At 39.1% G+C, this 139,125-nt stretch overlaps 1 protein-coding gene across 1 annotated transcript; it reads left to right on the forward strand.

The window, feature by feature from the left end:
- Positions 1 to 11,854: 11,854 nt before the first annotated feature.
- LOC124154746 lies at positions 11,855 to 111,143 on the forward strand. Its single transcript, XM_046528652.1, has 5 exons — positions 11,855 to 12,294; positions 12,417 to 12,521; positions 87,021 to 87,078; positions 96,399 to 96,595; positions 110,666 to 111,143. The coding sequence occupies exons 2-5, from the start codon at positions 12,435 to 12,437 to the stop codon at positions 110,714 to 110,716; spliced, it is 393 nt and encodes a 130-aa protein (XP_046384608.1). The 5' UTR covers positions 11,855 to 12,294; positions 12,417 to 12,434; the 3' UTR covers positions 110,717 to 111,143.
- The last annotated feature ends 27,982 nt before the right edge of the window (positions 111,144 to 139,125 follow it).

The raw sequence follows: 139,125 nt of genomic DNA on the forward strand, positions 1-139,125 counted from the left end.
CGGGGCAATTTCAAAACTGACGTTCGCCGGACGAATAATCATCTTTGAATTACAAATGAAATCCACACCCAGTAACACGGGAAACGGGATATTAGCTAGATAAAACACGTGGTTCCAAGAAAACATGCCTATTTGAACCTTGAGTGAGACAGAGGAATTAATATGAAAAGGCTGCCCCGACACAGTGATTAAATCGACGTCAACATTCTTACGAATAACCTTTCTCCGGCAACATTTCAGAGAAGCAAAGAAATCTTCATCACACAGTGAAACTGAACACCCAGTGTCAATTAAAGCCTGGCATGGCATAGAATGAAGATTAATAGATAATATTGGCAATCGAGTCGAACACTTGTCACGGACGCTCATCAAACTCACGGCAGGCTGAGTAAATCGTCGTCTTTTGCGACACTCGTTCACTTTGTGGCCAGGTTTATGACAGTAAGAACAATTAATAGGAAAAGAAACTTCCCTAGGCGCACTGGAAGAGGCAACAGAAGACGGATTCCTAGAGATACGATGGAAAGTGTTGGAATATTCAGCACAGTCCATTAAATGTTTAGAAGCCTGCGTGATAACAGAGTCCAATTCTACAAATGTGTTAGGCTGATTTGAGAACATAATTGCAGATTTTGTTAAAGGATTTAACCCTTGAATAATGAGTCGCACAATAGAAGACTCGGAATACTGCAAACCCAGCACCTGAGTGGCATTACGCACAGAACACACGAAATCGTGGGGCGTTTCGCGAGGGAACTGAAATCTCTTAACTTTCGTAGTGATCAAGCGATCAAACTCTCTGTCACTAACAATTCTAGCCCAAACTTTTTCAGTGATTTCAGACCATGCGAGATTCAAGTTTAACATAGACAACCAAAAATGACGAGAGCTGGCAGGAAGTTTAGATACTACAAGGTACAATAACGTTGACAGAGGAACCAAAGACAAAGAAACGATTTCATTAACTTTTAACATGAAATTAAACCAATTCTCACTGTTTGACACTTCAAATGGCGGAAAATCACTGAGTAATTGTTTGACAATTACTAACCCTTCAGAAACTGGCAATGTCTGAGAAGCAGACATTTCGTGAGAGACGAGAACATCACTACTTTCCTCGTGCGTTGGGCGAGGTGGAACCACTTCTAAAGAAGATTCCCGTTCATTATTAGAAACTTCACTTCCTACGGACACATTAGCCGTACCCCTGGCCTTACGATCCTCGCCCGTGGTTAAATAAGTTTTCTCGTACGGGTTTTCAGTACCTCCAGGCATTTTGAAAAGTGAAGTGACGACAACGAGAAAAAGAGAGAGAAAAAGCGAGAAATAAAACTATCTCTCATTACTGGAAGAATCCAATAAGAAAAGAGGGGTGCGAGAATAACTAGCTGCTATCCAAATTATCAAGAACATTACGAGCATTACGAACATTAATGTCAAATGGCATAGGACCACGAGGAAAAGTCGGCAACACTAGTCACGTAATCCCACACGAACCAAAAAGCACTTAATGGAACATAAAATAACTCACTTTTAAGAGGAGAAACAACCAGAAACTGCAAAAAGTGGAGAAATAGTGGAGAATTGTCACCATTTTCCAGTACTCGGAGACCTCGACGAAAGGACAGGAAATCGAACCTCAGCTCTGCTACCAATATGTAACGTTACGTCGTAAAATCTGGTTGATTTTTCACGTAAGTCCAGACAGGGGAAATACTCCAACCGTCGGTCACATGCTGGATCAGGGAAAAGACTCCACAAACAAGAAAAACAGCTCACAAGAAAAAGGCAGCCAAAAAATAATTTACGAGTTATTACCGTACGATATCTATTCAAAGTAGAGTATTCAAAAAAAAAAATCAGAAGTATTACAGAAAACAATGATAGTAAATTCATGATCCCAAGGAAACATTACCAGCAGAAAATTGCTCTAAATATGCCATGGCTCACAAGACATGTGACTCCCATGCAGGTCAGGAAGAAAAGGGGCTCGCCTAAGCAAGGCGAGACAGCATTTGAGGGGAGGGCTTCTTCCAGGGAGTGGAGGGGTAGCCAGGCGAATTCAACAACCGCCCACTGATGCGTCACTGCCCCTGCAGAAACGGCCGCTCCGCAAAACACCATTCCCTGGTTTTGAGACAAAGCCAGCACCCAGAATTTTCCCCTCAACATCTGGGTTGGAGACCTCAGAGGAATCGTTCATTGGAACACATGGAGGGGAAGGAGATACTGGGGTGAGGTGTTGGAGGGAGAGAGAGTTTGTGATAGGACAATGGTAAAACTTCTCACTCCAAGTGCAATACTAAGGCCTTAGCACCGATTTCCCCTTGCTTGCCAAGGAGAAGTATTTCTCCGCAGTAGTCCTATATAAGTCTTGCATTGCAGGTAGGCTGGTTCGGAGGCTGGTTCGGAGGCTGCTTCGGAGGCTGTTTCAGAGGCTGTTTCAGAGACTGTTTCCAGAGACAGGATTTTCCAGAGACAGGATTTTGCGAGACAGGGCACTTTGCTACAGGGACCCTTTGCGCAAAAAATCCTTTGCGCGAAAAAACCTTAGCGCGAAAAGTTCTTGGCGGGAGAAGTTCTGCGGATAAGTTCGGAGGAAGTTCGAGGAAGTTCGAGGAATTTCTGGGGGGGGGGGTACCAGAAATTTTGGGGGGGGGGGGGACACTAAAAAATGCCACAAAAGAGACGAAGAAAACACTTGGGGAGGCGTTGAGTGTATTCAAAACAAAAATATTGGGCGAATATTTAGATGACAACTCTAATTGTAAGGCTTTCTGGTCATACGTAAGGGAGGTACACAGAAATAGCGCTATAGTCTCTTCACTCATAAATGAACGCGGCGATAGAGTAACGAACAATCGAGATAAAGCTAATCTCTTCAATTTCTTTTTCCATAGTGTCTTCTTTAATTTCACGACAAATATATCAACACCTCTACCTCGACTTTACCAAGAGCAATTGCCGTCTATCTGTATTTCAAGCAGTGGTTTAGAAAAACAACTCTGCTCAATTAATCCAAATAAAATCGACAGGCACTGATCTCGTTTCAGCTCAAGTGTATAATGAATCAGCATCAGAGATATCGCCTTACATGAAGATAGTGTTCGAAAAATCTGTAGCAGAACACAGTCCCTAAAGATTGGAAAACAGCGAACGTCACGCCTATATTTAAAGGTGGGGATAGGGGAAAGCCTAGCTATTACCGTACGATTTCACTTACTTCCATTTCTTGCAAAATATTGGAAGATAATATTTTCAGTTCGATAATAGGAATTCTTTCTCTATACTTTATTTTACTGCCATAATATGTTTTCGTCGCTGCCAATGCCGATAAATGCCACTTTTCATTAACTGTGAGTTCACTAATCCAACCATGGTTGAAAGAATACTTCTCGTACTTAACGCAATTAATATTAGTACTTTTAATTGAAAAATAGCGAAGAAAATGGCCAAAATACCGCAGTGATACAGTGAATCCCCATTCGTAGCCATGCACTACGACGTCGCGCTTCCCAACCGTGACGTCACGCCGCGCCGCCTTGAAAGTGAGGTGGGAGAGAGATGGGAGAAAAGGTAAGGGAGCGGAGGGGAGATGTTGGCCACACGGCGAGCCATGGGTAGGGGTGGAGCATGGCAGGTTTACCTGGTTATATGGTCAAAGATCAAACGAGATGCATCGTGGGGGACCCCCGTTCAGTTGTACAAATTTGATCGCGGGACACCGACTTCATGTATAATGCATGGAATACAGCTGTATTTCAGGTGTATTACATGTTTTTTGCTATCCGGGGGTTAATATCTCAATAAAATTAGAAACAATATGAATTACACCGATAGATGAATTGCGTGTATAAAGTGAAATCACGCATTAATTTTGATAACAGGGAATAGAAGGAATAATCGGTGGAGTGATGTGGAATACTAAATATGGCAGGGTTTCTCACGCCATTCGATGGCGCTTAGACATTAATCTTAAATATACTGTTTCAGGTTATATGCTAATAAAGTACATATTTTGATAACTGAATTTATAGTGTGTGAATATGATATGTAACATAGATGCACCGTCATCTTTTCTAAACCTGTTTTGGACTTCATCCTGTAATTTTTTAAGGTTACCTTCATCACAGAATTCGGAAACCAAATCACCACTAGCGGCGCTGTCGTCGCTGACGTCATAATCCAAAATGGCCGTCAGTCCGGGTATACTTCTCGTGAATAACAACACATTTCAATTGCAATCTCCGTGATTCTCCTTATTGCTGTGGATTCGATTGCGCATATCGGCACCGTTCTTCGTTTTCGGACTAAATTGTATTCTAAGGAACATGAGTAGCAAAGTTTTTGTGACCTACTAAGAAATTGTGCGATATTTGGGTGGAAATTGCAGCCAACGAAATATCTTTGAAGGGGAGAGCGTTTTAAACGCGGGTTTGGTGATCACTGTGGGGCTTCACCAAGGAAATGGCTGTGAATTAAAAATAATGGCTCTTGTTCTTCAAACAAGTGGCCTTACCAAGGAACCGCTTCAAATAAACGGTCTCATTAGCCTAACAATTGATGAAAAAATCGAGATCCGGAAGTTTGATTGTTCTCGCAAAGCGGGAATTGTTTAGGAATAGGTAGAAACCATTCGTAGACAACCCAGTTACATTAGTAGCTATTAATGGTTAATAATTTTATGCTACATTAATTTAACCTTTAGTATTCATGAATAATAATGCAAAAAATGCCAATCATTTATTACTAGTTTGTGGATGTTGCAGTGTCCATCAAGTCAGTGGTAAGAGTACCATACAATTATGGCAGAAGAAAGCTAATATGAAGGAAAGAAATTTAACAAATAAGCAGTCATAAAGGAGAAATTTCAAGCTTCTTACTAATTTCAAAATAAATTAAATTTACATAAAAATTGTTTTTGCTGGGATATAACTGAATGGAGAAAACTTTTGTGCCAGGTACCTTAAAGAGGAGCTGTTTTAACCATAGACCACGACCACTTTGGGCTACACTGACCTCTTTCTCTAGTACATATCCTTCAATTCTCTATCCTATGCCTCGAATAAAAAAAAATAAATAAAGTTACAGCTTCGATCAAAAACTATAATGAAGCCGAAAGATAATTAGTTAGTTAGGTATTACCTAAACAATTCACTGGTCGTATATGACTGCAATTATACATGTAAATACTCAGATTAAGGATTAAAATTGGGCCCACTGAAAAATGTACAGAACTAACCTACCTGTATGAAATCATCAATTCATCATAGATGACAGCAGTACAACCACATACTGACTCATAGGCGGATTTATCCCCTCCCTCCCCAGATCCATGAGATACCAGCAGCCCCTTTAGCTAAGACCAATTATACCCCCAAAGGTTAGACCAATGCTTTTCCATAATGGCATCTGTTTCTCAGAAAATATGCGCAGATAAAAAGAAATTCATGTATTTTATGTACGCCCATTGTCCCTGCATGGAATACGTACCTTCTTCCCTCAAAAGGAGTATGGAGTGAAAAGATGTCATTCACAGTAAGCTAAATAGAGAACATAAGAAATACATTCTAACATGCCAAAGAGGTAACCTTGGTGACATGGACAGCAAGCAACTGGGGTCTTGAAGGAGTTAAATGAAACAAGATAACAAAATTTATATCAGTCGATATATGTTTTCCAAAGAAGTCGGAGACATCAAATGGGAGATGTATACAAAGATAATACACAAATGACATGATTAGCATTGACAACATTATCATTCATGGTACACTTGATGCGGAAGTACGTGGTTTAAGTACATTATGAAACCATGGAATAAAAAAAATATAGTACAAAGCAATACAATAAGTAAAATATGCCCAAGTGGTGTAATATCCAACAGTTGTAGTCATATCTTGGATGATTTACAATGTTCAAACTAGATTTAGATTTTAATAACAGCCAGTTTGCAAAATGGAATTAATGATATTTATCCTTCTTTATAAGGAAGGCAAAACAATGCAAAAAAATACACTTGATATGGAAGTTTGTGGTACATTAATGAAGGCAGAATGACAAAATATATAATACAGTGCAATACAATAAGTAAAATATGTCCAAGTGGTGTAATTCCCCACAATTATACGATGGTAATATCTGGGCTGATTTACAATGTTCAAACTAGATTTAGACTTCAATAACAGCCGAGTTACACCATGGAACTAATGTCATTCATCCCCCTTTTTAAGGAAGGCAAAACAATGCAAAAACAAATAAAATTACACTTGATATGGAAGAAAGTGATACAAGTACATGATGAAGCCATGGAATGAAAAAAATTATTATATACTGCCATACAATGTGTAAAATATGTGCCAGCACGGCAAAGGATAAGTTTAGCTTCATTTTCGTGAGCGATAAAATTATTTTGCACTTGTTGTTTAAGAAGTACCTCATGTTGTCAGGCTGAAGTTCCGAAAACAAAGTAACTAAACTGGCCAATTGCAGAAAGGAATCGAGGCCAGTCATCGTGTATAGGTTCCTCTCACTGACGATAATGTCAGCCACCGTCGAGTGAAAGTCACCACTAGTTACTTGGCACCCAAAATCTCTTGTCTCATTCACACATTGAGTGCCAATACTACATTGTACACCCCTAACATCTCCATTTCCAATCGATATCAGGGCCTCAGCAGCTGCAACCTCTTGAGTTTACATCGAAAAATCTTTAGTGGGCTCATCAATGGGGCTTGCAATAATCTGGTGGATATCGGCCTCATCACACTCAGCAACTGCCTCCACAAACCCTCCACTTTGGATCTAAATAAAAAATAACCAGATTACAATGATTCAAAACAGTACTTGGCATTGGTAAAAAACAATAACACGGAAAAGATCCCTCATAGAAGAATGGTAAATGACAAATGTCCTCAGTGAAACTCTTTCCAAATCTCTATGAATTCAGGCAATTGAGACAACTAAAAAGATGAGGCCAAAACGAAAAATGTCCTGTTCCCCTTCCTCATTGTTTAAGGTAAATGACGCATTAGGGACTCTTAAGTATAAATTCCATTAAATTAATAAAAGCTTTTAATGATCATTATTTGTAAGTAAAACTGAGTTTGTTACTGTGAGACACATGAAATGCTAACCATCTTTCAGTGCTGAAATTGGTAATACTTAGCTAAGATGGACCAAAGAAACGACTGAAGATTTAGTTCTCTCCAGTAATATTTAAACTGATCTTTATCCAAATTATAAGAGATAAAACGATAATATAATATATGAAAACATTTTTTCAATCCGATAAGTTGATGCCATAGAAATTTGGCCAATAGGTAAACAACCAAGTGTATGGCCTTAGTGGAAACTTTATTTTTGAATAACCATAAATACCATAATTTCTTATTTTTCTAACAATTTCTCTTGTGTTACTCACGCAATTACTCAAGATTGACCGTTCCCATATTTATCTAAATTACATGCTTCTAGTTGAAAACCTAAAATATCTAAATATGGTGGTGGACTGCAAGATTTCAAATCCATATACATTTTTTTCAATTGCTGCATCACATCACGCTGATATAATGCAACCTTTTGCATGATGTAAGCACTTTTATTTATCGGCAACGTTTTTAAACATCTGTAAAATAATAGGGCTGCACTTCCAAGCCACAATTCATTCGAAAAAATCACAACTTATGTAGTGTCCCAATATACTACCACAACCACTAAATACGAGAAAGATAGCAAGTCCAGCACTCTATAACCAAAACAGCTAATAACCACTTCCTTGTTACTACTCAGTTAGACAGTTGGCCCACCTATGCTCGCATTAGTTTCAGCCTTAACTATGGTTGCTAATCAATGAATTTTGATTTTTAATATACGGCTGAAAACTACAAGATTAAATAATACATTCCTTTGAAATACCTACCTTAATTGGCTCTCCTCGTCGTCCATGCCGTCTGTGTACTCAAACTGGAGATTTTTCTATCGACGATATTGGTAAATTCATAGACGGGACAGCACATCTCTTCAAAAATCGATGTCTTGCTGGAAAATCTATTGAGCAAGAACACGTTAATGCATAGATAACTACAAGGAGGTTAACATTCGCATCGACTTCACAACGTGATCTCAGCCACGTTGAAACAAATTAAGAGAAAAAAAGTGAAATAGAAAAATGTATACGTACCCGGTAATATATAATCGTTCTTTATGAAGTGCAAAGAACACACCAGCATGCTCTTCGTCACCTTTTTCACGATTTTCAGCCGGTGGATCCACAAATTCCGTCGATCGACCATCGCACACCAATCATTCCTGCGATAGAAAACATCGCCTGGCTTTGGAAAGTCGTGAAATCGAACTACGGTGTCCCTACAGGTCTTAAAGAACACTGTGGCACACAGCAATTCTTGTTAGATTTCCCTTTTCTTGGAGAAAAAGTCATCGGAATATTCTCCATCGCAAGCAAACGACACTACTTCTCCTCAGAAGAACCTTTTCTGAATGAGCCGTGCGCAAAAGTATACCCGGACCAGTGATTCTGCTTTCGCCCGGTAGTTGGCGTGTAGTTGGCTGGAATCACGAATAGGGATTCCGTAGGTCATGGCCAAGGTGATAGAAACTCCTTTACCACCTTGGGTCATGGCCACCTATAATACAGGCCGGAACATGGAATTTTGGCAACGCTGTGCCGGGGTGCGATTGTGTTTGCTTAAGAGCATGGCGACTTATGCGTGAAGAGTGTCCGTGTGACCTAAGAAGCATTAAATCTCTTGTTAAAAAGGCAGAACTGGACTTATTTTGTGGATATCCCATTGGCTAAAGGTACGTACAATAGTTTAAAGATATTTTTTGGGAGCTGAAGGAGGAAAATCACGTTTATTACTTCAAAAGTATTGTGATCACATGCCGGCCGGCCATTAATGGAGGGGAATTGAGAGTGCAACAATACTGGTTTTAAATGGGGAAAAAGAATTATTTTTCTGTACTGTGTTTTGCCTTACGGCAAGTAAAATAGTTAAAAGATATTCTCAGTGTATTGTGAGTGGATATTCAGCAGTATTTCATCCAAAGCATTGCGTCTCTTGGCGGCCGGCCACGAAGGAACATTAAGAGAACACAAATGAAACGAAGTGTATTTGTCGGGTATTTAAATGCTGCGTTGTTTTTTATAATATTATTATTCTTGAGTTAACAGTGATTGCTATATTTGGTTGCCTTATGAATAACTATGTGTAGCTGTATCTATAATAACGTCGTATATTATTGAAGGAAGAATGGCTACTCATTAACTCTATTAATGTTTCTAGGTACTAATGTCATTCATATTTTCCAAACTAATCATGAATGCACTCCTTTTTTTCTGTAATCAGCGAAACTATTTTTATTCATGCAACTTTCCATTGTTTTCATTTAAGGTGCCCAAACGTTATCGTGTGCCATATTGCAGAAGCAACTACCTATCCACCAAGAACAAGGGGTATGTGACTGTGTTCCAGTTCACCAAAGATGAACGCAGTTGACAGAAGTGGCTGAAGAATATCCCTCGGAAGGATTGGAATCTTTCTTCAAGCGCAATAGTTTGCGTCAAGCATTTTGCTGAGCAGGATATCCTACACCGTGTAACTTACATGAATAAGAACGTTGCAGTGAAAAGTTACGAGTTAGATCGCCTAAAGTTGTCCCCTGGTGCTACTCCCACAGTGTTTCAGGCCCTCTCCTCTTCTTAAAACTTCTTATTGTGATCAGTGAACCATGAAAATCTGTGAAAATAAGTAGATGAGTTGTACTTCTAAGAAATGAAATCAGGAAATATTGTATGAATCAGTGGAACAGGAAAAGACTGCTGATGAAATGATAATATTTATCATTATTTCCGAAATACATGCTAATTTGACATCTGGCCGCCTTCTACTACTGAAGGTACATTGGAAAATCAATTGCTACTAAGTGATACGGAATATATAAGTGGTATTTTGAACTAATTCATCTTTCCCTTGCAGGTAGAACTTCTTGTTGTGATCAGTGAACTATGAAAACCTGTGAACATAAGTAGATGTAAATCTTGGAAATGAGATCAACAAATATTTTATGAATCGGTGGAACATGAAAGAACATTGATGAAATGTCAATATTTTTTCTCTTATCGATAAGGGCACCTTAATTGATAATTATCCGCCTTACAATATTCTAGGTATATTGAAAATCCAAGGGTACTGAGTGATATATCTATACGTGGTATTTTTGAACTAATCCATCTTTCTCTTGCAGGTAAAACTCCTTATTGTGATCAGTGAAGCATGAAAATCTGTGGAAATAATTAAAGATGAAATGAACGAATATTGTATGAATTAGTAGAACATGAAAGAACTTCTGAGGAAATGACTATATAAGTTTTCATATTGAAAATACTTAGTAAATTGACGTCTAGCCGCCTTCCAATACAGTAGGTATATTGGAAAATCCATGAGTGCTGAGTGAAATTACATATATGTATGTAGTATTTAGAACAATATAATAATTTTCTCTGCAGCTAAAACTCCCTTTTGAGTGAACGTTTGTTAGTGAACCTTGAAAATTTGGCCATATAATCAATTATGAAGAACCTGTTGTGGCTACCATTATCGAGATTAATTCAATAATTTCCTCTCGTTTGTAAAATTTGATTTTCTTTTAATAAGTATTGAGTTAAATGTTAGTATAATGTTATTTGTTGAGATATTTTTCCAATTCGGAAGTCGTTAATATTTCATTATACTGATCTTGTTGTTAAGAAATATTAGATTGAATATATATTTATCTTCCTTGTGGCTTCATATTTTTTAAACGTTGTCCAATGTATATAATGCTATGACTAGTTTTTTTTATATCACATAGTTTTCTAATTAGCCCTAACATTTGTACTGATCATTTTTTTCCATCAGGTAATGTGGTGCCTGTGAAACTGATAGCTGTTGCTGGTGACGGTTCATCGGTGAACTTCAAATGGCAAGATCTATGGAGGTTGTTTCCAGCTGAAATTGAAATTAAGAACCTGTGGCAGCTTTTATTTATTCCACTTTCTGGAGTAATATTTATGCTTTTATGGCCATTTCTTGTGACATTGTGAGGTTGTTTGACCTCTTCAATATGAAATGTTTACCGGAAAATGTATATATCTGATTTTTAGTTTAAATAAATGTTGTTGAACTTCATAAATTATTTTTCTCTCCTGAAATACCGCGACGAAAGGTGCTAGAAAATAACGAATTACTTTTTAACATGTTAATTTTTTAGGTTATGCAGGGAGGTGAAATGATGTTTATTTAAAAGCCGCTCTTTATTTCTAAGTCAATAAATTTTATAGGGTGTTCTTCCATATTAACAACCAATGGGTTAAGTAGTAAACTAAACGGTATTTCCTTCTTGGTCTGAACTTCTGGGACGTCGATCGCAGTACTTAAATATATTTCCGTGAATAATCTCTCGTATCCCTTGGCTTGTTATTAGTTCTCACGATTACTTTTAATAAATAGCTGTTAAAATACGAAATATAACTACTCGAATAACTCAACCCTACCGTAATTTTTAGCTTAACTTTAGGGAAGGTGAACGGAGGTCCAACCGTATTAACGTCAACAGCTGAGAGGCCGATCCACCGCACCCCGGGCGATGTGCAGAGTAGCACCCCTGACGTCACGTAAAGCGCTGTCGCCAAATTGCATGTTCCGGCCTGTATTATAGGTGGCCATGCGTAGGTCCCTATTCTGTGCCTTCATACTCCCGCCGATTATATTCGAAAAATCGATTGTGCAAAAGAGTCGGATTTCCACAATCGATCTAATAATCGGAAGCAAGTAATCGATTGGTACGTACAATCGATAACAGTTCGCCCGGGAAGTGCCGGGACTGCCCAAGGTGGTAAAGGAGTAGTTTCTATCACCTTGGGGACTGCCGGGAAGTGCCAGGAAGTTCGCTGACTGTAGTTTCCTCTGTGACAGATATTATAATTTGGTGCATCGTAGTAATGATGATATAAAAGTTTATCGGTTGGATTATGCCACGTGACGGTGGTGCGTGTAAAAGTCGTATCTGTTTCCCGTAATGTTGGTCCTATATACAAACTCATTATTGTCATGATGGCATCCAGCAGAGGGAATTTGGTTATTTATTTTGTGTTCGTACGCCCTTTTTGATGGGATTTAAAGGGTAAATTAAGAGGTAGATGTGATGACGAATTGAAAGCTGTAAACCATTTATTGGAAGCTCGTTGAATGGTTTTACTCTTGCTATATAGAAAATAGTGTCTATTCCTTGTTGAAGGTAAATTCAGGGAAATTTTCATCTCCTACGCATTTATTTAAAATTGATATCAAATTTATTTTAATTATTTATATAATTACTGTGCTTTCTTGACGAACCAATTTGTTCTCCCTTGCATTCAGGAAGCGCCTGCTTACACGATGAGTTTAGGACGAGGCCAAACACTTGAATCGGTGAGGAAGAAAATAGAGAATGAACTCCAAGGGCGTATCAATCAGTACAATATGGTAAGGTTCAGCATCATTACCATATTTATTTGCATGCCTTTTCTACTTAAAATGTTTTCATACTTGTCAAGAGCTAATTCATTTTTTATTTGCCCAAAGATATGCGATTCACATATAGCATGTACAAATATAGGGTACGTGAAGGTATGCAAGTGAGGCCTCGAAAGCGAAGACACAAGTAAACACTCCCATGTGCAGATACAAATGTATGGCCGGTTCTCGGTCTTTTTCGGAAAGGAGATTAGTGGGGACTGTTACCCAAGGAAGACCGAGGAACAGTCGAAAATTTGAATCTATACCCGTGAGTGTTTATTTTGTCTCTTTGTTTTTATGGACACACCTGGCATTTATTTATATGTATCAGCTGTGGTGTCTTTACAACATACTGACAAAAATATATCAATACACAGTACACGTGTGTCCAGCGGCTGGGAAAATCGCGAATTGTGCGTGAATTTTTAGTCCCAGGAATTATGCATGAATGTTTGCTCCAACTTGGAATTTCAAAATATTTTATTTCAAATGATTCATTTCACATATAATTCAGCCAGTTCAACAGCCACATTCTTGCCTAGAATTAGTTAGTTGTAATTTTAAGTGCAGTAGCATAGTGGAATTTTTACAGCCGCATCTCAGGGAAAATTTTCTGCTGTGTTAGCCATTTGGAACTGTCATCTATCTGCTTTGTAACCACTGATTTGTATGTGCTTGCGAACTGCTGTGGAATTGAAACAAGGTACACAGCAGTTCATGTCATATTAGTATCCTACCATGTCATAAACTCATTTGTACACCTTTCTAACTTGCATGTAACACATTTTGAACTGCTTTGGATTTCCATGGGAAACTTCTATGGAACACATTTTCAACATTTGGAATTAGCTGTGGAACTGATTTGTACCACTCATTCATCCGTTTTGGAACTCATTTGTACACAATGAAATATCTTTATAGCAGTTCAAGATGGCTTCTAGAGTTGCCTTGAAATTTATGGTCTTTTTGGAAAATTTAGGCCAGGCGACGATGGTGGATTGAAGTGCAGTTGTAACTTCATTTCGAAATAGTGTATAGTCACTGATCCATGAATAGTCCCATTTCATTTTCAATATTAGCCATTAGCGAGTGGTTAAGTTGCATTAGCGAGTGGGGGGTAAGTGGCTTTGGTGGTCAAGGAAGTCCACGTTGAGAGCTCAACTCTGGTTTTACGTGGTTGACATGGATCATTCAGTGTCCATTTCTGAGTGAAATGCCTTTGTTTCTGGATATTTTTCCTTGAAATCTGTCGTATAAAATATCCAAAAATCTGATGCAAAATGCGAAAATAGGCCTTTCAGGGTACCTGAAATTGTCTCAATACCACGACATTGAAACAATTTTTCGAAGGAGGGATTTATATTTGGCAAAAAAAGTCCTAAAATATAGTGCGAAAGATAGAAATAAATCATTGCCCTGTGATCGGGAAGACAATACATCGATCGGTAAGTTTTATGCGTATAAATCGATGCAAAATACTACTTTTCCGAAAATATTGAAGAATGAAAGCATTGATTTGCCTTGAAGTTGCTATTTAATACCTTATTTTACCCAACCAAGATTCTCAGTACATAGTGAAGATAACCTTGGCGGCCCCAAAAATATGATTTAAGCAACTAGGAAAATAGAATAATAATTATTTAAACTCACTCAAGTGAACATTTTGAAGTTCTTTTTCCATTAACTGGCTTACGATTATTTCCTGAACCGCCAATGCATTTCTGTTGCATATAATAGAGAATTTTCATTTTCTCGTGCAAACTAATCAGACTGAACTTGGCCATGGTATGTCGGTGCGTAGAAGACAGTTCCAAAACAAATGATGGCATCTATTAATCTCATGGAGTCTTTCAACAGGAATTTCTAACATACGGAAAGCAGTTACACATGAATCTTCTCAGTACACAGCATTTACGATACAAATGATGACGTTTGGAAATCCTGTCGAAGCGTTCAAAAGAAGTTCCAAATGTGTAGAAAGCAGTTCTTCATGAACACACACTGTTCAAAGGAGTTCAAAAGGGGATTACAAATGAGTTATTCATATTTTCAATTTTTGGTACAAATTAGTGGAAATGAGTTCCACAGCAGTTACATGACAGATTTTGGTGTTTCAAAAAGGTTCCAAAGCAGTTGGAAAGCAAATACTTTTTGGTGAGAGCGGTCGTGCCCTGAGAGGCTTGGAAAACGGGAGCACGGAGCTCCCGTGAGTGCAGCTTGCGTGCAATCGCGCCATCGTGCAGCAGCAGTTATAGAGTATCCACACCAGCAATTGCCTGGTTATGACTCATGCAATCTCTGCTTCATTCATCTCTGCTTCCACTTCCCCTGCTTCATTCACCTCTACTAATCGGGTCAGTCTCAGATCTCAGTTCACCCAGGCGCAGGGGCGGCTCCAGGATTTCCTTGAGGGGGGGGCGCGACGGGCTGCTTACCCCTCCCCCCACTCTCTCTCTCTCATGATGTGGCATACAAGCGTCAAAATAAGATAAGAGTTTTGGCATTATAGTTGAGAAAGAATGAAGGAATTGGTACAAATTGTTTGGTTTTAATGAGCGAATTGCACCGAATACACCGAGAAAATTGCAAAAGCCCGTGTTATTTTATGGAAAAAGTTGTAAAAGTAATTTCCGATTTACGTGTGGAATTTCAAACTATCTGTATATTTTTCGTTCCAAGCGGGAGACACAAGCTTTGAATAGACGTTCGAATCGTAGATTTCGATGGAGAGTTGAGGGAAATAGGGCGAGAAAATAAAAAAAAACGCTGTGCAATCTTATGGGAAAATTGTGAGTATAATTTACGACTCATGTATTATTTATGCACTTTCAACTATGATCAAATCATGAAAACAGAGAATCCACACCGAATGCAGCAAACCCCATCCCTGTAGATCAAAAATTGAGAGAGAAAAAGCAGACGTAAGCGTAACATTTATAAATAGAGGGTAGTCTACGGTAGTGATGCGAGTTCTCATTTTATACCCCTTGACAAAAGTGCTTAGCGGGCGAAATGAAGTTTTCTCTTCAATATATTAAATTCCAATTTTACCCACAAGTATTTAACTTTTGGATTTCAGGAACTACTGTATGATTGATCAAGAAAATACAACTTAAGTCGACAGTAAAATCATTTGCCGCATTTCACTTTGCCGCATCGTACTTTTATTTTTTTTCAATAACGGTGCATATTTATCACATATTTTTTCAAGCAAGATTTCTAAAGAGTCTGAATTTTTTATTTCCATGAAAACAGCTGGGATTAGTGTATTCAACTTGAAGCACTCTATTGACTCTCCAGCAAATCTGTCCTTGATATCCTAATTTACGTAATCTAAGATGGGAATAAAGATTATTTTTTCCCAATACGTGATTATATCGTCTTCATCATTGGTAGCTGGGTAATTTCCTTGATTCTTTTGTCGATTGGCTGCACGTGGAATGCAGATTTGAATGTCCATTTCCTCCATAATTTTCTTAGCCTTCGCAAAAATTCCAGAGAAAATTTTATAAGAGTTCATCCGCTTATCCTTTAGTACTTCAAAAGTTTGGTCAATTTTTTTTAGCTTGAAAAACATCTACAGTCTCCTTTTGCAAATATCTGCTTAAAATATAAATTGCACTCAAAACATCACTCAGACTACATACAGTTCAAATGAATTCATAATTACAAATTGATAACAATAAACATCTTCCTTTAGTTGCCGTTTTATAATCATCCCACTTTGACACTTTTTCGAGAGCTTTGGCAACATCATGTAAGTCGTCTCTAAAAGTTACAATAGCTTTATGCCTTTCTACCCATCTAGTCTCACAGTTACCTGTCATTTGATGAACTAAGATATCAACAATGGTTTTATTACGTTTACTTGATGCTTTAAAAAGTCACTGGAAGAGATGTCGAATCTTGTTCCTTTGAATCATTTTCTAGCCGAGGCTTCTTCATTATTAGCCACCTAACCATTTTGCATATCTATACAAATGAATTTAGATCTACACGTACACAAAGAAAGAGAAATCAGTTTGATAACATAAAAAAAAAGAATACAACCCCAAAACGAATGCAACTGTCCTAGCTCACGTGTGATTGATGAATTACTCCAACTGTTTCAGAGAGAAAATCTTCAACTTTAGAATGTGTCGTCAGAGGAAATCGTCAGCAATTTTTGCTCGTAATTGTACAGAGCTCCAACTTCAAACAGCAGGCCTGCAAAACAGATACCTGCGCTCCACCTTTGTGCTGCTTGACCGTGCGCACGAGTGGAAACGACCGATGAATCTGTTGTCGGAGACTTTCAAATTCGAATCATAGATCTGGCAAGCTCATCTAAGGAATATATAGTTGCAGAAATTTTCTACAAAGAAAATAAACTCGCCTGCCGACAGTGAAACAAATTATTCGGAACATCTCAACTTCGAGAAAAACTCTTTCTGGCTGTAGGAATGTATGTACCGTGAATGGGGTGACTTCGGCCACATGCGCTTCGCTTCACAAATTGATACTTGGTAGCACAATGGGTGACGAGCCATCATTTCATTCTCGCCTTTCCTGGCATAGGTAAGAGGAGATTGCAAGCAGCAAAAAAATTCCGTTAGTCACCGCCCAGGGGGGGGCGCGCGCCCCCTGGCTGGAGCTGCCCCTGCCCAGGCACCCAACGACTCAGATTTTGATGAAATTTGTTACTAGCTACTATTACCTATTTAATGACCCAGGTAAAATATCCTCTCTCACTCTCATAGTTCGCAAGATATGAGAAGTCGAAGTTTGAGATGCTTACTCAAAAGTGGCGCTAGTGGGAGTCAAATTCCAGAGTGCAGGGCACAGGGTAAAAATTCATAACTCAGAAACCGCATAATACATTTGAATGAAATTTTGAGCCCTTGTCTATCCAAGTAAATAGCTTTCAGAGTTATGTCTTTTATTCCTCTTGCATTTTTATGTTAGCCAAAATGATGTCAACAGTTGTTAATTAACGTATTTTTTTTGCTCAAAAACATTACTTCATATTTTCAGAATTATCACCAAAAGGCAGAGTAGTTAACTCATCCAATTTTTTTGAGTTGGAGGTTAATATGTTCTCCAGTATACTGTGAAATAAAAATGGTGGTGTTTTGACTGTCACTATGAGTATTTCAGGTTTTACTTTTTTTCTGCCTCCATGGAAGGGATTTCAGACATACTGTAAGATAATAAGTTTAAGTGTATCCATACCTTCATGAGCATGTATTTGAAATAATGGTCAGTAAATCTAAGACCAAACATGTAGTCTAGTGAATGTGGCTCTTGTTCATATAATTTTTTTAAGAACTGTACTTGGCTTGTGGCAGCTGAGGGGAAAAGAGTCCAAATGGCTCAGAAACTGTCAAATGATGCTCTTTTCCTGGAATTGACCCATTTTTCAAGTGTTTAGTTTATGGAAAAAATGGTATCAACATACATTAGACTCTTACTGTGCATTGGAGGATAAAAAAAAAAAAAAAAAAAAAAAGAGAGGAGAATGGAATGTTATCAGATGTCAAGTCTGAGTTCCAGTCTATTCCATTCTCCTCTTTTCTATGCCTTTATTCCGTAAGACTTTTACAGAAATTGGGGTTCCTTTAACATTTAACCCCCTATTAAATCAAGTTACAATTGCTTTAATCAAAATAAAAATTTTATATGTTAGAGAGAAATTAACAAAATAATTTTTTTTCCCTTTTCCTTTTTCTTTTAAGTTACAAAATTATTATTTTTGGACATTTTCATTCTTAAGAATGTAAGCGTTTATTTTCCATTATCTTCAGCGTCTTCTATCTGGCTCGTCTTCTGTTTTTTGCTTTACATGATTTTCTGCATCTTCTGTCTTCTCTTCTTACTTGCTTAACAATTTTGACGTCTTCTTCTTTCTTCTTCTTCTTATCTTCTTCCTTCATCCTACCATTGGTCTTCGTCTCCATCTTCATCATCAGCGTCTCCTTGAATTATTTTGCGGTTAAACGCAGTAATAATTTTTGTATTATTGGGTATAAGTTTTCCAATTTCAATCATTTCTGGTGGCCAATTTTCGAGGATTTTCCGTAGTTCAGCTCTTTCAGCCTGGTACAATGGACAGTAAGTCACTCTATGTTCGAAAGAATCGTCTCCTGTGCTACACTCGCATTCATCGGTCTTGCTTCTACCTATACGTTTTAGATACGTTTTGAAATTCCCGTGTCCGCTTAGAATTTCTGTTATTTGTCTGGATGCTGTTATGTTCATTTTTTGGCGCTCCATGATGCTGGGGAAGAATTTGTACGTTTGCCGTCCTTTTTCACTCGAATCCCAGTTCTTCTGCCATTCGGTGATTATTAGTTGATTTATCCTCCTTTTTAATTCATACCTAGGTTGCTCTATGCTAATGTCAGTGTTTAGGAATTTGGTGGCTCCGAAGCGTTTTAGTTCGGAATTTGCTTTCCTTTTTGCCACTGCTAGGGCTATCGGAATTATACCAGTGATCACTGTTAGTGCGTCGACACTCATAGTGCTGTATCCTCGGGCAATGCTTAGAAGGCAAGCTAGTTGAGCTTCATTAAGCTTCCTTACAATGCGGGATTGAGTTAGCTTTTCACCCCATATTTCACAACCGTAGGCTAGAACAGGTAATGCCACTGTAGAATAAATTGTTATGAGATGTGAGTGATTAATGTTGTAATTAATTTTGCAAAAACTATGTAACGCATAGAAAATGGTTTTAACCTTTGCTGACATATTATTAACGTGCGTCTGAAAAGTCATACGCTCATCAAACCATATTCCTAAATATTTAAACGAGTTTACTCGTTGAATGTTTTTCCCTTCTAACTTTATAGTTGGATTCCTAGACAGTCGGGTGTTGCCAAAGCAAACGTATTTAGTTTTTGCAGTGGAAATCTGTAATTTTACTTTGGAACTCCAGGCGTTTATGGTTGCCAAGCATGCATTTGCTTTATTTTCTAGTTCTCTTCTTGAGTTAGCAGGCACTGCCACCGCCAAGTCATCAGCGTATGCTGTAATAGTGCAGCCATCCGGTAGGTCCATCTGCAGGAGTTCGTTCATGGTTATGTTCCAGATCAGTGGTCCCAGGATCGATCCCTGCGGTGCCCCCTTGGTTACGGTTTTGCTTACTTCTGCGTGTTTACTTCTTAGCACCGTGGTGCGGTTTGAGAAGTAACTCCTCATTAATCCGATTAAGTTTCTTGGAACTTTCATTCGTTTCAGTTGAAGAATACAATTTGGCCACCAAACCGAGTCAAAAGCAGCAGCAAAGTCTACAAATATGACTACGACGTATTTACCTGGGTAATTATTTATTTCTAATTGCAGCTTTCGTGCGGCATCGATGGTGCTTTTCCCCTTTCTAAATCCGAATTGGTTTGGATTGTAAAGATCCTCTTCAGGGATCCGCTCTTCTATCTTTGATTTGATCACTCTTTCGAAGACTTTTCCTAATTCAGGGAGCAGGGTAAGCGGCCGATAAGCTTTAGGGTCTGCAGGGTCCTTATCCGAGGATTTCAGTATCGTGCAGAGGAGTCCAGTCTTCCAGCAGGTCGGGAAATAGCCGAGACGTAGACAATCTTGAAAAATGCGTGTGAGGAGTGGTGTAACTATTGATTCGGAATGTAGAATCATCTCTCCGGGAAGTTCGTCAATTCCCGGTGCTTTCTTCTTTTTGATTCCATAAATTGCAGTGGCTGTATCTGTTTCATTAATTTCTACACTTTCCGAATCTCCGTTTTCTTTCGCCAGTCGGCGGATTTCTATTTGAGCCTCAGTCTCGTTGCTTACTAAATCATTGGGAATGAGGGTTTCTAGTATTTTATTTAAAGTGTTATTCAAATTTTCCATTTCACCGTCTGGATTCATATGTGATACATATGTCGTTGGAATCCTTAATTTGTTACTTGCAAGTTTGTATACAAATCCCCAAGGATTTTGTTCCAAGTCGTTTTTAACAAAGTTTCGCCAACTTTTCTCTTTACTTTTTTTGATTTCATCCTTATATTTAGCGACTGAATCATAGTAAATTCGTTTTAATTCTGCTCGATATTCATTCTTACACCTTTGAAATGCCTTTCTTTGTCGTCTACACTTCGTTTTTAAGAATTGTAGTTTCAGACTCCACCATTTAACTGTGCTCTTTTTAATATTAGTAAGGGGAATTGAAGTTGAGGCAGCATTCCAGTAGTCCGTTATTAGTTGTTGGATTCGATTATCTACATTGGTAGTTGTTGGTTGCCAGAGGAGTTTTTTGGAGCGCCACCAGCTCTCGGTGGCGAAGTTTTCCTGGAAAAGTTTCCAGTTAGCTGCGCCCAGGTTGAATCGTCTTCTGGTATCATCTTCGGTGTTTCTCAATGGACCTCTGACATAGAATGCGATGAGGCGGTGGTCGCTGATACTAACATCTTCTCTCACTTCCCAATTATTAATATTGCGCACGAGGTTCGATGTGCATAAAGTTAAATCTATGTTTGATTCACCTATTGATGAGCTGAATGTGGATGGGAAGCCAGGTTCATTTAATATGTATAGATTGTTAGTATTGATGAATTCCTCTAATTCTTTTCCTCTTGAGTCAGTGTGTGTTGAATACCATATTTCATTTTTGCTATTTGAATCCAGTGCAATTACAACCTTTTGATTGCGGCAGTTGGTCAATATTTCCGATAATTTTTTGAGTCCGGTTTTTATGTTGTCGAGAGGTGGAAAATACCCAGAGATCATAGTAAATGTTTGGTTACCGGTGTTGATTTCTGCTACAGCGAAGTTACTGCTGGCGCAGTTCTCCATCGAGAGAAAGTCGTAACTTTCGTTAAAGCAAATAATGCTAGCTTTGAACATCGAATGGGCAAATGCTGGGCTGATTCTAGTTTTTATCCCAATACCTGGGATTTTCCATTTATTATCATTCTTGCAAAGGTAGGTGTAAGGTTCTTGTACTAGTAAAATGTCCAGTCCAAGATCTAACACTACCTTTTTAACTTCTGCGGTGCTAATTTTTGACTTATGTAAATTGATTTGCCCAATTCTCAAGTTTTCATTCTTGAGGAGGTGTGCCGCCATAGTCGATGGTTTCTATGAGCTTCTTCCTGCGTCTACGATGGATGCCGCATTTTGAACTACTTGCTTTGTGATTGTCCGGTAACTTTGCCTTTTTGCAGTTTATGCATATTGGATCATCCTCTAGATGAGTACATTCCCTGGAGTCATGGTTGCCAGAACAGTGTTCGCAAATGCTGTCCGTGGCTTTGCAGTCCTTGGCCAAGTGGCCAAAACCTTGGCAGCGGTAGCATCTTCTCAGCTGCAGATGGTCGCCTACATTGAACGATCCGTAATCAATAAACACCCTTTTGCTATTCAGTAGTATATTCCTGGTGTTTGGGTCTACTTCTACTACCCAATTGCATGTAGCTGAGTCCTTACGTCCAAATTTGAACAGAAGTTTGACATGTGCGTCGTCTAAGAGGTTATTTTGACTCTTAATTCCTGTCATTATGAATTCTGCGGTCGTGGAGTTTTTGATACCAAATATACATAAACGCTGTTTATTCTTAGGCTGAACATGCACAGTATAATCTTTAGTTAGAGATTTACAGGTTTTTAATTTACTTTCTAGGTTAGCACAGTCAGATTCTATCCTGACTGACCCATTATTTGTTTTAATGATCCTTTTTATCCTAATACCTAGTTTCTTGGGATCTACTGCTTTCATTACTGCATCCTTGGTGTCATCGCTGGTATTATTATTTTTATTCTCAAGTGGTGAAACAATGACGGACGTTGTGTTACTTTCAAGCACTATCTTTTTTCCATCTGGAACTTTAGGGTATGCTATGCTTCTGGTAGCTGATGCATACGTATGCTGGTGTGCAGAATTTATTGTCTTTTTAATTTCATCCTTAATGCATTGTTTAAGTTCCTCTAAGTTAGGTTTGCGATCTTGTATTTCCAATCTAGTTAGGAGTCTAATGTGATCTTGAGTTAACTTCTCAAATGAGGATTTTAATTTGTTTAATTCCTCAATTAATTCCGTCTTTTTCGGCACGGAAAGCTTTTCCGTTGAACCGATTGTAAGACAAGCTGTTAAACTTCTTCTGAAGGTCTCATTAAGAGATTTCAAATTTTCCTCTAAATCACTCGTGCCGACATTTGGATCGGCGGTCGTAGGTTTCTTATGTGCCATTATGCGGGTGGATTCGAGATCCACCGTCCCCTTATCCATGTTTAAGCCGCGTTTAGCCGGGCCTGTGCCCGTTGCCCGCCCGGGGCCACGTGGAGGCAGCGGCTGGGCTGGTGGATTTTGCGGCAGTGAGTAGGGATCAGCACTATGACAATATTTAAGAGTTCTGGAATTAGCTCCAGTCGCTAACGTGTTTCCGGATTACGCTCCGGCAGCTAGCAGTGCTCTCACTAATCGCACCGACAACGGGGGGTGTGAGGATCCGAACCTCACAGTTTCCCTTCCCGTTGGCCCATCCCGGGCATTTGGATTTGGAGGATAAATGGAAATACTAATTTAAATAAAATTTTGTAAATAATACACTTCAATCATAAAACTTACTTTCAAAGAGAGGTGAAATGAGTCCGGCCAGGGGCGGCACGTGCATATACGCATGTTAGCAAGTGCAAATCCTAAGATGAATGGATTATGAAGTATTCTATTCCTCTACAATGAGAAGGATTAAAATGTCCACTTATGGATGTGATATCAAGCTCCGATTGCTCCTTGGCGAATTCACGGCTCTGCAAGTGTGCGATCCCGTGGCATCACGCTGGGTGGGTGCTTGGGCGGGACGAGGTAAGCGGGGGGAATAATGCGCTGCTCAAATGGGGATTTCCCCTCCCCTTCAGATAGACCTTGATTAGTCGTGGCATAAATGAGTGCGACGAAATTTCCGGTTCTCTTGGGCTGTATTCAAAAGCATGCGAGACCACGGCAATACTTCAGCATATGAAATTGAAGCACACATTTAAAGATAATGGATAACATTTTTCTTGCTTTATGATCGGTTAGCTGTTGAAGAATCTTTTAAATTATTCCAGCTGTTGAAGAATCTTTTAAATTATTCCAAGTGTTATTTTATTCCCCGCTGCTTATCGCCATTTTAAATACTTGAGCAGACATCCAAGTATGCTTAGAACATTCCTTGTGAGCAAGTAAATGACATAATTCCCTTTTATGAAGGGATTCTTATGGAAATAATTATCCTGGCATTGCCCAGCGTTAAAATGCAGTAACTCTGGTGATTTTGCATCCGATTTTATATTTGATAAAGATCGCAGAAAACATTAAAGAGAGTGAAAATGATGCACAGATAACACTGGACGGCAAAAGATAATTTTTTCTCAAGTCATGATACCATTCCTGTTAAATCTATTGTAAAATGATCTCCTGAATCTGAATATGAAATCCGTTTTCCTCCATCACCCACCATTTTTGTGGGGAAGCCACCCTCTAATTTTCATCACTTTTGCAATAATTTTGAGGAATGAATAGGATTATATTAGCATTTATATTTCTTATTAAGTTTTTGAGAGGTGAAAAGTTCTAAAACAATATAATTAATTTGTAAGGATGTAGATTTGGGGGGATTAGTTTCCGTTAATGATTAAAAAAAAAACACATTAAGAATGATCAACCTTTCCTTTTTTTGCAATTTTTTCACTTATTTTCTTCACATTTCAGCTCCAATTTCACATTCTATTACCCAAAATATCCCAGAATGATGGAAAAATGTATTAACAGGTTATATTAGCAATAATAAAAATATTTAAGAACACTGTTTAAAAAAGTTATGAAAATATGTGCCAACAGTTCGGAAGGTACGCTGGTGCCCTAAATACCTACGTCTACATCTACATAATACCCCGCAAGCCACCTAAAAGGCATGTGGCAGGGAGTGTTAGGACACCAGCCATTTAGGCATAAAAAATTAAGTGCTTTATGAAGGTGGGACTAGCATTTATTAAAGTCCTTTATGGTTCGGGGGAAAAACGAATTCCCATATCTATCCGTTCGGCGAAACATCTCTCTTAATTTATCGCTTCTATCGGACCTGGAAATATAGTGTGGCTCTATTATGTTCTTTCTGTTGCTCTTGAAGATATCCATTCTCAATTGTTCAAGCAATCTTAGCCTAGCGCACAGCCTCCGAGTCTCCAGCGGCTCCCAGCCTAATTGGCTTAACATCTGCTTAACGCTGTCTGTACGCCGATAGCGGTTTTAGACGAAACGAGCAGCCTTCCTTTGTATTTTATTCCATTAACGGATTAAGTCTTTCTACACCGGATCCCATACGCTCACTGCATATTCAAGGTGCAGACGGACGAGTGCAAAATAGCACCTTTCTTTCACTTTCTCATCCAAAAATCTTCCGACAATACGATGGACGAATCCTAATTTCTTCAGGGCTATGCCACAGATATTCCTTATATGTGTTCCCCACGTGAGGTTCGAGATTATCGTAACTCCCAGGTACTTCACTTCGTCTGTTGCCTTTATGTTAATACCATCCACAGAATAAACATGGTTGTAGTTGGACGAATTCTACAAGAAATGTACCAACATGAATTTGCTCAGATTAAGTTTGAGTCCCCACTCTTGGCTCCACAAATGAACATTGTTCAAGTCCGTTGATAGAATATCATAGTCAGAGTGATCACTAATTTCGCAATAGATGATAGTGTCGTCAGCAAATAAATAAAAATCTTTTTTTACTGCTAATGCGGGAGCAGATATCATTAATGTATATAATGAACAACAGGAGGCTGATTACGCTTCCTTGTGGAACACCTGATGTAACTTTTACCGCATCAGAGCTAATTCCATCAAGAAATACTTATTATTTACGATCACTGATAAAGTTGCATATCTAGTTTACAACTGTTTCGTTTAATAGGGAAGTACACTAGTGTTTCAAATGCACCAAAGACATTTTTTAAATTAGAGTTCAGAATAACATAATGTCGTAAAACCACAGTTTAAACCCTAATAGTGAATACTTGATTCGAGATGACCGTCCGAAATATGGAAAAATTCAAAGGGCGCTAAAACAGGTGTCCATGTTGAATATTGGCCGTGACGTCACAAAGCAGTAGCAGAAGGCAGCTTCTACGCCGTTTAGTTCTACCACTATTATTGCATAGAAAAATTACTGAATTTGAGGGTATCCGTTTTTTGCTGTCATAAATTATCTTCAGAATGTATATGTGGCTGCTTCTCTATTGAGTAATTGACTTCAACATTGCGTGATATATTAATATTCATTTACGTGTCAACTTCAAGTTTGGAAAGAGTGGTGCGAATAGCACATTGAATCTTTAATAAATAGATGATGGTATTTATTTTTCGCTGGGTATATTTTGGCACAATGCCGTTTATCATGCCAAAAATGTTTTTGTAAGAACTGAGTCAAACTAATAAACCTATTTCAGACGTTTGCTGCAAGACTTATTCGTTGCATATGTATTCACGCTGGCCGGAACGTTCGCCCTTCGCAACTAGAATCATGGGATGTAAGCCTTATTTCCGTGCTGTCTGGTTGTTGCAATAGTTCGCTGTCCAGGATGGGTTCAAGAAAAGTTAATCTTGGTTGGGAGAAGGAAAATCCAACGATTTATAAATGGTACACCAAACTTTGATGTACTTATGGTCACTGAATTATTGAAAAAGGGGGACAGGTTCAACGCTCCATAGAAATGCGAGGCGTTAAGGCTAACAAGGGGAGAGCACCTTGCCCCGTCTTTTTCAATTAGGGCCTTAGTTAGGTTGTAATTAATTAATTTTCATGCGGTACTTTTAACAAGGCATATATATAGATTGAAAATATCTTCATCAAACAAATGGGTCAGTTGGGGTAGTGGTATCGTGTACGATTCTCACCCAGAGGGTTAGGGTTCAAGATTTCGTCATGGCATTATATTTTTTTTGTCTTCATTGTGATCATACGGCGTCAAGTTTATCATTTTTTTAAATTGCAGTAATCATTGGCATGAGACAATTTTGTTATCATCATAATGGCGTTTAGGTATTTTAGCAGTGTCATTACAAACGCAGAGATACGACGACTACAAGGGTTGGTGTGCGCTAAAATGTTAATTTTTTCTTTGCTTATACTGACCAACTTCCTCATTAAAAATGAAAACCACTCTTGCAAGAGCACATACCATTGAAGGCTCACGGCAAGCAACAATATGCGTACAGATATAATTAATAAGAACACAAAATGAATATAAAATGCCATATATCTCAAACACTTGTAATTCACATTACTCCAAAGGGACTTTACTTACTCAGTACCTACCTCAGTACCTTGTACTCAGTACCTACCAGTTTACCTCAGGGGCAGTGCTAAAAGAACCATTCCGAAATATAATTTCAATTAACAAATATAGGATGAAATAAAAGTTGATAATCCTGGACCGGGCGCGCTGGCGTATAAAATACGTCAGTCTTTGAAAACCAAGGATTTCAACATTGTACGTACATTCTGGGCTAGAATGGTCTCGTGTATTCCTACAATGTACTTTGACTGCCTATATTGCGAGTTTTCAAAGTTCGAGGTATTGCAGCTAATTTTTGAGATCAGCAAGATGAACCCGTCACCAGTGGAGTATAAATTACGCCGCACGATCTGCCGTGTACCTTTATATCTGTATCACCTATAAATGTACTAATTCCAACAAATAAAGATTAACTTTAACAAAAATAGTTTGTTATCATATAGGCACATATCATGGGCAAAGTACGCATTTTGCCCGGCCGTGTAAAATAACAGTCGCGTCATAATTCTTTAACCAAACTACTTTCAGTTTATAAATTACATAGGTCTACGCGGAAGATGACTCAACACACTTTCTGATGTGACTGAGGTACCTATTAAGTAAATTATTATAATATAAATATCAATTTGATCTTACAATACCTTCAAATGATCTTCAAAACAGAATATCATCGGTAGGTAAGAGTCAGGAGCAGCCTTGAACCATTTATTCCGCATGGCTTGTGCTTAAGGCATGGGAATGAACATCTTCTCCAGGCTTTTGTTTCGACGTCGAGATGAAATTTGGAACAAAAAATCGTTTATAATTCTTTTTTGAATTCATGTTTTCCGTACTAGCGGACATTTTTAGGAAGCAAACTCCACCGATTCCTGGAAACTCTCGCCGCGCTAAAGGCGACAGAATACAGCGATACTCCACTGGTGACTACTGCCTTGTGACGTCACATCTCAATCAAGATGGAGGCACTGTGTTTCAGCGCAACATGAAATTTTACGACTTTCAAAACGTTTTAAAGTGCATGCCCCAGATGCAGGAAATAAAAGTGACTACACTAATGTTTCTCTTTTAGGATAAACTTTCAAATTCAGTAGTAAAAAAAAATTAGTGCACTTCCCTATCCGCATGACTGTAATTTGTATAAAAGTTTGTTGTGAGGTAAAGTGGCGAAAGCTTTCTTAAAATCTAGGAATAGTCCGTCAACTTGTCTTTTCGATTCACCAGATTTAAGAACATCGTGAAGGAAGAGCGTATACTGTTTTTTGCATGATCTACGTTTTCGGAATCCATGCTGAGAGTCATGGAGGAAGTTACGTCTGTCCAAGAAAGTCATTATATTGCTAACGACGATATGCTCAAGTATCTTGCCTATGATCGAACCACACGCAGATCAACAAAGAGAAAAATAAAAAATATGAAGAATGAGGAATAACATAAGTAATTTGGTATTTGATTTCCCTTTATACACTGAGGTAGGAGTTTCTCATGTAAAAACAAGCAGTAGGCCTAATATACAAATCAACATGCCTGCACTCAACTCCCTGAAAATCTCCACTAAAATTTGGTGATGTCTTCATGGATCCGTTCCCAGTGTTAATCTGAAACTGAGCCTTCAAAATATTCACCCCTACAAAAAATTTAAATGCTAAAATAATCTTTTTAATTCCTCCGTTTGACCGAAAAGTGGTAAAAATTGGAGGGGGAGCTCCCTCGAAAATGGTGGGTGATGGGGAAAAACAAGAGTTCACATTCGGATTTAGGAGGTCATTTGACATAAGAATCAGCAGGAATGTGTCAGGGCAGATTTTCATGCCGTCCAGTGTAATCCGTGACATGGATTAGCAGGATAATCTGGAGTCCACTGTGGTTGATTCCCACAAAAATGACAATAAACAACCCTGTGACGTCACATCTTCAAACCATAAATTTCACGTATGAACAATGTAGGGATGGGCAAAAATATGGGTACTATTTATTCTCTATGCGGATAGTACCGGCCAGTATTTAAAAGCGGTGCTACCATGCCGGTACCAAAAATACCGGTACTAGTATGGCTGGTACTTGGACAGTGCTGGTATTTTATGTTTTACAATCCACTAATAACTAAAACAAGTGAGTGTTGATAAAAGTTCAAGCTAGGTTATTCTTAATGAACAGAACTATTAATAAAAAGGAATAATTAACAGTACTCATGAGGATTTGATTACACGATTAGGATATTTTCTCTATCAATGTAATATTCCACGTCCAAGTACAGCTGAGGACTTCAAATCCAGAGATCCAGAAAACCAGAGTTCTGGAACGCTTGAAAATTCCTCTGCGCAGTGTTTGGACTTGCCACCTCGTGGCGCCACTCTCTGAGCCTTATATTCTGGGACAAGTAGAAAGTTAGCACACCCTTTGAACATGCATGCTAAAAACCTAGGGAGGGATATTTAAGGATCTTAATTATCATGCACAAGAGCCTGAACGCATGCATCAATTAATCAATTAATCAATTTACAAAATATAGAAGGTGTTGCACACATTTACTGTCTGACTAAGGAAGGTATCGATAGTTATCACAATGTCTGCTATCAAGGGAAATGCTATCAAGGGAAGCTATTAAGCTTGAAGAAAAAGATGTATTTATTGCTCGTTCTTATCCAGTATTAAGTACATATGGAAGATATGATGCACAGAAGAAGCTATAGTCGTGATTTGATGACTTACTCAGCAAGTTTTTTTGCCTCCTTCAATGCAGTGAACTTGAATCCATCTAAGGCGGTGAATGTTCTTCTAGGAGTTGTTCGACAGACAATCTACACATGCACCTCTGCTCCTTTTACGCAGCTGAGAGGATCAAGACTGTTTATTTGCTATCCATCGATTACGTACTTAAGTTGCAAGATGGACAGTGAATATTTCACAATTTATGACTGACATACGGCATGCTAGAAGGTTTATGCTAATTAATTTACAATCCCTTTCATTTGTAATTTCTTAGTAATGGTTTTATTGCATTAAAATTCTCAAGAAAAAGTCTAGAGCCATTACACCGTTACATACAGAATATTTGTAATGATTTTTACAACTCTAATATATTATTTTCTGCTCCTAATATTTTTTGTTTTTCACTGAAACAGTTATCAATAGGGTAGTTTCCTTCATGAAAGTTAACGAAAGGCATTGATTGCGATTCGTTACCCACCATTAGCATATTCATAATATACAAATTATTCGGTTTTAAACATCCCAGTTTAGACGAATGTTATTGGTCAATTTTAGCCTCATTTGAAAAAGGCCAGATTGGCGCCCATGCGATGCCACTCCATGTGATGTCACAGGGACCTAGATACTATAAGAGTAGATAACACAGCTCTACAAAAAAAAATTTTTTTGTTGTTGCCGGAGATATTTCAACGAATACTGGGTATATTTGGTATGCTGAATCTGAATCTGAAAACGGATTTCCCCAATTGGCCCTAGTTTCTTAGATACAGGCTATCTCTGACATGTTGCGTTTAGTCGTTAAATTATCAGTAAATCGGTTGTGATTCCTCAATTCTGTATGCCTATTCATTTTATATATTGTAACTCCGTGTGTACAAATGTAATATCTTATATATTACACAATATAGAGGAGAAGGTGAGATTATGGGACGTGGTAGTAATTTGAGACACCCTCATGTGTCTCACAATTTCAAGGAGCGTCAATTAGTGACACTGTTGCAGTGAAGGTCAGGGTCGTGCGCAGTGTGACCTATCCAATGATGTGAACCACTATTGTAATACAGTCCACAAACCATTCTCAAGTTCGTGTTTTCATTTCTGTACGTAACCCACCCTTTGGACATTTCGTTGGAAAATACGAATTTCGAAAGCGAACAACGGCAGTCGAGAGAGGGACGAGCGTGTGAGAGGACGCAGTTTGTGTAATAGCCATTAATAGTTTTCCTAGTGAAGAATTTCTCGTTCACAGTATCAAGAAAAAGGTATGTCGCGATATATTCTTAGTTAAATTTAACATATGGATAATATTGCTATAAATATTGTCTTATTAGTTCCACCTTACCATATTTACAATATTTTTGCAAATATATTTTTTATTTTATTTTATTCTTTTCATAGATTAACATGAGTTCTTCGCGTAAAGGTTGTTTCAACTCTCCTGATGAGTTCTGCTATATCTTTGGAGAATACACTCTGCAAGAACAACGGAAGAACATTACTGACTTTGTAAAACAGGCCTATCTAGCATATTTTGGTGTTAAGCTGGGAGACCAAGATAAACATTGGGCTCCTCATAAAGTTTGCAAACGCTGTGTGGAGTCTTTACCACGGTGGACTAATGGGAAACGAAGGGGTTTAAACTTTGGAGTGCCAATGGTGTGGCGAGAGCCAAAAAACCACCATAATGATTGCTATTTTTTGCATGGCCAATGTAAAAGGTTTCAATCGCTACAAGAAGCATAAGTGGGAATATTCCGATTTAGAATCAGCAAGGCGACCAGTGCCACACAACGATGACATTCCTGTACCAGTCTTCACTACTCTGCCAAAACTACTCCCTTCAGATGACGATGATTTGCAGCACGTGAACACTAGTAGTAGTGAATGTGAATACGAAGGAAGCTCCACAAGACATCTGCTCTTCAGTCAGGAAGAGCTTAACCATTTGATAAGAGATCTCAGTCTTTCTAAACAGTCTTCTGAACTCTTGGCATCTAGGCTTAATGAGAAGAATTGCCTGCAACCAGGAACTAAAATCACAGCTTACCGAACAAGAGAAGCAGATCTACTTCCATACTTCAGTCAACAAGATGAACTTTTTTACTGCAGTGACATTCCTGGTATACTACTGAAACTGGGACTAACAAAATATCAACCTCAAGACTGGAGGCTTTTTATCGATTGCTCAAGCAGAAGCCGAAAATGTGTGTTGTTGCATAATGGTAACCGCTATGCATCCATTCCAATTGGCTACTCAACAAAACTTCATGAGGAGTACGAAAATATCCAGATGATTCTCCAGAAACTTCGTTATAACCAACACCAATGGTCTATCTGTGTTGATTTGAAAATGGTTAACTTTTTGCTTGGACAGCAAAGTGGATACACAAAATTCCCCAGCTTTATCTGCATGTGGGACAGCAGAGCAAAGCATGATCACTGGGAGAAAGTTTCATAGCCATCAAGAGACACCTTTGCTGTAGGAACAGCTAATATCCTAAAAGAACCATTAGTTGATAGGGACAAAATCATTCTTCCACCACTTCATATCAAGCTTGGTCTAATGAAGCAATTTGTGAAAGCATTGGACAAAAATGGTGACTGTTTCAAATATATATAATATAATTTCCCTGGACTCAGTAATGAAAAATTAAAAGCTGGTATATTTGATGGTCCCCAAATTCGGAAACTTATGCATGATTTGGAATTCATTAAAGTTATGAATTGCATTGAAGCATCTGCCTGGAGCAGTTTTGTATCTGTTGTCAAGAATTTCTTAGGTAACTACAAAGCACATAATTATGAGGAACTGGTGAAAAACATGCTCAGAAACTTTAAAACCTTGGGGGCAAATATGAGCATTAAGATTCACTACCTCCACAGCCATCTTGATAGATTTCCGGACAATCTTGGTGACTTGGTGACTTGGCGAGGAACAAGGTGAAAGATTCCATCAAGATTTTCAGGCTATGGAAGAACGATATCAAGGTAGATGGGACTAGCACATGATGGCAGACTACTGTTGGGATCTTCAGCATGACTGTCCTGATGTTCAACACAAAAGAAAATCACACAGGCGAAGTTTTTCGAGATGCTAATTGCAATATTTTTAAAAGACTATTTTTTATCTTTCTTTTTCTGTTACATGCTGAATGAACAATGGATCAACATTTTTGTGATTATTTTCATATGTATTTTCATTTGCTTGTGTGCACAATGTATCCCAATTAATATTTTGGAGTTTTTTTTAAATCTGCATATTATACGTTATAACAATAAATAGAGCCAATCTAGCAAAACAAGTTACATATTCGAATTCAGGGCCATAAAGTTATCCTATATTCACTGAAAATTAATTGGCAACAAAATCACTGTTGACCAGTGTAATAGTTTCAAATCGTCTGAGATAACCAATGCATGCATGAGGCACAGAGCTCAGGGAAACATCTCTTGATAATCACCTATTAAAATTGCCTAAGGTCGGAAAGTTTCCTTCGCTTGATAGGGTAATAATAATCCTTATTTAAGCCAATCACCACCTGCTAGCAGGGTACTCCGCTACCTGCTAGCAGTCTGCATCGTAGCGGCGCTCATAGCCTCGCACAAAGGTTGCCTCACGCGGCATCAGCCAGAACCAGAATGATGACACACGGGCTTTTCCCAGCATTCATACTTTGCTTTCCCATTTTCGTGCGCTTGAAAATTTTCACCTTTCATATAATCGCGAAAAATATATATCGTCATTTAAAAATCTAAAAGCATGAAATGCATACCTACTCCAGGAGTAATAATCTTTTGATTGAGGCAGTAATTAAATAACAGGAAACCACCCTATTGTTAGGTGTAGGCTTAAACTATTTTTCAAGCTATAGTTCTGGCTTCAAGCCTTGGTTGTAACTGTTGCATGAAAATAAAGTGCCTGTTACGTTCAGGACAAGGTGGGTCAACCACTTGTTTGCCTCATGATATGTAAAATGGTATTTCAGCTCAATTAGAACTTTTGTAATGCTGTGCTATTTTTTTCAGGTATGCATATACCTTAAAAAGGTTGCTTCAAGTGCATACCTTTAACATTATCAACAAAATATTTTAAACTAAGTTACAATTTTTTAAACCGTTTGTTACTTACGTGACATCATACTCTTCAGGTCAAAAGTTATTAAAAGTAAGCAGAGTGAACTTGGTCAAAAATATATTTATCAGTAAAGGTTGTTAAGTATTAATTAAAATACAATTATTATTAAAGGATTCTACTAATCAAGGTAGGTTTCCATGGAGTGCTCGAGTTGAATTCCGTGAGCCTCCCATTCCATCATGCACTTCCCTCTTCAGCGCACAATAAGACCTACCTCCTTTCATTAAATCTAAAAATGCTATTCTTTTCCTTCCTCTACCTTGTTTACCTAACATACTACACTGTTTTCAACATACCCTCCCCGATAAGTACTTGCTCCATCCATACCTTCTGTCTCCTCTGTATCTCATTTAAAAGCTGCCTCTGCTTACCCACCATGTCCAGCACTTCGTCGTTCCTCCTCCTCTCCGTCCACTTCACCTTCTCCATTCTTCGCCACACCCACATCTCTAATGCCTCCACTCTTCTCTCGTCCGCCTTCCTAGTTGTCCACGTTTCTGCACCGTAAAACTACAATCTAGATCAGACTCTTCACTAACCTTTTCTTTAAATTAATACTTAGCGAACTTCTCAAAAGCTCCTTCCTGTTCATGAACGCCTCCTTTGCTAATGCAATTAGTTTAACTGCTCAACCTACTCAAGTTTTTCACCACCCAGCTTAATCTTGAGTCTCACATTCCTCGCTCGTGATGCTTTACAAAACCGCATAATCTTGGTCTTCTTGTGATTAATCCTCAACCCATATTCCTCGCAACACTGGTATAATGCATCCACTAAAGCCTGAAGCCCCCTCGCTGACTGGCTAATCAACACCTGAACATCTGGGAATCTCACTGATTTGAACATCATTCCTCCCACTTTCACTCCAGCTTCTAACTCATCCCAAGCTTCTCTTACCATTTCTTCAGCATACACATAAAAGAGCAGTGGCGATAGAGGACAGCCTTGCCTCATTCCTTGGCCCATTCTTGCCCACCCAGATTCTCCCTCCGCTTCCCTCACTTGCGCAGTCTGGAACATACACAGATTACATATCAGTCGCCTATCCCTCCAATCTACACATACTTGAGAATATCCATTAACTTTACCCAGTTCAATCTATCAAATGCTTTTTCAAAATCCACGAAGCAGGCATACACGTCCTGGTCATATTCTATGCTCCTCTCCACCAGGGACCTCATTATCGCTATTGAGTCACGAGTTAACTTCCCTTTTCTAAAACCAAAATGATCTTTGCCCAAATATTTATTTACCCTTGCCTCCATTCATCTGTTCAATATCCTTAGTACCACTTTTGCTGTGTGCGATATTATGCTAATAGTCCTATAATTCCCGCATTTAGCAGCTTTCATCTTTTTCGGTAGCGGAATTAGAATCTCCTTCACGAAATCTTCTGGCCAACACTCCTCCTCATAGATCTTGTGAACTAGCTCGAAAAACCTTTTCTTACTATTCCTCCCTAGATTCTTCAACAGGTAACATGGGATATTGTCCTTCCATCTACTCTGTACCTCTTCTCGCATTTAGCAACCTTCCATCTTAAGCTTTCATGTTAGACGTGGCTTGCCCTCTTTTGCTATGTGATAGCGACTTAACTTTGACATGTAATAAGCCTACCTCTCCTTCCTTTTGAAACTTTTCCATTTCCTCACAGTCTTTTCCACCAAATCTCCCTTGCTCTCTTAGTTTCACGCCATAAACGATTATTAATTCGTCTATACATTTTTTTACCCTATTGTGTCCATGTTCTTCCACTTCCTCCTCTCCTCCATTTCCCTTATCATTTTCTCCTTTATCCACGGCTTCTTTATCCTTCTTCTATCAACATAACCAATAGACTTCTCAGCTGCTTTGACTATTCCAGTTTTAATATTATCCCATCTTTCCTCACCAGCCTTTGTACTTTCAATCTCCCGGGCGCTACTTTCAACCAGGGATGTGATCCGGTACGAAACTTTACGTTTAGTGCCCGGTCCGAAAAGGCACGAAACGATTTCGTGCCTTTTCGGACCGGGCACTAAACGATCCGATTCATTTCGGACCAGGCTGGCACGAAACTTTTCACTTTTAAAATTTTGAGATCCCATACACTTTATTTTCCGCCTCGTATAGTTTCGTGCCGGGTGGCAAGAAATTATCCGAAAAAGTGGTTAAAGTGCCAGACCGCGTGTATGTGCCGCGCGGGGTTTAAGAAAGGGACCGATGCGGACACAAAAGACCAGCTTAGTGGATGCCCTTCTAGCCCAGGCCCATCCTCGAACTGAACGACCCTTTTCTATCCCCTCTGCGCGGTCATCCTCTGCTATTTGCGTTGTTTGTTCCAAAAATATATTCGTAGCTTATATTTCTGAAGTTAGAAATGAATTCTTCATTTTTCGCTCATCACATGGAAATTTCAATCGGAGTTCTAGCGTTAATTTCAACGGAGTTCATTTCAGTTGCAAATCAGCCGATATGGAATAGAAATATTCTAAATCCGTCAATATGATCGTTAGAACTTCGCTTAAAATTTCTTCACGCTCAGAAAAACCCAGGGAATTCATCTTACATTAAATAATCGATGGGAACAGCAAATACATGATTCTATAAAACACGACTATTTCAGTCAATTGACCGTGGACTAGCACTGTGAAGCAGTCTTCGAGGGTCTGGGACTGGGGCAGAGGAGAAGGATCGGCGCGGCGTCCCGCTGAGTTGCGTCCAGGGAAGTTGCGAAGCTTTGCTTTCCTTCGACGCGAGAGTGCTCGTTACAGAGGAGTACAAAAGATTTTCAAGGAACTCATAATGCCGGAACCTCCATGGGGCTCCGGCGCGAAAGTGTTAACAAATAATCCCAAATTTTAATTTGTTCTGAAAACATTATTATAATAAATATCAATATAATTTAATCTTATTTTATAATATACATGCTATATTTCAACCATGGATGTCTACTACCGTGTGAGACGATTCAGTCCATTAATTTTTTTTATTTAAAGAAAATAAAAAATGCTTTTTACGCAGATAGAATCCATAAACGTTAATTTTTTCCCGTTAATTTACCCGATTTCCGAGCTAATTTTCTATGAGCGCTCACTATGTCACTAAGGCACTGTAATATCAGGATTAATTTTTCATTATGAAAACTATTAATTAGTGCTCTGTCAAACGGTTAGAAGAACTTTCATAAAAGGTGTCAACAATAATGACATCACGCTTTTTGACAGTTCACGATCCGCTTTCGTACGACACAACAGCATCCCAGTTTAAGTTTTCGTCACCTCATAATATTTAACTGGGAAAGCAAAAGAATAACTTTTTGCATATTAATTTTTTGATGTAACTATTATGAGAGATGACATCAAGAACGGGATACTTTCTTCAAGAAAGGGTGGAAGAGAAGAGTTATTTTTCGTCATCAATTTGTTGGCAACTTGTCTACAACAATAAAACTGTTTGCAATTTCCACAGTATTTATTTACCATACAATGCATTTCAACTCCGAGAACAACTCTCGGAAATTTACTGTACAAAAATACAGATATATTCCCACCTTCTCCGATGGGGTGTTTACTAAGTGAAATGCTCAAATTTATGATCTACTTAGGACAGGTAAGAAGAAAGGTCGCCACCTGAATAAAATAATTAGAGTAGGTATAACAGCTGCTGGCAATCACAAAATGATTCATTTCTCCCTGCAAAATACCTGATAAACTCGTAGCATACATGTGAATTTGCAAAGGAGTGCAGTGCAAAGTCACATGGATGCCGAAATACTATTCAGAGTTTGCATTAGAGGTAATTCATCTAGAGAGAAAGAAAAAAAAGATTGGATGTTCTAGAGGAATATTGCATTGTACAGTCTCATGAAATTAATTTATTAAATGGTCAACTTTTTGAAAACCATCCACGTCTTCTCAGCATTCCATTCTCAATTAAGATACTACTTCCCCAGACCGTTACCTTCCGTAAAATTGTCCAATTTCAATTCTCATACTTGGTTTATTTTTCGCCTTCTCCTATCTGTAGCCGCTCACTTCTCGCGTTGGAAACCCCAACCCCCTTCCACCTTATTTTATCCTTCCCTTGCGCTTCTCGTCTCTCCTTTAACCCCTTGGATATTCCGTCTCATTATCCCCAGACGCCACAGAACCCTGACCACTTCAATTACCTCTTTAACTATGTCTTCACCCGATGCCCAAACCTTCTCAAACAATGCAAAATGCAAAAAAATGCCAAAAATGCCAAACCTTCTAAAACAACTCCTTGAACCTTTCTTTATGAGTGGACAACCCCAGCATATGCCGTATAATCCCTCAATAGAGTCCCGAAAACGGACGTTCTCCCGCCCCGTCCCTTTTTCTCCCGCGGGGAATTCCCCAGATTGCCACCTCATTTGAGTGGCCAATGACCTTTCCTTCTCTTTCCCTCCATTCCGTCTTTCCTAAAATTTTTATAGGCAAATGTTCTTCCTCTCCAGCCCCTCTCCGCCTTTGAGTGTGTGAGATGTAAGATCCGAAACTATATTGCACTATATGGCACGAAACTATGGTGCCTTTTCGGATCGGCACTTTTTTCCGTAAAGTGCCATTTCGGGCTTGAGGAGGTTTCGTGCCATCGCATTTCGTGCAATTTCGGTTTAGTGCCTTTTCGGTTTCGTGCCTTTTCGGTTTAGTGCCTTAAAGTGGCAGCGGTCCGAAACTATTGAAATTTCGTGCTTTAAAGTGCTTTTTCGTATCGGATCACATCCCTGCTTTCAACAAGTTCCTTGTATTATTAAAAGAAGACATTGCAATATTTCCACTTACAATTAGTTTTATTACTACACTGTGTAGTAATTGTGTAGTAATAAAAATAAGTGGAAATATGTATTGCAATGTCTTTTTTTAATAATATTAAGAACTTCCACCATATCGTGCCCAACATCATACAAGTTCCTTGTATTCTCTCCTCATACTCCCCTTCAGAGCGTCTACATTCCGTTTCTTCGACTTCCTAACTTTCATGAATTTTTTGAATCTGACATTGCATTTCATAAGTACATACTAGGTTGTGGTCTGAATCTGCATCCGCTGCAGGGAAGCTGCGTGAGTTTTTCACACTATTCCTAAACCTCTGCCTTACCATGATGTAGTCTATCTCATATCTCCCAATATGCCCTAGACTTTTCCATGCGTACCTTCACCCTTTGTGATGATTGAACCACATGTTTGTAATGAATAACTTGTTTCTCCTGCAAAATTCTGCTGCTTTCTCACCCCTGTCGTTCCGAATTCCAAATCCTCCTATTTTGTGTCCATCCCTCCCTCCCCCGACTGAAGCATTCCAGTCTCCAATCACTACCTGATTTTTCTTATCCGGAGTTTCTCTAATTATTTTATCTTGAGCTGTTCATACACCTCATCTACTTCTTCCTCCCTATGATTGCTACTGGGCAGGAAAACCTGAGCCACCACAAGGTTGGTGGTTCATACCTCATTTTCTACCTCAAGAATTCTATCGCTTACTTGATATATACCTACCACATGCTTGCCCATCTTCCTGTTTAATACTAGAGCTACCCATCTTTGACTTTCCTCCCCACCACTTTATAGAACCTTGTATCTGTCACTCCAGTAGTCCCCACTATCCTTCCACCTATCTTCAGATAGACCCAAGGTATCTATCCTCCCTTTCTGCATTTCCCTTTTTTATTTTCTAGTTTACTTGCCCTCACCATTGTCCTCAAATTCCACGTCCCTACATTCATCGATGCCTTCTTCTTCTCCATCCTCTTGGTCTTCTTGTCCTCCTCCTTGGATGCTGCTGCTGAAAAAGATGATGATGATATGTCTGTGCAAGGATTTCGCTGGGGGGGAGGGGGTTGGAAATACCAGCAGTAATGGGGCTCGGAAAAAATTACCATTGTATCTAGTGTGAATTGGATACCCAAGGGGGGGCTATAGCCCCCTTGTTACCCCCATAGATCCACTACTGATCTAGTCGATAAAAACTATCCCAGTGATTTCACACCCGTGCTCTACCACACACTGAGACAAAAGAAACTTAAGTTCCTCCTTCCTGCCTTGAAGAACTGCAGATATTATTGAGGTGACGAGATCAAATAAATACGAGCTAAACAGTGATGTATCACCGTTTCGCTAGCCTTACTTTTTCTTCTCTTCTCACTCCTCCCCCTCTTTGCACCTTCAATTTCGCTTATTCTTCTGTTTACTACGATGCATACTTTCAACCACAGCTCCTACTCCTTTGCTACTTAATTTTTATCTTATGGCATAAACCTAATTTCTGGCCCTATCTACCAACCAATGCGAACCCCCCTTATATCCTCACCTAAAAATTCATGAGTGCCCGGGCAAAATGTTTTGTTTTAATTGTGATAAACCTTGACTTCTCTGGCCTAATTGTAAATGTGGCTTCATTTTTTCTTTTAGAGTTTAATATCAGGGTATCCGCACTCAACCTTGAAAACCGTTAATAAGCCGTGAATGTCTGATACCGTTAAAAAAAACCTCGAAAAAGCCGTGAAATTTGTCATAAAACCTTAAAAATATCTCAGTCTTGATTTTACGATCGTAGAACAACGATTGACAGATTAATAGAAAAATCATAAAATCAAATATAAATCAAAAAAATCAAAAATATCATATTTCAAGGTCAGTCACGCGCAGACATGGCCACGGATTTATCTGGACACGTATATTTGATGCGCAACTATTGGTCCGTGTGCCATGATGACGCATTGACCTTAAGTCTGTACCAAAGCCAAGCCGGAAGACCGGAAAGCCAAGGAACCCTGGCGAAAATTCAGACACGTGTTCACTTCCCTCCATTCCCACTCGCAACCCTTGGCCACCCCTGAAATTTGCTAACGATAGGTGACGTCATAAGAGATAGATTCACTTCCATTGCTGCTGCATTTGCATTCACGGTGTCTGTCGCGTTTGTTAAATTTTTAGTTGGCGTGCGGCCGATGATTGTTACGTGATCAATATTTCTGCCTAAAATGCCTTATCTACAAACCGATAATTTGACGACATTTTGACCGTGAAAGCCATTTGGAAAAAACCGTGAATTTTATAATTTAGGTTGAGTGGGAACCCTGAATGTTATCATCGTTTAGCAATAAAATTACATAGTAAATACATTTTTATGGTTATTTCGCATTATTTTGTGTAATGTCAGTACGTAACGTTACGTACGGGACAGACATATTTTGACCATTTAGGTATTTTTAAATTTAATAAGTTTTTTACTACATTATAATCATGTAATTTTACACAAAAGCTGTTAAGTAAATCGTACTTGGAATAGCAGCCTGTCGAATAACTTGGCGATAGAAACTCTAATATGGTACTTTATTTTGATTTGATGATATAAAGCAGACTCCCGATTATCCGGACCGTGCGGTTTATCCGTGTATGAGTCCATACTCCTTCGATGTTTTCCGCGATCTTTGTGAAAAAAATGAAATCGGACGCAAAAGCAGCAGGATATTTGCATTTTACTGCATGGCCTATTATGTCCATTAGAATTCCAATTGTAAAATGGAATTATTTTATTTACTTGCTGACGAGGAATGTTTCAAGTTTACTTGGACGTCTGATCAGTTGCATTGCAGACGACAATAGGTGGCGGAAAAAAAAACTTAAGAGTAATTTTTGAAAATGAGGAACTTGCATGAATTTTTTTTATTTCACAGGCGGACAGAAAATTATTTTCTGAATACAACAAAGAAAACCGCATGTATATCTGAGTTTTCCTTCGCGAGATATTCAATGATAAATATAACGAATTTTAAAGCTCTGGAAAAACTCCCTCGCCCCCCAAGCCACTGCCGACGAAGCCTCGATGACGTCAAAGGTGCCTAAACATCACACGAAGCTATTGTGATTGTTTGTAATAGTTGCCAGCTATTGTGAGAGCTTCGTTTGTGAGAGGTGTGGATTATTTTCTATTTAAAGCAAAATATCCGACGATAGAGGCTCGGAAGCCCTCATATTCTGTTTTATTTATAATATTAATATCTGAGTAAGGGCATAGAATATAAAACTGGAGCAGTTAAACCAAAAATGTTATAATACCTAAATAACATCGTTGTAGGAGTCTGAGCCACGGATGTTGGAAGGGGGATACGTTAATTGTAAGTTGATGTTATCGACGGCACATCATTCATTTAAGTATGTAATTAGAACGATTTCGATGTTTACTAATGTCCGCTTAGCTTTTATAATCAATAACTTCCTCCGTTTATTCGTAGGTACCGGAGAATTCGTTATTTAGGACTGGCTGTGCTTGTATTATGAGGTGAAGTCCAGTCAATGCAACTTTTGCTCGCTGATTGGAGACATCTAGGGACATTTTTGTGCCAAAATAGTGTTATTTTCAACGTGACATCTCCCGTTAAGCTACTGCTAATAATCACAGTGCCAGTGGTTGTAATGCACAAAGTTTGACAAGGTTGAAAAAAATCGGCCAAGCCAAGAATTATCAGTGTTCCATTGTGATTGAATTGTAAAAAGTGATATTACGCTATCGATAAATGTCTAACAGTAGTGTAAAAATTATCAATGGCGTGTTAACCTCCGTTGTTCACCGTAGATATGAAATTTCACGATCAAGCTATCAAGATCAAAACTGTGCGTGAAGTTTGTTAATCTATTATTTCACGAATAGTAGTGAGATAAGTCACCTGTGTCACTTGCGTGGGCTAATTTAAGGAATCAGTGAATAAATAGTTGTTTTCATCGTAAAGAGCTCTGTTATTGTTGTAAGATGTACGTGCTGAATATAAGAATGGTAGTGACTTCTAGTTTATGATAATTGTAATAAACTATATCCCACTATATTCTTATGGTATATGCTAGTATAGTATATTGTTTATGGATATACCTATATTATTGAAATAGGTTGTAGCTTGTGTATGTGTGTTGGCAGCGGAACCGATTCGCGATCTCACATGTGGATTGTGTGCAGACTGTTTTTCTGTGAATTCGTACCGTAGGACGGATAGGACTACCTTCTCCGCTAATTCGGCGTTGCCAAATTCAACAGCACAGCTTACAATCGTTATCCTCCAGTATTACAAGTTTCTTTTACATCTCGATTTGCCGCCGACGTATATCAATAATTTGTCGTAACAAATTCCATGAGGGTCGTGGCATCAATTTTTGGTGTCCTAAAAAAAAGCTGGTGTCCTAACACCCCATGCCACACGCCTTTTAGGCGTCTTGCGGGGTGTTATGTGGAAGTAGATGAATTTCAGGTGTACTATTCGAACGAGCGGCAACGTTATCATCCATTTTTCTGATAACTAAAACACACGGAGTGAAACGCTTGCACTTCATCATCTCGATGTCGCATTATTAATATCCCAAATAATAATCGTGCATTATAGCAATAGGAAAACTTGCCCAAGAATAACATAACCAAATAAATTGACGATGAGCGGCTAAATACTCCTTCAAAATAAATTTTACAACATGCGCTAAGCGTATTTCCCAGCTCCGTACGGTTGTTTAGGCACTTATGACGTCACACTCGGCAACGCTCGGGTGTCTTCGCGCAGTGGTCGGCTCGGAGAAAATTTTCTCGATTTTAAAGTCAATTTTTCTATTTCTTTTGATGATGAATGGAGAAACTTCAGGTATTTTTGCGAGCTAATGTATCCATTTTACTTATTCAAAATAGTTTTTAGAGCAATCGACGACCCATGCCAGTTCCCCATTCTTGAATGGTAAAAGAATCATAAATGAGGAAAAATGTTATCTGCGATCATTATATGTAAATTCCATATCTCTGACGTGCAATCGATGCCCTGACTCGCATAGGCCTGAATACCAGATTTTTCATCACACTCGGCTATGTTTACGCTGTCCAGGTTAATCTGGAGACAGAGGGAAGTGGAAGTAGAGATAGCGGGGATCGGGTTGGTGTGGTGGATAGAGTGTTGGCTTCTCACCCGGTGGGCCCGGATTCAAATCCCGGCAGCGGCAGAGAATTTTCAGAGATTGCCCGATCCCTGCTTGAATGTTGTGTGGAGGACATTTCAAGTGCATCACTCTGTCCGTCGAATGGGACGTTAAGCCGTGGTTCTCTTGGTGCCTTTCGTTGAGAGCAGGCTAATGCCGACGCCGGGTTTCTCTCCACCCTTCCTTACCTTACCTACCCTTCCCTCATGGCGCAAATGACCTCAGTTGTCGGTCGCCTACTCAAAACACCACACCGTAGTGGAGATAGCATGAGTCATACCCATGAGGCACTCGCTTGAATAGACGGTTTGTCTTAACAATGGAATGCCCGGTTGGGTCAATTTGACCCCCAAGACAATATTTATGTTGATTAATGTGAAAGGAAGACAAATTTAAAACTCATATTTCATGACTTTTAATTGTTCGGCGCGGTGCAAAAGGGCATAGCCGGATAAGAAGGTGAAAAGTCCCCCCTCCCGGATTTTTCCCGTACTTGGGATATGCAATTGGGGATCAAATAGGACAAGCCTCCCCATATTTCCAGCCCGCTATGTGCCCACCAGGGCCGGCTAGATCGAAAATACGATTTTCACTCTTTTTTAAATATCTCGGTCAAGAATGCATATTATTTAATGCGGTTTGCCGCATTTGAAACCTTATTTAATGGCACATATTTTCAATTTTTTTTCAAGAACTTCGGGCGGGGCAAGAAGATATGACGTCGACTTGAAAATTTCCAATGCAAGTTTTCATAAAATTTTCTTGAGAGGGCCAAAAAGAAAAAACGTTTTCTGGAAGTGTTTTTTAATACCTTTCGGCTGGCGTATTGGAAATATAACTTTTAGGTGGTGGAACATCGCGAAAAATGCGATTGAAAATATGCGATTTTGGCCATTTGGCTCTATGCTCTGGCCCTCCATAACACCCCTTTTTAGTTATTATAGTATTGTACCAATTAAAGTGCTCACCACAGGGACAGAATTGTATTGATACTGGTTCCAAAAATGAATTCAGGGCCCTTGAAAACGCCCGAGTAAGCTAAAAAGAATTTCCCTGCTTCCAACCCCCTCCGTCATTCCTTTCAATGAGAATTTATTGAACTTCCTCAATGTCCTTATCAGATATAAATTCATTGAAATTACCTCACCTATGCTTAGCTATGTGGATATCATTATAACTTTATGATAGCTGTTTGCTGAAATGAACAAAAATTATGGGTTTCAACTTTTTCCCAGTTGGCATACAAATAAAAAAATCTGGTGAAGAGTAACTAGCCGAAAAGATGAATTTTCACCATACAATTTTATATTGACCCCAGGATGTCAATGAAAATCGCTCTTGAAAGGTGATTCGTCATCCTCTGAATATTCATTGATGCATGTTACTACGTTGTCCGTCAAAACAAATGCTAGTTAAAATCTTATTTAATAGTACTTAATAAAATCAAGGTCTTGCGATTTTATCTTGGTACTGCCCGTAGGATAAATAATAAATTGTTGCTGCTATATGAGCGCAACACCCTATTCTTCTATTCCATTACCACAGTCACAGAAATATCTCAATATGCTGCCCCATACGATGCCATTCGCTGTAATTATATTCAAAATAAAAATTATAGTTCCTTTTATTTTAATGATATTTTTCCTTAATACTAACAATACCTACCCGTCTTAATTTAGCCACGAAATCACAATTTATTCAATTCTGTAGTCGTGAACTGAGCTCGCATGCCTTTCAGCGTCAGCATCAGCACGCTTAACTCTAAATCATCTTCTAAATATGACACAACATCCCGAAATCCTATATCCAGAATCAAAATGTCACCTTTTTTCATGATATTATTACTGGATATGCCGATTGCAAGATTGATTTTAGAGAATCGGTATCATTTTGATTGGCCAAAAAGGGTCCAGGCATAACAATCACAACGCATCAAGGGTAAAAATAGGGAATGGTTTACAAAGATGAGCTAGTACTGTTCATGTTTCCGGTTTGGAGCTTAAAAAGAAAAACTATCAGCCCTTGAGTGACTGACCTAATATTCGAATATCTCGCCGACGTTAACACACTAAGTAACTCTGTTACTTGGTCCCATGACAAACCAGTAAAAGTTCGCGGACGATCAGTTCTCTAGAAAAAGGAAGTCCCTAAGTTTCACCGTCAAACTGCGGTTGGATAAATATTCGACTTTTTCAACAAATAGACGAATTTTAGAAACATGTAAGGAAATACTTATGCAGTGGATACGGAAAGTGGGAATTTCATTGGTAAAAACCGCTTATAATGTAGATAACCTTTACAAACCACATTTTTGAAAGAAATGATCAACCTCCACCCCCTTCAATCTAGCTTATGCGGGAACAGGATGGAGGTAATTTGTAGCGGTATATCCACAAATTAAACAACACTTGCGTGTAGATACAACGCGGGGAAAACTCAAATCGAGCTCATTTTCTTAATCTAAATTCTTACATTCCGGCAGTTTTCGGAGGCCCTTAAGCCATTTTCGGCACCAGTATCAATACAATTCTGTCCCTGTGGTGAGCACTTTAATTGGTACAATACTATAATAACTAAAAAGGGGTGTTATGGAGGGCCAGAGCATAGAGCCAAATGGCCAAAATCGCATATTTTCAATCGCATTTTTCGCGATGTTCCACCACCTAAAAGTTATATTTCCAATACGCCAGCCGAAAGGTATTAAAAAACACTTCCAGAAAACGTTTTTTCTTTTTGGCCCTCTCAAGAAAATTTTATGAAAACTTGCATTGGAAATTTTCAAGTCGACGTCATATCTTCTTGCCCCGCCCGAAGTTCTTGAAAAAAAATTGAAAATATGTGCCATTAAATAAGGTTTCAAATGCGGCAAACCGCATTAAATAATATGCATTCTTGACCGAGATATTTAAAAAAGAGTGAAAATCGTATTTTCGATCTAGCCGGCCCTGGTGGGCACATAGCGGGCTGGAAATATGGGGAGGCTTGTCCTATTTGATCCCCAATTGCATATCCCAAGTACGGGAAAAATCCGGGAGGGGGGACTTTTCACCTTCTTATCCGGCTATGCCCTTTAGGCCTGATATTACAATTTTTTCCATTTCTTCTCATCACTTATACCTGCCATGCCCGGATGGCTCATTTTAACCCAGACTTCCAAATCCATTTGAAGCCTTTTTTTCTACTTCTCCTTTGTATTCAATGAAACGGTGTGTTTTATACTAATTTTTGGTCAAAATGCTACTTTAATTTTTTTCCTGATACCATTGAAATTCAGTGTACCTACCTAACCCATCAGAGGAAAAGTCATAGGTATTCACAAATTTGTCGAAGCTAGTTTCCCACAACACCATAGAAATTGTTGAACAACTACAATTTTAATATTTTTCGTCTAACTAAATTTTCTACTACCCTCCCAAATGCTTTATAAACAATATTGATAAATAAACTGCGAGGGTATTAAGTATTTTGAGTAAAATATGAAAACATGGTGAGATTGGGTCCAATTGGGCATAATAGGGTGTAAAGATAGATCGGCATGCATGCCAGTGTTAAGCCCTGGTTTCCGTTAACCACTGCTGCGTGATCGCATGCCAGTTGCCGTCGCAGTGTTTAGGTTTTCCAAGCATCGGCCGGTGATCACGGATCTGTGCGAGAAGCGAGTACATGCACACGCGGTGGGGTGACTGACTGTGTATTTTCTGACGTTGTGCATTGCTCTTGAAGGAGCATTCGTGCAAACCACATTTCTGAATCCCTGATTTCGCAGCCACGGATGCGCGGTTTTTGGAAACTAAGTATTACAGAGAGCAGTAACAAAATGAGTGCAATCACGTCATCGCACCAAAAAAGATGGGAAAATAAAGCTGCTAATGATTCCGTAAAGAAAAATAAAATAACGTAAAATGTATTTAGATAATAATAGATTGATTGATTGACGTATATGATGAAGATTACAAGAAAGATTGCCGGCCTCGGTGGCGGCGGGGTTACGTTCTCGCCTGCCAAACAAGAGGTCGCGGGTTCCAGTCCCGCCTGGGTAGGTTTCCCCGATCCAGGGCATGGTCGTTTGTGTACGTTTACTTGTTACATTTGTTGAACACCCCGGTGTAAAATGGCCACTAAGAGCTGTATCCGGTGGTTTGAGAATAAAATAAAAAGAGTTTGGGTTATCCGTGTTTTACGATTATTCGTGCCGCCTCTGCCCATCATTAGCCCATTGGAATGATCGAGGTTATGCTGTAATAACAAAGACAAATACATTGTATTTACTCCAGCCTTGATATGGGAACACAATCCATGAAAATGGTAATTTTTGAACAGCTGATTGGTGATGGCATAAACAACTCTTTTTGGTGAGCTGCCTCACCGCTCATAGCTCACTCCTGAGAGCCGCTCGCACAGTGTGACTCGCAAGTGACTCGCACAGTGTGACTGTCAGCTAAAGCCGTGTCCCAACTCGTTAGCCATTAGGCATCATGTATTTAGCCAGCCAGATTGTGGGCAGCCAACAGTAAGGGAGCATGAATTGGGACATTCTTACGCAGGTGCTGCCATTTACTGGGCACTAGGCCAATGCAAAACAAGAGACAATCGGAATGATTTGAACAAATGATGAACAAAACCCACCCTAAATTGTTAAAATGTGATTTGTCAAGTGATTTTGAGTATTAGATGTCGGAGAAGAGTATTTTATCATAATTTTAGTATCTTAGACAACCTTTTTGTTTTTGTAATAGTAAAGTAGGGATATACTTTCAAAGTCGTATATTTAGTTCCGTATGGTTTTGTTTTTAGGTAGTTTTTTAGCTAAGTTTGTGGTGAAATGTTAGCGTATATTCCTTTTAATTGGTTTGTAATATTTCAATTGTCTCTCAACCAAGTACTTTTTCGAATTTCTTTTATTTTATTAATTTAATTTCTAGTTTTGTATCATTAAGAACAGGTCTTTTTAGTCTATTCAAACGGTTACCGTCTGACTTGGGAATTATTTTCAAAATCTATTTAAATTATGGTTTACGTACATAAATCAGGTTTCGGTATCATCTTATAATCACTATAGATTTTAATTTTTGTTACTTATTCCGATTCCAATTTCGGGACTTTGTCCGATTCATATAATAATAATTGTTTATTCTTACGGGTGTTAACCTAACGTACAAAAAAGTGTTACATAAATAAGAATTTAGACATAGTGTTACATAATTAAGTATATATTAGAATCATATAAACATCAATAAGCATTATTTAACATGTTAAAAAAGTAAAGGGTAGCAAAAGATAACATGTGATCGGTATAAAAAGTTATAAAATAACATATACATATATAAGAAGCATATAAATATTTATTAGCATTAAAATTAACGCCGCCTTCTCCGTATTTCTTACACTTCTATTAACGCAAATTGATTATTATAAACAAAATAAAAATTAATAATTATTCGAACAAGTCTCAAAATATCAACACTACTTGCAAACAAGTACTATCCCTTGTTGACAGCCATGATGCCCTTTTTCTGATTTCTTCCTGAAGACGCTTTGCACGCTTTGAATCATGGGAAAAGTGGGGCGAAGGATGCGCTCCTCGATGCCTAAATCTGGCGGCCGCGTTAGCTGCCTAAATTCCCTCCCTTATGCTGGCTAACGAGTTGGGACATCCTTCCAAGATGGCGTCATGGCTAAATCCTGGAATTGGCATAGCCAAATGGCCAATTGGGACACGGCTTAAGCGTTTCTGGGTTGAGGGGAAGGCGGAAGAGGGGAATGGAAGAAAGGGGAAGAGGGGAAGGTGGTGAGGGTGGTTTTCTGAACGATATTTCATTTAAAATGCATTATTTCCTAGATCACAATTTGAAAAATTGTATTCAAATCAATCACGTATTGCATAGTCACAATGTTTAACTGGTGATATATCTGAGGAACCATTTCTGCCGATGCGTTATATCTTTCATGGAAGACGGAATATGTAGTTAGTATATGTAGTTATTATATTGTGTTAGAACAAATTTTCATTTTTGTCTCGTATTATTTTCATAAATTTGCCGTTGCCGAAAACTTTTACATGAGCATCTTCCACCATTTTTCTTTCATGATGCATTGGACGTGCAGGAGGGAGATTGACGATAAGGGTCATGTGAGATGCTTTAGAACAGTGGCTCCCAAAGTGGGCGCTACCGCCCCCTGTGGGGCGTGAGTGGGGGCGAAAAGTGCCAAGCGGCAATTTTCGCCCCCACTCAAGTGGCGGCAGGGGGGCGCCGGAGGGTCCTGACCATGTGACAAAGGCAAAGGTTCCGTATTTCCTTCCTATTGTCTTCGTTTTCAAGCTTCGTTTCTATATATTTCTTTGTTTCCCGCATCTGGAAGTAATTTAAACCATGTGTTTTCTTACATTTTAAAGTAACAACGGTTGAAATATATTTCCAAGCCTTTCTTGCGCAAGGGAAACGTTTGAAGGGGTTTAGTCTCATTTGGTCTATCGTTGGTACTACTTCACGACACTGAGAACTTCGGCAGTAAAGTTCAGTGAGAATACAACGGTTGTGAATGCGGAGAGGAATTAGGTCATCTGATGGTTAAGGTGCGTTAGGTGGGGACATGAAGCAGGTACTCCGAAGATGGGCGTGGCACACCCTCCGTAGGGTCCCTAATCCCTAACCCTTTTCTCGACGCGTTCACCCTCGCCGGCCCATCTCTCGGACCCTCCCAGCGGGGTCCTCCCTCCCGAAAAGTGACCCCTGTGACTGCAATTTGGAAATCAATCAATCAATCCAATAATCAAAAAATGATTGCTTGCATCGTACTCCTGCCAATCGTGCGATCAAGTACGTCTTTGAACTGTGTTTCTGCTATGAAAAATAACGATTTTGTTAAATTTGCTAAACACGTGGCTGCTGACCACCGGAAAATGGCAACAGCGCTTTGGAATGCGCAAGGTAGCGGGCTGTTTGAATGAGTTACGAGCATTATTTGGCCATATGGTACCGCTCATTTTCACGCCAAGGCTTCAGTTAATTTACCTACAGTTCCACATAGTCTCCGATAGATGATCTGCGTCGAGATAAAGGGTCAATTATTCCATAAGGCGGATATTGAAGGTGATGCGTAGTTTTCCGCGGCGTTGTCTAGATGATGTCTCCATGTTCCTGGGCTTCACCGCGTGGATTTACTTTGTGACGACAGTTTCGCCGGTATTCCAACCGGCGTCTTCAGGTCGACCTGAAGACGCCGGTTGGAATACCGGAGAAACTGTCGTCATAAAGTAAATCCACGCGGTGAAGCCCAGTAAAATAGTAAAAGAAGGCAGCGAACCGAGATGGTACGACGCGGAAGTGAGAAAAATCATTGAGGCGACAGAGAGCGTGTCATGCTAAAATGAAAAAAGTCAGCACGGATTTATCCGCTAATGAACGCGAGCTAATAATTAAAAAATATAGGATGACTAAAGCCGCCACGAAGGAAGCGTTCAGGAATGCGTTCACGAATTTTAAAAGAAAAACACTAGTAGAACAGTTACAGGATAACCCAAAAGCATTTTGGTCATATGTTAGGGAAGTTCAAGGTAAACGATCTACCGTATGTTCGCTGAGAAACGACAATGGAGATGTGTTGACAAGCAGTTACGATATAGCCAATTTATTAAATTCCTACTTTAAGAGCGTGTTCACGGAGCCTTCCGAAAACTCACCCGAGACCGATGACAATCCCTGTATACATAAGATGTCAGCTATTGACATTAGTACGCTCGGAATAGAAAATATATTGAAATCGCTTAGTCCAAATAAATCACCTGGTCCAGACGAAATCCCTTCTCGCGTATATAAAGAACTAGCCTCAGAACTTGCCCCCTACTTGCAGTTAATATTCAGTAAATCCATCAAGCCACACGAAGTACCTAATGACTGGAAAATCGCTAATGTAACGCCAATATTTAAAAGTGGAGACAAGGAACAGCCATCTAATTACAGGCCGATATCTTTAACGTCCATCTCTTGCAAAGTCCTTGAACACATCGTAGTCAGCTCGGTAATGAAACACCTAGACGCGCAAAACTTATTAATGGGAAATCAACATGGATTCAGGAAAAGCAGATCGTGCGAAACTCAGTTAGCGCTTTTCGCCCACGATATTTTAGTCTCCGGGGAAGACAACATTCCAGTAGACGCGATTTTTCTTGATTTCAAAAAGGCATTTGATAAAGTACCCCACGGAAAGTTAATAATAAAACTGAAATCTTATGGTCTAGACGAAGATGTCATTTCCTGGATTAGAGAATTTTTGAGCGACCGCGTCCAAAGAGTAGTATTAGACGGTGCAGTCTCCAATGAGGTTAGAGTCACTTCTGGCGTTCCTCAGGGTAGTGTCATTGGCCCACTCCTATTCCTTCTTTATATAAACGACATTGGCGAAGTAGTGCAGAGTAAGTTACGATTATTTGCAGACGACGCTGTAGTTTACAGAGAAATTCGTTCCAGCAAAGATATAGATGAACTATCGAATGACCTTGCTGCTATCCAAGCTTGGTGCGATGCTTGGCAGTTAGAATTAAATTTGGAAAAATGCGTCGTAATGAATTTCTGGAAGAAGAATAACTCCCTACAGCGTAACTATGTCATTCGGGGCACGCAGTTAAAGGCAGTTGAATCTGTGAAATACCTAGGGGTTAGACTCAATAATGATCTATCGTGGAATAAACATATTCGAGAAATAACCGGTCAAGCTAATCGTAAAATGGGTTTTGTTAAAAGAATATTAGGAAAGTGCGACGACAAAGTGAGAGAAATTAGCTACTTTTCCCTCGTTAGACCACATTTGGAATACGCTGCCAGTGTTTGGGACCCTCATGAAAAAGGCTTAATAACAGAGTTAGAACGCGTGCAAAGAAGAGCTGCCAGGTATGTGAAAGGTCGTTACGATAGTCTTGTTAGTGTAACTGACCTCTTACATAAACTCGGATGGGAATCTCTGTCGGACCGTAGATTGAAAAATAGACTAAACCTTTTAGATAAATTCAAGAGCAGTGTCTTTTCTGACGAAGTTAACCATATCTTGCGGACGCCAACGTACTACGGAAGATCAGATCATATAAATAAAATAAGAGAGATAGATTGCAGAACAGACAGATTCCGAATGTCATTTTTTCCACGATCAATAAGAGATTATAACGGCAGCAATAGAACGCGTAAATAGATTGCATGACTTGTAGTGTAGCCTACTAACCTATGTAAAACTTACTGCATGTTTCTGAATTTCTATTCTATATTCTATTTCTAACAGCATATAGTAGTATAGTTTGTTATTATACGGGACGTTTCTTGGACGGTGTGGTGTGCATGTGGGAGTCCAAATGCATGCTGCATGCTGGTGATTGATCACCCCCTGCCAAACACCCTAGAGGTGGCTCGCAGGGTAATTTGTAGATGTAGATGTAGAAAGAAAAATCCACGCGGTGAAGCCCAGGAACATGGAGACATCATCCGGATATTGAAGGGTTCAAGTCGAACTAATTCGAAAAGTCGAAAAACACGCTAGAGGTGGCTAGGCTTGATGAGTTATCGACGGTGACTGCGAGTCCCTTGACGTGTTATATTATTCCGTAAAATACGCCTACCAGGGGTAACTGAAACCTTGAACTCTTGACAGCGAATATTTCAGAGTGCGTAGTCAGAACTGGGGCTGTTATTTTGGCCAAAGAGCATATATTTCATACCTCATGGTTCATCTACATCTACATAATACCCCGCAAGCTGCCTAAAAGGCGTGTGGCAGGGGGTGTTTGGACACCAGCCGTCTAAGCATTAAAAAGGAAGAGCTCTACCAAGTTTTGACAAGAATTTATTAAAGTTCTTTATGGTTCGGGGAAAAATGAATTTCCATATCTATCCGTTCGGAGAATCATCTCTCTCAATTAATCGATTCCATCGGACCTGGAAATATAGTTTGGCTGTAATATTTTGTTTTCCTGTCGCTCTTAAAGACATCCATTCTCAATTGTTCAAGCATTCTAATTGTAAGTCTAGCGTGCAACCTAAGAGTCTCCAGCGGCTAGCAGCCTTGTTTGCTTAACATCTGGGTAACCCTGTCTGTACGCCCGTAGCAGTTTTTGACGAAACGCGCAGCCTTCCTTTGTGTTGTATTCAGTTTGCGCAACAAGTCTTTATGTACCGGATCCCATACTACGCTCGCTACATATTCAAGGTGCGGTCTGACGAGAGCGAAATAGCACCTTTCTTTTTCTTGCTCATCCGAAAATATTCCCACAATATGCTTGACGAATCCTAATGTATTCAGGGACATGCCACAGATATTCAAATTCGCTTTTTCAAAAATCACAACGCAGGCTATTGACGTACCTGGTAGCTCCTCTTTGCACGCATTCTAACTCTGTTTTTAAGCCTATTTCACGTGGATCCCATACACTGGCAGCATATTCTAAATGGAGTCCAATGAGGGAGAAGTTGCTAATTTCTCTCTCCTAAATGAAAAAGCCACGTGTGGATCTTTCTAGCGTGAAAATAAAATAAATGCGGGACAATTATAAAAGTCTAAAAATCATACAAAGGAAACTCTTCTGTGGGTATCGAATGAATTTAAACGAAAAATATTCGGCGAATATTTAAACGTTCACCCTAAAGCTTTCTGATTATTCGTAAGAGAGGTACAGGGAAATAGCGCTGTAATAATAACGCTGTAACAAATAATGGTTGAAAACCCTGCCTAAAACCCCAGACGTGGTTAGGCTCTGTGAATTTTAGGCGGTGATTGCGAGTCCCTTTAAGTATTTTCTCCAGAAAAAGGAAAGAAAAATTTCTTAAGAACGCACTGGCAAGTACTCTTTGAATTTGTCATACATAAATGCACCCATCTACTACTCAGTCCTCTTTCAGCCAATGCGGCATAGTTCCTTGTAGATATAGACTCTAAAGCGCTAAGAAAAATGCGCCCCATAATTGACCATCCAGAATGGTCGTGCAATTTGCATTGTACAGGGAGGGTCGCAGGAATGAAGGCGAGGTCGGCCGATCTGGACTCTCAACCTAATGACAATTGGTCAACGCTAGCTTGGTTTTCAAGTAGGTAACAAAAAAATTAGCTGGTCTCAACGATAACTCAAAAGCTTGCATAATTTTCCGTGAGTATATGAGACAGCAATTCATACAGTGAAGTTTAACCGTCTTTACCAAAATTCTGTGCATTAATCGGTACTGTACAATAGTATCAATACTGTACCTTGATACTAACCAATGTTATCCGGATCCTGATGAGATTTCGATCGAATAAAAATCTAGTTCTAAAAAACTAGTTCAAAATTCGCGAGCCGCATTGCTTTGCGCTAATCTAGGTGCCTGGCCATGGGGCCCCGAAGGCAAAAGTTCTACTAAAGAAAAAAAGGTTCTACTGTCATTATTTCAAAGGCAGGGAATATCAGATATCAGTAAATTAAAGTCATTTAGATGCATCTGCATAATACCCAGCGAGCCACCTCCAATGTGTTTGGCAAGGGGTTATCAATCACCAGCATGCAGTATGCAACAGAATTCCCACAGAATGCACATCAAAATGGTACAAAGATCGTCACGTCTAATAACGAATTATATCAAAAGTCCCGAATCGCAATCTAAATCGCAACTAGTTCCAAAGTAATAATCCTGGCTGGGGTCGTTTGCCGTAGTTTAAGAAATAAGATTCCCGATTTGCACCATTTAATTCATCGCACGAAATGTAACGTTATTATTGGAACAGGAAGTTGGCTAACAAATGATGATTTAGACAGTGAGATCCTCTCAAAATCGTTCACCGTTAATCGGAAAGATAGAATTAATCGAGCTGGAGGCGTATTCATAGCTGGAAATAATTCAATCGTCAGCCAAGCGGTAACCGTAACTGTGACCAGCGTTGAATCTGTGTGGTGCTCAATTAGTTGCCCAAAATCCTTAACTATATCAGTGTGCACGTATTACAGACCACCAACTCAGATATAGTATCTATGTTGGAGTTTGAATTTCAAATAAATCCGAGTATCCTGAAAGAAACTTAATTGTAGGAGGAGATTTCAACGTACCTTCTGAAGATTAGAGACGCATAGCTTCATTCCGGGTAGGAGAGATGAAATGATTTGTGAGGCACTATTACACGCCTTTACATAAAATTTATTGTCTTAAATGGCATCCGTACGCAACCGTGGAGAAATTATTCTTGATTTATTTGCGACAAATATACCTGATCAGGTAATAAACGTGAGCACACTCGAAGGAATGGGTGACCATTGGGTATAACTGCAAAAGTTTCTCTAAATACCGCTGTAAACTTTAAAAAAGAGCGTAAAGTTTTCATTTTTAAATGAGCTGTTTTTGATCGGTTTAAGATTCATCTGTAAAATTCTTTCCCCGCGTTTCAAGAAACAATAATAAAGTTAAATGTTGAGGGTACTTGGCAAGGGTTTTGTTTCGCTCGTAACTTAGGGAACACATAGCTACATCCCTAGTAAAATAAAAAAAAGAAGACAGCGAATCGAGATGCTATGACGCGGAAGTGAGAAAATTATTTAGGCGACAGAGAACGTACCATGCTAAAATTAAAAAAGTCGGCACGAATTTATCCACTAATGAGCGAGAGTTAATAAATGAACAATATAGTTGTCCCAAGACGCCACGAAGGAAGCGTTCAGGAATGCATTCACGAATTTTAAAAGAAAAACAGTATTAGAGCAGTTACGGGATAACCCAAGAGCGTTTTGGTCTTATGTCCGCGAAGTTGAAGGTAAAACGATCGATTTTTTCCACGATTGTAAGAGATTACAACGGCAGCAATAGACTCATAAGTAGATTAAATGACTTGTAGTGTAGCCTATCAACCAATGTAAAACTTAAATCATGCTGCCTGCTGGTGATTGATCAACCCCTGCCAAAAACCCTAGAGGTGGCTCGAAGGTTACTATGTAGATATAGATTAACACATCGTATTCAGCTTAGTAATGAAACACCTAGACGCGCAAAAATTGTTAATGAGAGGTCAACATGGATTCAGGAAAAGATTATGCGAAACCTCAATAATCATCTATCGTGGAATAAACATATTCGGGAAATAACAGATTAAGCCGATGGTAAATTGGGTTTTGTTAAAATAATACTAGGAAAGTACGACGGCAAAATAAGATACGAGGGTCATTCAATAAGTTTTTAGAAAAAGTTATAAAAACAAATTACATTGGGCCAATTGTTTTATATTTTTCATTGTTTACTTCTTTTAGCAATATAAATTTGTCAAGCATTTTTCCAAGCATTTTAAGCCGTCTGGAACATTTAGAAACATGAAGTAATGTTTACATAAGTTAGTAAGCTACAATACAACTCATGTAATCTATTTGTGAGTTCTAATGCTGTCTGTAGAGTATCTTATAAATCGTGGAAAAGAGACATTCTGAATCTGTCTGTTCTACAGTCTATCTCTCTTAAATTATTTTTATGATTCTATCTACCGTATTATGCTGGTGTTAGTAAGATACGTCTACCTTCGCTAGAAAAGACATTCCTCTTGAATTTATCTAATAGGTTAAGTTTATTTTTCCGTCTGCGATTCCAATTTCGTTTCGAGTAATCGATGAGGTATTAACACTAACAAGACTAACGTAAAGAAGTTTACATCTACATCTACATCTACAAATTACCCTGCGAGCCACCTCTAGGGTGTTTGGCAGGGGGTGATCAATCACCAGCATGCAGCATGCATTTGGACTCCCACATGCACACCACACCGTCCAAGAAACGTCCCGTATAATAACAAACTATACTACTATATGCTGTTAGAAATAGAATATAGAATAGAAATTCAGAAACATGCAGTAAGTTTTACATAGGTTAGTAGGCTACACTACAAGTCATGCAATCTATTTACGCGTTCTATTGCTGCCGTTATAATCTCTTATTGATCGTGGAAAAAATGACATTCGGAATCTGTCTGTTCTGCAATCTATCTCTCTTATTTTATTTATATGATCTGATCTTCCGTAGTACGTTGGCGTCCGCAAGATATGGTTAACTTCGTCAGAAAAGACACTGCTCTTGAATTTATCTAAAAGGTTTAGTCTATTTTTCAATCTACGGTCCGACAGAGATTCCCATCCGAGTTTATGTAAGAGGTCAGTTACACTAACAAGACTATCGTAACGACCTTTCACATACCTGGCAGCTCTTCTTTGCACGCGTTCTAACTCTGTTATTAAGCCTTTTTCATGAGGGTCCCAAACACTGGCAGCGTATTCCAAATGTGGTCTAACGAGGGAAAAGTAGCTAATTTCTCTCACTTTGTCGTCGCACTTTCCTAATATTCTTTTAACAAAACCCATTTTACGATTAGCTTGACTGGTTATTTCTCGAATATGTTTATTCCACGATAGATCATTATTGAGTCTAACCCCTAGATATTTCACAGATTCAACTGCCTTTAACTGCGTGCCCCGAATGACATAGTTACGCTGTAGGGAGTTATTCTTCTTCCAGAAATTCATTACGACGCATTTTTCCAAATTTAATTCTAACTGCCAAGCATCGCACCAAGCTTGGATAGCAGCAAGGTCATTCGTTAGTTCATCTATATCTTTGCTGGAACGAATTTCTCTGTAAACTACAGCGTCGTCTGCAAATAATCGTAACTTACTCTGCACTACTTCGCCAATGTCGTTTATATAAAGAAGGAATAGGAGTGGGCCAATGACACTACCCTGAGGAACGCCAGAAGTCACTCTAACCTCATTGGAGACTGCACCGTCTAATACTACTCTTGCTTAACTCGAGTTTAACGTACCTGGCAGCGCCTCTTTCAATGGATGGTCATTAATGGGGTGCATTTTTGTCAGCACTTAAGATTTCTTATTAACAAAGAACTTTGCCGCTATTTATTTCATTTCTCTGAAGAAAATACGTCAAGGGACTCGCAGTCACCGTCTATAACTCATCAAGCCTAGCCACCTCTAGCGTGTTTTTCGAATTTTCGAATTAGTTCGACTTGAACCCTTCAATATCCGCCTTATGGAATAATTGACCCTTTATCTCGACGCAGATCATCTATCGGAGACTATGTGGAACTGTAGGTAAATTAACTGAAGCCTTGGCGTGAAAATGAGCGGTACCATATGGCCAAATAATGCTCGTAACTCATTCAAACAGCCCGCTACCTTGCGCATTCCAAAGCGCTGTTGCCATTTTCCGGTGGTCAGCAGCCACGTGTTTAGCAAATTTAACAAAATCGTTATTTTTCATAGCAGAAACACAGTTCAAAGACGTACTTGATCGCACGATTGGCAGGAGTACGATGCAAGCAATCATTTTTTGATTATTGGATTGATTGATTGATTTCTAAATTGCAGTCACAGGGGTCACTTTTCGGGAGGGAGGACCCCGCTGGGAGGGTCCGAGAGATGGGCCGGCGAGGGTGAACGCGTCGAGAAAAGGGTTAGGGATTAGGGACCCTACGGAGGGTGTGCCACGCCCATCTTCGGAGTACCTGCTTCATGTCCCCACCAAACGCACCTTAACCCATCTGATTACTAGATTCGGTAGTTTTACACCAAATATTTACCAGAATAATCATTTTCCAAAGAAGTCGGTTCCAGAGATATTATTTAGGCTGTTTTGGTAAGTGATTTTTCATCCTTCAGATGATATCGTTATAGTACTATTATATAATATTTTGTGCCATTTTATGATGGCGAAGTATATTATAAAAATAAACGGCCAGTATATTGTTTACGTTTTCATGAAATGATAATAAATTATTCAAAACGAGGACCTTTTCTCTCATACTTCGTATATATGAGATTTCGACGTATGGAGCTCCATCAATGACTGGTCGTCACCATGGTTGTATCGTATACTTGAGAAAAATGTAAAATATCTATTCATTGTATTCTTGCAAAGTCCTTGAACACATCGTAGTCAGCTCGGTAATGAAACACCTAGACGCGCAAAACTTATTAATGGGAATTCAACATGGATTTAGGAAAAGCAGATCGTGCGAAACTCAGTTAGCGCTTTTCGCCCACGATATTTTAGTCTCCGGGGAAGACAACATTCCAGTAGACGCGATTTTTCTTGATTTCAAAAAGGCATTTGATAAAGTACCCCACGGAAAGCTAATAATAAAACTGAAATCTTATGGTCTAGACGAAGATGTCATTTCCTGGATTAGAGAATTTTTGAGCGACCGCGTCCAAAGAGTAGTATTAGACGGTGCAGTCTCCAATGAGGTTAGAGTCACTTCTGGCGTTCCTCAGGGTAGTGTCATTGGCCCACTCCTATTCCTTCTTTATATAAACGACATTGGCGAAGTAGTGCAGAGTAAGTTACGATTATTTGCAGACGACGCTGTAGTTTACAGAGAAATCCGTTTCAGCAAAGATATAGATGATCTAACGAATGACCTTGCTGCTATCCAAGCTTGGTGCTATGCTTGGCAGTTAGAATTAAATTTGGAAAAATGCGTCGTAATGAATTTCTGGAAGAAGAATAACTCCCTACAGCGTAACTATGTCATTCGGGGCACGCAGTTAAAGGCAGTTGAATCTGTGAAATATCTAGGGGTTAGACTCAATAATGATCTATCGTGGAATAAATATATTCGAGAAATAACCGGTCAAGCTAATCGTAAAATGGGTTTTGTTAAAAGAATATTAGGAAAGTGCGACGACAAAGTGAGAGAAATTAGCTACTTTTCCCTCGTTAGACCACATTTGGAATACGCTGCCAGTGTTTGGGACCCTCATGAAAAAGGCTTAATAACAGAGTTAGAACGCGTGCAAAGAAGAGCTGCCAGGTATGTGAAAGGTCGTTACGATAGTCTTGTTAGTGTAACTGACCTCTTACATAAACTCGGATGGGAATCTCTGTCGGACCGTAGATTGAAAAATAGACTAAACCTTTTAGATAAATTCAAGAGCAGTGTCTTTTCTGACGAAGTTAACCATATCTTGCGGACGCCAACGTACTACGGAAGATCAGATCATATAAATAAAATAAGAGAGATAGATTGCAGAACAGACAGATTCCGAATGTCATTTTTTCCACGATCAATAAGAGATTATAACGGCAGCAATCTACATCTACATCATCTACATCTACAAATTACCCTGCGAGCCACCTCTAGGGTGTTTGGCAGGGGGTGATCAATCACCAGCATGCAGCATGCATTTGGACCCCACATGCACACCACACCGTCCAAGAAACGTCCCGTATAATAACAAACTATACTACTATATGCTGTTATAAATAGAATATAGAATAGAAATTCAGAAACATGCAGTAAGTTTTACATAGGTTAGTAGGCTACACTACAAGTCATGCAATCTATTTACGCGTTCTATTGCTGCCGTTATAATCTCTTATTGATCGTGGAAAAAATGACATTCGGAATCTGTCTGTTCTGCAATCTATCTCTCTTATTTTATTTATATGATCTGATCTGCCGTAGTACGTTGGCGTCCGCAAGATATGGTTAACTTCGTCAGAAAAGACACTGCTCTTGAATTTATCTAAAAGGTTTAGTCTATTTTTCAATCTACGGTCCGACAGAGATTCCCATCCGAGTTTATGTAAGAGGTCAGTTACACTAACAAGACTATCGTAACGACCTTTCACATACCTGGCAGCTCTTCTTTGCACGCGTTCTAACTCTGTTATTAAGCCTTTTTCATGAGGGTCCCAAACACTGGCAGCGTATTCCAAATGTGGTCTAACGAGGGAAAAGTAGCTAATTTCTCTCACTTTGTCGTCGCACTTTCCTAATATTCTTTTAACAAAACCCATTTTACGATTAGCTTGACCGGTTATTTCTCGAATATGTTTATTCCACGATAGATTATTATTGAGTCTAACCCCTAGATATTTCACAGATTCAACTGCCTTTAACTGCGTGCCCCGAATGACATAGTTACGCTGTAGGGAGTTATTCTTCTTCCAGAAATTCATTACGACGCATTTTTCCAAATTTAATTCTAACTGCCAAGCATCGCACCAAGCTTGGATAGCAGCAAGGTCATTCGTTAGTTCATCTATATCTTTGCTGGAACGAATTTCTCTGTAAACTACAGCGTCGTCTGCAAATAATCGTAACTTACTCTGCACTACTTCGCCAATGTCGTTTATATAAAGAAGGAATAGGAGTGGGCCAATGACACTACCCTGAGGAACGCCAGAAGTGACTCTAACCTCATTGGAGACTGCACCGTCTAATACTACTCTTTGGACGCGGTCGCTCAAAAATTCTCTAATCCAGGAAATGACATCTTCGTCTAGACCATAAGATTTCAGTTTTATTATTAACTTTCCGTGGGGTACTTTATCAAATGCCTTTTTGAAATCAAGAAAAATCGCGTCTACTGGAATGTTGTCTTCCCCGGAGACTAAAATATCGTGGGCGAAAAGCGCTAACTGAGTTTCGCACGATCTGCTTTTCCTGAATCCATGTTGATTTCCCATTAATAAGTTTTGCGCGTCTAGGTGTTTCATTACCGAGCTGACTACGATGTGTTCAAGGACTTTGCAAGAGATGGACGTTAAAGATATCGGCCTGTAATTAGATGGCTGTTCCTTGTCTCCACTTTTAAATATAGGCGTTACATTAGCGATTTTCCAGTCATTAGGTACTTCGTGTTGCTTGATGGATTTACTGAATATTAACTGCAAGTAGGGGGCAAGTTCTGAGGCTAGTTCTTTATATACGCGAGAAGGGATTTCGTCTGGACCAGGTGATTTATTTGGACTAAGCGATTTCAATATATTTTCTATTCCGAGCGTACTAATGTCAATAGCTGGCATCTTATGTAGACAGGGATTGTCATCGGTCTCGGGTGAGTTTTCGGAAGGCTCCGTGAACACGCTCTTAAAGTAGGAATTTAATAAATTGGCTTTATCGTAACTGCTTGTCAACACATCTCCATTGTCGTTTCTCAGCGAACATACGGTAGAGCGTTTACCTTGAACTTCCCTAACATATGACCAAAATGCTTTTGGGTTATCCTGTAACTGCTCAACTAGTGTTTTTCTTTTAAAATTCGTGAACGCATTCCTGAACGCTTCCTTCGTGGCGGCTTTAGTCATCCTATATTTTTTAATTATTAGCTCGCGTTCATTAGCGGATAAATCCGTGCTGACTTTTTTCATTTTAGCATGACACGCTCTCTGTCGCCTCAATGATCTTCTCACTTCCGCGTCGTACCATCTCGGTTCGCTGCCTTCTTTTACTGTTTTACTAGGGATGTAGCTATTTATTCCCGAAGTTACGAGCGAAAGAAAAGCTTTCCAAGTATTCTCTACATTTAACTTAAATACTGATTCTTGAAACTCGGGGAAAGCATTTTTCATATGACTCTTAAACCCATCAAAATTAGCTCTTTTAAAAATGAAAACTTTACGCTCTTTTTTAAAGTTTACAGCGGTATTTAGAGAAAACTTTGCAGTTACTACCCTATGGTCACTTATTCCTTCGACAGTGCCAACGTTTATTACCTGATGTGGTATATTTGTCGCTAGTAAATCAAGAATATTTTCTCCTCTGTTTGGTGCGGATGCTATTTGAAACAATGAATTAGATGTGAAAGTGTGTAATAAAGCCTCGCAGATCACTTTATCCCTCCCACCAGGAATGAAGCTATAAGTCTCCCAATCTATAGAAGGTACGTTGAAATCTCCACCTACAATCAAGTTTCTTTCAGGATACTTGGATGCTACGCTGTTTATTTGATTTTGAAAATCCAACATTGACGTTATATCTGGGTTAGGTGGTCTGTAATACGAACATAATAAAATAGTTTTGAATTTTGGACATTTAATTAAACACCACACAGATTCAACGCTGGTCTCAGTTACGGTTATCGCTTGGCTGACGATTGAATTCTTTACAGCTATAAAAACTCCGCCCCCAACTCGATTAATTCTATCTTTCCGATAAACAGTGAACGATTTTGGGAAGATCTCATTGTCTGAATCATCATCTGTTAGCCAACTTTCTGTTCCAAAAATGACGTTACAGTTCGTACTATGAATTAAATGGTGGAATTCGGGAATCTTATTTCTTAAACTACGGCAATTAACCACAGCCACGATGTAGTTGACGCTGTAGTTTACAGAGAAATTCGTTCCAGCAAAGATATAGATGAACTAACGAATGACCTTGCTGCTATCCAAGCTTGGTGCGATGCTTGGCAGTTAGAATTAAATTTGGAAAAATGCGTCGTAATGAATTTCTGGAAGAAGAATAACTCCCTACAGCGTAACTATGTCATTCGGGGCGCGCAGTTAAAGGCAGTTGAATCTGTGAAATATCTAGGGGTTAGACTCAATAATGATCTATCGTGGAATAAACATATTCGAGAAATAACCGGTCAAGCTAATCGTAAAATGGGTTTTGTCAAAAGAATATTAGGAAAGTGCGACGACAAAGTGAGAGAAATTAGCTACTTTTCCCTCGTTAGACCACATTTGGAATACGCTGCCAGTGTTTGGGACCCTCATGAAAAAGGCTTAATAACAGAGTTAGAACGCGTGCAAAGAAGAGCTGCCAGGTATGTGAAAGGTCGTTACGATAGTCTTGTTAGTGTAACTGACCTCTTACATAAACTCGGATGGGAATCTCTGTCGGACCGTAGATTGAAAAATAGACTAAACCTTTTGGATAAATTCAAGAGCAGTGTCTTTTCTGACGAAGTTAACCATATCTTGCGGACGCCAACGTACTACGGAAGATCAGATCATATAAATAAAATAAGAGAGATAGATTGCAGAACAGACAGATTCCGAATGTCATTTTTTCCACGATCAATAAGAGATTATAACGGCAGCAATAGAACGCGTAAATAGATTGCATGACTTGTAGTGTAGCCTACTAACCTATGTAAAACTTACTGCATGTTTCTGAATTTCTATTCTATATTCTATTTCTAACAGCATATAGTAGTATAGTTTGTTATTATACGGGACGTTTCTTGGACGGTGTGGTGTGCATGTGGGAGCCCAAATGCATGCTGCATGCTGGTGATTGATCACCCCCTGCCAAACACCCTAGAGGTGGCTCGCAGGGTAATTTGTAGATGTAGATGTAAAACTTCGGAAGTAGTAATATTGCGATTCGGGAATAATTCTGATTTGCTTTTGTCGAATAGACTATTCACTGGCTCTATACCGCTGATAAATGGAAATGCATGTCTTATTGACACACTATCAAAATGACTTGAGCCTTGACTGCCTTTGAACGTGTTGCTCGACTGACGCTTCTCGTGCTTAAATGTAATACCTGAAACGCTGATTTTTCTCTCTACTTCTCTATTCTCATTTCTGGAAGAATCTTTGTCCGTGAAAAGTTTTGAACTTACCCCTTTATTTTTCAACCCACTAATATATCTACACTCTGCCCTACTCTCTACTCTAAAAAAGACCTACAGTGCTCAAATATGCTACTCGCTACACGACTAGCCGACTCGGCCGTGTAATGGACTCCCGAACGGTTCAGAGGGATCCGACACGATCGGATTGCCGGCCTAAGGTCCACGAAGGAGGCTCCGATGTCCGTGCAGAAACGACGCAGCCTCTGGTTTATGCCTTCCACTCGGCTCCAAACCAGAGAACCACGATCGATCCTCGGGACAAGACTACAAATCGAAAGCTCAATGCCGACTCCAATGGTCCCACCCACCCGCTTCACTTCGGAATTCAGATCCCGGAGGGAATCTAGAATTTCCTCAGATCCACGGAAGGTGGCATCATTGACGCCGACATGAGCCACGACCCGCAGTCTGGAGCACTTCGTGCCCCGTACCGCCGCACCAACCGCCTGCGTCACCTGAGGAACACCGCCACCAGGGATGCACCATGACGTTACACGGTCGCTTACACCCTCGCGGTCTGCCCTCTCCCGTAACGGGACCATCACACGACGGACATTGCTACTCCCTAACACTATGATCCCCCCCTTCCCACTCTGACGCCCCTTCCTAGGTGCCGGTTTCGGGGTAGGAGTAGGCACGTCAGGCACCTCGGAGTTTCCATCCGACAGCAACTGGTACCTGTTCGAGACGGGGACGGGATTTGCCTCAGCATCCCCCAAACCCCGTCTTAGAGTGACACTACCACCGTCCCTCCGAGACACGACCCTCCAAAACTCAGATTTACGGGGTGACGTGACCCCGTCATCGAGAGATGGACCTCGAGGAAGGCTCTCGATCGACCAGCCGCTATTTGCAATCGGGCGAACCCGTGCAGCCCCTGTGGCACGGCGACCTTTCGAAGAACCACCCCTCGGACCATTCCCCTCAGCGGTATCAGCCACCCTTTCAAACTGGGCCCGAAGTTCCCGCACCATCGTCTCCAACGCGGTAATGCGGTCTCCGAGAGCCTCGCATTCACCGGCGTTTTCAACTCCGGCAACGGGTGACCTATTCGAAGGCATCCTATCCTTATCGCAACTTTGGATTTCAGAAAAGCTTACCTGACGGGAGATACGCTTAATAGATATTTGAGAGAGTAAAACAAACCGATAAACTTACTAGCTTGTCTCTTTTTTAATAGATATTTACGCTTAATAGATATTTGAGAGAGAGTAAAACAAACCGATAAACTTACTAACTTGTCTCTTTTTAAACGTAAATAAGGGAATGTAGTTACCTGGATATGGATTAAGTCGATTAATGGGTTTAAAACCAGAAAACTATGTAGTTCCAAAGAAGACTAATTAACGAAATTAAGATATAACTTAACGTGGGACAAATAGATTAACGATAATAATCAACAAGAGAGCAAAGACGAAACTAACTAGCTAAAATATAAATTCCCCGCAATATGATCCCCACGAAAGAGCAAAGCTATAAAAAGGGTGATAGACTAACAAAAATGTATAAATAAGGGTAAATAAGTAATATAAGTACTAACAACAATATATAAATACGCGTAAATAGACTTTAAATAAATAAGTATAAATAGACTTTGGATAAATAAGTAAAAAAGAGTATATGAGTCCGTGAGATAAAAGTGTGATCAGTTGCAATGCGTTTGGTGAAAGTATATCCTAACACATGAAAAACGCTAACAAGGCAAAAATATCAAAACCGCACTCGAAAATGCAATGGAAAATAACTGAAGAAGAAAAAGGTAACCTCCTACCCTCTAAATAGTCACTCGAGTTAACCGAAAGTGGAAGAAACGGATTAGCAAAAGGGATTGATAGCAGGGGGGGAGGTGTGCCTAGCTCTTCAAGAACGCAGGTGTTGTTTTGAGAGGGCTAGGAGTGAAGGGGTGAGTCAATGACTAACAACAAGAGGGACGGAAGAAACTACCTGTGTTTCAAGGGGAGATATGTGCTAAAATGACCACTACTGGAGAACGGAACGAGAGTTTTCAAGATCACAATGAGAGTGCTGCGCTACGAAAATTACAATAAAAATCCTAACAGTCAAAATAGACCTCAAAACAACGGTAAAACAAATAATATATGAAGAGGTTTATAACAGAAAAAAATATATTAAAACAATATGTATATATTTCGTTAGCCTATAATAAGAATTAAGAGTTAGGATTACACACCTGATGTAAAAGAAAGAGGGCAACTATCACAAAATTACTTAAATAATATTAAGACACTATTCCGATAGAAAAATTAAATCTAAAGCAGCCAAATATATATTCTACTTAACGACCGTAACACCAGATTAGTAAAGGCGCAGCGACACAAATAAAGATAACGTGCAAATAACTATGCAATAAATAATACTAAAGGGAAGAGAAAAATTTGAGATATACGTAAGTTTTCTACTTATCACTACTAGCAGATACTCGATAATCACACGTCGCAGGAACCGGGATCAAACAAAATCAGGATATTCACTCACTCGCACACACCACACACAAAACCCACACCAACTAACAATTAATATTGCACCCCTATATTAAAACTAAGACTAATTTAAATATCCTACGCTAATAAACAAATAAGCTACGACAATATATGTCACGGCACTATATTGCACAAGCAGCAAGGCCCAAGCAAGCAGCAGCAAGCGCAGGTAGCAAGAGCAGGTAGTCAGGTGGCCCTGGGGAGCGCGCAAGGGATGCGTCCGTTCCGGTCAGGAGCTGGAGGCAGAAATGTAACCTATAGAACGCGTAAATAGATTGCATGACTTGTAGTGTAGCCTACTAACCTATGTAAAACTTACTGCATGTTTCTGAATTTCTATTCTATATTCTATTTATAACAGCATATAGTAGTATAGTTTGTTATTATACGGGACGTTTCTTGGACGGTGTGGTGTGCATGTGGGAGTCCAAATGCATGCTGCATGCTGGTGATTGATCACCCCCTGCCAAACACCCTAGAGGTGGCTCGCAGGGTAATTTGTAGATGTAGATGTAGATTGTGTCATTCACCGACAACTGCTAGTGGCCAAAAACTGAGTGATCGCCTTCACAAGTCCTTAAACATTTTAATTAGAGCAGTTAACAAAATTAAAGCCCACGCTCTTAGTGATAGACTCTTTCGAGAGTTGTGTGATGAGAACGACGAAGATTTTAAACGTTCATTTGTACACACCGAAGTTCGTTGGCTGTCAAAAGGCAATTGTATAAGGCGCTTCTATAAACTTTTTGACACTGTCGTGCATTTTTTTGAGGAGAAAGATGCTTTCCTCAGCAATAAGCTTAGAGAGATTAGGGGTGACGTTGCATTTTTGGCTGAACTTTTAGGAAAGTTTAATTAAATGAGTTTACAATTGCAGGGAAACGACGCAAGTCTTACAAAGGCAAAATCAATGGTGACTTTGTTCATTTCCAAGTTGATTTTATTTAAGCGCAACATAAGTTGCCGCGAGCTTTATCAATTTCCTTCCCTGCTTGAGCTAGAAGAGCAAGCTGGTTTATGTGATGATGATTTGAGCGTCTTTTGCGACCATTTAGCTACCTTACATAGAAATATGACGCAAAGATTTGAGGATCTTCTTTTGTGGGAAATTTCAGTCTGGGTGATAAAGCCGTATGTAGATATTGAGTAAGTTGGGGTATTAGAGGAAGAATTAATTGGACTACAAAATGGCATTGCATTGAAACCGAAGTATAAGATAAATTATCAAGAGTTTTGACTACAGAAGGAGATTTCCAATCTTTATCCTGCATTATGGATGGTGGTTAAAACTCCTTCTTGCATTTCCGACTTCATATTTGGTGGAACGTGGTTTTAGTGCAGTCACTCAGCTTATTTCCAAGCAGAGAAACAGACTTCAGGTTTGCAAACGCGGTGATTTAAGACTTCTGCTAAGTGACATTATTAAACTGAACGTTGGAAAACTTTTATCATGTCATCAAGCTCATCCTTCTCATTAAAATTTTATTTGATGGAAATATGTAGTTGATTTTAGCAATAGAATCTTCTTAAATGACTCCTAGACCATGAAAAACTATAATAAAAAGTCACTTAATTGTTAAAATAATATTAACAAAACATGATTGGTCATTCTATTACTATAAATTGAAATTTTTCATCCTATCAGTTGCTTAATATAAGTAAAAAATGACATGTAAAATTCTAAAAAAGCTTTCTTAAAATTACTTATTTTTAGGTCAAAAGGATGTTCTCAGTTAAGTTCCTTTTACTGTGTATTTAATCATTTGCATAGATGATTAAAAAAGCCATACATCCATTGGATTCTAAATAAACATTTAATTAGTCATTGTTTTTAATTTAGTTATTACAATGTTCCTCATTTGGTTAATTAGTATCTGATTCTGATTATTATTTTAAAGATACCGATTAGGGGGGCGTTGAGTATAGGTTTATGGCGGTGGCTCGAAAATGTTTGGGAAACACTGCTTTAGAGTAATACTCAGAATTAGACGAAAGAATGGATATCTTTAAGGGGGTGTCCTAACACCCCCTGCCACACGCCTTTTAGGCGGCTTGCGGGGTTTTATGTAGATGTAGATGAACCATGAGGTATGATATATGTGCCTTGTGGTCATTAATAACAGCCTCAGTTCTGATTACGCACTCTGAAATATTCGCTGCCAAGAGGTAAAGGTTGTTGTTGCCCCTGGTTGGTGTATAATATGTAATAATATAATACGTAAAGGGACTCGCTGTCACCGTCTAAAACTCACACAGCTTAGGCACCTCTAGGGTAGTCATCATAGCGAGTAACGCAATGATCTACTTATTGAGACACCGTTGCTATCCTTTGCAGTACGATGGAAGATTGACATTTTGAGAGCCTGCGAACTTGGTATCAGTAGCTGGTGACTGAGAAAATACTCTGGTAATTTAATTGAAGCCTTGGCGTGCAAATGAGCGGTACCACATGGCCAACACATGCTCGTAACTCATTCAAACAGCCCTCTACCTTGCCCATTCCAAAGCGCTGTTGCCATTTTCGGTGGTCCGATACCACGTTTTCAGCAAATTTTACAAAATCGTTATTTTTCATCGCAGAAACACGGTTCAAAGACGTACTTGATCGCGCGTTTGACCGGAGTACGATGCAAACAATCATTTTTTGATTATTGGATTGATTGATCGAATTTCAAATTGCAGTCGGAGCGGTCACTTTTAGGGAGTGAGGGCCCCCGCTGGGACGGTCGAAGACATGAGCCAGCGAAGATGAGCTCGTCGAGGAAAGAAAGGGTCGAGGATTAGGGACCCTTCCGAGGGTGGCCACGCCCAACCTGGGCTTACCTGCTCCTGCTCCATGTATTTTAATTTGCCGAAATACTGGATAATTAGGGTAATGCGAATGTTTATAATAACTTATTTATCTATTTTAATAATTACAAAGTACGGGTATACTGGTATGTTTTCGTCGGTCCTACCGGGGAGTACTACTTTTTAATACTCACTACAGAAATACTGGTACTTTTTTAAAGTACTATCCATGCCTAGACCAATGATTTCAGGCTCAACTTCGTGGAACCTTCCCATTATGGATAAAAAGTGTCTATTCTATAAAAGCTTACCTCTGTATTAACTTCCTCCTGGTCTCCTGGCTTTGCTTCACTGTTTTTTCTGCTACCCATTCTTCTCCTCACCCAGCAAAGCTACTTACATTGTTGTCCACTGGTTATGTACAAAATGGTATGAAAAGAAATTCATAATTACCCTTTTTCTTACATGCAACATATGACAGAATTTGATATGCAAGTAAAGAATTTATCTTGTATTAAGAACATTGAATATGTGCGCACCAAAATATACTACATTTTGCAATGAAAGAAATACTATATTTTGCTCTCAGGGAATCGAAATTATGTAAGTAAGACTCCTTTTGCGTTTAGCGTTAGATGTAATGAGCATCAAGGTCCGGGACTTCAAAGAATCTATTGACGACATGGCTATGCCATCCTTTGGTCAACCAGGTTATCTAATAAACATAGGACAACGAGAAATGCGAGTACTACAATACTGTAGGTTATGGTAGTACACAGTAATTTAACAATTTACACAAATGAAAACATTCCTTTAAAAGCAAAAGTAAATTGTAACTTCAGATGCGAATCATGGACTTAGTTAAGTATATGGCCCATAACCTATGGACTCTATACTGGCGTACAAATAATCGCGACCTGGTATCGGCAAATATATATTATAAATAGAAGATTTTAATCGTATAGTAACACGTCCTTGTTCAAAATATTGAAATACACGCTTATGAAAGTTCCGTATAAACGCTTGAATAAGACGTGCCCATGTAAGGGAGGACCCCTATTTTAAGCATCGTAGCTAAAGAAGAAAATGTTTGCGGCATATTTTTGTATCCTATCGGGCGGTGTTGCAGACTGGACTTTCAACAGTTATCAAAAATTCCACTTTCAATGCTAAAAATTTACGCAGTATTTTCAGCTAAATGTACACGATATGTAAGGCGCTCGGAGATAAGTAGGTATTCACTTGTAGTATTAACCTTATGATACTAATTATGGATAGTCGGATCGGATGCCTCAGATCCAAATATCCATGGATAATGCCCTTCACCTTATGCTTCAGATCAAAATTTGTCGAAGAATTTGAATCTGAATCCAGAATTTTAAATAAATGCTTTAGTGGATGCAACGTCCCAAGGGAGAAGAAAGAGTTCCGATCCTCTCTTCGCATACACCACTTTGCACTGCGATGCTTGTCCTACTCACGAACATTTTTTTTAAGCTCTCGTAGCTTATTATTGCGATAGAATCTCAGCCATGGAAAATTTTAAGGCAAAACACAACAGGCACATAGCGTAAATCACCTGGCATGAGTCACCTACTGAGTCCGAAGATATCTCGATATCTTACAGCAATTGCATTATGTGCACAAGGTTAAAATAAGAGTGAGACCCCACGTGACGCATATCTGACAGCATTTAAGTTTATAAGCTCTAATTGATTGATACAAAGCATTATAGTTACAACATGGCTGCTAATATTCAATATAGTCCAAGCAGCGCAATTTCCAAAGAAACAAGCTTAGCATGATAGTGAGAATGGTCACCTGTGACACTTGCGTGGGCTAATTTAAGGCTTTAGCGTATAGCAATCAGTGAATAAATAGTTGTTTTCATAACGAGGTCTGTTATTGTAAGTTACACGTGATGAATATAAAATTGGTAGTGACTTCCAGTTTTTTATAATTATATTTGCCTATTTTCCACTATATTTTTATGGCATATGCTATTTATGGATTTACCTATATTGTTGAAATAGGTTTTAGCTTGTGTGTGTGTGTTGGCAGCGGAACCGATTCGCGATCTCACTTGTGGATTCTGTGCAGACTGCTTTGCTGTGAATTCGTACCGTAAGATGGATAGGACTAGCAGCACAGCTCGTAAGCTTACGATCGTTATCCTCCAGTTTTACAAGTTTCTTTTACATCTCGATTTGCCGCCGACGTATAGCAATTTGTTATAACAAATTCCATAAGGGTCGTGTCATCAATTTTTGGTGTCCTAAAAAAGGCTGGTGTCCTAACTTCCCCTGCCATACGCCTTTTAGGCGGCTTGCGAGGTATTATGTAGATGAATTTCAGGTGTACCATTCGAACGAGTGGCAACGTTATCATCCATTTTTCTGATAACTAAAACTCACGAAGTGAAACGCTTGCACTTCATCATCCCGATGTCGCATTATTAATATCCCAAATAAAAATCGTGCTTTATAGCAATAGGAAAACTTGCCCAAGAATAACAAAACAAAATAAAGTGACGATGAGCGGCTAAATACTCCTTCAAAATAAATTTTACAACATGCGCTAAGCGTATTTCCCAGCTCCGTACGGTTGTTTAGGCACTTATGACGTCACACTCGGCAACGCTCGGGTGTCTTCGCGCAGTGGTCGGCTCAGAGAAAATTTTCTCGATTTTAAAGTCAATTTTTCCATTTCTTTTGATGATGAATGGAGAAACTTAAGGTATTTTTGCGAGCTAATGTATCCATTTTACTTATTCAAAATAGTTTTTAGAGCAATCGACGAGCCATGCCAGTTCCCCATCATTCTTCTTTTTCTTTATTTCTATGGCAGTCATGCTTTAAAATGTTTCACCCCCATGATGACTCTTGATTTTTCGGAATCGATCGCTCGTCCGTTGGCTTCGTGTTCCACTACGGCTGACTTTGAACAGTAACCCAGTCGAATATATGCTCTTCTATTCGAGTTTTGACCGTTCGTCCCGTTTCCCCGAAGTATTCCTTATCGCAAGTTCCGCAGGGGATTTCGTACACTCCTTCAATTTAAAGTGGCGTCCTATCCTTGGCATTTCCCAGGAGGTGTCGCACTTGGGCGTGTGGTATAAAAATGGCTTTAATGTCAAATTTCCGAAGTTTGTTGCCGATCTTATCTGTCGTTCCTTTCACGTAGGGGAGGAAGGCTTTCTTTTGGTTAATGATGTCTTCTGCGTCTTGGGAATTGTTCCTGTTGTCCTTGTTGATAATCTTTTCAAAATTGCAGGATATAGCTCCGTTGTCGTAACCATTAAGGCGTAGGATGGATTTCAGCTTAATAGTTTCTGAAGATCGATTCTTCACTAACCAAATCGAACTTTCAATTCGAGAGGTCATCTCTGAATTTAATTGTGGAGGGTGTTGATAAGAATTGGCATGGAGATACCGATTTGTTGACGTCGGTTTTGTATGCTCGGCGTGATCTAGGCTTCTGTTGTCATTCTTCTTCACCAAGACGCCGAGAAATGGCAGTTTTCCTGATTCTTTTATCTCTATAGTGAATTTAATATGGCTATTAAAGGTATTTAAGTTTAAAAAAAATCTTTACCATGCGTCTAAATGATAAAAATGTCTTATCTACTGTAGCGAAATTTTGGGTTTATGCTTTGCTTTTTTTATTGCCACTGTTTCCAAGTGTTCCATGTAAATATTCGCCACCGCTGGAGAGATGGGAGATCCCATCGCCGCCCCTGAAACTTGTTCGTAAAAAGTGTTTCGGCATTGGATGAATGAGCTTTGCAGGCAAATTGATGTCTGAGAAGCGATGCTCTTGTCGAACTTTTCTTCTATTAGTTTGACCGCCTCTTCTCCAGGTATACTCGTGAAGAGTGACGTGACGTCAAAACTGACGAGGATGTCCTCCGGGTGCACCCGTATATCCTTGATGATTTGTAGGAAATGCTGTGAGTTCTTTACGTACAGTTGGGCTTCCGCTACTTTAGGTTGTAGAATTTTTGCTAAAAAACCAAATCCCAGCACCATTCCCGTGAAGAAGTGACCAGCAGTCGGTCACGAAACGTCGCGACGTGAACCTGAATGTCGCTTTATAGTTATTGACAGATCTCACTCTAAGAACCAATCTTGAATGTATGGGAACAGTCTGAACTTGTCCACAAAACAAGAACATATAATTCACCGATAGATCATTCCATTATAATTTATTTTGGAGTTGCAGGGTTATCATTGTTTATATTTATGAAAAAAGCTATAGAAATTTAACAATGGTTTGTACATTTGCCAATTTTAACGTCACAAACCCTCATCTGGCTACCTTAAATTACTAACGTGCTTGGGCAAGGATGCATGCGTTAATTTTCTCTATGTGATGCGGTGTTTGGGTTAGTTTGAATTATATGTAGGTAACAAATTATCCTTATTTATAGTAGCAAATTCTTTTAGACTATTTTGGCGTTGAAATATAAGTGCCATCGTGTTTGCGTGCAAAAAAGGTTTGAACTCTAGGTACATTATTCCTAATATTCTTTAAATGGAGTGTTTGAATGGGTGAGGAATAAGCATGAAACCCTTTCCATTTAGTGCATACATGTTTGAAGTTCACATATGTTTAGTGAAAATTCCTTGTTTTGTTATTAATTTATTATTTTAAGTTTTAACAACCTTTGTTTTAGCATCGAAATTCTGGAGGATAATACGACCTGTAATTGGCTATTCGTTACGTGACGTAAACTCCCATAGTATAGTCGCAAGCGGACGGGAGCATTGATAAATAACTTATATTTCACGAATTTTACGTGATATTTCTTCATTTTTCTGCAAGGAAATTTGCGAAATGGAACCTGGTTTCGTTAAGGCTTGATCAAATAACCTCCCAGTCGTAGACCCCTTCATGATCGGTGTATACCTAAGCAGCAATGCCGACCTCGCTGGATCGCTTCGGTGGTTATTAAAAAAATGAATACTCTTAACCCTTTCCGCGCGGCTGGACGTGAATTCACGTCCAGCGATTCCTAGCTAATGGCGGCCCGACGTGAATTCACGTCCCATACCCGGCGGCTTTAATAGCGGCACCACTGCGTCCAAGTCGTTCGTAGGGGCTTTTGCGGGCTCACAGCCGTCAGTTACACTCCTACCATCGCTTGGGGAAGGTCAGTTCTTCTTGCTGGGATGAATATTACGGTCGAAGACGCTTTCACTTGGAGGTACGTAAACATTTTTTTTCCTTGTTCTATTTCATTTTCTGTTGTAAATATGCGTGATTTGCCTTTTATTTACCGAATTGTGTGTTGATGTATGTGTTATAGATATGTATTTTGATAACTAGGTTTATGTTTTTCAAGTTAAAAGAAAATGAAAATTTTCAGTTAATTTTTTTTTTCGACTTTTACGGCGATAAATTGTCGTTATCCAAAATATTCTTCGAATATTCCTCACTAACTAGCGATGAAATATGGCGATGAAGCATTGAATGCATTTTTTAATCATTTATTGTGCATAGATCCTATTTTTATTTTAAACACCCATGTGCCGTGTATTCATTATTTCTTCTTATTACTCCCTGCACAAGATACTGCAGCAGCAAATAATCGATTGCAGAATTCAGAAGCTGTAAATATCCCGATCCTGTGTTTTGATCTTCTTTGTTTCCTTCGTCTCCCTTCAATTTGGGTGAGTCAATGAGTAATTATGTTATACTTTTTTTGCTTCGAAATATTATTTTGCGAAACGTAGCTATTTTCTATTTTTGCTCAAGTAACATTTTCATTTATTTTATTTTTCAAATGACACTTATACGCTCCAAAATGTTTATATTTAATCCTCGGACCAGTGCATTACAAATTCATGCATAAATTGTTAATTTTTCTTCGTAAACTCGTTCTATTACTAGTAAGTATAAGCATATAATGCCTTCATTACTGAAGGATGAAAGTGCTGTTGCTGTTATTTGTGATTAATTACCACTATCATAATGTTGTAAACAAATAAAAGAAACGATATCAAAGAACATTTTGTATTCTTGTTAAAATTTTGCGGTCCTCGCTTGCTGCGTAACAAAATATCTTTTTTCATTGTGAATGACAATAACTTTGTGTTCTTGGTATCTGCATAATCAGGAAATCAAGAAAAATAATTATCCGTGGAAGTGTTGTCATTCCCGTTAGAGATTTGGCTGTTCAGGAAAGGATGTTTTGAAAGTTGGAGTTGAAGTGATCGCTAGCAATGTCTTTAGTAGTCTTCGACATTTCACTCTTTTCAGATACCTTTCACTCTCTCCGCATATTCTTTTGTTTGATCAGTTGCCGGGGTGCCGCGCGACCTTCTTGGCCCTGCTTTCGGAAGTTTCGTAGACACAAAGAGGGTTTATTGCCACGTGAAAAGCATTAGGGATGAGGGTGTTGGGGCGGAAGAACCCTCAAGCAGGATGGCGTCAGAGGATATTTTCTTATTATGAAGCAGAGTTCAATGGTCTACCGACTGGCTCGGGGATTCCCTCTGATAATATTTCGGAATGCATTTCATCTCCCGGCGGTAAATAGCTCTGCCCATGCTCTGTGTAAAACGGGACGGCCGCTGGTCTCCGGGTACCTGCAGGTCCGACCCTTATAATCCTCCGCAGGCAAACACCCTACCCCAGCCTATGACAATGGGAGTGGAGTAGATTTGAGTTATTCTTCGGTTTTTAATAGCATAGCGATACCAGCTAAATGTTTTCTAATGAATGCTATACATACCATATTAGAAAGTGTTTTTAAAATGATGGAAAACGACACCAAACTCGCCATAGTTTTTTTTATAAATAAACAAACATCATTTTGCTATTTTCGCTAATTTATTCATTCATCATTGAACCAATATGTTACTAAAATCAGGTCTTCCTTTTTTTAATCGAGATCTTATAAATAGTGGAAAATTATATTATTATCCAAAATGTTTTTTTAGTCCATAAAAGTATGCCATCATACTATGCTTTCATTTATCATGTTTCAGAATGGTTAAAACTCGGGGAGGAAAAAAAAGAGGTGTGGAGCAATCCACCCTTAGGGAGAGTCCTCAACCCTCGACTTCTCAAGTCAGTCCCCCGCGTACTCCTGATCCTCAGGATATTACGGAGGACATTCCTCCACCGAAGTCGAGGAGAATGGCAGCTTCGGGAGTAATAACCTCCACGGAGGAACTCCGGAGGCTGCTGACACTGTTGTGAATAAGCTAATGGAGGTTCACCTTGATGCTGGCCATTCATTATTTATGGATAACTATTACAACAGCGTCAATTTGGCCCACCAATTACTGGAGCGGAAGACCTATTGTACCGGAACTTTGAGAACTAACCGAAAGGGTAATCCTCCCCAAATTAATTCAAAAACATTTAAGAAGGGGGAAGTTGTGAATGCCTACACTGATGACAGTGTCTGCGTCATGAAGTGGAAAGACAAGAGAGAAGTACTGATGATCAGTTCGCAGTATAGCGGCGAAATGATCGATGTCCCCCGCCGAAGGGGAGGGGGAACCATTCCCAAACCTGAGGCAATTGCAAGATACAACGAGGCGATGGGGGGCATTGATCACACTGATCAGATGATGTCCTATTATCCAATTGAGCGAAAAACTCTCAAGTGGTACAAGAAGTTGGGCATTCACATCTTCCACCTTCTCCTCCTCAATAGCTATTATTTGAATAAGAAATTACATCCCAGATATTCATTTTATGACTTTCGGCTTTCGGTAATCAAATCTTTACTTTCACCTGATTTCACTCGCCCTTCAGGCCCTTCCCCATCAGTCCCTTCCAGAGGCGTAGGATTATCAAGGCATTTCCCTCACACCCTTCCAATTGACGAAAAAAGCAAGAGAAACAGAACGGTGCAAAGAAGGTGCCGGGAATGCAGGAGAAGGGGATAAGAAAAGACACAACGTTCTTTTGCCCTGCTTGCGAGGGACACCCTCCCCTCGGCGTCGACACATGTTTCATGGCTTTCCATGAAAATATGCGATTGTAAATATTTGTACATAATAATTTCAATGATGGAAACTGTATTTTTTTATTTGTGTATAGTTAATATGTTTTCTTGCTCTGCAGTCTGATGAAGCTGTAATTTCTGTTCTATTTTTACGTTTTTGAATTTGTAAATAGTATTGTAAAAGGATTTTGTGTTTATTTGGAATTTGTGCGATTGCATTTTGTGTATATTATTTATATGTTTAGCGCTATGTAAAAATAAATTATACTTGTTTTAAAAATTTTTTTTTCATTTATAAATCCTGCTAGAAACTGTGTTAGTTCTTTCTGCAAAATTTCGTAACGAAATTTAAAAAAATATTAGATTCAAATGTCAAAATAGCATACAACATATTTCATTCTATTATTTCACAGGACAGAAGAACGAGTGCGGGAAATAGCTATTTAGCCGTTGTAGTTTTAGCAGATCGCGTTTTTAGCAGAAAAATATCAGCATTTGCAAAATAATTACAAAATTGATAAATTATGACTCTATGGAATTTTAAATAAAAATAAGACTTCATATTGCATTACTATATTTGAAAGGCTTTGCATTTTTTCTCAGCAAAAGGGGTAGCTAAAAACTTAGGAGAGATATATGGTCGTAAAGGGGCGTTGATACTACCCTGCACAACTCAGAGCGGCCTCAAGCGTATGGCTGAGGACGTGAATTCACGTCCGTTGAAAAAATTTAAATTTTTAGCATTAAAAAATTTTTTTTTTTTAATTCCTGAAGAATAATTGTTTCTTAGGTGCAGTATTACTGAAAAACCCAAAAAAATGCATTCAGTCAGGGAAAAGCAATACAAAAAATAGCCTCAGCGTTGAAAGGGTTAAATAGTGTCTATCTTTTCTGTAGCTCTTTGGACCTCATGAAGATTTATTGGGTGAACCGGAGTTGGAACCCCTTATTCGCCAATTGGCGCCGCGCGTTATGGTTACTTCATTTTTTTCAACAAATCCCGGATTTATTATCGAAGTGACGGGCGTCACAGTGGTACTTTTCCGGGGCCAAGAAATGGTCAGGTCTACCGGACGGAAGGGCGACCCTTTTTCGAACCCTTTCTCGGGCTCTCATAGATAATCCGGGTCCTCCCGAGACGGGCGTCACAGTATGAGGTAACCGCTGCCGATATGACCTTTCGTAGTACATTTTGTACTTTACTAATGCCAGTACTTGGAGGTAAACAATTACACCTATCATACTCATTGCCGTTGAGCGATTAAATGCGTCTTTTGATCGAGGTTCTACGATGAGAAATAAGGATTTTACGAAAAGTGATCAAATTGACGCCCATTGCCTCCGCTGAATTGGCAACGCCGAAATTTTGTGAGTGGAGGGGGAACGCGAAAAGCTCCTTTTTCTCCCCCCACCCCAATTTTTAGCTTGTCCACGTGTTTCAGGTGACGAGGTTCCTCAAAGGTGTTTGGCAGGGTGTGAGCTTTCGCTGACCTTCACTACTTCATTTAATCTTCTGAATCTACATAACTCCATGCGAGCCAAGGGTGTCTGGCAGGAGGTGACCAATCACCAAGATCACCACAAGCGCATGGAAAAATAAAAGCATGTAATCGCCATCTACATAATATCCTGAGAGCCACCGCTAGGGTGTTTGGCAGGGGGTGACAAATCACCAACATGCAGCATGCAACAGGACCGCCACATGCACACCGCACGGTCATAGAAATATTAGTGTTTGGCAGGGTGTGAGTTTTCACCGACCTGCACTACTTTATTTATTCTTCTACATCTGCATAACTCCATGCGAGCAGCCTCTCGGGTCTTTGGCAGGGGGTGACCAACCACCAGCATATAGCACGTAAAAGAATCCCCACAGGCGCGCTCCCCAATGGATCAATGGATAAATGAAAGCATATAATCTACATCATTTTTATACGTGCAGGAAATGAAGATCGATGCATATACGAGTTTTTCGCGCTGTTGCATTCTTGATACGATAATTGATGTTTCATAAATAGCTCTAATATATCTAAGATATATCGATCGTTAGTAACGATGAAGTCCTAAGAAGAGTAGGAGAGAAGAGAAGCCTCATGAAAACCTTAACAAGAAGACGGAACAACCTTATAGGCCACATCTTGAGACATGATGGCCTGATGAAGACAATCGTCGAAGGACAAGTGGAAGGCAAGAATGGAAAAGGAAGACCTCGAACAAAATATATGGAACAAGTAAAGAGAGATGTGAAAGAGAAGAAATACGTAGGTGTGAAAAGATTAGCTGATAGGAGAAATGAGTGGAGAGCTGCGTCAAACCAATCCTAGGATTGTTGACCAGTGATGATGATGATGAATGTGATTTTAGGAATCCTTACTGTCCCTGTTTAAATGCTTGGTACTTAACCCCCATTGTTCATTCACATTTCAACGTTGCCGTAGGGAAAAAGGAAAAAAGGAGTTATGCAAGTGTGATTTGTTGGATTTTGTTTATACATTCTGCGGTCTTCCTGAGGATTCAGTTTATTGTGTCTGGCATTAACATCCATCCCCTAACTCTTGACTAGCTGGTCAATTTATTAATAATATTTCCTTTAGTAACAATTCACCATCTCTCTTCTTGGCTGTTCCTTCTAAGGGACTGGTTAACATGTCATCCTCAAATTAACGTACACATCCTGTTTTTCTATATCTTCCACATTGTTAATGAGAATTGACTAAATGAATACTTGATTATTAAAACTCTGCTAATTAAACCTTATTTCACCATCAGAACAAAGATGTTACCTGATATCCTTCTTTTATCACTTGTACGGGTGAGGACTTACTGTTTGAAAAGTACATTCTATTCTCTCTTTCAAGAAATAGTGGTACCATTGGAAAAACCAAGAAATTGTTAAATTTGGGTAAATTTTATTGAAATCAGTCAGTCTCACAATCAGTTATAATGTTCTCCAGAGGAAACAATTATCACCCTCTGAACTTGTTTTATCATATCACGTTGTTCAATGTACAATTACTATCTAGCAATATGCTTTTCACAAAATACCAAAGTTAGAACATAATATAATGTATTAAATAATTAAACAAAACAAGATATTGTATCATTAGAAATAGAGCCATGATGCTGAATTACAAGAAAAACTGAAATACAACAAATAATTAAAAAGTATTAATGGGGTTCCTGAGATGCCCCACACAGTTGTTTCCTCTGTATCCAAGGCATAGTCACCCAAGGTTAAGAAAAAATTGTTGTACCCAAATAATCCAGTTATAAATGAATATTTCTTTCTAACAATTTTGACTTATTCCTTGATGGAAGCTTTCGCAGCTCATGGTGATTAAAAAAGAGTAACATTTCTTCACATCACACTTCTTCAAGGGGATCCTTGAAGAAGTGACCAGCAGTCGGTCGTGAAACATTGGGGCAATCTCCATTACGACACACGGAATGTCACTCTTTTTTAATCAATTTTGACTTACTATCCTCAGTCGAACTGACCCTTTTCCTGAGTACTGTCCACTTCCTCCCACCTCACAGCTTGATAAAAACTGACTACTCCAGACAGGTCCTCAACCACTCCTCCCCCTCCAATGAAATAATGAAGAGGGAGAAATTTCAAGCCTTCACTATCTATTTATCAAGGTTGAACAGCCCGCATGCTATATAATCATCACTTCGTCTGACATACTTATAAGGCTGTGGTCCAAAACTGCGGTTGATTTAAGGATGGCAAAGTCTCTAAGTCTCCCTATGACTCGTTCAACGTGAATACGAAGGCTGGCAATTTGTTTGGTCAAACGTACATCATTCTGTGATAGCATTTGGCCAGTTGCAACTGATGGTGGCCGTACCAGGCTACATGACCTTCTAGCTAATGCTGACCCCAAATTTTTAAATCCTCGGTCAGTCATGACAGTACTTCTTCGAGGCATTTTATCCAAAAAGCCACAATTAATCTAAATAGCCTCATCAGTAGCCCTTCCTTGATACCCCTCTGAAATGTAATTGATAAACCTACTGGGTAAACAGGATATCAAATATTTCATTGCGTTTGCCTTTTTATACTGCGACCAAGAGAGTGCCTGGTGCAAGGGATCTGAAGGTTTCTCAATAGCTATTTCCAAGCAGTCAATAATGCAAGAAACGTTGGAATAATTTGCAATGAAAGCAGTGGGCAAGGTTCTAAGTCTGCTCTCATTTTCAAGCCAATAAATGAGCTCTGTCATAAAAGAGGCCAGTTTTGGAATGGTTTACCTGAGATTCCTGCTTACTGTTGAGAAGTGCATGCCAAATTCATTGCCAAAAATTTTTATCTGGTCATTCAACTTTATTTTTTTGAGGCATAACATGATATTTTTGTGTAGCTTTAACTCTATTGCAAAGAATGTATAAAACCGTGTAGGAAGTGGGAGAAATTCCAAGGTACAACTTTGGGTGTCTCTCTCTCCATAAGAAGGCATAGTGCTTTATAACTCTCCTCCCTTACCTGCTTAACCTCTTCCTCCGAATCCATGAAATCATCACTGGATAAGTTAGACATGGAGACTGACAAGTCTGAACAGTCATCATCTGAGGAGCAAGTACTACCCTCTTCACTAAAATTGGGATTTTTTATGGGAGAAATTTGACTTAAATAGGTGACGTACCCACATCATTGCCATGACTACCAGAAGTTTGAGTCCCTTTACTCCGGAATGGCAAGCGTACCTACCTGAACTCCTTTATCCATTTTATAATTGTCATTCGTGGAGATTTCATGCAATGGGAGGAGCATATTTTCAGTCACTGCCTACTTCAGGATGGCAAACAGGTTCTGAATTTTCCTCAGCATTGATGTTATCCTGGTGAAAAGAATCGGAAAGCAGTCGTAGTCTCTCTCTCTCTTCTTAATTATTGCTCTAACTGCAGAAGGTACATCTGAAGGTCTGGCCTGGCACTTCAAGATGTGGGGCAGTACACCTTTCTTTATCCGGAGTTGCCCTCCCATCATCTTCCACCTCATGTAATCTTCAGCATCTTCCTCCAACTGTGAAATAAATGAGATCATCAGTATTTTCCATTACAGTTCCACTAGGTCTATTTTTTTATCAGACTTCTACTGCTCATATCACAACTATCTTTATATATTAGCACTACTACAACCATTTAGGTTAAATATTTTAATTTATTATCCATTTCTATGCCTTATTAACGTTTGCGGTAGTTTAAGAATTGCAAATGAAATACTTTCATTATAAATGAAGAACGGTAAATTCATACAAACAAAAAATAATTAATGAAAACAGGTATAAACTGCACGTAAATATTTGTTCAAGACTCAATTTTTGTGAAAAAAATAACTTATAAATTTCCAAAACCCACATACTATCAGTATATGCACGTTGAGAAGAATACAATGTAAAGCAGTAGGTACTCAAAATCATGAAATACGCATGGTTTGCGCCACTCACTATCCAGAATTAATACATCGTACATGTAGCACTCAATATTAAACCACACGATACCTAATTATAATTTTTACTACGTTGATGAATACATTTCGAATGAAAACTGCAATATTTAAAGTATTTATTTATTAGAAGACATTAATCCTACATCAATGTATATATTTGACGCATTTTCAATGTTATACCAGGTCCAAGTCTTTCGTCAACTCATGCATTAATAATGATGGTACTTCATGAATAATTCTCACATAAAGCTAAGTACTAAAACAAATCATTTTTGCAATGGACGTGGTGCCGAGTTAATGATAGCATTAGAGATTTAGCGCTTACATTGAAGTGATCCACACAGCACTGCAAAATGAGATTTGACGGATAATGGCATCGACTTAAGATCTCTCCGGGCTGCCAATAACCATTTCCGTCGTAGTTCAGGCTTATCGGGAACATCACAGAAATCTTGTTCGGTGCAGAAACACGGGTGCTCCCACATTTCGGAACAAAACAATAGTCATTCCGGAATTTTGTCCTACAAGCCATTAATCTATGTTCGCTCATGGCTACGAACTTAAAGAATTATTGCACGAAATATACCACTAATTTATGCTAGGACAGATGGTTTATTCCCTCAGATTCACCTCAGTGTTCGTAAACAACAGTAAACAAGATTTCCATCAATCGCAGGCTCCAGCAGGGTCTGCAATCAGTTGAGAATGGGGATTGACGTCACAAGCCCTCTGACATGGCGGCAGAGTGTTTTAAGCGCAACAATCCTTTTGGAATGTTTATTTGTTAATAACAAATTCACCCATGGTCGTACGACTGTAGGAATTGCAATTTTACTTAATTAAACCGAACTGATATTTTTAACAGGCCTCACCATAAAAGTGCAAATACTCCATTAACTTTCATGAGAGTATTATCATTCCAGAGTCATTTTTAGCGAGTAATTCCATGGAAGGAGATAGAAAGCGCATTTCTCATAAGACAATGGTAATACATATATTGGCAATGCAGCTCTCTAGCGGCCAGAATTCACCTGGCTTGAGTTTTAGGCGCCAAATTTGAATTCATGATTTGCTGCAATTGGTAGATATGACCATAATTGCAAGGACGCAGTTAACTGTCCACGACGAACATAGAACTAAACCTAACCTTCTCTTCTCTACACATATATTCAACAAATAGAGCAGTTGCTTTCTCTCCAGTACAAGTTATCATGGTCAATAAAAACACTTGGTTTTGAGGGAATAGATTTTATCATAAAAAAAGCATTTTACAAAAAAATTATGGACATAATTAAAAAACCTTACAAATGATGAAAACCGAAAGACAAAGCATGTACGGAGGAGTCACAGACCAGGCAGCCTGGTAATTAAAGCAAAGTAAGCCTGGCTAAACAACATACTAGATACTGGATTACTCAAATTTCATCTACTGAACAAAGAGTGTACGTTAGCCATGAGATAAGCCCATTAATCCAGTATTTTAAAACTATCATTCCAAGAGCTCAGAAATTCTGCAATCAAACTAAGGCATGAAATATATTTTTATCATCAAAATACTACCCATTAAAGTTAAGGTAATGCTGCATGTAAGAATATGTATTAAAACCTTGTGGTTTGGCATGATGTCATGATCGCATTCAACTCAGATTGTGAAGAGCAGTTTTAAATTTTGTTTGTAGAAAAAGGATCAAATTTCGGAGAACTAGTGGCCGTAATTGGGTCATTCCATATCAGTTCATCCAGGCATGACACCCACCCACCCATAATTGTAAGTGTAAAATGGTAAAGTGTTGGTAATTTTTATTAAGGATGAGTCGGGTCTTAAATTTTTCAGTTATTGGTACTGGTCCACTTGTCCCCCATTGGTTCTCAGTAGTGATGGACGGATCCATGAGTTTTTCAGACTCGGATCGGATCCTTGATTTTCGGAGCCGGATCTTTCGGATCGGATATTTTCGGATCCAAATGCATTTTCAAAATCCTGACGCTGAGATTCCCCCTATGATTGTTCAATCTCTTGGGAAGAGTCACACTATGTGCCAGTCGTATTTTGCCTTTTTTATTTTCCACGGCTGAAATTCTCCTACGTAACCGCTGCGAGAGCTTTTGAATAAAACGGTTCATGATTAGGACAAGAATCGCTTGCGACAACGCATTCGAAGATAGATTCGGAACTTTTTCCACCCTTATGCATTTGCATTCACTGAAGCTATTATTTAAAATTTCGGATCCAGATGCGATGTATCCGATGAAGGGCAATATCCGCGGATATTTGGATCCGAGGTATCCGATCCGACCATCCCTAGTTCTCAGTTCTCATAACTTGGTTCCTAGGATGGACTCGAATTATCGGAGTTGATGGCAAATTTGACTGAACAACTGCAAGAAGCGAATGAGAATAATTTCACTAAAGATATAAATTAGCTGGAAAGCTATGTAAAAAAAAAACTTAAGATCGTCTCCATAATTTTATTTGCCAAGCTCAAAGAGTGCTGTTTTCGGTATATTAAATGAAAATGAAAGCCTTATGTTTTCATTGAAGTAGCCACAGTAGAGAAGGACTGCAATGTGGAGGCCGTTCTCCAGGAAAGTAAAACCAATTTTTTGGAAAGCAAGTGAAGCGTTTGGAAGCATAGATCAATCAGAGTCCACCACACCACGTGTTCTCATTGTGAATCTCACTGAGAATTGCTCCATTTGCATCAGGTGCATCAAGCAACCCAGTGTAGTATCTGAGAGCTCATGACACTGAATCCTAAGGCTGGTATTTTAAGGCTTTTTAGTAGAGATGTGTGAATAGTGCGAATATCGAATACTAAAAAGTATTCGGTATTCGAGATCTCGAATAATTATGCTAAAGGTACAATCTCGAATACCTCGAATTCTTTGAATTTCCTGCAAGGAAAACAGTGTTTTTATCAGTATTTTTTATTAGTTTGGAAATTTCGTGGAATTTTTTGCAAAAGAGAAAAGTGGAGCTTCCACCATTCTTATTGATGTGTTCTTATTGATGAATTTCATTGTGAATTATCAGAACTGGGAAAACTAAATCATGGCTAAGAATTTATATGTAGTACTTATTTTCATTTTTAGAGCTAAGTGAAACTTTTCAGTAAAGAGTCCAAAGCAGTTGGTGTTTTAATGATGCCCATGCTTTAATGATATGCCAGATTTCATAAAAGGGTTTAATGGTTGCATATGCTTCTCTAAGCCACTGAGATTGATTGTTTTGGTAAATAGTGTAAGAATGAATCCCCCTCTGTCAATAGACTCCTTGGTGAATTTGAAGGTGCCCTCTTCATTGCTCTTGTCTTGATTCCAGGCTGACTACACCAATGAATCCATCGAAAAGTTCTGTCACAGGCTAGCTGATGATGCTGGTAAGTTTTCTGTGATAATTTTAATACTGGTGGTTCGTAGTTAGAAGTTAAATCATTTCTGGAAAACAAATTATTCCTTGAAGTATCTGTACTTTCAGTTTCAAAGTTCATGTAAAATTTCAACGGTCATTTCAATGGAACATAGCATAGTGAACTAATTAGTTTAGTATGAACTTAAGTTTCGATCAACTCTGTAACACTAGTAATTTTTTCAGGCCGTAATTTTTTGGCCATTTATGTTTTCCTGGTAATGGCACCTTCCTCATAACTCAAGGGCCATAGAAAAAACACAATTTTCAAATTGTCTTGGTTAGTTTTTAGGTGTTTTTGTACATTGTATTTAGGGGCTATTCTGTAAAGGATTGCAGACGTCGTTGTGATATAGGATGCGAATTGGGTACAATGCTACTATCCCTCCTCCCCCTGGCCAGCAATTAGCTGGTGTAATTCCTACGGCGGTTAATTATCAACTCGTGTTTATTGTGTTTATTGGCTGGGATGCACTTGCCCGGAGGAGTCCTTTTTCCGCAAGATAGTCACAAAAATCCCGTGAACGCCATATTTGCGCGCGAGGTTGCGGAACTGCGTGTTGAGAAGGAGTGCCAGTTTTCTCGTCGGGGCTGCCACACTGGAGATCACTGGCCTCACTGGAATGTCATTTTTGGATTTTACGGAGTCCAAAAATATCTAGTATGAAAATCCATAATTAGTACAGACAAACTGATGGCTATTAATGGTCTCACAGACGTGACGATCACCATGGGCGGTGGAAGCTTGAGTCCTGATCCTGAATTGCATCACTACATAGACTTTTAATAAAAATGTCACTATTTCGAGGAATTTCTTGGCAGGTTTCTTAGTCGAAATATATACCCTTTTAGCTGTGGTAAACCAACGGGCTTTATTTAGTTTCCCAGGCATCATAGTGACTAGCTCGTCGGGACATATTTCAGACGAAATGGCTTGGGATATCTTGACTAAGTACCTACTTCAGTTCCATATTAAGGTTTCAGAGTTCTTCTGGGCTGTCGTTTGGCTAGTCAGAACTTATTGTAATATGAAATGACACCATTGGGAGCTTTTCACATTCGGGCAGTTTTGAAACTATGCTACTACCTGTGTATTAATGCGGGCTGGAAAAAGCGGCGTCAATGTGGGCGGCGAGAGCTCGGAACGGCAACTCAATGAAACGCAGAAGGCAAATAGCACATTGCACAGGTTTCCCCGACATTTCTTCTAATTTACAAAGGAAACTGAATTGGTTTTCGTCCCGTTATATAACCAAGGACACCAATCTCATCGAATTCACCACTGTGAACTCGCTAATTATGAACTCGAAAATAGCTGTAGCCTCATCATGTGCTAAACCAGAAGATTGTGCCAAGTGACTAACGCATTGCGCATTAGGTTCTACCACAATTGATATATGCTCTTCCTTGACGGTGCCTATGGGTGTTTTAGCCTCGTCTAGACGCCCATCAAATAACAGGGTTTTGATGGGATCATCATCCCTAAAGCAGCGCTTCAGATATCGGAACTTCTTGATTTAGCACGCCGAATTTCGCTCTTGTCTATAAAGAACGCAGATGTTATGTCACTATATTGCTCTTGAGCTATAATTCCAACTTTTAAAGTTGCGTGAACTACAGTGGATGTGCTGCAGCCCCCTCACTTACGCTATATTTCTGGGGAACTATGGCAGTCTCAGTCAAGCCTAATTTGACTATGGACTATTGAATTTCTTTCTCTTGGCTTGGTGAACGCCACATCCTTTGCGCAGCACTCGTCATAGTTTTCCTCATCAACTTGAGTATCCTTCAAGTATTCACTGCCATTCAAAAATGGCAACTGTTGATTCAGATGATTTACGTTTAAGCCTCTCATTTATATGACTACGTTCAGCCCTTTCTTGAATTTTATGACATAGGGATGTCAATAGTTCCAATTCGGAATATTCTTGGACCGCACTGATCCACAAGAAACCGTTAATCTAGATAGAAACATTTTTTCCTTATGACAGGCAATTTTGGGAAAGTTGGCACGTTTACAGAAGGCCATATCAAATAGTTTCGTCGCCTCCTTAGTAAAAGACTTCAACAAGTCATCCTATGTTTCCGGAACCACCGTTCTAATCTGTAGGATTTAATTTTCTCTATTGTTTTTACCATGTAGCGTGAGATGAATAGAATTATTGTGGTTTATCCTTAACTGCTGGAATAGATGCTTTTTTCCAAATGGCCTTACCTTGACAGAAACTAATGTGATATCTTCGCACGCGAAAATATGGTCAATATTGTCGGCGATGGCATAAAAGAGCATATTCTCATCCTAGTGACTTGAAAACTTCAGACATGATTTCCACGTTTTTTACTGAAAAATATATCTATTTCGCGTCATTTATCGCATGCATAGCGTAAAATGAGGCGGCGGGTTGCCTACCGCACAATGAGTTGAAACTGCATTCGGGGACACGATAAAAGGTCATTTTCTCGATAATTAAAAGTAATAGAGCTGATCTATTTGATCTAAAATATCAAAGAAAGGCCAATGTTTTACCCCATTGGAAAAAATGAGTGCTTGCTAAAACCAAATTTAAATTAGGTTTTAAATTTAAATTAGGTAATTCAAACCTATGTACATTTTTAACGTGTTTCGTTAAAAATTTCGAAATTTCAAGACAAAATAGCGAACAGAAGATAATAACCGATTTTGAAAAAAATCATATCTTTGATACCCCCCCGGGTACGCAACTTTTGCCGGGTATTACGATTCGCTACTAAAAAAATGTGGCAAAACGAGGCACCATACTGCGCCTGTACTTGGAAGGATTGCCAACTCACCCATTCAAAGGTCCCTCATAATTCACATAAATATCAACATTTTCATTTTAAAGTTCCTTCGCAAAGTTACAGTATTATATGGGGCATTATTGTTTAACACGTGGCAATACCGTACACCTTGCGCCTTGAACGGTATTGTACCATGCAATGTGTACGGTATTGCCTGACATTACGACATGGCGCAGCATTTTAACCCTTGCGTAAAAAATAAGAACAGTAGATGATATGTGTTTGATAGATATTAAAAAGTAGCCTATGATATGGGCTATTCAAAACCACTAGTTTCAATATAGTCACTAAAAACATGTTTCACTTACCTCAGTTCGAGTTCGTCTTTAAAATTATAAGAAAAGTTGGCAAAACAGAAAAACTTTCGTTACATACACGTGCGTAAAGGCAGAAGCTCCCAGATTGTCTTAATCGGTTTCGATTTCCTTCCGCTATGCAGCAGCACTTCCCAGCGCTCACCACGTACTCCAGTGGATCTGAAGTTATGGACCACGGAATTGCCCCGCCCTCCCCTGATTGCACACTTTCCCTTTGACAGTTGTGCTTCTGTTTATGCGCATTCTTTGATTATAAAAGAAATATCCAGTATATTTTCAAGGCATATCTTTCATAGGTAAAAGTTTTTCTTTGCCATTTACGACATTAAACATCTCAATAAACCTTCATTGCTAAGAAATAATGCACGCATTTTGTTTAATGCACACACTAGTGGATTATTCGGAATCGAATCAGGACTTAGCCTATGGTATGGATTCGATGCGAAGAATGATGGAATAAATTGTAGGCTCACGAGATTGTCGATGAAAGGAGTCACGAAGAATAGCTAAAGCTGTAAAGGCCGCTTCACACGGTGTATTTTCATCCGAAAGATCTTTCGAATGATCATTCGAATTAAATTCATTCGCCGGTACCGCTTTACACGGTGAATGATTTCGGCGAATTTTCTGCGCAGAAATGATACGCTCTGGTGCGACTCTCGATAATGTTTTTCGATTCTAACGATATTTCCGACCGTTTCTAACCATATGATTTGTTTTGGAAGTCGCAGACGACGGAATGGTTCGTTTACATGTGTACTTTTGTATTGCTTTGACTTTCGGTGGGGTATGACGTACTAAGTAATGAAAGGAATTAGAACGATACGAATTGATAGCGAAAAACCACTTCAATCAATCGTGTGTTTTGTGCTTTCCCGGCGAATGGACTTGGTGAAGAGTTCTCGGGATCGCCACCGGGTCAGGAACTCCATATCTGCCAGATATGGAGTTCCTGACCCGGTGGCGATCCCGAGAACTCTTCACCAAACAATAAGTTGTTTTCGCTGCAGAGCATGCTTTAATTAAATTAAAAAGAGCAAGCATTAAGCTTCAAGATAGTGCGCTTTAAAACATCAACTTAAGGAACCTTTCTCTTCGAATGGCTGCCCGAAGTCTTTACCCTTCCGATTCAGTAAATTATTACGTAAGTGAAAAAATAATTTGGGGCAAAACTGTACGTTGTTTCTCGCTCAGAAAAATCCTATCTTATGAAGAGGAGTCCCGTAATGACGCCGCAGCGCCCAGCTACAATAAAAAAAACCACAATAAGCTCAAAGCAAAGGCCACACAAGGGTGAAGGCCGGTCGACTATGAGTTTTTATATTTGGGGTCCTTTCGGGTGCACAGCGTTCACAATGGACTGGAACAAAGGTCATTCCCGTGCGAGAGAAGAAAGGTACCGGGAAGAGAAAAAAGGAGCTCTCAGTTTTCGAGGGAGTGCGCTAGCGCTGTACAAATTTGGCTTTACACAATTGTATAAAAATGTATACAATTGTATACAGGATGTTCTGTATAAAACTGTATACAATTGTATACAAATTGTGTAAATTGTATACATTTGTATGCAGGATTTCCTGTATAAAACTGTATACAATTGTGTACATAATGGTGTAAATTGTATACAAATTTGGCTTTACACAATTGTATAAATTTTATGCAATAAAAATGTATACAATTGTATAAAATGTATACAATTGTGTAAAGCCAAATTTGTGTACAATTTACACATTTTGTATACAGTTTTATACAGGAAATCCTGTATACAAAATTTTCATTGGAGCTTCAGCATTAGTATCATTCGCTCATACTTTCTACGATGAAGTTGACTCGGTGTTACCTCATTGCTTGCTACTTCCCCATTACCGTAAGGCTACTAACGCTCTCAAGATATCTTGTGGGGTATTGCGCGCAATAGCAGTTAAAGGCTTTATGAGTACCTAAATTATTCACCACAGAGAATTCACTGTCCTTTAAAAATCAATGCAGGGGAAGAAAGTGGACTGTGATATTCATGGGATAATTTATGGTTTTTGCCCTTTGACTTACAGGCAACCCTGTGAGGTAGTGGCTTCCTATGTGGGCCAATATGATGTCACGGCTCGTTTTCGTTAGAATGACGAAATTCACCGAGTAAACAGAGATTTTGTCATCAATTAGGAGTCTCACCCCAAACTTTACTGTTCAAATCATTAAATATAGATATGTTTGATAATTGTAAATTCAACAAAATATTAGACGCAATCAAGAAGAGAAACGACGTTTTTGAACTTGAAAAATCCGGAATTTTTTTTCCGAATTACCCTATTTGGAGAATTGATGTTTGTGAATTTACTTTCTTTCAAAGTAAATATTAGTCATTTGAGCAATCGCATGGGTTACTATGCTTCCAAAGTTTTTTATATGATCTTAAAATTCCGAGGTGGATGCCAATGGCAATATGGACGCCGTACGCTCATATCATTCACGGAATCATTCAAGCAAATTAGGGCATGCTAGAAATTTCATTCGGGTGTGTTCCTTGAATGATACGAGATAGGCAATATTGTGATTTCATAGGTTAGTCAAGATAACGTAACGACTCGTTTTCGTTCTACTGTTTTCACCGAATTAACAGAGATTGTGTCATTAATTGAGACTCTCACCCCAAACTTAAGCGCTCAAATCATGAAATATAGTTTAATAATTGTAAATTAAATAAAATATGGACGCAATCGAGGAGAAAAACGACGTTTTTATTCTTTAAATATCCCGAATGTTATTTCCGAATTCCCTAATTTAGACAATTGATGTTTGTGAATTTATGTTCTCTCAAAGTACATATTAATTATTTGAGGTACTGCACGGGTTACTATGCTTCCAGAGTTTTTATATATGATCTTGAAAATCCGAGGTGGATGCCAATTTATTTGACAGTACCGGCCTTATGGAGAACAGTGTTGCCAAGCTTCCGCTCCGCCGGCAAGCATCTTGACAGCGTTTGCAACCACACATAACAGAGCGCCAAAATGGTGTGGTTGAAAAAGAAGTTTGGGATCGCACGAAAGACGACGACAAAAAAAGAACTTTTTAGCGTAAATAAAATGCCTTTGCTTCAATATAAAAGGAAAAGTCTTTTGTTATTCTATGTATGTACTTATTCAATGCACAAGCTGAATAATGAATAATCTGTAATGTAAAAAATAACAAGAAAGTGAAGGATAATAAAATTTATCGCCCGTAAACAAGAGAGATATTTACAGAGAAATTGTTGCCCTCAAAAACAAAGGGAAGTGGCCCCTCAAAGACGGCATATGGGGGGAGTGTACGAGTTGGAAAGCTTTCTGGACGGCGCCGACTCTCGGGAGAGAAGAAGAGGTGTCCTGGAGGCTAGCACACAACCGCCTAGCGGACGGCATCTTCCTATCGCGCTCGAGATTACGACAGGGATCTAGAGTGCAGGACGTGGCCCGGAAGCGAGGCCACGGCCTGGCACATCCTTTATGACTGCGGAGAGACAGGAGAGGTGTGGAGAACGGCGAAAGAGTGGATATCGAAAGTCACGGGGTGCAAAACTAGAAATGCCTTGGAGCTACACAAAGGCATTCCCCCGCAGAGGGGCGGCTTTACAAAACGCGACTTACTGGCGAACTATATTATATCTGAAGCAAAGGCCAGTATTTACCATTGTTTCACGGCAATGGAAAAAGGCGAACGAACGGCTCCAAAATACGCAGAGTATTTCAAAAAAAAGGACCGAAGGCAGAATCAGGAGGGAATATCTTTACCGCAAATTCAAGGGTGATATGAAATCTTTCGTTGACATGTGGTGTCAGGGCGGTGTCATTTGCGAAGTGGGCGGAGTCCTACTGGGGCATCGCCACTCGGAGGGGGGGCCACATGCGCGGAGGGATGGGGTCCAAGGTTGCGGTAACCAGCCCCTTCGGCGGACCTCCCCTGTGCGCGGCCTTCCCCTCGGAGAGTGGAATAGCGATGGAAAAGACGTTGAACGGAAAAATGAATGAATGAAAATGGAAGAAAATGAAAGAATAATGATGATATCCTTGTGTAGGCTTTCGCGGTGTGGCGAAGATTCAGGGTGGAGGTTTTCGGGGTTAGCACCGCGTAGATTGGTCTCTGCAGACAACAGTTTCGCCGGCATTGCAGCAGGCTTCTTCAGGTCAATGATGTGGAGATCCGAGGTATCGCCTGTCTCTTATACACCCCGTCGGAGACCGGTGTCTTCTCATTGGTCCGCCCCTCTTGGTGCTGTCTTGTCTCTCTTGGTTTCTTTCTGAGGACTCTTTTCCATGTGTTTGAAAGCTGGTATCCGTCCTCCCTGTTGAGATTTCTCGGTGTCTTCATTATCTCAATAGCTTCCCTGATGATCCGCGGGAAGTATCTTTTTTCCATAGCAATGACTTTTGCATTGTCGTAGTCGGGATAGTGATTCGGCCCACTCCATGTGTGCTCAGCTATGGCCGAGAGGCGCAGTTGCTGGTTCCTAGTAGCTCTTTGATGTTCTCGGAGCCGCACCTTGAGGGGTCTGCAAGTTTGTCCGATGTATGCGCTGCCACAGCTACGATCGACACTGTACACTCCACAATGGTTTCTTGCAGGGACTTTATCTTTGGCCTTGCTCAGGAAATTGGAGGTTTTTGTGAGACAGGAGAATCTTGTCACTGTTCCATGCTTCGATAGCACACGTGCTATCTTTTCACTCGTCCCTCCCACATACGGTAGGAAAGCGAAAGCCGTAGGTTTCGCCACATCTCCTGTTGTAGGTTCAGCGGCCCTTTTAAGGGCCTTGTCAATCTTCTTTTCCTCTTTGAGGATGGCATTTTTGTTGTATCCGTTTCCCTGTCCCATAGTGAGTGCCATTGACGCCCCGACCCACAAGTTGGCAAGATATCTGGCCACATCACTCAGGCCTTTCACAGGCAGGACCACCACCCATGTGAAAAACTCGGCGCATTTTTTCAAGATCTGCGACGGAACATGGGTGACGGAGGCCGACATCCTAGTGAGTTTCGACTTGGAGTAACTGTTTACCAACATCCCTGTGGGTGAAGCAGTTGATATCGTGAGGTCTCTCACTGATGAAGGCCTTCCTCATGATATCCCGAATATGGTAGAGTTCTGACTGAGAAACTCCTACTTCCTCTGGAAATAGAGGTTCTACGAGCAGACGCAGGGTGCAGCGATGGGATCTCCACTCTCACCGGTCATCGCGGAACTATTCATGGAGAAGTTTGAAGAAGCGGCCCTGCAATCCTACCACAAGAAGCCAAAGCTTTTCCTGAGGTACGTGGATGATACTTTCGTGATCTGGCAACATGGGAGGGATGAGTTGGATCACTTCCTGAAGCACCTCAACAGTCAAAACAACTCCATCAAATTCACGAAGGAAATAGAAGAAAATAGACGGCTTCCATTCTTAGACGTCCTGGTCGAAAGGAAGAACAACGGAACACTGGGTCACGCTGTGTTCCGAAAGCAGACACACACGGATCGCTACCTAAATGCATCGTCGCATCGCGAGACGCAGTGGTGTCATAAATTCGGCCTGGCCTGAGCCTATTGTCCAGTTCAGTATCAGTGGGGCACACATGCAGCAGGGGAGAAGCAGTTCAAATGCAATGGACTTGCAAGGGAGAATGGCATCAGAGTTTCAGTTGATTGCCCTTTTTCTTGTCGAGGACAAGGCAGTGCAGTGCAGTAACAAGGTTGTTTCAAGGCAGTTTTCACACTTTCAGTGGAGTTTCGGCCCAGAATCAGCTGTTTCAAGGAAAAATTTTTAACTTGAGAAGTACACGGCCCCGTAAGTGGACAATAATTTGAACTGGCTGGCCTCCATCTAGGTATCACACATATCAACTCCGACTGAGACCCATGTTCAGGCGACCCAAATCAAATTTATCGAGAGTATGAAACTTCGCTTCGGAGTCGTCACGGGCGAAGTTGGCAGGGGGGGTTGCCTTTCCCCCCCCCCCCTTTCTCTCCCTCGAGGCACTTTGTCTGTTATCTGTCTCCATGTTCTGGCGCTGCCACTACAATATGTAGAGGGTCTATTGAGCTGTTAATTTGGGAAATTCAAACGCTAGGGCACCCCCTTAAATGGCCAAAGTATTTGAGCATTTCATTTCATCAGTCAGACAATTTTCTTTCTTTTTTTCAGAACTCACTGAATCATTGCACTCATCGCAGTGCAGTGGTCGTAGTGAAGAGAGGGATGTCAGTCACTTGATGGGATCCTGTTCAAGCAATGCAGGCAATTGGATGACTCAGCCAGGGCCTCTCCAGAAACAGCAACCCCCTGTGTCCCGCCTAGCTGCTCGGTGGCCAAAGGACACTGATGCTGTACCAGAGCAAGAGGTACTACTACTTCACCCTAGTACATGGGCGTATCCAGCGAGGGGCAGGTGCTCCCTCCCCCATGTTTTCCATGCTTAAATCATACCAGCAACTTGAACAACCATGGCTTGAACAACCCCCCTCTCCCCCCCTAGTTTTGATCCTGGGTACGCCCTTGCCCTGGTATGATTTTGAATCAGTAGGTTTTGCATATTTATATTCATGGTCATCATTACTCAACAGTCCAAAGATTGGTTCAATGCAGATCTCCATTCTGCGCTCCTGACACGTGGTTTTTTCATATTCTCTCTCTTTTACATCCTTAATAACATGTCCCATGTGTTGCGAATTTTAGCAATTTTATATATCTGAAATTAAAGGAATGCCAAATTTGATGCCTGTGGATTATGCATTTTTTAAGTACACCCATGTCTCGTATAGCGCAAGGGATGCGTTCCTTGGGGTCTTTGCGCTATACGAATTTGCGTTATACGAGAGCGTTTTAACATAGGGAAGATAGGGATGCGTTCCTGGTAGCATAGGTCTTGGGTATTGAATTTCCTCTAAAACATCTATATTCCCATAAAAAGCCTTAGAAAACATTATTCCTATAAATATTTATAGTTTAAAACATCTTTAAAGATAGTATTCACGCATTCAAAGACTTTTATTCACGTTAAAAAAAATTCTTACGTGCTTTCGAAATTCCATCCTGTCGTGCGGGTGGGCTAACATCTGCTATCACAGGGGATCGTAATGCGTTGCCGGCAGTTGATGATTTTTCAAACTAGTCTAAAAACAACTATTGTGTCACCCAGGCCCTTTTGTCGCTCATCGAAATGACAGGAAAATGCTACTTTAAATGCCATTTCATAGCTAGCGGAGTTTATGGATGATAAATCATTTTAATTTGAAGTCCTCCGAGTCATTAGCAGCTACGTGAAACAGTCTTTAAATGCCTTGAAACCTGACCCAGGTTTTCCTTCCCTGAAAATGAATGAACGAGAATGCATTCTTTTCCAAAAGAATATCGTCTCATCAACACTAAAAACTAGTTGAGGGGGAAAGGAGCCACTTTCAATAACAGCTTGGAATTCATCAGAAAATGTTGTGGTGGCTGCGCTATCAACACTTGCAGATTCACCTGATATCGCCGCACTGAAAATACCTGCTTGCCGTTTAAATTCTGGAACCAACCGGAGCTTTCACTTAATGTCTCGGAGCGATTACCACTCTCGTCATTTTGTACTGATTCACCATGAACTTTCCGTATGTGCAGACCGCTTGGTTGAAGTTGGTGCGGCTGAGGTCACTGATATTTTAGCTTAGTCTTTATTCAGAATAAGGCATCGTGAGTTTAAACTTCCGCGCAATATCGCTTTGACGCTCTCCATTTTCAAAGCAATTGACCTCTCTCTAGTCCTCTTCTAGGTTTATAGTTTTTATTGATAAATTCTTGATTTTTCTACACGCATTCCTATTTTTTGCCATATTCTCTTGGTTTTTACTCTGTATGGCTCATCTAAATCACCTTCCACTGCTGAACTGTATTCCTGAGACGCAGAAGGCCTATGACTGCGGGGAGGGAACGAAGCCATTGTGTTTGAGACTCTATAGCGGACCCTTTTATGTGTTGATGCTATTCATGCTCAACTCGGCCACCGCTCCATTTCTCCCCCGTGAATACCGATGACCTTGAAGGCTTTAGCGTAGACTCTCTACCTGGAAGTCAATCGCCCGGTAACCTACGACGGCAAAAATACGTCTCAAACCGTATTACTGAAAAAAAAACTCATTTCCACTAGCCCCACGCTTAATTAACGATCTAAATTATTTATTATCATTCTGTTAAGGAGACGAGATAAATCTTCGGTAGGCCGGCTATCTAGACCGAATGACGAGTAATACTTTTGGCAATTGCACAGCAATGGATTTCGATTAATATATAAACAAAAAAGAAGATTTGAGGCAAGAAATAATATTACTATGCGTAAATTGATAGAAATTTCGTGTGTACTTAGCGCAAGTTCACGTTTTATCACGAGAGCGTTTAAGATTTTTGATTAGGCTACACTGCGTTGCAATGTTTCCCCGAGGAACGAATTTGCGCTATATCGAAATTGCGCTATACGAGACATGGGTGTACTCTTTCATTTTCCTTAGTGTCTAGTTGATGTTATTCTTGGAGTGCAATTGCGTTGCTCCTCCATAATGAAGGCCACATCATGGTTAAGGTCATCAGATATGAAACAATGAGATGAGGTAGTGAGAGCACCATTATTCTTCAGGTAAATCAAGCAAGGGTGTATGGTGCATGATAGATTGGTCCAGTGATAACTATGAACTTCATCCTGAATTAAAAATGGAAAGGTTACACTAAAATTCATTACGATAACTGCCTTTTCATGACTGAGGGTTTCTCCGCTTATTTTGAAAGACTCATTCATTAGTGAGGTAATAATATTGTATCAGTTTATTCATTTTGAGGCATAGAAAGTCCAAGAGTTCATCAATGGATGATGTAAACAACTGAAGTTCTGTTCTATCCATGGAAACCCACTGCCTATATTTCACTGTATCAGAAGGGTCATATTAACTAAATTTAGAAGTGATGTTATCCTTTAACCTGGAAGGATGTGGATGGTAAGAACATTTTCTGAGCATACAATCTGCATTTTTTTTGTCACAGATGATGATATCCAATAATTCCTTATATGTTTCCTTCAATTGCAAGGCACTAATTAGCAGTTTCACATTTTGATGTATGACACAAACACAAACTGAATTAGTCCCAGAAGCCCCAGCCATCACACACCATTTTGGCCAGAGTGAACAAAATTTGGAGAACCCAATTTTTTCTTGTGGATATTGCTCTTTGAAGAGCACATAAAGTTCCTTGAGGTAAAATCAACCTTGGCCTTTGGCTTGATGAGTTGACTGTCACTCTCATCTTCATCACTACTTAGATTTTCCAGGGATGGATTCACTAATTTCAATGCACCAGACACTTAAGAAACAAGGTGATGCTTAGCCTGTGTATTCTATCCTTTTCCATACGAGTGTCTACTGTGAGAAGACAAAGAATGTAATTCGAAAGGAGAGCAGTCTAAAGCCTCCAAGCTGCAGTTTGCTTCATCTTATTTTCTATCACTTTCCACCAAAGACTTAACTGATGTAAGTTCTTTATCCCTTACGTCAATGCCATGGGAAACAACTTCACTTTTACAAATTTTGGAAATCCTCTTGTCACACCGATAGCAAATTTTTTCTCCAGGCTTCACCAGGATGCCCGCCTCTCTCGCAGACTTACACATTTTTAGAGGTATGGATGGTCCTCAGAAATTTCCTCACATGACCTTTATGAATGGCAAAGGGGTACAGCATTTAAGCTGATAACACGCGTATTTTTCAAAGTAGCAATGAAGATGATTAGAGCACACAGTCAACGTTGATGAAATAGGAATATTGCACTGCAGAGAAATTAAATCTCTGTCTACTTCTGGTAGTTCTTTGAAATAAAAAGTCTGGGCTCTGTTTGTGTAGCTCTTTTTGTGTCATTCAGAACTTAGTTCTTTGCCAACACTGGACAATGATCTCTGACATGGCTAGACAGACCTCAATACGAACAAGAGATATTTCAATGTAAGCCTGGCTATCAGTCACACAAATATGAGTTACTTCGTCTGAAATTCAACCAGGATATCACTAGAAGAGATGGGTCAAAAAAAAACCCCAGAACGAACTGTTCACTGAAACGAACCAGTTCGAAAATGAACCGTTCTCTAAAACACCCTGTTCACTGTTCATGTCGGCACTGCACAATTTCGGCGTACTCGGTACAGTAGGTATGATCATCAAGAGGCATTTTGAACTGCAGCTTACTGGAGCAAGTGCGTTGTGGGTACAACAGATGGTGGTTACGAGGGAGGCCATCCAAGGCTGCCGAAGTGCGTCGTAGACGACCGAGCCCCTCCCCTTCTTTCTCTACTATTCCCCTCCGTCGACGAAAACGAACAGGATAGCCACTGAACGGTTCGTTCTAACTAATATTTGAACTGATATTTAAAATATTTGTTCTTTCGAACCGTTCGAAATAACTAATATTTAAACTGATATTTAAAATATCAGTTCTTTCCAACCGTTCGAAATATTAGATCAAATATTAGTTTCCTCGGGGCGTTCAGTTGGGACATCGTGTTCATTTTGATTTCGTATTTTGAACATTTGTGGATGCATCTCCAAAAATATTGTTTAAAACGCGATTCATGAACTTAGGAAACGATTGAACTCATGACTGTGGAACATTTTTTTCGTTCCCTTTACCAAGATGATCTTTGGACTTCGTTTTTGGCGCCTACGATGAAATTTTAATTTTTTAAGTGCGCTGTATTGTGCAATGTGGATGCATCTCCAAAAATGTTGTTTAAAACGTACTCTAAACGTTTCATGTACTCTAAACGCATGATAAACAATATTTTCTACCGAATGACCCTACCTGTTCACTATGAACCGATATTTTGAACTGTTCTTTTTACTGAACAGGATCAAAGTGAACGGTTCATAAAAATGAACAGTTTAACCCACCTCTAATCACTAGGGCAGCGCCATATGAATGAGAAATAAATTAACTTCACATAGACTGAATTTGAAGAAAATTTTCTGATGGCTCTCTTCTGCCTTTACATTTTATACCATACTATTCAGTTACCCATTACCCATGGAAGAGATAGCTTAGTAGGAATTGTCCTGAAAGCACGAAATTAGCAGTATGTGGGAGAGTACATTCACATGATTGCTTATGTGTTTCTTACTCTAAGAGCCGGTAGCATACGCTATTGTGAGATAATTCATGCTCCAATATTGTTTCATCATGAGTATTAGCTTATCTCTCCTCTAAATTGTGTAATTTCTATGTGCTTTGAAAAAGATGCCATTTTTTCCCCATGACCATGAATGAGTATTTTTTTTTACTAAAAGGAATGCCGGACTCATGATTTTTTTCATTAGGATCTTTGCTGATATATTAATGATTACTTTAAACTGAACCATGAGCCTGTATTTGCATGGCCTTTCCCTGTGGATGCTGACAATGAAAAATGATACAAGCGAGATTTTTTTGTAAACTTTATTTTTTTGCAGCTGAATTACTTGTTGCAGTGAATATCTAATGATAATTGTGGGATCATTATGGACTAATTAGCTTTAGAAACAAAAATCATGGCTTTTCATGTCACAGGGATGGACTTATGGTTGAAAATAAAAATCACCATGTGTTGCACGTTGCGGCACATTAGGGGTCACGACCAAATTTCAATTGCTCATATTTCATTAACAACTGACAATTGGAGGCTAAAATTGTACGCAATTTCTAATTATACCAGAATGTATGACCATGGCAAGTTTCATGAAAATCCAACTCGGTGGGTGTCAGGGCCTGGTTGATTTGAAATAGAGAGGTTATGGAGAAAAAGATATACATGTGTTGTTGTGAATTGCTGTTGAGAGAGGGCAGTGAGGTGTTCCAGCACGGGAGAGCCGACTTTGGTCACGGGCATCCTCAGCGACGGGCACCCTCGTCTTTCCCTTCCAAGACCTGTTTGACATGCATGGAGGAGGGAGGACAAAATTCTACTCAAACTGTGGGCGAGAGAAAGGCATTGGGACAAAAGGGGGCGGGGCACCACGGGAGGGACTTGTTTCTCGTCTGTAAAGCTGCGTCTTCCACGAGTCCTTCCCTCTCCCCTTAGCTTGGTTTTTCCCGTTGCTACTGAAAACAATTTTACGACATGCAGCTGTTGACGCGGCCATATACAATTCAAAGAATGCGGCCCGAAAGCAAGGCAGAAGAGAGAGATAATTTTCAGGGGGGGCCCGGGACCCCCAAATTAATGACTGTAAGTGAAAAATGAAACATCCTTCCTAATTGAAAGCTCAAAGTTATGTAATCTAACCTTTAATTGATCATCGCTTCCGCAAAAAAACATCCATCCGTCCAAAAGAACAGATTCTTAAATTGTGAATGCTTCTCCATTCCGGGTCATATTCCTTTAGGTAATTTGCTCTAATTTCATGAACAAAACGAATACGCTATCAATGAGACGTCAGGGAAGTATCCACTCGTCCGTCAGGGATTTTGATGAAATTTTGAAAGGAGATAAGCACGAATACCGAATGGACGTTTAGAGGATTTTATATTCAGCAATGCGAGACTCAATGAGTCCTTTGACGAAGTTCTGCAACCTTCCGCGATATGGTACTGGCACAAAGTCAAATTTGAAAGATAATATCGCTGATTGTCGTTTGTCGGAAGAGATGATATTAAGCCACTTTGTGAAACTTATTGGGCTCCATTAAATGAAGCAATGAAATATTATCCGTGAATATTTCCACGCTGATAAGTTGATGCAAAACTGGAGACAAAGGGTCTAGCCGGTTAAGATGGTGAAAAGTGCCCCCCAATGTTTTGAAAAATAAAAAATATACACTTAAAGTGCATCAAAAATTATGTGTTTCCCCAAAGTTTCAGGCCTTAACAATGGATAATAACCCCGAAAAAAATTGAAACACGATTTTTAGTTTTTTGACTATATCTCCAGTTTTTATTTTTGTAAAATCGTTATCTTGATTTTAAAATGTGAATACAATTACGTTCTACCACCCTAATTTTTTTCAAAATTTTTAGACGGAAAACTAAGCTTTTACATAAGTTTGAATTATTCAAAATTAAATTAAAAAATTTAGGAAACAATAGACATGCCGAAAAAAATATATGTTGTTACCCCTACATCAAAGTATATTCCTAATTTTTTTCAGATTTTTAAAATTGGTGGAACACTGTCAAAAACACTAATAACTGCTTTCCACCATTTGCACCTATGTATTCCAGGAGGATATTTGAATTGATTGTTGAGAGCAACGATTGTTGATCAGTTTGTAATATTATTGATTAAGGCTACAGATTAGCATAAACAATTCCGATCACATTTATATTAGTTGTAATTATTGGTTATAACCATACTGCTAAGCTTTAAGTTCGTCTTCCAGCTTCGAGAAATAACAATGACTGCCGTAAATGTTTTTCTTTCATCTCTCCTGACTTTAATTACCTTTGAAGTTATCGCCAGCATTCACTCCATTTCACTAACTCAAAAATTCTCCTGCAAACGGGTGTTTTTGATGTACGCCGAAAATAGGGTGTTTGCAGTCCAAATACTAAAGTAAACGACCCCGTATACCCTCCTAGAAAATGTTTTTTCTTTGATGGAAGTATTTTTAACTTCTGAAAACATTTCACTAGTTTTCAATCTTTGGAGAATAAGTCCCTAAGAATGGAGGAAAATGAGGGTTTTACCTTGGGAAAATTATTGATAGATGGCATTTCAGCCACTCAGAGGAAGTATATCTGGAAAGGCTCGTCAACAGGTCATTTGCAGTTTGAAGTTTGAACTTTGTTGCACTACACTTGAAATAAATCCTGTACTAATGTTGAAAATCAATATTGTAATGAATAGTTTGCTATCTAAGACAAAAGCATTACTTTTGGCCCGTTACATTCTTTGCGAAAAGCAATAAATATCTAAGATACATAACATCAAATATTTTTTATGAATGTGGTCACCCTCCAGGATTACTCCGAGGTTTATTTCCGAGGGTATTTGGTGAGAAGGCTGGTAGAAAGCAAGCCACAAGTGCAAGGAAATATTTTTAGGCTAGGAGGACCTGAGCGATAAGTCTCAACTCTTAATCTTATATAAGGCTTTTCCTGGCTTGAAGAATACACCTTCCGGTCTCCATTACCTACCTATTGGCTTTTTTTCTATAATGCTGCCGTGAAAGTTTTTAAAAGCCATTTCCAAAAGATGTTGAAGTTTTTTTGGGTATCTCGCCGGGTGAGGTTCTCCATCTCTGCCGACGTTTCGATGGCCGTGTCGTCCATCATATTCAGGGCTGATCCAAAAGATCTTACGCAAACAAAATGTAAAAAACTTAAATTGCTAAGTTGCAAAGTGATTTGAGAGGGAAACTATAGGGCCACACAGCTGCAAGCATTCCACACGAATTCAAATCCCATCTATTCTATGTATTCAATATAATTTTTACATGCCTAATTAAAAATAATTGTAAATGGATGTCAATCGGTAAACGTTTCAGTAGAGATAAGAGAAGGATCTTGTCTCATAAATAAAAAATGTACTCATACTTTGTAAAATTAATTTCATTATATTTTCTGAAAATATTTTTTGGATGGTTATAAAATCGATGTGGGAGATTCTGATCGGATTTCTTTCTACCAAATTGGAAAGTAATTTCCACTGAATATATAAAAAGCTTGAACGTTTTGAGACAAGTTAGAAGACAAATAACCTTAACATGGCAGTTAATTACATCAAAAGAATGTTGTTATAATTAGTAAATCATGGTTCTAAAATTCTTAGAATCGACCATAAGCTGAAACAGTAAAGTTAACGGTTACCTTTCCAGGATATTTCTCTTGGAATGTGGTAAAAATTCTTTGACGCAGAAAAAAATTCAAGAAGTAAGGATTGAGTTCGACTTATTATGTGATAGACAGATAGATTCAGGTTGTGACTTGATGTAGCTGTATTCTAGTGTGCAAAACACTGCAGTGGCAGAGGAAAAGCTTCAAATGGTAACTCAGATGAATTGTGGCAACACCGTTCTGAAAATATTTCATACTATAATAAAATATCTATGGACCGTTTTGAAATACTTAAAGCCCACACGGCACGTAGGAATTCTATAATAATGTTTTAAATGTGGTCGAAAAATTACCATTTATTATTGTTTCTTAAAGCTTAGTAACTTTATATTTGTCACAGTTTTTGTCAGTCATGATATGGTTTTGCAAAGACTTTCAAAGTTCCCGAAGGAATATGATGATTCTGGAATAAAATGTATTTATTCCTTGCTTTAAACGCTATGAAATGCCTGCATTTGATGAAATTGCATCATGAAAAGGCATCAGTTAGTGGTTCAAGAGCTTGCCAATGGCAAAGGCAGGAAAATTTACTAACCATGCCACACTGTTGCTGTTCAAAAATGAATAGGAATTAATTACCTCTTGGTGTATATCAGAAGCTTTTCTTCATACAAAGACAGGAATTCAAGATTCTTTTCGCGGTTAATGCAGAAGTGAAATAAATGATAGTAAATGGAGACAAGATCCTTGGACACTGAAAATTGTGTTATTAATTATGATGCAGCTACGGATGTTTTCAGAGTACATATAAGAGCCGACAAGCCCTTATACAGCTGACCAGGGATTGCTGTCTTCCTACAGCCAAACCAGGTAAACTTTCTCAAAATGAAAAATAAACCTTAAGCATCCTGTTAAGAAACCCATTGCTCATCCTTCGAAAGCATTGTCTTCGGTCGGAATCACTCTCCAAACGAGTGCAAAGAAAATTTATGCTGGGTAGCAAGGCCCCAGAATCAAATCCACCTCATCATATGGTCTCCCTTATTTTCTCACCTCCTATTGTTCTGCAGCGTGTAGTGGAGTGGAGTGTTGCTTCCCCTACGACGAGAGTGGAATAGCCTGTGCGATTGGAGCCGTGAGTACTAGAGCCATCTGAGCCACACCTCCAGAACTATGTTAAAAACGCATACGCTCTGATAACATGGGCACGGTCCTCCTCTCCTCGGTACTATGTATCAATGAACGACTGTGGCGGTAAGGCAGACGGGGCGAGTTAGTTACCCCTAGAAAAAACTAGGCAGCTGGCAATGTGCTTAGGTCACAATGGCAATCACAGATGAAGATGCCTTCATGGAAGCTGAGCATTATCGGTATTCTCCTGTGCCTAAACGCAGTGCAATCCACGACTATGCCAGGTAATATTTGAATCCACGCCTTGTCACTGTTCATCTGGAGTGCAGAGCGGAGCAATAGACAGCCTCTCGGAGCGAAACAAGAGAAGGACTGAGCAGAGCTTTGGATTCCCTTGCACGTTCCTTACGGTGGGAACCATCAGAGTTGACTATGGCCTTCACCAAGCCAAAGTGTTAAGTTTCCTCCATAATAACATCCCCTGCGTAGATCTTGGATGTGAACCCTTTGAAGGTCAGAGCGGAATGGTTTAGACATGGTACCCTCCACTACAGTTCTATTTCCTGCGTATTAACCCGTGATAGCACGTGCTTTTATTGCAACGTGGTACCATGCGAGGTGGTAAAAGAGCCTCGGGTTGTATACGGCTTAATAAACACTTATAATTACTATGAAGAACATTTATTTGACAAGTTTGGTGGATAAAATGTTTATCCAACAAATCTTATTCATTTAAAGCCAAGAACATAAAGAACATGAGAGAAAATTTTCAGATTACAAGGAAAATATTACCATTTACAACGCTCACTTTTCCATCAATTCCGTCGGCATTTTGGGAATATGATATGCAGTCGAATTCACATTGCTCCCGTAAATGGGCTTTTTACAGGTATTGTATGCTGTTTTTGTTTTTCTATTTGGATAGATGGGCAGAAAGCACATTGGCCATAAGCATGGCTGCTTATTTTATTGCTTATCTCTTATATACCCAGTATTTCCCGCACCTGGATTTTCCGAGAAAATAGGATATATTGCTGTTTCTCCCTTTTCGGGATGTAATCTCCCTAATCTAATGAAAAATGGAGGTGGAATGGGGAAAAGGAATGAGTCCAGAGTTCTATAGCTGGAAAAATTTCACTGAAGTTGAGAAGAAGTATCAAGTGACCTGAGAACTATGTTAATTGTGTTTTTGTTCAAATAGCTTCCTCCTTCTGGCAATCCTTCTCCACTCTTCTTTTCACGAGACCTGTCTTCCCAGTCCCCAATTTTTGAAACAACCTGATAGCATGACTCACATATGTACCATGCTCTTCGGTGGCAACCAATTTATTTCCGCAATTACTGTTTAACCTCCGCATTATTTCAAGAATAGGAATGTGCACCAAATATAAAAAAGAACGAGTCAAAATATGATGCATTTCTGATATAATTTAACTTTGTCAATCATGGTGCCGTCACTTTTATCGATTCATCAACAAATCACGAGTTCCAATATTAGACCGCATCCAAAAAGCCATGAGATTTTTACTATCACAGCATAATTTTACTTGAATTAGCAAAATTATATTACTATCATTTCTACTGATATATCCAATGATGAAAGTAACAAGAATTACACGCAATAATTAGGAAAGTGGGTATGTGCCCATTATGTTGTATTTTACACGCTAGTTCACATAATATTGTGCATCTTATTCTATGCATAACAGTAAGAAATTGATAGATGGCGAACTTAACCAAAAGTTCTGACTTAAGCTAGTAAAAGAAAGACATTTTTCAGATTCAGTGCACAAAAATATATGATGCGCCATCAACAAAACTTGAAAAACATGGTAGAACCGTAAAAATGCATAAATGCCTGTGTTAAATAGTATTATAGACCCAAACAAGACAAGAGAGAGACTGGAAATTCAAAGTGCACAAATCTTTTAGCTCGAATGTTTCTGCCTAGAAAGAAAAAGACCATTATTATTATTATTATTGGTGGACTACTATTACTTTCGTATAGCATAATTATCAGATAATTTGAAATGGTTTTTAAATCTGAAAACAATTGAGTAAAGATGTCTTTAAAATGCAAAATAATGATCACTGTGAATAGCTATCCGTTGTAATATTTTAAGTGGAGAGAGTTGGCGGATTTAGGGTATTCAGCCAATCAAAGATGAAAAATTCATCCATAATTGCAGCTTTTCCAGGGAAAGTCTGCAATATTGCAGTTTAATATTACATGATTACTGCAGTAGATAAGAATTTAAAACATCCAATATTTTTCATGGTGAAACAAAACCCAGTACTGTTCCACAAACTTTTTATTATTAGCTGTCAACAAGTTACCATGTCTATATTGTCATTATCAAGACCAACAGAGCAATAGCGTACAACATCCAGCATTATATATCCAACAACAGTGCGGGGGAGGGAGGGGGGACCCAAATGGGGAAGAGGGGGGTTGGGCAGGTCGGATGGAGGGTCAAAACAGAAGAGTATAAAATCTGGGGGGGTGGGGGTAGATAGAAGGTTAGGTGGTGAGGAGGTTCATGGGGGGGGGGGGGGGGGAGGATTGTCAAGAAGTCAGATTTTGAAACAGCAGAAAAAAATTAGAACATTTGAATGCAGTCATATCATTTAAAATGTTGGCATTACGTGCAAGAGTGCATTTGGTGATTTCTAAAATATCCATTTTAACACTTTTGTCATGTACATGTAAAAGTGTTAAAATGGATAACCGCCACTCTTTTGGCGGGATTCTTTGAGGTGCTTTCATTGGCCACCTTTCCTACAGTCTTCACAACCTCATCCCCAAACACAAATACCGAGTGTGTTTTTACTCCCCGACCTCCCTAGGGAAAGTGATTTTTAACTCTAAGGACAAAGTGCATCCTGAAGACAAAAGTGGTGTCTATGCCCTGACATGTGATGAGTGCAACGGTGTGTACGTCGGTCAAACGGGCTGCAAATTTAAAACTCATGTTGATGAACACAAAAGAAGTGCCTGTTTGATAGACTCCAAATCCCATTTTCCTGAATTAGGATGGACTTCCTAGATCTTACAATGGAAATTAGAAACCACTCACATTGGTTTTCAATTTTTCAAAAAAGTACGTTTACAGATGTTGTTATTTCAAAAGATTCTATTCACCATCACTCCTACAAACTGACCACTTTTCATGCATAATTACATCGTCTTCTTTCCATACCTCTTAGTAAAATAGATTTCGAAAAGGAGGTGAACACGATTAAACTCATAGCGTCGCGGAATGGTTATGACAAAAGTATGCTGGACTCACTGTTGGAGAGTAAACGAAAGGAGAGGACTCTGTCGTCACTGACAAACCTCTCCCCAGCACCACGGTCAAAGGAACAAATTCACCATTTTTAGGTCAGCTATCTTATAAAATTGGAACAACATTTTCTAAGGATAATTTTAAGTTATGTTTTTATAACCCCACTACCTCCAGTAAACTGTTTTTTAAATTCAAAAGCTCCTATGAATGATAAAGAAAAGTGTGGTGTGTACTCTCTGAAATGTAAAACAAATTATTGTAATTGTTGTTATGTTAGCCATACTGGGAGAAAATTTTTCATAAGAATTGATGAACATATAAAGTCTTTTTTAAATTGTGACGACAAATCTATGTTTGCAAAACATATGTACATCTATGACCACTCATCCAATTTTAACTTAAAAATTTTACAATATTTGACAAAGGCAAAAAACTGGATTTTGGAGAAAATTTTTTAATAGTTGTATATTCGAAGTTGTTTGGTGAATATCTAGTCAATTACCTCACCTTTCCTTAACGTCCCTCCTCCAATTTCTCCATGTTTCCGGTGCAACCGTGTGGGTTTGTTGGCACTGCTGCCAGCGAAACTGTTGTCATCACCAACAAACCCACGCGGTTGCACTGGAAACATGGAGAAATTGGAACCTGAACACCGCGGAAACCTATGTAGTCACGTCCCTCCTCCTCTCTTAAAAACCTTTTCCGATGACCCTGAATAGACATCCTGCAAATGAGTACCCAACGTCAACTCCTCCCCCAATCCTGCTTCTATATTTTACCCCACCTACACCAACCATCAATATAAAAGCCAGGCTTGCTGCTCCTTAGGTTAGACATCTCTTTATAGTGATGAGTAAGCATTGAAACTGGTCGAGAAAGAACGAAAAATACAACTGCTGTTTCAATTATCACATTGTGTCTGGTTGATTGCACTCTGAGCTGGCAACTGAATTAGCTCCCATTCTTTCCCTCTTGCATTACCATCGTGGTATGGCGTGCCATCTTCGAGTGTCTCTCGAACTCTAGGACACGTTCTATGTATTGGATAGCTCTGATGTCATCGCTCAAATGGTGGCCTCTGCCAATGCTGTTTTCTCTTTTGGTTTGCACTTGCCGCTTTGTGTATAGCCGTGAAAATAGAGAGTTGAATGCCATCTGTGAGTAATCATTTTAATTGAGCGATGCTCCGTTCTGCAATATTTCCCTCATTTCCAATGTCCTCTTCTCTTGCAGTCTTCTGTGGTGACGAGTGTTTCCTCTCCAGAAGGAAGTTGCCAGCAGTAGCAATCACGAGGAGAACATGAAAATCATTTCCTCCATTGTCTTTATGATGGCAATTTGATTTTAAAGTATGTTTTAGACACATTTTTGCCATTGGTTATATTTTTAAATTGTGTCGTAGTTGCAGAGATGCCAGTAGAGTCTATATTTTACCTATTTTTTATTCTGTTTTCTTTGGATTGTATAGAGAAATGAGGTCATCAAGGATGGGTATGCCCTGTAGGGTGACAATTTTTATTTCTATGATCTTAATTAAGGGAAATCTTTTCAACTGTTCTTATGTTTTTTGGAAATTGGATGATTATTTCTTCTTTTGGGGGATTATTCTTTGTCTCTAAATTAGATTTATGATTTAACAAACTCATTCCTTGAAACTATAATGCATTTGGTTTGAAGTATTTCAGAATACATGTGATATAATGAAGCTTTATTTTTGGAGTTTTTTTTTATGGCTTTGCATCAAAAATGGTCTCTATAAACTCTCATGTGTGAGCCGTCTGCCTCAGCAGCCCAAATATCTTGGCTGTGAATAGAAAGCACTTACTCATGCTTTACAAGAGTGTGTTGCTAGCTGTGAAATTGATGGAGTTTTAATTGTGTGGTCGAGAAAAATGGGAAATCGGCGTATCCTACTTCATATTAGTCTTTTATTTGTGATGCCTTTTCATAAATTAGTTATTTTGTGTGCAAGGGGCTGGGAGTATATTTTAGTTTTAAGTGCTAAGTTGCTCTTTCTCCACTGTTGATACCATGCTCCTGTTACGTTGGGCATTGTGCTTAATTGCTAAGTCAGTGGTGTCTCTTGTAGCAGATTCGATCTGCCGATTATAGGCATTCATTGTGCTTTGCCACTTCATGGTTTACAAGCTCACTCACAAGTTTGTATACGGGTGTGTAAGGTGTGGAGGTTGTCAGTGATGCAGTGTTATTTATGGAACAAAAACAGAAGACTGATTTCAGCTTTAATGATATTGATAGACTGGATGATGTGCGTACTGTTTATCCTTCATTAATTTTTGCACGAAACCTGTGGTAATTTAATCTCCTAATGTAGCTGCCAACAGGGGGTCAGACGTGAGCGTAAGTTGTCAGGCGGGTAAGTTGAGTGCAACATTTGTGGTTTGCGAGGGAGGACCTCAAGTATTGGACCATTGCCAGTGTGGAGGCGTCTGCAAGTGGAGAGCATCTGTTCCGCGATCAGAGATAAATGCCAAGTTCAACAAGCAGTGGTTTGTTGTCACCTATCACGGGCACCTTACTCTGTTAAAATCTGAGTTCGTGAAGCTGGAAAACTTCAATTTTCTTTGTGTTTTTATGTTCATTTAGGAGAGCTGGTTCATGTATGGTGGTCATATGCTCATCTTTTTGCAGATCAGTAAGAAATCTAATTGAGCACTCTATCTGGAACTGAAGCTTAATACCGAGAGCTGTGATAACATCGTAGGGTATAATTCAGCAAAAATCAAAATTTGTAAAATTTAAGATAGAAGTAATTTCTTTTTTTCATGAATAGGCAGCCTAATTTTTTTATCAATATCCAGTTGATGAGGATTGCGTGAGCTCTATTCAAAATATGCAAAGCATGGTCTAACCAGGTATGCGTGTTGCTGAAGATCACCCCTTTGTTTTCAGCCACGAACAAATAAGGTGTACAATTTCCCTCAACCTCAGGCAATTGATCATCATTTAGGTCGTTTAATAACCAATAACTTCGGATTTCATTTCGCTACCATCCATTTTCTTAATGTTATGCCATGCCCATGAAATGTCATGATATGTGTGCATTTATATTTCTAATGGTCTCACAGAAATCTTGTGATTTAGGAGGGGCTGTACATTTGGAAATTGTCTGCATGCATAGTAGCCTACTTCTCCGAATACAGCCCCCCCCCTAATTTTGAGGCTTGAGTTTTGGAAAAAAATTTAAAAATGGGCTTGAATATAGTCCCCCTTTTTCTTTTACCACTGGCATTTTTGGAAAAAAAGGGGGGACTATATTCAGACTAATATATATGCCGGCTTTGGTGGCGGCTGGGTAAAGTCCTCGCCTGCCAAACCAAAGGTCACGGGTTCAAGTCCCTGCCTGGGTAAGTTACCCTTATCCAGGGCATGGCTATGTGTGAATGTCCTTCATTGTTAATTCCCCATTGTAAAGGTCATGAATGTGCTGTTTAAGGGGTAGTGGAAATAAATAAATAAAAAATAAATATGGTACATTTGCACCTTGTGATGCGTTTCAAGGAGTCTGTGTCTCATTGGAAACACCTTTGTGCTGCTGTTGGGACATTTATAATGAATGGAAATAATCCAATTTCAGCTAAGAACAAGAGAAATTCAGGGTTTTCATTTTTGTTACAACAGCACATGATTTTCCTAGCCTAACCTGATTTTTCTTGCAATTTTCCTGTTGATTTTTTATTAATCTTAATAATTTATTTTTTACTCTCATTGGAAACACCTTTGTGCTGCTGTTGGGACATTTATAATGAATGGAAATAATCCAATTTCAGCTAAGAACAAGAGAAATTCAGGGTTTTCATTTTTGTTACAACAGCACATGATTTTCCTAGCCTAACCTGATTTTTCTTGCAATTTTCCTGTTGATTTTTTATTAATCTTAATAATTTATTTTTTACTCTCATTGGAAACACCTTTGTGCTGCTGTTGGGACATTTATAATGAATGGAAATAATCCAATTTCAGCTAAGAACAAGAGAAATTCAGGGTTTTCATTTTTGTTACAACAGCACATGATTTTCCTAGCCTAACCTGATTTTTCTTGCAATTTTCCTGTTGATTTTTTATTAATCTTAATAATTTATTTTTTACTCTCATTGGAAACACCTTTGTGCTGCTGTTGGGACATTTATAATGAATGGAAATAATCCAATTTCAGCTAAGAACAAGAGAAATTCAGGGTTTTCATTTTTGTTACAACAGCACATGATTTTCCTAGCCTAACCTGATTTTTCTTGCAATTTTCCTGTTGATTTTTTATTAATCTTAATAATTTATTTTTTACTCTCATTGGAAACACCTTTGTGCTGCTGTTGGGACATTTATAATGAATGGAAATAATCCAATTTCAGCTAAGAACAAGAGAAATTCAGGGTTTTCATTTTTGTTACAACAGCACATGATTTTCCTAGCCTAACCTGATTTTTCTTGCAATTTTCCTGTTGATTTTTTATTAATCTTAATAATTTATTTTTTACTCTCATTGGAAACACCTTTGTGCTGCTGTTGGGACATTTATAATGAATGGAAATAATCCAATTTCAGCTAAGAACAAGAGAAATTCAGGGTTTTCATTTTTGTTACAACAGCACATGATTTTCCTAGCCTAACCTGATTTTTCTTGCAATTTTCCTGTTGATTTTTTATTAATCTTAATAATTTATTTTTTACTCTCATTGGAAACACCTTTGTGCTGCTGTTGGGACATTTATAATGAATGGAAATAATCCAATTTCAGCTAAGAACAAGAGAAATTCAGGGTTTTCATTTTTGTTACAACAGCACATGATTTTCCTAGTCTTAGGGGTTTGCTTGCTAAAAGTAAACAGCTCAAAAGCAATTCATGTAATGTACAATACTAGTCAATTAATTTATTTGCTGTGAGATAATCCATAGTTTGTTGGAAAATTATCTTACCTAGGGATTTTTGAATGTCACGAAATATGGCTGAAGGATGGTAAATATCCGGAAAAGAGGGATTTTTAACTTAAACCCAAGCAGCACCTGATAGCATGAAATGCACATTATATTTGCCTTCATGCCCCAATGAAAATTTTGTATACAATTTGTATACAGGATATATACAATGTACACATTTTATATACAATTGTATACAGTTGTATAGAATGTATAACATGTGTAAATTGTATAGAATGTAGGTATACAATTTTTATACAGAATGTGTACAATGTGCACATTTTGTATAAAGCTGTATAAAATATGTACATTGTATAAAATTTACACTTTTTATGTGTACATTTTTATTCAATGTATAGGTATGTGTACATTAATGTGTATATATACCCTGTAGACAATTTACTCAAGTGAATACAATGTTCACAAATTTATACAAAATTTTGCATAAATTGGTTTACATAAAGGTTCTGTTTGAAAGCTTTGCAAAAAACAACTTCCTTGATAAGAATGAAACTGGAAGCTTAGTAATTAAAGTGTTATCAAGTGGCAATGCTTACTTTGGAATAATGTTTTAGGAAATTAAAATATCAGCTGAGAGACAAGATCGAAGGGATTCCACACATAATTTTCAAGTAAACTTCCATTTAGAGTGTGCAATGATTAAAATTTGAGGACGAATCTGGTAAATTTTAAGGGCTGACTTATCAGAAATATTATCATTCCCCAAAATAAGACACGAACAGCTACGAAACTGCAAGCTAACACAGAAAATATGTGCTTTTCATAATGGTTGCAGCATGGATAACAGTTGCATCAAATTAAATCATAGAAGATGGTATTAAAAAGAAAAAATCACATTTTTCATATTCATATATAATGTACACACACATCCACCCAAGCAGCATCAACTCTCTGTGGTTTTAAAACTTTTTCATGATCCACTGGAGCGATAGAACATATGAGGTACTTCTTCCAGCGGTAGATATTACTCAAGTCATCAGTCCGAGTTTTCCTATTTCTGAGGGCTGATTTTTGAACTCCCGCCTGTGAATTATAGTTATTGATCTATCGACTGCATTCGATTCAGTTGTATATTGATTACCACCATCGATACAAGATGTCCGCGCGCTGTTCCCGGTCACATTGTGAAAAACAACAACAATTTGCATTCTGAGCGTGTGTGTTACCTTAGTTATTTTGGTTTAATATCTCTACTTGTGTTACTGTCACCCAATTTGAGTTGCAGTCATCTGCATTGAGCTGCGAATCAATGGTTTTCTGTCAGTGTGGTGTTTTGTTTGCCTTTTATGGAATCTCCCACACAGGGATGCCGACTTACAAAAAATATTGGGAAAAATCTGGGGATCTTGCCCCGGGAAAGTTTTTTAAGTAGTGAGTTTTAAGTTTTTTAAGCATTGTACAACAGTCGTAAGATCAACATTAGAACCCTGATAACTCGAATCTCGATATCTCGACACTCCGAGGAAAATCAACAAGCCTGACAAATTTTTTTCTCACACCCATAATGAATTTTTGAGGGGGCTCGGGCCCCCTCAGGCCCCATGGAGACACTGCTCCCACATCTCACGAAAGGGTATCAACCGAAAGAGTATAAACTTTTTTCACATCATTAGAACCTGGGTGAGTAGATTTTTTACCAATATAATTCATATTAGGCAGTCTATATTCATAATATCGTGAACCATTTTTACCAAGTGGATTTGGGGAATGAGAGTTGTTTGCGCAAATATCTTGTAGAGTCGAGTTTAAATTGTAACTACTTATCATATAGCTTCATTATGCCAAAGCCAATAGCTTGCTTTTTATCAAATGATATGCTCATTGTGAAAGCGCGATTCTTCTCAGCTGGGATATCTACAATATAGATAGAATAGCCTAACCAGTGGCATAGCCAGGAATTTCGTTTGGGGGGGTCCGAAACCAGGGGGGAAAATTTTAGAAAAACAGGATACTAAGTAATGGGTTTTAAACTTATTATAACACTTATAATAATCGAAAAAACTTCAAAACTGTTAAATTAATATGTTGTAAATTCATTTTTTTTCAATATTTTGTTTTCTTTTATAAAGGAAAATAATTGTGTTTTTCTATTTCGGGAGAGGGGGGGGGGGGCTGTACTCGGAGAAGTAGGCTACTATGCATGCAGACAATTTCCAAATGTACAGCCCCTCCTAAATCACAAGATTTCTGTGAGACCATTAGAAAAATAAATGCACACATATCATGACATTTCATGGGCACGGCATAACATTAAGAAAATGGATGGTAACGAAATGAAATCCGAAGTTATTGGTTATTAAACGACCTAAATGATGATCAATTGCCTGAGGTTGAGGGAAATTGTACACTAGGGCGGATCGCAAAAATCGATTTTTTTCAAATCCATCTGGCCCAATGAAAAAAAGTTGTGGAACCGATCAAAAATAAGGCCTGAAAAATTTGAGACCTGTACGTGAACCCCTGACCCTCGCTCAAATGCAATTTAGGGGGGGAAGGTCAAAATTCGAAAAATGTAATATTTTATGGTCATTTCCTATAGATTTTGCCGAGTTACTGTCCTACAGGGCAAATATTTCGTGCATTTTGATGTATCTGCCACCGTTTAGCCACAAAATGCCTAATTTGAGTCCGCGTCCGCGAAGAAAACATTCCACCGCCCACGCAGCGTCGCGGATACCAGAGCCGCAGGCCGATCCCTTCCCCTCCACGCTCGCTTCTCCCCCTCCCACGCCTCTAATACAGCAAAATTCATCCCGCGCATGCTGCTAGGAGGTCGTTTATCTTTGATAATATAAATCAGAAGATGGTAGAAGGTAAAAAACGATGCGTAGTGAGACGACTTGTCCCTTATTTATCGCCTCCTCGGCGTTAAACAAATCGATGTTACCAACTTTTAGAGAAGTGATGAAATATTTTTATACCTGCTCACGCAGGAAAGGAGACTACGGTCTATGAAGACGCCTCTCGAGTGACTATGAAGGTGTGCGAACTATGGTGACGCTTCCCTTCCATTATGTGTGTGACTAAATGGATTTAGTGGTACCACAGGAAGTACTAAAACTTACGGAAAATGCGAATAGGCTAAAAGTAGGGTTTTTGTTGAAGTACAAAACTCAAGCACTTTTGAGGGAACATTTGAAATCATGCGATACTTTTGCGTGTAAGTGATAGAAGGAGCACAAGGTTCCCCCTAATGAATAAGTATATTGAGATACCAGCGGACGAAACTAAAGATGATGGCTGCTGGATTGAATCCTAAAGAAACTCGACAACTGAGAGAAAAAAAAGGGAATCGTCGGAGAGCGTTGAGTCGACATCGTCAATTCTTGTATGGGTAATCTAGGGAGGAGGTTGAGGGTAATCTAGGGACCCAATTTGCGTTTCTTCAAGGATGCGTTTGCGAACCAACCCGAGATTTTTTTTAATTGCTGGATTTTAATATCGACGTAAAGGACTACCCGATGATGATATATTGGAGAGAGACTCCGGTTCCTTCGGCTATATCTGAGCTTAGCGCTGTGGAATTTAAAAATCTATTGATGAAAATTCAAATTTAAATTTCAATATTCCTTTTATTATACATACGGACGAGAGATTCGCGAAAGAATTTACCAAAACTTTGTTGACAGCAGCAAAAGACGAGGAATGACACTAACATAAGTAATACAGACTTGAAAGCAGGTAAGTGAGTAATTCCTTCGTGATTGTTCCTCACTGGACGATGCTGATACACCAAATATTAGTAAGACTAACGAAGAAAGACGCACTTAATGTGAATTTTGGTGCATCTGTGGCGTTCGAGAGGGGAGCGGGGAGGGAATGCCGGCGGCCTTCACCCTTATTCATCTATTTAGTCACAGCTGTCCGACAATACCGGAATATAAGTGAATAACCTAAGTTCCCAAACCTTCAAAGCCACTCGAGAGGCGTCTTCATAGACCGTAGTCTCCTTTCCTGCGTGAGCAGGTATAAAAATATTTCATCACTTCTCTAAAAGTTGGTAACATCGATTTGTTTAACGCCGAGGAGGCGATAAATAAGGGACAAGTCGTCTCACTACGCATCGTTTTTTACCTTCTACCATCTTCTGATTTATATTATCAAAGATAAACGACCTCCTAGCAGCATGCGCGGGATGAATTTTGCTGTATTAGAGGCGTGGGAGGGGGAGAAGCGAGCGTGGAGGGGAAGGGATCGGCCTGCGGCTCTGGTATCCGCGACGCTGCGTGGGCGGTGGAATGTTTTCTTCGCGGACGCGGACTCAAATTAGGCATTTTGTGGCTAAACGGTGGCAGATACATCAAAATGCACGAAATATTTGCCCTGTAGGACAGTAACTCGGCAAAATCTATAGGGAATGACCATAAAATATTATATTTTTCGAATGTTGACCCTCCCCCCCTAAATTGCATTTGAGCGAGGGTCAGGGGTTCACGTACAGGTCTCAAATTTTCAGGCCTTATTTTTGATCGGTTCCACAACTTTTTTTCATTGGGCCAGATGGATTTGAAAAAAATCGATTTTTGCGATCCGCCCTATTGTACACCTTATTCGTCCGTGGCTGAAAACAAAGGGGTGAAACATAACAGTAACATAACAAAGTATAACCTTAAGCCGTACGTCACTCTTTAATGTAAACATGAAAATCTATCCTTAAAATCTATGAAGAACTTTAGGTATTGGAGGAACCTAATTTGCCCACGGTTAGGCCAAATACGACGAGTTCGTGTGAATCTCCCTCGTGAGATGAGACCACGGTGGCAACCTCAAGTGCGACCATGCATATATCAGTATATTTTGGGGACCTCTACGGATCATGTGACACTCCATTTTTTCACTAGTCCGCTCTTCCCAAAGTCTCCAGTTCCGTAGAGAAACCCGATATCCCCGCAGGTGTTTCTATGTAGTCGGTACCCCAATTCATTCATCGAGAAAAATATCAGATTATTATGTCCGAGGATAGTTGCACATCTCACTTGCCTGATTTTGTTAGCTAAGGGGTATCTAATGCCGTGGGAATCAGTGCCAAGTAGTTCTCCCAGGACTGGAAGTAGGGAAGGAAGCGTTGTTAAAGAGGGGAAGTTGCGCGCAAAGCACAAATATTCTCCATATAAAATATTTTTCCTCACATAAATGCATAGATCGCGAAATCCTTCGTTCACCGTAGTAGTTCAGTGAATGCTGGTTTGGTTAGTGAGAGATTTTCATTCTCTTTGAAGTATTAATATGATACGTTCGTTTACAGAAGCGGTGCGAGGAAAAGAAATGAGAAGAAGAAAAAACTTTTATGTTAATAATATTTCAAAAAATCTTCAGTGCTTGGCTGAACAAGGACAGTGGTTCCTGTATCGATTTACTACACAATGAGAGTTCGAATAATGATTCAGGTACGTTGGAATATTCGTATTTTAATTTTAATAGTTTAAACAATACCGTCTTGTGACGCGCTTCGAGTGAACTTTCTGTGCTGTTCTTTTTTCTCTCCATAAGTGCGTTCTCATAATTTTTAGTTCGTTTTGTTCGTGTATTTTAATTTTTCGTGCTCTTAGTTTCTATTTTCAGTATATGTATTGGGCCAAGGGCAAACAAAGGAAAGAAACGATCTACTATTTCACAACCTACAGTGATACGCGTGATACCAAATGGCGGGGGTTTGGGGAATTCTCCCCTGCTTGCGAGATTTTTAAGACCCAAAAACGGCAGTTTTTGCCAAATTCTTTGATAAATAAAGACACTACCGTGCACATGTAGTAGGCCGTTTTGTTAGTAAAAGTTTTTGGTGGTCATCTACGTATGCATACTACCCCCAAGCTGCCTCAATAGGCGTGTGGCGGGGGATGTCAGGACACCCGCCGTATTCATCTGTAATGGAAATGTTCTAACGAAATTACGCCTAGCAGTTTTAAAAGTCATTTGTCGTGCGTGGGAGATAACGAATTCCAGCACCTATCCGTTCGCCTAAGTATCTCCATTATTTATCGTTTTTGTCGTACCTGGAAATTAAGTGGGGTTCTAATATGATCTACGTGTCACTCTTAAAGGTATCCATACTCAATTACTCAAGCTATCTAAGCCTAGAGCGCAGCCTCTGAGTCTAGTTCAAACCAATTCGGTTGACGTCTGCATAACGCTTTCTGCTTGCCCGTAGCAGTTTTTGTTAATTGTAGTCATTATGTGTTCAGGGACTCGTAAAATATACAGACAAAATACTGTAAAAAATGCCGACCTAACTGTATATTACAGTAAAAACTACAGTATTTTTTACTGTGAGATACAGTAAAACGATACTGACAATATAAATAATCACAACTGTATTAATGCAACCAACTTCTACACACTAAACGAAAGAAATAAAAATTAACAATGATGGTCAACTCTACACTATTGACATTCTTTAAATATTGCTGATTTGACGCGAAGCCGAACTTGAATTCAACAGTCTACCCGAAAACTCCCTTTTTGTGGCAGATGAGCTGGGGTTTGAAATATCAACTTGGAGAACATGCGTACGTCAAATAAACAGAAGCAACGCGCAAGCAGAAAATACAGAAAAATAGTTCAGGAGATCAGTTTCATTACTTTTTTGAATCATTTTATTTCAGAGATATATTTAAGATGGGCAGTGGAGGTTTCCGTGGAGTCCTTCCTCTTGAAGACCTCATTCCCTCCGAAATATCAATATTCGCGACTCGTCAAAAACTGCTACGGGCGTACAGAAAGCGTTACTTTTTTAAAATCAACTTTTCTAAAATAAATATCAAAATCAAAATAAGTTAAAATATTAAAAATGTTTCCTAATATGTTACCTGTTGTTTTCTTCTCCTCTCGACAGTTTTAATTGGCCAGCTGAATTAAACATAATCGTTAAACATAATCCTTTAAAAAAATAGTTTGAGATATGTTTGTTAATTGAGGCTTCAATTTTTCTACAAAATTAGTATATCAATTTTTGCACTAGTTTTTATCTACACTTTAAAACAATAACCAACGAGTATGGATAAAAGCGACATACTTGTGACTACATCTTTATGTCATGCAAAATTTAATTAGACTTAGTTAACGCATAGCAACCATGTCTTTGTCTGGCCCCAAAATGTTCTTCGAAATATTTTAAATTTTCACTTTTTCTCTTTAAAAGTGTTATTAGTAGGGGCACCAAATTTTCGCGAAACGCGAATTATAACGCGAAATTTCCAAGGCTGCGCGAAATTCACTTGGTTCCACGAAATTTCGCGTTTAAGCACTTTTTCTGCGAATTTGGCGCGATATTTTGTACCATTGCCGATAAAAAATACCCCGTCACTTCAAGGTCTATTTATGAACCGGTATCAAGAACCGATCGCATAAAGTCGGTGCTTTGCAACCGGCTCGGAACCGTGGCGAGGATTTGAATTTGGCGCCCAAATCCGAAATGGTCTGCAGCGTATTCATGGCCAAAAAGTGAAAATATAAAAAAATACGCATATATTACTTTCCGATTTTATGGCGTCCATGTTTTTTTTCTTTTGAGAGTTGCTTGCTAACTGGCGCATTTAAAGGTTCGTCAGTTTGTCGCTCTCGGCAGCATTGTAACATTCTGTAGCCGCGGCCACGTAGGCCGCTTTTAAACAATCTGACTTATCGCCTGCCGCCGTCCTCAGCACGGTGACGTTATATCAATTGATGACGGCCTCTATGGATGTCTCCAAACGAGTCGAATCGCGCCGTCGACGGCACGGCGCCCATTTCAATCCGGCCCGGTGATGCGCCGTCTACGAGGTGAAATATACATTATGCTACATTGAGGCCGCTTTCAGACGAAACGACCTTTCGCCGGCCGCCGTTCACGTGAAATTCAGGCGGCTTTCTGACGAGACGACTCTCTGCAACGCCGTGTGCCATCCCAGGAAAGAAAAACTGATTTCCAACAGTTTTGAACCTCATTTGAATCTGATCTGAATCCTTAAAATCTGATTTGACTCTGTCTTGACACTGATTTCCACTGGTTTCCAACGGACAGGAAATGGAAGGAAGTGATTTGAATCTCATTTCCATCGTAACTAGTTTCCAGCCGTCTTCCACATGGACTGTATTGACACTGAATTGAATGTCATTTGAAACTCTTTTCCTTATTTATTGGCTTGGAAGTGTTTTCCACAAGTGCTTTCCAACAGAGTTGAATTGTAGAATGAATTTGAAATTCTCTTGAAATGAGTTTCTTATAAAAACCTATCTCACACAGGCTTTACGACTGCGTTGATTGGAAAATTACTTCTTCTGAGGTGTCAATGAGTATACTAAGTTCAAAATCATGGTCAGAAATTAAAATTATGACAAAGAGGAAATATGTACCTTGCCGTCTTGCAAAAATTCACGGGTGATGAAAAAAATTTACTGTACATCATCCACATTTTGTATTGTGCATCATTTCACCTGCTGGAACTCACCGGGCATGAAATTTAAGTGGCTAATACGGCTTAAGCACTTTTAAACCTCACTTTGCGACTTCGCCTTAAAAAAAATATAGCGGGCATAGTGCTGCCACCTAACTACAAAAGATAGCAAACCAAAGTAGCAACGCCGATACGCCGATTCCGTTCTGAATGTTTACGTGCTTGTGGTTCTGTTTTGTGCTAAAGTAATAGGGCGTGGAGAAAAAATAAGCATATCAGTATTATTTAACCAGTGCTAAATTCCCGCAGCGTTGAATTAAGCCATTCGTGCGTCTCTTCAGTCTTCAAGCGACAGTGGAAGCCTGATGTGATTTCGATCTTTTGTGTTTTCATTGTATAATTTATCTTGTGTCAACAGATTTTGAGCGATTACTAATATTTTTGTACGCAATATGTATAATATGTACTTGCGTTACGTCGCCGAAGAGAACCTACCAGGATTTTCAGAGTATTGTGTATATTGCTGATTTCTTTGTGCTAAGTGAAACGACCGTGTTCATGTATTTTAACATTAATGGCAAGTTTCTGTAGTGTAACATAAAGATATTGTTGGCTTAATGCTGAACCAGAATTATTTTCATAAGTCACGTAAAGAAGTCTTTCTTTCATAAAGGCATCTGAAATATTTTCTAGTGTTGTGATTCTTCTGTTAATCACGGAAAAATTTGTGCTCTTCGATAATTCAAGATTGTGGAATCTGATGTTAGTTGTTATTGTTCTGGTGCAGTGACTGTTCTGTTACTCTTGGCAAAACTTTTGCCTTTCGATGACTTTTCAAGAACTGATAAACAATTACAAAAAGTACAACTAGTTTGTCTAACTCTCCTTCAAATGAGATTTCATCTGTAAATTCTGTTTCCCTAAATTATTTCTAACGCATGAAATTGAGATTTTAAGTGTATTCTGCCTCAGAAGTTTACCAAGTTAGATGACTATGTATTTTCAATTGAATATGTACTTCCAATAGGGTTTGTGCATACTTAATAAATACGTTAATAGAGCCTGTGTTATTTTGTTGTGGTGGGAGACTTACATGAAGTTCATTTTGTTAGGCTGTATTTTGTAAACTTTTTTCAGCTGAGTCTACATCCAGATTGATGATACAGATTTAGTATGTGAAGTTAGAAACGTTGGTTGAGTGCAGCTCTGCGAAACTTGGAATTGGCGGAAATAATTATTTACGCCTCGGGTATCAGCAGTTAACTCATGTATCCGAAGTTAACTTATGCATCAGCAGGTCATAAGGAGGTGAGAATCGAGTCGCAAACAAGATTCAGATAGGTATGAAGGTGGCAAACAGATTCGAAATAGCTTAAACGGGGAAACCGTATTCAAATCTGTTGAACAGTGGATACCAGAGTCAAACCACATTCATGGAAATGAGTAGGAAAACAGCCGCCATGTTGGACCATCACAACTGATTTCCCACTGTCTTCCAACTGATTTCCAGCTGTTTCAATTTTCAAAACAGATTCAAAGGAGAAGGAAATCAGTGCGTCAAACCTGTTGGAAATCAGTGTCAAATCTGATGGAAATCAGTTTTTCCTTGCTGGGATGCCATGGACGGCGCCCGCGGAAAAGCGTTTCGTCTGAGAGTGGTCTTAAGATTGATTCATGTATATATACAGTAATTCTTCAACATACGAGCAAAATGCGTTTCGAGAGCCAACTCGTAATTTGATAAACCTATGCAAGGCGTCGAAAAGGGTGGTTATCCTGCATAATGCAACACCGCATTACAATTTTGCGTTAATTCATGGCCGCTCAGTTTATCCCTTAGACCATTTAAGTAAGTAGACGTGCCATTCGGGCGGAACGCTGTGGCCAACATCGCACGGCGGGGAAGTGAGTGGGATGAGGGAGCGTGACGTCACGGTTGGGACTGCAGACGATATTCCGTATGCGCGCTTGAGATATTTTAACGCTCATTCGCTGCAAAGTCGCCGAAAAGTGACGATATTGGGCACGCAAAATGATTATACACTTAATAAATATATTTTTACGATGAACTAAGGCATTTTATAGCCTTGACTGTGCGCAAAAAGCTAAATAAATCAAGATAAAGCTAGAAGCGATCGTATTAAATAAATTGATTAAGAATGTCATATGTAAACATGGGCGTACCCAGCGAAGGCCAGGGGGAGCAGTTGTCCCCCTAGAAGCAAAAATCGCAAAATTCTTTAAGCAAAATCAGTACTGAATTGGAACGAAAGTATTCAACAAATTTTCTTCAAACCAACGAAAAATGATATGTATTAGTATAAGTTAAGTAACTGAAATAAAACTATTTTTTCAAGGAAATGATCTCATAAACTAACAAAGCGCTGTTATAATGTTCTTCATTCATCTTTTCCATGCTAAAATGTCTCAACTTGGCTTGCCCCCCCCCCCTCCTAGAACATGGCTCCCCCCCCCTAGACCATGGCTTTCCTCCCCCTAGACCATACCTTTTCACCCCCTCTAGGTAAAAAGAAGGGGTCCTGGCAAGTGTCTCGTAATTTTTTCACCGCAAAAACCAGTTTATTGCGATCTCGGTAATCTTCAATAAAAATAATTAAACAAATCGTTTTATTTATAAGCCCAGTACAATGAAGCCTAGATTAACGTATTTACACTGAAAATACGCATTTTGAAAAATCCTACGTGAGATTAAAAAGAAGGCGTGGAGCAAAATCCCACGATATTTCACAAAGGGTGAAGGGAGGGGTCCATAAAAAGGCAAAATTATTTTTGAAATATTCCTTATTACTAGTAGATTAACCTAACGGTTACATTCCTAGAAAATGAATATTAAGACTGTCCCAACGGTCGTGTGTCATTTTTGACCCGTAATTTTAGTAACTTTGCATCGAGCAATATTCATAAAAATTGGCACACTTATGGAGAAAGGTCCTAAGTTTCGTTGAGTTTAAGGAAAAGTTTTACAATTTTGACCTTTTGACCTCGCAATGTGGGTCCAAACCAAAATTTTAATTTGCCTTATGTGGTTTTAATGTAAAAAATCGAGATTGAAAAATGTCTAAATTTCATTGACCAATAATGTCAATTCTTGGGTTTTCGGACACAAGAAACCCGAAAAAAAAACACTTAAATTTACGAAAATTCAACCGTTGACCCAGTAAGGTCACCGTCAAGGTCATAAGGGTGGCAAAAAGAATAGCATACCAACAAAGGTCCATGGATTTTATAGGGCACCCAAGTCATTGATATTGTACAAATACCCGTATTATTCACTAATTGACCTCCAAGGTTAATACGGAGGTCAAAGGCCGTAGAGGTAAACGTCCGGCCATCGTGACACCCAGGTTTCAAACCATATGTTTTTAAGGGTGCCAAAGTCGATTTTTCAGTTAATAGATCCGTATTGTTGATTTGTTGACCACCGAGGTCTCAATGGGGGTCAAAGGTCATAGAGTTAAATGTCTGGCCATCATGACAACCAACGTGTCAAACCATAGGTTTTGAAGGGTCCCAAAGTCGGTTACGCAGTTCATTCATCCGTACAACAATTTATTTTGACCTCCGAAAGTCATAATGGGGGTCAAGGGTCATAGAGATTTTAGTCGACCGCTTTGACTTTCTGACCGCTTTTGATTCAGATATATTAAACTTCATTCGCTACTTCGATTACCAAAATTTTATCTCCCTCAATAACTTCAATAGCATTTTAAAAAAGGTGATTGTTTGTTTTTAAACTCTAGCTAAATTTGAGGATTCTTTTTCAAAACTCTCTTCTACAATTCTAGGCCATTAAGCCTGATATAGAAAGTAGGAATTCATGGTGTGGTATAATTTAAAAATTCTATCTACAGCTGACGAAAGAGGTAACTAGCGCGTTTTACTGTAACCAACTATTTTCTTATACATGCGACTTCCGCATTTTCACAAAATTCGTTCAGCATTTGAAGACGCACAGTGTAATGTAGAAATAGAAATATATTTTAATGACAATATTTTCCACATCTGCGGGCAACAAAACAGCAGCTGTTTGAACGGCCTTATGTATCATGTGCGCTGCAAAACCGATTTGATAACTTGTGATGCACAGACCTTAGATCTGAAGGAATGACTATAAAAAATAGAATGGAAATACATCCTTCTGCTAATGCTAGTTTCTTTTCTTCGTTTTCATAAATTGTTTTTACTTAAAATTTCTGTATTTTGGAGGAAGATAGAGCAGTATTTAAATATCTTTTATGGTCTTGCGTCTCCAAGTGCTTCGAAATATCATACTGCCGTGAAAAATAGAAATTTATCCGTTACATTTCACACATTCTTAACAAATTTCACAGAGTAATCGCGTCTGGATTTTTTTAATAAAATGAGATTCACTTCTTAGATGATCTTTGAATCCACATCCTCTTTTCTTACGTATTGTGACAAGAATATAAAAAATTAAATTATGTCGTAAATTGTTTTAAAAAATTTAATTGAAAACTCTGTAAGTACATACGTACAAAATTACATAAAAATATTTAATAAGTTATTCAATATATTAAATATAATTGATTGTTATAAAGCACATTTATTTTTAAAATTATTTTAATCCAATCCTCTCTTTTTTTCTAATTATAAATATGTTAATAGGTATTATTTATTCCCAGAATTTTCCGTAGCGTACGTAAATCGTAGGTGTCACTTGCAAAGCCGGCGCTAGACCTTTTTCCACCATCGCAAAATATATATAACACGAGAGCTGTCTGCTAAGTAAAAAATTATGCATTTATGAAATAACTAAATTACTTACCTAAATAATATGAATGCTGATTTGTTGACATCCCTTTTTAGTAGCGCTAGCGCGCAGCTCAATTTGCATCGCATAATTGACCGTTTAAAAATTACTATATGCGAAGGCGTTGCCGCGTTACTTCGTGTATGACCGGCAAATTCTTTACACCATGTAACACCTATTTTTGAGTGGTTTGTTTTGGTTTTTGGTGTGACGTAATACACACAATAATAAGCAGCAGAGGTGGAGTGAGGTAATTGTTGGGATTGTTGACGGCGCAAGAGGAAGTAAAGGGGGGACTCGGATTGTGATAGTTATGGCGGACGGGTGTTTCCCTCGCTCCCGAGTATGTATTATTTAAAGTGAAATAAAATATTTGAAAGTAACGTGAAAACGAAGTGAAATTAATTGAAACGTTACATTTTGGCGCCGCAACGTGTAGGGCACGACTTCTCGAGAGGATCGAGACCACGGAACGCCCGAGGAACGAGTCGCATCGTAGAGAGCGGGAATTCAAGATGGCGGGAGTGAAAAAATTTTACGAACTGAAAAAGGTGGATTTACAAAGTTTGTTGAGGGATCGGGGATCGACGACCCAAGGGGCGAAATTTGAGCTGCAGGAACGTTTAAAACCGCTTTTGATAAAAGAAGGGGTAGATATAGAGACACATGAGTTTGAGATGGAGACGCAGGACCAAGGATACAGTGACCTACGGGTGCTACTAAGACAGATGCTAGAAGAACAGAAGAGTCGAAATAGAAAATGGGAAGAAGAACGGGAGAGTCGAGATAGAAAATGGGAAGAAGAACAGAAGAGTCGAAATAGAAAATGGGAAGAAGAACGGGAGAGTCGAGATAGAAAATGGGAAGAAGAACGGGAGAGTCGAGATAGAAAATGGGAAGAAGAACGGGAGAGTCGAGATAGAAAATGGGAAGCAGAACTGGAGAGGCGAGATAGCAAACAAGAAGAAAGAGACAAAAAGTTGGAGGAGACAATGAAAAGCATCAACGAAGGGCTAGCTGCGTTTCGGCGAGAATGTAAGGGGAGAAAGGAAAAACAAGCGGAGGAAGTGCCCGGGAAGATGGCGGACGGACAACGATCCACCACAAAGGCAGCTGGGCTAGATGAGGAAGCAGTCCAACGCATCGTGCGTGAGAGGGACACGAGACCCAGCGTCACGATGGCATCCGCGGTACAGTTGAAGGTCCCGACGTTCGATGGGAGGCATACATCAGGACCCCGTGAGGAGAGTGCGTGGAGGACGTCGGGAGGCGCGTTCCAGCACAACCAGCAGCACGGATGGGACTCGAGGAAGTCGCAGCAGCAGGAGTGGCAGGCGTCGAGCCAGCAGAGAGAGGGACGACGAGACAATGACTTTCGCGGCGATGGATACTTTCACCGGCCGGGCGAGAGATCAGCTGATCAGCGGCCTGCACTAAACAATGTAGCGGAGGCGCGCCAACCCATAGATCTTTTATACAGATCCTATATGAAAGATCTATGCGCCAACCGGAGCGACAGCACTTTGTCAATTCCATGATGGCGGAAGGAAGCAGTCACATAACCGAGCTTGGATCGGCGGGAGAAGGTGACTCTGAGAGGATCGCGAGAATATTTAGGATACGTGAAGGTAACGTAAGAAGGGACGAAGGTCGGGTGAAGAGAAGAAGGAGGAAGGAGAAAAGGAGGAGAGTAAAATTTAAAATGGGGCAATTAGATAAGTGGCGAGAGTGGTTACACCCTGGAGAGACGGTGGAAGGGTGATGTGACAGGAGAAAAGTGAGGGTAAATACATGTGTAATAATTTGATATGGGTGATTGCAGGAGTGTTTGTTGATTGTTTATTAAGTGCATGGTTGGTATTTATATGCTTGGAATGAATGATGACAGTGATGAATGAATGAGTAAAGTGAACGGAGAAGGAAAGTGATAAGTAAAAGAAGTGTGACAAATAGAATAATAAAATGCCAGTGTGTGAAGTGGAGTGAACTGTGTTTATGTGATGGAAAGGGGGAAGTTCAAAACTGAAGGCGTTGGGGCCGCGCCTGTAACCCATAATACTTTGTTTTTGAAGGCTTTGAAAAAGAAAATTGCATGTCATTCCATTTTCTTTTCCAATGGGGCAAATGTAACACCTATTTTTGAGTGGTTTGTTTTGGTTTTTGGTGTGACGTAATACACACAATAATAAGCAGCAGAGGTGGAGTGAGGTAATTGTTGGGATTGTTGACGGCGCAAGAGGAAGTAAAGGGGGGACTCGGATTGTGATAGTTATGGCGGACGGGTGTTTCCCTCGCTCCCGAGTATGTATTATTTAAAGTGAAATAAAATATTTGAAAGTTACGTGAAAACGAAGTGAAATTAATTGAAACGTTACAACCATGACCCTTTTCCTCTCTAAAATTCCCCGTTTACAACTTTTGTACAAGATTTCATGTTTTTATAACGATGTTTCGAATGATGCTAGATCGCTAACGAGATAAGAAAAAAATATGCGGAAGTTTACAAAGGGCTTTGTCTTCATTTTACTGCCACAATATTTTTTCGTCGCTGCCAATGCCGAAAAATGCCAATGTTCATTAATTGTAAGTTCACCAATCCAACCATGGCTGAGAGAATACTTCTCGTACATAACGCAATAAATATTGGTACTTTTAATTGAAAAATCGCGAAGAAAATGGTCAAAATACCGCAGTGATACAGTGAATCCCCATTCGTAGCCATGCGCTACGACGATGAGCGTCCCAACCGTGACGTCACGCCGCTTTAAAAGTGGGTGGGGAAGGAAGGGAGCGGAGGGGAGATGTTGGCCACACGGCGAGACATGGGTAGGGGTGGGGAATGGCGGGTCTAGTTCTTATATGGTCTAAGGTTTATCCAGTGTCGCTGTACCGGCGTGTTGAGCAGTTTATTGTTTAGGTAATAAGAACTGTGACAGTGAAGCATGCAAATAAGTTGTCAATTAAAGTAACAATTTAAGCTAGCCACATCACAGAATGTATTTTGATCTGACTTACAAGTTACAACAAAAAACCTCGTGAAAGAACCAGTGGCTGCCTGATGTAATGAGACACATTGGTCGATCATGCGTTCTTAACAACGTGTTATTTTACTTGGCAAATAAAATTATGGAGGCATTTTTTTACAGAGCTTTCCTGCTGATTAACATCTTTCGTGAAATTATTTTCATTCACTTCTTGAGGTTGTTAATTTAAATTTGCCATTAATTCAGATAATTAGAACTAAGTATCGAGAATCAGTGGGGGAGAACCAGACCTGTATCTATCGAGAATTGAATTCCTTTACCCTAGTCAGCAATGCACAGTTTGGAAAAGAAAATGGATCTTCTCTTAATAGCCTCAACATAATCTGTGCAACTTTTCATGTGTGAGGTCCTGAAGCAAATAGGTTTAAAGACTAATATGAAGTTGTCATTCCTTGTAAACAGTGACCCAGGGAGGAACATTATTACAGCCATGGGAAGATTATTCAACACAAGGTGTATATCGACAGCTGATGTGATGCACTTAAGCACACTCGTTGCTAATGTCCCCATATTATCATTAACAGAAACTCATGAACTTCTTGGCTATTCTACTTTGAAGGATTCTGTTAGATCAGTTCAGGAAGAAGGAGAAGAATTTTCAGTACTTCCACTAATTCTTGCCCTTTAAATTGATTTTCCCCATTTTGTAGAAAATTGTGTGAAAACCCTGTGGATACCTGTGGCAAATGTAGATGCAGAAAGTGGTTTTTCCATGTATGGAAATATAAATAAAAGAACCACTGAACTTCCAAAAAATTCAGAATTAAAGTCAAGTTTGACCAATGGATCTCAATTCCAGTAAAAGAAGGATTCGGCCAATTTTAAATTCCAGAGTGTGCATAATTTCAGATGGCATATTCCAAAAAACTTTTATAGACAGAAGCAATTAGTAGATTAATACACATTTGCAAGTGTTGATATAATTTTTTTGTGTTAGACCTTAAAGACATTTGTTATCAATGTAATAAGTGAAATCCATAGGCGGATCCAGAGGGGGGGGGGGCACAGGGGCACGTGCTCCCCCCCTCCCTCCCCCAGACCCTCAAAAATGTGCAAGATTGTAATATGGTCATTATCATCACCATTATCATTGCGTTCGTTTTGTATTACGAGATATCCTTGTGCCCCCACAGATCAAAATCCTGGATACGGCCTTGCTTGTGCCCCCCCCCCCCCCAGAAAGAAATCCTGGATCCGCCTCTGGTGAAAACGATACGTTTTTTACATCATGCAGGCCAATGAGACATTGAAATTTAGACCACTCAAAAATATTCCCCGTCTGTACTACTCTAGCATTTCTCAAGTGCTATGAGGTTGAAATATGTATATTCAAAGCAAAGAATATTTATGTTATGTGTATCAAACAAATGCTTAACTTATTCCTTTAGCATTTGATTTGACCCTTCTTTATCAAGGTTTTTACCATTAAAATACGTTAATTATGGTAATGAGCATTTCTATTGTTGAAATTATTGTTCTTGGGATAAAAAAGAATAGTTATGACGAGTGAATTTTTATAACGAAACTATTTTTTGTGACGAAATGGTGTTTTTTTGTGGCGAAATTGAAATTTTATGACGAAATTTTAAACCGAAATGGACAGATTTTTATGACGAAATTCACAGTTTTTATTCACCGATAATCTTTGCCTCTAGTTATTAGAAAATGTTATTTTAGGGGTTCATTGATTTCATTTTCAAGGAGCAAATTCACTAAATAGATAACACAGGTCAACAGTGGTTTTGGTGCCGGAGGTTTTAAAGCTGATTCTAAGTATAATTGGGGTGCTGAATCCAAATATGATATTAGTTTTTTCCTATCAGCTCTAGTTTTCTAGATACAGATATGTTGTTATTTACGTAAAAAATGTTCAATATGATGATATTACATAAATAATAAAACCCACAAAATATAGAGACTTGATTTATTTATAGGAATGTTAAATTACCTACAATTACAATAGTTTTACAATACAATTGAATACAAATAGTAACATTTTTTACTGAAATAAAACAATTTAAAGAAAAAAAAGACGTAAAAACGTCACTCAAGACTACGGAAGCTCCTTTTGCGCGATTTTCTTGCGTGCACTTTGTTAAAACAGTCTCGTTTTAAGCACCAGCAGTAATCTGCAATCATATGTTTATTCCATCTTCCTTGGTAGCGATCTTACATTGTTTTGATTTCCTGGTGAAATCATTCGCCTTGTTTTTCACTTGTGTCGCCTAAATTTTCAGGAAAACAGTCTAAGTGACTGTGTATAGTGAACTTTTATGCTAATATTACATCCAAGTGGTTTAAAGTTGAAGAGCATATTGTTTGCCAGCTCAATATAATTTATCTCGCTTGTGATTTCCGAGAAAAATTTTTATTACCTAAACAAATGAAAGCCAACTGTTTTTTTCAATCTCATTCAATGGCTTGACAAAAGCAGGATCCTTTGTAAGTTGTCTGATTTGTGGCCCATCAAAACTACCAGCTTTCAGTTTTTCTATACTTATCTGCTGCATTTTTATTCTAAAGTAGCCGAAGCATGGTCCATCCTTGTCAAGAACCTTTACAAATTGCTTCATTAAGCCTAGTTTAACGTGAAGGGGCGGTAAGGTGATTTTATCCCGTTCACCAAAGACTCAGCAATAATGTTTTTACCCAATAATTAAGTTTTCTCTCTTTGACCACTCCTTCTTAATCCAGTGGTTTGTCTGTCCCTGCTAGCACAGAGGCACCAGAAACAAGGATATTTTGTGTTAATAAATTGCTGCCCAAGAAGAAAGTTCACCAATTTTAAATCTACACAAATCACCTAGCGATGTCCCTAGTATTTTATCTTCTGTAAGGCCAATACCATTGTATCATATTCTTCTTTCATTTCAGTTGAATGAGCGATTGGTATTGAGCCAAACTTGTTAACATTGTGAAGAACACACTTTAAAATACGCTTGGAGCTATCAATGAACAAACGCGAATCACTAGCTTCATATTGCGGTAGTCCCATTCCTTTCAGAAGACCTCTAACGTCTAAACAAAATGTAAGATTGTCTTCTTGAGTAAAGAGGGGTAGCAGATCCTTTTCAATTGTGGGATAAAAATTAATTTTTGTACCTTGTTCCATTAAATTCTTTTCATGCATCCTTGAAGCTAGTAGTTCAGATGCTTCCTTCGGTAAGTTCAATTCTCTAACAAGGTCGCTTAGTTCATCTTGATTAAATAGTTGAGGATTTGTTGATACTGCCTCGTAGTCACTGTCACTATCGTCAATAGAATCAGGAATGTGTTCACATGGCTCATATTTATCCTCACATACATCTCGTAATGTCTGAAATATTAGGATCGGGATTTCTTCTGAATGGGGTACTGGGTGTCTAGCTGAAGGCAAATCTGTATATTTCCATTTGTGGCGATTGTTTCGATTAATTCCCGAAGCATTTACCATGCAAAAATAACAGTCGTCAATATGGTTTGTAGGTTCTCTCCAAACCATTGTCACACCAAACTTTAAACTTTTCCTTTTTCCTGTAGTTCAATACCGCTGATGTTCTGTGCATGTTTTACACTCAACATGCGGTGCCTACTTTTTACCTTGGTCACCAAGCTGAACACCAAAATATCCTAGGTATGCACGTTTCACAAAGTCTGTAATGTTTTTCCTATTTTCTTTTAAAGTATATTCCCCACAAATGTAACAAAACACATCACAATGATTGACAGCTTCTTCGAATTTAGCTCATTTTTAGAGGGTGCTTTACAAAAACTTTGAGAATTTGTCCATTTGTTTTCGGAAATCCCCTTACTGCTTACTTACTCCCGCCTCTCCATTTTCAAAGACACACTCTCTCTTTACCCTATACCCCCTTTTTTACTCTTCTCCACTTATCTGTGATTCTTCCCACGTGTCGTTATTCTACAGTTATGACTAGGGTCCTTTTCCACCGTGGGTTTTCCACATCCCTTAGTTGTATCTTTTCCCACTGCCTCCGCTCTGTACGCCTGTCTCCCCCTTCTTCAAACACGCCAAATCCTCCCCAACCCCTTTCTCAAAGGTATAAAGGTGATTTTCAAAGAATACTGCAGAGTGATTATGAATTAGTTTATTTATAGATTGATTTAAATTTGAAAAATATTTTCTGAAATATATCAAAAATTTGAAAGAATATAACCATAAAATGCGCCGTATCTAAAAAAGTAGAGCTGTTACATAAAAACGGATATCATATTTGGATTCAGCACCTCTAATATTGTTAATATCAGCTCAAAAACTCCCGGCACCAAAAAAAAAGTTTTTTTTTGTTGGCCTGTGTAATAGAACCATAAAACATAATTAAATATTATAAGCTGTGAAGCTCCTACTTTTCATTATATTTTTTCTTACAAAATTTTATCTTGTGTTTAGAGCCAGAATGGCGTCAAAATCCATTACCAGGCATGCAAAGTCCTAAAATTTTCCGGTGGGGGGAGGAGGCGGGTGAATCCTCCGCTAAGGGGGGCCCCATCATGAGGGCCAGACTGCCCCTGGATTCAGTTAAATGCTTGCCGCTCTTGAGAGGTTAAACACTGACTATGTTTCCTTGTTTCCTGCGATAATAACCTTAGAAAATTTATCCAGAAAAAATGTACTATTTTCTTTAGTGGAAATTTTCAGTACTTACTTCTACGACAAAAAGTATTTTGGATTATACTTGCAAATGTATGAAGTATTAACAAGCGGCATTTGCAATCCTGCTTATACTTTGCACGCTATGAAAAAGTGATATTTCCATTTCGCAGAGCACATCACCTCGGTAGAAAGACCAATAATGATTGAAATAATTATGTACCTCTTCCTGCATGATATATCTTTCGAGGTTAGTGAAGGTATTTAGCAGAGTGTCGCTAAATTGTGTTGAAGATGTTACAATAAAAAAGGATAACTACAATGGGGTGGTTTCCTATTATATTTTTATTGCCTAAATCAAAAGATCATTACTCCTGGATGACGTATTTCACGCTTTTAGATTTTTGAATGACGATATCTATTTTTCGCGGTAAAATTAAAAGTGAAAATTTTCAAGCGCGCGAAAACGCGACGGCTAAGTATGAATGATGGGAAAACTCCGTGTGACGTCATTCTGGTTCCCGCTGCCGCAAGTGAGGTGACCTTGGGGCGAGGCTTTGAGCGCTGATACGACGCAGGATGCTAGCAGGTAGCAGAGTACCATGCTAGCTGGTAGCGCTTGGCTTAAGTAATGATTATTTATACCTTATCAAACGAAGAAAACTTTCCGACCTTAGCCAGTTTTAATAGGTGGTTATTAAGACATGTTTCCCTAAGCTCTGTGCCTCATGCATGCATCGGTAACCTCAGACGATGTAAAACTCCTATCTACTCGTATAGAAACTATGTCCCTGTGACGTCACGTGGAGTGGTATCGCATGGGCGCCAATCTGGCATTTATCAAATGAGGATAAAATTGATGATTGCCATTCGTCTAAAATGCATCCCATGGAATAACTAAAACCAAATAATATGTATAATATGAATACACTAATGGTGGGTAAAGAATCGCAATCATTGCCTTTCGTTTTCTTTGAACTACCCTATTGGTTTTCATTTCACTTTAATTTTGCTACATAACCTTTATTTTGCTAAATTAAAATGGCCGTCACTGGATCTTTTGACAGGCATTAATTCATCAGCCTCTCTAACACCCTTCATCATATTTCCTCCAGAATCAAATGTTAGCGGCAGGTAAACTTATTTCAGAAACATGCAGTCCATTCTATTAGGGGCCAGAAACCCCTCGGAAAAATCCATTTGCAGAATAGTGAAAAATTCCCTAGAGGAGAAATCATTCACCCACGCCAGGTTTCGAAACCGGGATACCTCGATTTGCGGCCTATTTCTTTAGCTTAAATGGTAAAATCAAATAAAATACTTATTTTAGTTAAACTTTTTTAAGACAAAATTATTTTAACTACTTCATTAATGCGAAAATTATCTCTAATACCAATTAGATTATCTTTGCGATTTTTTTCTTAAAAGCTTTTGTGGATTTCTCTGCAGTAAATTGGTGCTTACATTCCAATTTTAGACAATTTTCGTTTTATGTTACTAGTTTATTCATTGAGTATCAAAATAATCAATGATTTTAGCATGAGTTTGTTTTAATTGTTGTCCAGGTAAGTATGTGTTTGCAATTTATATTAATGGCTCTCCTATTTTTAAGAATATCAGCGATGAAGCAAGAAATGGAAACGGTGCTAAATTTATTTTGGGGGAGACGTTTTGTAATAATTTAATATAGCTGTAATTAAATCTCGAGTCGTTCTCTTATAAATTCTTTCGCCAAGTCGCTATAGCGACTTCATTGTCGTCGCTATCAAAATTCGCTCTTCGCGAATGTTTACATTCGATAATTGCTCGCCAGACAGAATGAGAATAACTTTTTCGTCGCCAGAGGAACGAAGCGAAGCTTTTCTGGCGAAATAGCTAGCGAATGAAAACGAGAATACGAATTCAGTCACCATTCGCCAATTTTTTCGACAAATCGCGGTGGCTATAGCCAGAAAGAACCAGAATAATGCCTCAGGTCTCCATATATATTGCTAAGATGAAAGCTGGTGTCCCGATTAAAATTTTTGGGATCGAGGCGGATCTCTATTGCTTCCTTAATTATGCGGTCCCAGTAACTTTGTGCGTGGCAAAGGATTTTTGTATCTTCCCATCTAATAGCATGGTCTTCATTAATGCTGTGTTCCACCACGGCCGACTTTTCGGGTTGCGCTAATCTGAAAAATCTTCGGTGTTTTTCGTGTTCGTGTTATTCGGTGTTTTCGGTGTTCCAAGTATTCACCAGGAAAATTAAAATCATCTAAGTACTTTTTCGATTTTCTTATATTTTAGCAATTTAATTTCTAGTTTTGTATTATTAAGGACAGGTCTATTTAGTCTATTTAAACGGTTACTGTCTGCCTTCGGAATTATTTTCAAAATCTTTTCAAAGTTTTCAATTAGATTTTTAGCCAATTTGTTTAAACAACTTATATTTTACGTACATAATTCAGGTTTTGGTATCATTCTTATTATCACTAAAGATTTTAATTTTTGTTACTCATTCCGATTCCAATTTCTGTCCAATAACGCCGCCTTCTCTTTAACTGATTTCTCCGTAACTCCTACACTTCCATTAAGGCAATGTCATTATTGTAAAGAAAATAAAAATTACCTCTCTACATCGCCGCGAACCGCCTCCTCTCCTTCCGCACCGGCCGCCGCGTCACTTACCGAAACAACGCATTGCCTGATCCTCCTCCAGATTTCGTCCGGCGATCCCTCCGCCCTCGGTCCGAATCTGTTACACAAGGCAGCTGCTTCCTGCTTCGGCATGCGATTAACCCAACTAGTGCCCAAAGGTTGCTCCGACGTCGTGGTCCCAGATACTCCGGGTACTGAAGGATAGTGGGTTCTCATCCACCGGCAAATCGGACGCGGTAGCCATGGCCGCAAACCACCAACACTAACACTGGTGCCGAATCAGATAGCGTCAGATCATGCGTACTTAAATTAGTACCCCCTAACTTATTGGTGATTACGTCCTTATATTCAGCGAAAAGGTCCATTATCCTCGTCCTTTCCTCCGTTCATCTCCATTGGCCGAGGTGCAATTCATTGCAAGTGAGCAGAGGGCGGTGGTTGGGATTTCCCGGTGGGCGGAATAAATAGCTTAATACCCCGTTTACACAACGATCGTATCGACGTTGATCCGTACGCGCGTAACCTCAAAACGTAGTGTAAACGCGCAGAGTTAGCATTGTAGGCCTAAGTACCTTTCAGTGCCGAACTTACCGTGATTAGCGCAAGTGCGCCGAGAAAAAAGAGTGAGGAAATGAAGATCGATGCATATACGAGTTTTTCGCGCTGTTGCATTCTTGATACGATAATTGATGTTTCATAAATAGCTCTAATATATCTAAGATATATCGATCGTTAGTAACGATGAAGTCCTAAGAAGAGTAGGAGAGAAGAGAAGCCTCATGAAAACCTTAACAAGAAGACGGAACAACCTTATAGGCCACATCTTGATACATGATAGCCTGTTGAAGACAATCGTCGAGGGACAAGTGGATGGCAAGAACGGAAAAGGAAGACCTAGAACAAAATATGTGGAACAAGTAAAGAGAGAGGTGAAAGAGAAGAAATACGTAGGTGTGAAAAGATTAGCTGATAGGAGAAGTGAGTGTAGAGCTGCGTCAAACCAATCCTAGGATTGTTGACCTGTGATGATGCTGATGAAAAGGTGATGCAAAAGACAGTTCACAGAAATGTAGCACAAACATTTTGACTCTACGGATACAATCAAGGTTCCTCTCACTCCAGCATTATCTCATGCATTAGCCCTTCTCATTTCCAATTTTTTTAAAGTCAGCCGTAACTAACCCATAAAGCACAAACGATCGCAAACTCTGCCATAATGGGCACTTTCTCAATCCCTCCGAGTCTCAATCTATCCGAGACTTAATCCCTCCGAGACTTAATCCCTGCGAAGCGCCAGA

Source organism: Ischnura elegans, chromosome 2 (genome assembly GCF_921293095.1).
Source record: "Ischnura elegans chromosome 2, ioIscEleg1.1, whole genome shotgun sequence".
Taxonomy (NCBI): domain Eukaryota; kingdom Metazoa; phylum Arthropoda; class Insecta; order Odonata; family Coenagrionidae; genus Ischnura; species Ischnura elegans.

What these genes read in the sequence shown, in the direction of transcription:
- LOC124154746 (XM_046528652.1), top strand. Translation starts at nt 12,435, where the DNA reads ATGAGTTTAGGACGAGGCCAAACACTTGAATCGGTGAGGAAGAAAATA. An exon ending in GTATCAATCAGTACAATATG is followed by an intron (nt 12,522 to 87,020) that starts GTAAGGTTCAGC and finishes TCTTGATTCCAG; the next exon opens with GCTGACTACACCAATGAATC. An exon ending in CAGGCTAGCTGATGATGCTG is followed by an intron (nt 87,079 to 96,398) that starts GTAAGTTTTCTG and finishes TCTTTTTTTCAG; the next exon opens with AACTCACTGAATCATTGCAC.